Source organism: Triturus cristatus, chromosome 4_1 (assembly GCF_964204655.1).
Source record: "Triturus cristatus chromosome 4_1, aTriCri1.1, whole genome shotgun sequence".
NCBI classification, from domain to species: Eukaryota; Metazoa; Chordata; class Amphibia; order Caudata; family Salamandridae; genus Triturus; species Triturus cristatus.
In genome coordinates this window covers 705,394,282-705,538,460 of record NC_140585.1, presented here as the reverse complement: position 1 = coordinate 705,538,460, position 144,179 = coordinate 705,394,282, and positions in this window count along the sequence as shown.

Sequence of the window (144,179 nt, the reverse complement as noted above, 5' to 3'; positions counted from 1 at the left end):
TCGGGCTGGACTCTTCCAAAGTGGAACAAGGTCAAGACTAATTTGCATATGGCTGGGTCTGAACTGGGATGGCGAAGAGAGCTAAAGAACAATGATGAATTCAACCCAGATCTGTGAATGGGGTGGGTGTCTTAAAAGTTTCAGTGCTCTGTCCATCATCTCCTTGTGTTTGCTTTGTTTGCCCTAAGTTGGCAGGATATGCCCAGATGTGGGTCCCTTGCTCACTTTGCCGCTGTATGCAAGCTAGCCTGGCTGTTGAGGGGTGTTACCGTGAAACTGGTTCCAGGATTCCTGTTTCCGGTCCAGGGAAGACCTGGCTTGGTAGTTTGGGCAGAACTGTTCCTATGTGGAACAGGGACAAGACTGATTTGCACATGGCTGGGTCTGAACTTGGGGGGCAAAGTGAGCTAAAGAACGATGATGGATACTACCCATATCTGTGACTGGGGGTGAGTGTCTGAAAAATGTCAGTAGTCCCTCCATCATAACCTTGTGTTTACTACTTTAAAAACCATAGAAATGCACTTAAAAAACCAAAGGGACATTATAATAGGAATTAGCATTTTTTGTTTTGAGAAATTCACTGAAAAAAACTAAAGGTTAGAGTGATGTTATAGTTAGGAAATAGAATTAAAAACACGCTTAAAAATTGACTGAAAAAAACAAAGGTTACTGAGACATTATAATTAGACTGACATTTCACTCGTGCAAAACCAGAGAAATTCAGCAGTTATAGTTAGCTCAGCTACTATAATTCACGCCCCTGCAATGCTCTGCTTATGACCAAACATATTACATCACTCATGACATGGCCAGTGACATAAATGATGACATCTCAAATGACATCACTGATGACATTATCCACAGAATCTCTGACACACCAACTCACAACCCAATTTAAGCTTTCACACACCCACTCCATCTTCTCTACTTGGATTCTCGAAACCATTGACACACCCACATATTTTGGGACCCCCCTTTTTCCTCGGCCCCCACTTGATAGAACAATACAGCAGCTGACCCATAAAAGGCAAGTTTTGTGAATACTTTGTGGAGATTTGTCAAGCTGGGACAAAGTTATTGGCAAAAGAAAAAAACTTTGGTCAGGGGCGTTATAGTTAGGAATTAGCATTTAAAAAACCTTTGAAATTCACTGAAAAAACAATAGGTTTCAGGGGCGTTATAGTTAGGAATTAGCATTTAAAAAACCTTTGAAATTCACTGAAAAAACCATAGGTTTCAGGTATGTTATAGTTAGGAATTAGCATTTAAAAAACCTTAGAAATGCTACACTTTTTTTTCAGTTGTTTTTTATAATTTAAATTTCTGAAAATTTCAACTTTTAGAATTAGTATCTGTGAAAGAGAAGAAAAAATACAGTTATAATATATAATAATATACTCTTTACAAACACAACATAATTTTAATATTTTATAAATTATTTTCTTTGCCTTTTTTGCTGTTTCTCAGAATATATTGAATTTCACTACAAACAGTGATTTCAATCGTACTCATCACATAACAGCGGGCAAAAAAAATCAATTAGATTGTTAAAAAAAAAAAAACTATATCCAACATATTTATCATATATCCAACTATTTTTGAACATTCCACAAAAACTACATCCTCAATAAAAAAACATATAATACAAATCACCCATATGTAAAATGCTTTCTTCAAATAGAAATTTCTTACTTGAATATGAAAGAAATCAAATAATACGATGAACAATTATTCATACATCGTCAATAACAAACCATATAATACAAATCACACATATATAAAATGGTTCCTTCTAAGCAAATTTTTTTCTTGAATCTGAAAGTACTCAAATAATGATTCAATAAAGAATACTTTTTATAATTTCTGTACACTGTAAATGATGTTTCTTAAAAATATATGCTGTGAGAATGTGCAACAAAAAGTCCATAATTCAAATGTATACCTTTCTTCTGGGCCAAACGGTATTGCTGAAATCCTTTAAACTGAAATTGTCCAATAGTAATCATATATTTTTATTTTTAAGAAGAGGGGCTGTGTAGCCCCCCTTCTTTTTCTTAATTTTTGGCCCTGGGGACCCCATCCCCCAGGGCCTGCCCCCTATTTTTATTTTTTATTTTAAAACTGTGGAGGGGGGCCGCGTGGCCCCCCTCCCGAGGCCTTAACCCCTTGAGTGCCCATGACGAGATGGTCTCGTCATGGGCCGCGGTTGCGCTGTGCCCATGACGAGACTATCTCGTCATGAGCCCCGCCCGCTAATGAAACGCCCGGCAAGGGCATGGAAAGGGCGGGGCACTCAAGAGGTTAATCTGCCCCGGGGACCCCATCCCCCGGGGCATGGGACTTTTTTTAAAAAACAAATATTTTTATGGAGGGGGCTGCGTACCCCATCCCCGGTGCCTTTTTTTTTTTAGGAGGGGGGCCGCGTGGCCCCCCTCCCGTGCCACTACTGGTGCCAGGGACCCCATCCCCCGGGGCCCAGCCATCTCGTTGCAGGAGCCGGCATTGATTTTCCACATGGGGAGCAGCTAACATGCTGCTCCCCATGTGGAAAAGCAATTGTCTTTGCTTCATTGAAGCGAGAGCAGGTTTCCCTGCTTTCGCTTTAATGAAGCAAAGCAGTTTGCAATGGCAGGGTGGGAGCCGCGAGGCTCCCGCCCTGCCATTGCAAACAGCAGTGTCCCAGGGGTGGGCACCGCCTGACACTGCAGGAGCCGGCCCTGGGGGGTGGCGGTCCCCAGGGCCATCTTTGGCTCCAGGAGGGGGGCCGCGCAGCCCCCCTCCCAACTAATTTAAAGCCCCGGGGGGTGGTGGTCCCCGGGGCTTGGGGTCCGAAACGGACCCCCTATTTTAAATAATTAGTGCCCCGGGGAGGTGGCGGTCCTGGGGCGTGTGGGGGGGCTCGAGCCCCCCACACAGGTTTTTTTTTAACGCAAACAAGCCCCGGGGGGTGGCGGTCCCCAGGGCTGCGGGGGGGCCATGAGCCCCCCGCATACATTAACTTAAAGCCCCGGGTGCTGGCAGTCCCCGGGGCCGGGGGGCCCCTCTGGGCCCCCCATTACTATAAAAATTTGCCCCCAGGACTTGGCCCCCCGGGGGCTAATTGTAAACGAAGCTCGGGAGCCCGCGCTTCGTTTTTTTTTCGTCAGTGGGATGTGCGGACCCAAAGCGCATCCCGCTATTTTAAAAAAATTATAATTTGCGCGCTGGGTGCACGGATCTTCCGAGGCCATAGATATATCTATCTGAGGACTACCTCTTTGCCAAATTTGGTGTAATTCCGTTCAGCAGTTCGGGCTGTAGCTGCGTCAACAGGTCCTATGGGAAAATGCATAGGGAAAATGCGTTTTGGGACCCCCCTTTTTTGTCAGCCCCCGCTTGCCGAATCACCGTGACATTTTCAGGATAGGAGCAGACCGGAGCTGGCCAAAAGTTTGGAAAATTTCGCGAAGATTCGTCAATCGGCGCTAACGTTATTCCAAATAGAATGTTGCGGGTTTCCTATGGAAAATAGGTCCTAACTATACCTACCTACTGGTGACCGCCAGTAGGTAATATATATATATATTGCCATTACAAGCTGCTAATTAAAGAATCCCCACCAAGCTCCCCGTTGTGTCCTCTTGCTTCTTCGTCGGAGGGGCAGATTTTGGATATATATATATATATATATATATATATATATATATATATATATATATATATATATATATATAGTCCAACAAAGTGCCCAATGAGCTTTCGTGAGGGCACACAGCTGAAAAACCACCTTCCGGTCTGTACTTCAGGCTCCCCGCAGTGCCCCTCATTTACATTTTGCTGCCTTACGCGTTTCAATGCAGATTGCATCTTCGTCAGAGGCTTGATTCCCACAATTCAATAGAGCTGGCTCTCTTTGTTTCTATCAATGTACTCGTTTTTGCAATTACCCTAAGTGGGTAGTTCCATAACAGAGCCAAACAATAATCCCTAAGTGGGTCTCTATCGTAATTGTCTTTTAAAAGCATGAAATTTCCTGAATAGGATTCAGGGCATATTAGAAAGTTTCCTTACTCTGGCCTTCCAGCGCTGCACTGCCACAGCAGTTCTGTAGCACAGCCTCTCTTTTTTCCTTTTTGTGGAGATGGTGCTCCTCACACGACAGGGCTGCCGTTTGATAAATAGTCCAACAAAGTGCCCAATGAGCTTTCGTGAGGGCACACAGCTGAAAAACCACCTTCCGGTCTGTACTTCAGGCTCCCCGCAGTGCCCCTCATTTACATTTTGCTGCCTTACGCGTTTCAATGCAGATTGCATCTTCGTCAGAGGCTTGCTTCCCACAATTCAATAGAGCTGGCTCTCTTTTGTTTCTATCAATGTACTCGTTTTTGCAATTACCCTAAGTGGGTGTGTGCATAGTGCACTTCTTTATGTTGCATGCTGGGAATTTTAGTTCCATAACAGAGCCAAACAATAATCCCTGAGTGGGTCTCTATCGTAATTGTCTTTTAAAAGCATGAATTTTCCTTAGTAGGATTCAGGGCATATTAGAAAGTTTCCTTACTCTGGCCTTCCAGCGCTGCACTGCCACAGAGTAGTTCTGTAGCACAGCCTCTCTTTTTTCCTTTTTGTAGAGATGGTGCTCCTCACACGACAGGGTTGCCATTTGATAAATAGTCCAACAAAGTGCCCAATGAGCTTTCGTGAGGGCACACAGCTGAAAAACCACCTTCCGGTCTGTACTTCAGGCTCCCCGCAGTGCCCCTCATTTACATTTTGCTGCCTTACGCGTTTCAATGCAGATTGCATCTTCGTCAGAGGCTTGCTTCCCACAATTCAATATATATATATATCTATATTACCTACTGGCGGTCGCCAGTAGGTAGTTATAGTTAGGACCACGTTTCCATAGGAAAACCTCAACATTCTATTTTGAATAACTTTGGCGCCGGTCGACGAATCCTCGCGAATTTCTCAAAATAGGTGGGGCGCTACGCTCCGCTCCTACCCTGAAAGTCTCGGGGGGATCCGTCAAGCGGGGGCTGAGATAAAAGGGGGGTCCCAAAATGCGTTTTTCCCATGCATTTTTCCATAGGACCTTTAGAACGAGCTACAGCCCGAACGGCTGAACAGAATTACTCAAAATTTGGCAGAGAGGTAGTCCCTAGGTCAAGGAAGTGCCTTTTGTAGGTCTGGTGTAAATCTGTTCAGTATTTCCGGAGAAAATAGCATTTAAAAGCATATATATATATATATATGCGCGCAGGGTGCGCGCACCGTGCGAGCACCGTGCGAGCACCCTAACGTGCGCGAGCGTAATTCTGATTGGTGGTTACATGTTAGTCAACGTTCGAATCGGTCGAAATCAGGAAGTGTCGGCCGCCATTTTGTTTGTTTTCAGTGCGAGAGAGAAAAAGGAAGGTGGCGAACGTGAAAAGGGGGCAGGGTAGAGAGTTCCTGACCCCCTAGCCTTTGTCAGGGGGTCCCTGAAGGACCCCGAAGGCAAAAAAAAAAATTTTTTTTTTTTTAAAAATCGCGGGGGTGCGCGCACAGTGCGCGCACCCTGAAAAACACAAAAAAAAAATTTTTTTTTTTGCAAAAAAAAAAAAATAATTCGCAGGGTGAAAACCAAAAAAAAAAATAATAATAATTTTTAATACGTAGTTTATTGTAAAATAAATATATAAAAAATAATACATAAATAAATTAGCATTTAAAAAAACGTACAAATTCACTGAAAAAACCATAGGTTTCACACACGTTATAGTTAGGAATTACCATTTAAAAAACCTTGCTAATTCACTGAAAAAACCATAGGTTTCACACATGTTATAGTTAGCTGGACATTTTACTGATAAAAAACCAATGAAATTCCCCCGTTATAGTTACTGTAGGCAACTATAACTCACGCGACCGTAATCCTCTGCTGATGACATATGTGTCTTTATGAAAAAAAAATATTTGTAATATATGTATAGCTAAAATTTAATGGAAGAAGACATGGGCAAATAAGTGTCTAAATACAGTATTAGCATCAGCAGAGGATTGCGGTCGCGTGAGTTATAGTTGCCTACAGTAACTATAACGGGGGAATTTCATTGGTTTTTTATCAGTAAAATGTCCAGCTAACTATAACATGTGTGAAACCTATGGTTTTTTCAGTGAATATATATATATGTATATATATATATATATATGTATATATATATATATATATATATATATATATGGATGAAGATTCCACCGCAATGGGTCAAGGAACACTCGCACTCCAAGGTCCAGTAATATATTTATTTATATTTAAGTATATTTAAGACACTCATGCACCCACTGAGAAACCTAGACAATCACTTCCATACCCAGTGACAGGCATACTCAGACACTCTTGTATCCATTCACAGACCTGTTCAGACACTCACATAGCTACTCAGACACCCATGCGCCCACTCACAGACCCATTCAGAGACTCACACACCCATTCTCAGACTCATGCACTCACTCACAGATTCACTCAGACACTCACACACCCAGTCACATATCTACTCAGACACTTACGAATATACTCACAGACCCACTCAGACATTCACAGAGCCACTTAGATCCTTACACACCCGCTCATAGACCCAACCCAGATGCTCATGCACCCACTACAGACCAACTGAGACACTCTCATAACCATGGACAGACCCACTGAGACACAGATGCATCCACTCACAGACCCACTCACACTGTCATACAGCCACTCACAGACCAACTCAAACAATAATGCACCCGCTCACAGACCCACTCAGACTCATACACCTCCTCATAGACTCACACCCCAGTCACAGGACCACTCAGACACCCAAGCACCCAATCACAGACCTGCTCAAACACATACAAACTCACTCAAACACTTACAAACCCAGCATGAGTGATCGACTTAGACACTCATGAACCACTCACATACCTACTCATAGACTCTATCAGAAACATATGCACCCACTCACAGACCCACTCAGAGACTCATGCACCTACTCACAGAAATAATCATAGACTCACAAACCCACTGACAGATCTACTCATACATTTATGCACCCAGTCACTCACATACCCACTGACAGACCCAGATAGCTACCCACACAGACCCACTAAGGGACTCACACACCCACTCACATATCTACTCAGACATTTACACACCCACTCACACACCTACTCAGATACTCATGTATGCACTCACAAACTCATTCTGACACTCACACACCCAAGCATAGACTCACTCAGAGACTGGCATCTACTCACATACCCATTCAGGCCCTCACACACCCACTGAAGGACACACTCATAGACGTACACACCCACTCGCAGATCCACTAATATATTACACACCCACTCAGACACTTACGTACCCACTTACAAACCCATTCTGACACTCATGCACTCACTCACATACCCTACTCAAACAATCACATACCCACTGACACACACACACACACACACACTCATGCCCCCACTCATAGACCACTCAGATGCTCACACACCCACTCACAGACTGTCATTTAGTTTCCACCTCACAGTAGGAACTGCACTTTTATGGACAGCATAAACATTGCGATGGTGCCAGCCTGATTCTATGCACCCCCTCAGGATGTGTTGTCTTACAGACCAGCTAGCTCACAGGGCCACCATAAGCCCCCCTAAACTTAGCCAGGCAGCAAATGGTTGCTTGCAACCACTGAACTTGACAACCCTAGTCCTCCAGGAAGCATTGTAACAGATCCCAAACCCTTTTGCTCAGTAACTCAGACACTTTTACTTTCAGAGAAATATGCAAAAAATACTTTCAATATTTTTTACTGTACCGGCATGATTAGTTTATAGAATATATGTGCTGCAATGATCAATAGACGGAAGCAAATTAAAGTTACTAATAGCATCAGAACGGTGAACAGAATACAAAGCTTCACCATGGTGGTATAACGAATGTATATATGCAGGCATAAATCACAAAATAGAGAATTGGTTGTGCTCCTACTATGCAGTTCCTAACTTAAGTGTCTAGGGCCAAGAATCCACGTACTGGATTATTCAACCCTGGGTACCTGAAGGGAAAGAATGTAAGTCCCGGTCTAGGTCTCATGTTGGACACCCTTGCAAGAAGAAGTCAGCAAGCTGCTGGGCTGAAGCTTCAGTTTGTAGAGACCCTGCCAATATCAGCAAAGCGCTCCTCTGCCTAAACCCGGAAATGCTTGTTTATTCATAACGAAAAGCATCCTTGTGAGTCCTGTGAAAGATAGCATTGTTTTGGTCTATAGATAGCCATGTTGTCCCATAGATGAAAAATAGACTGACATTTGCTCAATGTGTGTCAAGACTCTGTACTTGGTGTTTATGGAATCGTGATAATGTTAGGTTAAGCAGAATCTGTAAGTGAAGCAGTTTCAGAGAAACAAATCCAACATTGGCACACATTCAAATGTGTATAAAAGGTTATCGTGTGAAAGGAAAGGGAACCTAAAACATGCCCATGATAAAAGATGGAGTTGGTTCTGTGTGAGGCTACCTCAGACACAACAAGACCCACCCAGATGCTCATGCACCCACTCAAGACCCACTGAGACACTCTCATACCCACTAACAGAACCATTGAGAAACAGATGCACCCACTCATAGACCCACTCAGACACTCAAGCATCCATTCACAGACCCAGTCTGACATGCATGCTCCCAATTACATACCCACTCAGAGATTTATGCACACAGTCATAGAACCGCTCAGACAGTCAGACACACACTTAGAAACCCGCATACCCACTCACAGTCAGATACTCAGTCAAGGAAAGCTTTATTCGACTGCATTTTTTAACAATCATAAAAGCATGAGACATTCATAATAATACAGACAATACCTAATATTACACACATAAAAATAACCAGGTATAAAATTCAGTAAAAAAGTTAAAAACAACAATGGTAAGAATTGGTCTAAAACTACGGCGAATGCCCAATCAGTCGTAATTTATCGCAATTATAAATCATCACATATCATACTTTTTCTAAAGTGCAGTGCTTTCTTCAAGAACCTTGCTATGTGCCAAGCTACGTGTTCATTCTCCAACAGCTGGAGTTTGACCAAGGCAGTCAGATACTCATGCAGACTTTCACAGACCCAGTCAGACACTCATGCACCCACTCATAGATCCACACATACACTCACACACCCACTTGTAAACCCAAACAAACACTCACACACAGACTCCCAGACCCACTCAGACACATATGCACCCACTCACAGAGGGGTTGGCTGCATGTGGGAGGTTGGCCACAGGGTTGATTAATGTATGGTAATTAAATATTACTTTATGTTAAAAAACATAAATTCACTGAAAAAATAAAAGTTACAGGGACATTATAGTTAGGAAATAGAATTTTAATAAACTTGGAAATTCCCTGCCTGCCTTTTTACAAGTTGAACTAGTGTAAGGCGGATGGTCCTTTGCCTTTCCCATGGCGGAGCCTTGAAAACATTCACCGTAAAGGGAACAGCAAAAAATGTTCCACCAGGGTAGAGATGGTGACGTCCATGCTGTGCTGGAACTTTGGGGGAATACAGACATGGGAGCATATGTTGTGTTCCCTTCAATGTATCCCAATGGGGGGCATGGGGGCCCTGGAGGCACCCTTTGTTCCTGCACTGCCAGTCTTTTTATTGCGAGGCTCACGCCATGAAATGGCTGGCAGTGCAAGAGCTCGTAATATGCTCAGTAGGACTATGCCAGTCCCACTGAGCATCTTACATTGTGTCGCAGCTCCGCCACTGCCAGGTAACAACTGTTCCCTGGCGCAGCATATGGTCCTCTGCCGCAATGACTTTTAAAGTCGTAATATGGTAGACGGCCCACAGCCAGTGTGAGTGAGCGGTCTTATGACCGCTGCACTCGTAATCAGGACCTTCGTTTTTTTCTGTGAATTTTAATATATATATATATACACACACACACACACACACACACATACATCTCTGCTTCCATGAAAGACAAGGGCAGGTGCACAAAGTCTATAAAATCCTCAAATGAATCTTTATTGCGTTGGGCCTCCCTCGGCCTGGCAATTAAATCAGACGCATTTCGGCAGATCAACTGTCTTTATCAATCTAAAAAATGCCATCATAGTGCTTCATTTAAATACATAACCATTGGTAAACACAAATGATGCACTTCATTTCTGTTGCATTCAGTCCCAAACCAGTTCATTAACTATTTCATGTGCTGTCAATGTGGGGTACATCCTTCGGTTTAAGGTGACAGCCCCTGTTTTTTAAAACTGAGACCTGTGTAGGTAAGTGCCAAAACAGTTTTTTCTTTTCAGTTTTATAACGACAGCTGTCGTCCCTCGTTTGTCCACACTTTAGCATTGTTTAATAAAACTCAGACTGGAATGTCAAAAACAGCAATAGCTTAAACTCCTCCATTGTTTTCCAATGTATTTACCCTCAAGCATGGTAAGATTCCGCACAGAGTTGTGCACAGCAGACAGAAATTCAGTGTTTTATTTCCAATATGGGGTCGGGTACATAGGCACATGTCGACTCTGACAAATTTTATAATGCACATATTCTAACAATAGAAGATGGCAGTGGTAGTAGCAAGGGTCTAGCACATCCACTAACAAATTATGGTGGGTAAATAAAACACAGTAATAATGTGTGCTACAATATATAAACACTACGCCAGCCCAGAAGTGTAGATAAATATTTAGTAGAAATACTACAATATATTAGCAAATTTTACAGCACTGCACAAATGTTATGGTTTTTGGTCTGACATTGTAGCAGATCCAACATTTAATTTCGAACATGAATCACAAATTTTGTGACACGCAGGTCAGTTTCAGATGACAGCAATCAGCAAACATGTGTTTCATCCAGAAGACGACTTTTTCAAGGCTCTGTAGTGAGATGCAGTACTCTCAAATAACTCTTGAAGAACAGCATTAGGTAGTATCTCAGAATAGAGTCCTTGGAGCCTCAAGGACATGAATAAATCAAAACAATTATGTCTTTGTTATGAATGACCTCAGAATCGACTAATGCTCAAAATTAGTAGTGTATTTGAAGAAAGTACAGTGAAAATTCGAATAGAAACAAGGGCTATAGTCACCCCAATATGATGATACATGCCCGTAGCGGCATCCAGCTCCACCGCACTTGTTGAGATGTTACGGTACTACAATGTGTGTAGTTGTACAGTACCAAAAGAATAGCTAAAGATATCTAGGTGCCATACAGTCAGGAAAGGCAGATCCTGTGAGGATTGGATGTACAAAGAGCGAAAAGATAGAGAACTTGTGAAGAACAGATGGACAGGATGAGGAGACAAGACCCAGACCCTGCTATTGGCAAAAGGATGAGAAGAAGAGGTAGGGAGTGTGATGAAAAGATGCATGGGGATGAGATACAGCCTGCTAGGAACAGAGGAAGAGTATGAGGAGACAGAGCATGTGATGAAAGTAAGAATGTTTAGCAGCAGTTGGGCCCCTTGCTGTCTTCTTCCTAGAGCATGCCGTGCAGGTAGCATTTTACAAACCGAGGGGGGTGATGCTAGCAAAGGAGGTCTCTGAAAACACATGCAGGCTGTAGCTGGGCAGCGTCATCAAGGAATGCTGAATAAAGCCGGAAAATCTTTTAGCACGAGCCAAACACTGGGGCATGGATCAATACACAATGCAGAGTCAGCGCGGGGAGAAGTGCAGGTCTGAAAGAGAGACACTGCAGACACATGCACTCTCAGTGCATGTGCAAAAGTAAATTAAAAATAATGCATGCAGACAGAACGAGAGAAACCACAAAACACAATCACGCTCTAAATGCATGCTGTGCAGCCTTACTCAAAAGAAAAAAAGTTACATCCTCGAAAAGATGAACAATAATCAAAGGAAAGAGCTCCCTGACTAGTATCACAGGAGTGGAGAGGATGTGGAGCAGTGGCCAGAGCTGTTGACTTAAGAGCTGAGGATCCCGGTTTGAGTCTCGGTGGCGTAACATCCTGTGATTCTGGGAAAATCACTTAATCTATCCAGGTGATAAATCACGCTATAATAAATCTGCTGCAAGACAAAAAAGCAGAAAGAGGCAAACTGTATGAAAAAATTGTTCCACCAAAGTGGATGTCAACAGTATTTCGGCTATGGGAAACTTATAAGAGAAGCCGACTAGGAACACGCATTGGTAAATGCAGGAAAATATGCTACAGCCAAAAGGAATGAAGGAAAAGTAAGTGCCAAGCACAGGAACCAATGAAAAGTCAGAAAAAAGAGAGGGCAGGATGAAAGCCCCTTTTAAGTTTATATTAAAAACAATAGATTTCACAAGCATAGCACAAGTGCTTTGCAGGTGAAACCTAAAAAAACAGTCTTCACATAAAAAGAAATCTATAGTTTAACATCTTCTAAAGCAAACCATGAAAAACTCCACTAGAAACTGCATGTTTATTATTAATCTGCGGGACTTTGGTGTCTATGACCTATTTTATAAGAAAGCTGGTACACACATCCAGTGGTTGTAGATGATAAATCAGTCTTTTTTGAGCTGGCTTTTTCACGGCCTATAATAGAAAAATGATGTCATCCGTGACATGATTGAAAATTTTAGATCTTAAACACCTGCATGCAGTACTAAAAAACCTGCCAGATTGAAAGTGACTAACAAAAGGCAAATAACATTCTCCTACACTAAAGAAATGGTGATATAGGCAGGAGGAAGATCAAATAGATAAGATTTGAGGCGTAATGCGGATGGAAAGCTTTAGTTACAAATCAAACTAGGAACAAGAAAGATCCAATGATGCACCTACCTAATTAAAGAATATTCATGGATTAAAATGTACGTGTAAGAAATATGGTAGGACTCATATGTTTAAGGACATTTGGCTAGGAACTTGGAAAAATGGGTCTTAGATAACATTAACTATTATTGAGGCTTGCAATATTTTTGAAGTCTCAATACTGTGGCCAATGATGTATGAATGAATGAATGAATGAGGGATTTATGCAGCGCACAGCTACTCTGAGGAGTATCCCAAGACTAAATGGTAGGAGCCCATAGGTACGTACCTCATAACACAAGCTTTACTATCTTACAGAAAAAGCCTAGTTTTAAGTTTCCTGCCGAATACAGTCTCAAGGGGAATCAAGCACAAATCACGAGGAAGTTCATTCTAGGCTTTACCACCTGAAAGGAAAAGCTTTACTGCCCCTACGAACATGTTTGGAGCAGGAAATTGACAAAAACAAGGCCACGACAAAATGCAGCACTCTGGTAGGAAGATACTGTAGACATCTATTTGCCAGATATCTAGGGCTGGGCAAATACACTGCCCTGTGAACCAGAACCAGGGTTCAAATAGGATCAGTTTCCTCACGAGCAGCCAGTGGAGAACTTTCAGAGCCGACGAGATGGAAGAATGCCAGGGAAGACGCAAAAGAAGCCTAGCCGCTGCATTTTTTACCACCTGCTAGCCGGTTTACTGATGCATCCACATCTAAATAGAAGGGTGTTGACATAATCATGACATGAAGTGATCAATGCTGAATCACCACTATCTAGGCTTCCAAAGCGAAGGAGGTGAAGGAATTTTTTCAGAGTAAGGAGCATGGTGAAACATTGGCCTAGCACCTCTGAAATCTGTGGCTGCATGGAAAGGGAGGAGTCCAACTAATGGACAATCAAGAGAGTAGCTTGAATTTTAAGCAGCTATTATCTGAGAGTCAGGTACAGAGATTTAATTGGAGCTCATGAGTTATAGAAGGGCAACATAAACTTGTTTATCTGCTTGTATGGGTTGCTGTTTAGATTCAGTAGCTCGAGGGTCAATGAAACCCTAATAAACAAGAGTTTCAGAGATAGGGGACTCCAAGGTTTTTTAAGGTGGAGGGGGAGACTGAGGCAGAGAATATAACATGGGGAAATGAGGAAGGTGCACAAGAATATGTAAGATAGTTAAGGGTAGGAAATGGTGAAAAAAGGTGATCCAACGCAAAGTATTTGTGAACATGTTTTAGTACTAAATCTCACATATTTATGTACAAATCCGATAATAAAAAAATTGTAATGTAGACTGAAATTCCCAAAAGATAAGTCAAAATGGCAGCAAGTGAATGAGGAATTGAGAGCTATCTTACCAGATACCCCTTGTCTCCCAGAAACTCATTTTCTAACAATGGGGGAGAATAATATCCTTAGTTTAATACGATTTAGCTTGTGCTTGTGTAGTGGCACCTTTGCGCATGGAGTAGCCCTTGGAGGGTAGCAAAATGAAAGGCATATTTAGTAGGTTAGCAAGCATCCATCCAGGTTTAAATAGGGGAAAATCAATTTACTGTTTGTTGTTTTTATGCCCATTACAACAATGCAAGATTCCGCCAAGAATTTAAAACTGATGAGCAAGCAACTGGAGGACCCCATTAACTGACTCTGTTGATATGGAGCAGATGAAAAAGGCAAAAGGCAACAGTAAAGAAATGATGGGCATACTTTGACAAAACCCTTTAATCTATACCTGGAAAATCGAGCACCCAGAAGAAAACGAATATACTTTCTTTTCTATTCCTCATGAGCAATATCCCAAATACATTTAGTACTGGCATTGTGTCCAAATACCAACCTATTCATTCCTACTCGAGGTGAGGTGGATAGACAAACGGAAATACTTTTCGATGTGGACCTTTCTCAGAAAATTACTACCACGATAAGAGTTTATACTGCATGTAAAAGTTTAGATAATGAATTGTATACTCAATTATAAGAGATCAGCTTAATCAGTAATTGTTTGTTATTCTTGAAAGTGTGAATTGGGAGCCTTGCAAGAGGATTTTGGATTGAACTGAATAAGATTTACAGGGAAGAGTAAAATACTTGAAGATGTTAGCTGAAAACCCTAAAGTCTATACTTAGTAATATAGAAAATTGCAACTGTGTTTTCCAGTAGTTATGTAATATTAAGGAGTCAATAAAGCATTACATAGTATATTTTGACAGGCTCAAAAGTAGAAGGTTCAAAGTGTTCAGGCTAGTGATAAGGTGCTGATGTTCAAGAATAAGAAGCCAAACGTGTCACCTCAACAACATTTTATGCAATTTAACTTGAGCCCCATAGAAAGGAAATTAGACTATATAATTTCTCCATTTAACTGTACAGGATGCCTAGTCAGTATTACAGCTAATACAGATGATGTTGCAATATGCACCTTTAAACTAGATATAATGACTAAAAATCCAGAACATTTAGCTTCTGTGTTTGGGGCAATATTTAGCTCTAAACTGAATCAGGAGAAGTTGCAGATATTGCTGAGAGGTGGCGCTGCACGGAGCCGATCCATGTTTTTTTTGTTATCAACCCAAACTCTTGGGGGTTACTTAGATAAATATATATATATATTATCTACTGGCGGTCGCCAGTAGATAGTTATAGTTAGGACCGAGTTTCCATAGGAAATCTGAAAATTCTATTTTGAATAACTTTGGCGCCGGTTGACGAATCCTTGCGAAATTTTCAAAACTAATGGGGCACTCCGCTCAGCTCCTACCCTGAAAGTCGCGGGGTGATTCGTCAAGCGGGGGCTGAGAAAAAAGGGGGGTCCCAAAACGCGTTTTCCCCATGCATTTTCCCATAGGACCTTAAGTCGAAGGTACAGCCCGAACGGCTGAACAGAATTACTTGAAATTTGGCAAAGAGTTAGTCCTCAGGTCAGGCATGTGCCTTTTGCATATATGGTGTCAATATGTTCAGTAGTTCCTGAGAAAATTGCAGTTAAAAGTACATAAATATCTATAAGCGCGCACCGTGCGCGCACGGTGCGCGCACCATAACGTGCGCAAGCGTAATTCTGATTGGTGGTAACATGTCAGTCAACATTCGAATCGGTCAAAATCAGGAAGTGTCGGCCGCCATTTTGTGTGTGACAGTGAAAAATAAAGGTGGAGAACGTGAAAAGGGGGCAGGGTAGAGAGTTCCTGACCCCCTAGCCTTTGTCAGGGGGTCCCTGAAGGACCCCGAAGGGTGAAAAAAACATTTTTCTTTTTTTTTCAAAAAATCGTGGGGTGCTCGCACGGTGAAAAACCTTTAAAAAACAAAAAAAAAACATTTTAAACGAGCCATTCCATTTTACAGGATACAGTCAATCTATAACTATATACATAGGTAGGTTATTGTAAAATAAATATATACAAAATATAATATTACATACATAACTTAGCATTTAAAAAACCTTACAAATTCACTTTAAAAAGCATAGGTTTCACACACGTTATAGTTAGGAATTAGCATTTAAAAAACCTTGCAAATTCACTTAGAAAACATAGGTTTCACACATGTTATAGTTAGCTGGACATTTCACTCGTAAAAAAACATTGAAATTCCTCCGTTATAGTTAGTTCAGATAACTATAACTCACGCGACCGCCACTTTATCACAAGGATGATGTCATCAGTGATGTCATGAGTGATGCCACTGACCATGTCATGAGTGATGTAATATGTGACGTCATGAGCAGTGGATTGCGGGCGCGCGAGTTATAGTTATCTGAACTAACTATAACGGGGGAATTTCAATGGTTTTTTACAAGTGAAATGTCCAGCTAACTATAACATGTGTGAAACCTATGGTTTTTTAAGTGAATATATATATATATATATATATATATATATATATATATATATATATATATATATATATATGCAACCAATCCTGCTGTCAAGGTTCAAAAACAGGCGTAGACTCCGTGAGAAATAAGCATGAAGGAATTTTATTTCGTACAAAGACCAAGACGCGTTTCGACGGCAAGCCGCCTTTGTCAATATCTCAGGTAATACCAATGGCTCCCATTAAGTACTGTGTGTCACAAACAATCGTCATGGCAACGGTAAACAACTGACATAGAAAACAACAATTCGTGTAGTTTCAGCCCATAAAAAGACAGACTAATACGTTCAGTGTGTTGGTTCTCACCGCAAGAAAAGATTATTTAGTTAAAATTAAATTAATGATTAACCAAAATCTAAATTTCCAACAGTGTGAAAAATCCGCAGAGACAGTAATATAAGCCAAATTTAAACATGATTATTTCAATTGTTTGAAATATAAAGCCCCAGTGGGCCTTCCTATACCTCCCTAAAAAAAGATTTTTGAATTATTCGGTTGAACAGAAAGTGGCCAGTTGGCTACCATTTTTGAAACTGTTCTAACTGAGGGGAGAGAAAAGGGGTCTCAGCTGGATTCATATGGGTTCAGAGAAAACACAACGTCTGTCATCATGGGCTAAGGATACTTATTGTATAGACACACAGTTCTAAACAAATTAAAAAGTACAATAGGGTAAACCTGGGATACAAAACGGAGTAAGGGTACGGTAAGAGACAGGCAGAAATAGATTCACAAATGTACGGATAAAGCCTCATCCGTATTTAATCCAATGGGTATTTTGGTGTTAAACAGAATAATGTACTTGGATTCCAGTCTACGCAGTGTTTGCTGTCTATTGCCTCCTCTTGGGTTCCTAGGAACAGTATCAAGAACACAGTAGGAAAGGTCAGATGATTTTCCATTGTGGCATTGATTAATGTGTCTGGCCACCGGGTAATTGGGGTCATCGTTGTTAATCGCCCGTAAGTGCTGCAGTATACGTACATGAACAGGGTGAATGGTAGACCCTATATAACGTTTGTTACATGTACATTGTAACGTGTACACTGCAAAATCGCTTTTACACGTATAACTTCCCCTTATAATAAAGGGGGAGTGTCTGAGTGGAGAATTGATTTCTTTTACGTTAATACCATGGCGGCAGGCCTTGCATTTGGTACATTTTCTAAAGCCATTGTTGGTTTTGAGCCACTCAGAGCCTTTGTTGATACTGGGTGCATTGTTAACTAGATTCTGTCTCATGGATTTTGCACATCTAAACGTTAGTGATGGTGTCGTTGGCATATTTGGACCTAGAACGGGGTCACTGCGCACAATTTACCAATGTTTGTACAGAATTTTTCTCAAAATGTCATGGTAGGTGTTATATCCAGTTATAAATCTTGGTATCCCAGTTATGGACTTTTTGCTTTTTTTCTTTAGTTTTTCCGGGTTGGGGAAAATAAGTTCTTTTCTAGTGACTTTTTGGACTTTAGAGTTGGCTTTATTTAAAGTGTCTGCATTCTAACCTCTTTGTTCTAGTCTGTCAAACAGAGTGTTAGTTGCTTCAACAAGACTGCTCTCTGTACTGCAATTTCTCTTCATACGAAGACATTCTGCGTATGGGATGCTTTGTTTCAAAGAGGTGGGGTGGAAGCTACTATAGTGGAGAATGGAATTTTCTGATGTAGGTTTCCTGTAAGTTCTGGTCTCCACTCTAGAATCTTCCACAAATACCTCTAAGTCCAAAAATTGTATAGTTGACTTGTTGATGTTGCATGTAAAAGATAAATTCAGAGAGTTCTCATTAAGTGCTTTGGCAAAGTTAAGAGCAGATTCTTCCGTCCCTTGCCAAAGAAAAAACAAATCATCTATATAACGGACGTATAACACCACATTTTCAGTCATTGTTTGTTCATGGTCAACCATGAGCACCTGCTCCTCCCACCAGCCCATATGCAAATTAGCATAGCAGGTACCCATGGCAGTCCCGCACAACTGTTTGTAAAATAGTTTGTCAAATATGAACACATTGTTATCGAGACACCATTCTGACATCTTTAACAACATAAGTGTATGATTGAACAATTCTATGGGTCTTTTGCCAAAGTAATATTTCAGTGCATTGAGTCCATCTCTGTGTTTTATACTCGTATACAGAGTATTAACATCAAGTGTCATCAGTAAAGAATTTTCATCACAATGCAAGTCATAGATTTTTGTCAGAAAGTCTCCCGTGTCTTTGATAAAAGACGGGAGGGTCTGAACATAAGGTTGTAAAAAAGAGTCAATGAATTTAGAAGTGTTCTCAAAAAGACCCCCTATGGCGGATATAATAGGCCTACCAGGTGGATTCGTGGCACTCTTGTGTATCTTGGGAATTAGATACAACTGTGGAACAATAGGATAGTCTGTTTTGAGAAACTCAAATTCCTGTTTAGAGATCAGATTGGAACATCTCCATTGGTATAGGTCGGCATGATATTTTTCTTTTGTACTTGCTAAAGATGTGGGGCTTACCCGACATATATAATGTTCAAATGTATGCAGAATGTGGGCTTTAATTAAGAAATTGCAAAACTTACGTTCTGGGGATGCATGGCTATGGCTGGAATCTTTGACTGCATGTTTTGTAACCTCTGGCATGAGGGACAAGCACTGAAACATTGACACCTATATGAGGACTTCAAATTACAATAGTTGATACAACGACGATAAAGCTTGCTTTTCCAAACACTTCCTTTCTTAAATATTCACAAATGAGGGATTATGTGAGCAGATATTCTTTGACTCAGAGAGAAAACGCATTTTATAAGCCATTCTTGGAAGAAAGAATGGATGACTTGTCAACCTGAGCAGTAAATGGTCGAATTGGAGAGGGAACCCTATTGAGCCTCTAATGTTAGGAAAGCTCTGGGGAGAGCTAAAAGAATCCAAACTTCAGTCTGTCTAAAGACCTTGCAATGCAGAACAATATTTTATTTTTATATTACCCCTGTCAGGACTACAAAATGAAGACAGGTGTCCCCGATTTGCTGCTGAGAAGGCCGATAGGATGCACTTGTTTGTGTCTTGCCCTGACCCACACACATACTGAGAGAATATATTTTCCGCACTAACTTCCGACTGTTTTGTTTAATGAGTGTAAATCCTACGTTATTATATGTGTTTACTGTTGATAGGAACTTAATTGCACGGTAATGGAAAGATAAACAACCCCACTCTTTTTGCGATTAGTGTACTGAAATTTGCACTGTATTTGAATGGTTAACAATAAAAAAAAATCAGGAAAAATAATATTTAAAAGCAGGTTGAAAAATACCTTACTGATGCTTGTAGCAATCTTCCTGCTCATCACAAGCAACGAGACAGCTGTGTTTTTTTTTTCCTAAACTTTATTTTATTTTATTATAATTTGGCTTCTTTGGAGCAAGGTATTCTATTATCAATGTTTTCTTATTTGTTTCTCGCGTTGTTTTTGCGCATCTGAAAAAGAAAACATGCTGGCGTGCGTGTAGAAGAAAAATGGCTTACTGCTGGAAATTGTCTGATCAAAGATAGCAGAGCACGGAGGTCCTGCAGGTCGCTGGACGGGATGGCAAGAGTGCTGCCGTACAGTCTTCTGAAGCCAATTACAGTCATCAACAAATAAGTTGAGCATCCAGATTGCAGCAGAAGCTGCAATTTTCCAAGACTTATCGTGGCAGGCAAAAAGATATTCCTCACATCAAAGGCCCTTTCAGCCTGGAAGGAATGAAAAAAAAAGTGTATTCTTCCAACTAGACTTCAAAGAGTCAACATTACTGGCCATTGAGATGCAGGTGCCCTGGATGCGAGAGTATGCACGCGGCAGAACTGCACGACTGTGATGAGTGGACGTTCGTTTAATTGTAAGGTAAAAGAATAGTTGAAGTCAAAACGAAAAAAGCTGTTTGTTTATTCAGACAATATAAGTACCTTAGGAAACCCTTTTTTTTCTGTCGGAAATGCTAAAGATCGGCAAAGCCATGTTTTAATGCCGCTTCTCAGGCAATTTGATAAAGCTAATATGAAAAGCTGAAAGGAAAGTATCGGCCTAGCTGCATGCTCACACATTCCTTAGAGTGACTCTGGACTCATTCTCGCTGACTATAGAAGGGGTGGCAAAACATGTTCAAAGAAATCGCGATATCTTGTAAACCACACTTCACATCCTAGTGCAGAATAGATATATCTATACTTTCTGAGATTTTAATGAACTATCTACTTTATAGGATTGCCATTCTAAGAATTATTTTCTAATTTAAATAAATATGAAAAGTACGAATAATCTTTACTGTGCAAACCAGAACATGTGTGACATGCAAATAGATCCAAAGCCCAGAGCATCTATCTAGAATTATCGAACTTTGCTCATTCGTACTTAAGACAACATTCTTCCTTTGCAGTATTGGAGGCTTGTCATGTAAAGGCCATTGCTTTAAAGTAGCGTGAGCATATATAACTTTTGGCCTCCATGGAGATAAATCTACAAGAAGCATTTATAACTAAAGAACCATTGCTAAGCCCAAGGCTACAATAAAGAATCATTTGGTTCATTGGTTTAGTTCATTGTAAATCGCAATGAGGATTTTTACAATTTTTCATAAATAAATAACAATAGAAGCCTAATAATATTCATTATTATAGTCTCTCACACAGTTAAAGTAACTGCGGTAAAGAATATAAATCTCAACACCTTTATACATTGTGATGTCACACCACGTCACTCCGCTCCTTAAATCCCTCCACTGGCTCCCTATCCGTGAACGCTCATTGTTCAAAATGGGTTGTATTTCCTTTCAGGCCCAGTCAGGATCCGCCCCCGCCTTTATCTCTTCTGAGATCAGAATCTATACCCCCGCAAGAGAACTGAGATCATCTTCCCAACATCTGTTGATTGTCCCCCGTTTTCGCCGTAAAAAATGGGGAGGCTCCAAATTTTCAACTATTGCCCCCACCTTCTGGAATTCTCTCCCGCTTCACCTCAGGTCCCTCACCCATTATCCTCTGTTTCGTAAAGCATTAAAAACCTTTCTTTTTTCACAGGCCTTCTCCCATTGATTTTCCCCCTGTCTCCTGGCCCACCTGCTAACAGAGATATCAGTGAACCACAGCGCCATGAAACCGCTAGGTGTACGTGCGCTTTAGAAGTAATTTAAACTCAAACTCAAACTCAAACTTACAATAGTATAGCATCAAATAAATCCACTTCTACAGGTGTGGATAATATTCAGGTTTTGACTTTTCCAAAACACAGCACTGGGGAACAAATAAAACAACAACGATTTTGCTTCTCCTGGTAAAATATCCACATTCAATAAAGCCCTCCAAATAATCTAAATGCATTGACGTGCAACAGATGACCCACAAACTTATAATCATTGGCTGCCATAAATGACGACCGAAGGGCGTAAAGTGAAAAGATGAAAATCAGCCCCTCAGCATTTTAGGCAACATAGGTTGTTTCACAAACCATTTTGGGGTATTAAATGTTCTTGGCAGTATCTAGCGACAGTTTGGTTGATATCAAACACCTTTTATTACTGTATCACTGTGTCATGACAGAAGGTTCGTGGAAGCAATATTGCATGGTGTAGAAAAGGGCCATCTTTTGTGTGCTGTACACCAGATATTTGCTGGCTCTAGAAATCTGCTCACTTTAAACCTGCTAGCCTGTAGTAAAGTGCCTGTTCTCCTCCTTTTAACATGGTTGAATTAGCATGCTCCTAACTGGTAAATTCCACTAGTGGACTGCAGCATCCATGTGCCATCCACTACAATGGCAGTGCCTACTATTGTTGCCCAATTGGAGCAGTGAAAAATCTGCACTTCCACCTGTCAAAATAAACCCTTTTGACATGTCTAACCATTCATTTGAAGTAATAATGTCACTCCTAAGTAGACCTAGTCGCCTACAAGGCAAGGTGCATGGTATTAAAATGTAAGACATGTAGAAATGTAAAGTTAGCATGTCGTTACAGTGACTAGCACCCAAAAACTATTTTCACTGCCGGACAGCTTGCTGGCCCATTGAGTAACACTGGTAAGCAACATTAAATATTAATTCCGCGATCTCAGGGTAGATGCCTACTAGAAATATGATTCAAAAAGTATTTTTAATATTTTTCAATATCCCAATTAATGATGAAGTCCATATTCAGAAAAAGTTACTTTTAGAAAATTTCCTTTGAAGGGCTTGAGCTCAGGTTAATTTAGTGACATCAGTGATGTCATGAGTGATTTCATTTGATATGTCACTGACCATGTCATGAGTGAGGTAATATGTGAGGTCATAAGCAGTGCTTTGCGGGGGTGCGAGTTATACCTAGCTCAGCTAAGAGTAACTGCTGAATTTCTCTGGTTTTGTATGAGTGAAATGTCAGCCTAACTATAACGTCCTTGTAACCTCTGTTTTTTTTTAATGAATTTCTAAGTTTTTTCAAAATTCTATTTCCTAACTATCACCTCCTTGTAACCTTTGCTTTTTTCAGTGAATTGTTAAGGTTTTGTAAATGATAATTGTTAATTATGACATTCCTGTATCCTTTGGTTTCTTCAATTTCTAAGGTTTTTAAAAATTCTATTTCTTACTTGTAATGTCCATTTCACTGTATGTGAACCTCTAAGATGTATGTACTTTCTTTTACAATTGGATATTGTGTATTATATTCATATAATATACCACTCATTTTTTGATATCATATGTGTTTAACAGACAATACATTAACAACTGGTTGTATTTTTAACAATTTTGTAAGTTGGCACAAAATTGTTGCATTTACAGTGGGGATTGTGTCATCAGTAAATGTATTTCACATACTGAAAAATACACCTAGACATTTATTAAATAAAGTTTAACTCTAAATATTTAGTAGAATGTTGCTTTACGTTTTCTTTCTATGATCAATTTAGAAGACAGCCACCTTTACAAAAAAACCCAATTATTTGTGACTCCCAAAGTCACCGTGATGACATCGGTAGTCACAAAGAGCGCGTGGTTTATACAAGGTGAAAAACATTTATAGATAGACATATTATACAGTATATTTACCAGTAGAGCTTTATTAGAGTACTTTTCAAACTCATATTGTTTTAGAGAATTTCCAGAATAATCGCCTTCAAACCTACATTTAGCTTCATTTAAAAAAAAAAAAATTCAATGCCGGTCAACAGTTAATTAAGTAGTTCTAAATTGGAAAATAAAGCTTGCCATTACTTAAATTATGTCATCACTCCTCAACTTTAAAAAAAAATGTTCTGTCACATTAACACCCTTCCCTCCAATGCACTCTTAGCTCAGTGAACCTAATAACCCAGTGGAACCATTAGGTCAGAAGTTCACAGCACACTGTAGAAGGAACATGCTTCTTCCAAATGAAGTATAGCAGGTGTGGCTTACTCCACAGATTCAAAAGCATAACAATGTCTGCATTACATTTCTTTTTTTAAACAACAGCCAATGATAATGCTTCTTCCTGAGCCATGCACCACACTACCTAATTTTATTCACTTTCATGCTGACAGCATCAAATGAAATATATATTACCTACTTGTGGTCGCCAGTAGGTTGTTATATTTAGGACCTTGTTTCTGTAAAAAAAGCATGGTTTCTTTTGCCAATATGTCTGGTGCCATTTGACGAATCATCGCAAAATTTTCAAAACAAATGTCCCACTCACTTTAGCTGCTGTCTATTTTGGGGTGATCCGTCAAGCGGGGGCAGATAAAAAAGGGGGTGTCCCAAAACACTTTTTCTCCATGTTAATTTTCAAAAGAAACTGTTGACACAGCTACAGCCTGATCTGCTAAACGGAATCACACCAAATTTGGCAAAAAGGTAGCTCTTGGTCCAGCGTGCACTCTTTTTGTTAAATGGTGAAATTCTTTTCAGTAGTTCCTCAGAAATGTAAAAAGTTCTCAGATATTCAAGTATGTATGTGGAGGATCTATGAACCCTCCCAATCTCAAAGGGGCAATATTGTTTTTCTGCCCTCGAGTGGTTGTTTGCACCTATCTGACACAGCGGTAAGAAAGACCACTGAGCACCAGGGATTTTACAAAGCTCCCCAAATAAAGGTGAGGTCGACCCACTCTGGCATTGAGCCATAAGCCCCATTCATGAAGTAATAATGGAGTCATTCTACCCCATGGCGGCTGATAGGTGTCAGCACCTATTGGGGGTTTGCCCATAAACTGACCCCTCCCACGGGGAAGTAGAAAGCCAACCAGACACCAATGACTTTACAATGGTGCAACAAAAGGGAGGTGTATCCCACCCTATCATTGCCACCCGAAAAGGAGCAATACAGTCTTTCTGCCCCAGGAAACATCCGGAACAAAGAGGCCAGAGCCATGAGTTTCAGGAGCCCACAAGCGTAACCACACTTGCCCGAAAAATGACTTTACCTTAATCACACACATGTGTGGTTAAGGCAAATGCGCTCTAGTGTTCGGAATGGGCTGGTAAAGAGTAGCGTCTGGAAGCGGACACAGCCAGGTAAGTGGGGCTGGGGCCGGGTCTGGGGGGTTTGTGGTAGTTTTCAGGGGTGGTGGAGGTTTGGGGTAATTTCTAGGGGTGGTGGGGGTTTGGGGTAGTTTTTAGGGGTGGGGGTTTGGGGTAATTTTCAGGGGTGGAGGGGGGTTCAGGGTAGTTTTCAGGGGTGGTGGGGGTTCGGGGTAGTTTTCACGGGCGGGGGTTTGGGGTCGTTTTTAGGTGTGGGGGTTTGAGGTCGTTTTTAGGGGTGGAGGTTTGGGTTGTTTTTGGGGGTGGGGGTTTGGGGTAGTTTTCAGGTGTGGTGGAGTTTGGATTAGTTTTCAGATGTGGTAGGGGTTGGGGTAGTTTTCAGGAGTGGAGCAGTTTGAGGTTGTTTTTAGGGGTAAGGGGGTTCAGGGTAGTTTTCAGAGGGTGTTTGGGGTATTTTTAAGGAGTTTTTTTAGGGCTCAGGTGAGGGGATGGGGTAGTTTTTAGGGATTACGGGAGAGTGGGTCATTTTTAAGGCTCAGGAGGAGGGGGCAGGGGTTGGTAACCTTAGCCACACATACCCCTTTACCATGCACACCATTGCCAGGTAAAATCGTTGTAAAGGCATGTGTGGTATAGCAATTTCTTAGGTATGGGGGTTGAAGAATCATTGTACCATCATACAACATTTTGCCCCCCATAATGGCAGATTGGGGCTTGCCCCAATTTGCCACTAAGAGCTGAAAGCCCATTAGGCAGCAGAGATTTCATAAAGTGCCAATGATGGATGAGGGTGCCCTGCACTGGCATCAGACCATTCTTATGGCCTAAAAGGGGCAGTCGAGTTTTGTGCCTACATGGGGGCGAGACAAGATTGCAGAATGTGGGTATGCCCATTATCAGCCTTTGGGGACAAGGAAGCCCACTAAACTAGAGATCTTCCACTGGGGCAAAATGGGTGGGGCATCCTGCCTTGGCTTTGGCCGATACCCCTTCCTCAAAAAGGGCAACAAAGTCTGTCTGCTCTCTTGGGTGCCGATGGGGAACTTTCCCAACTTTTCTCCCAGGTGCAGAAAGGACACTAGACACTAGGGGTTACAAAAAAAATGGGGTGGACCACCCAGCATTGGCCTATACCCACACCCCAGAAGGGGCAGTATAGTCTTTTTGCTCAGCCAAGGGGCAGATAGGAGGTTTGTCCCAAATAAGCGTTTGCCCGTAATCTACTTGCAGGGGGTGGAAAGTCCACTAGACACCCAAAGATTCATATTTGAGCAAAAAAAGGGTGGGAACCTCCCATGTTCCCACCCTGTCTTTGCACCTTGCCCCACCTCAAAATGTGCAATAAAGACTTTCTGCCCCTTTGGAGTAAATGTGGGGTTTACTCCTGAATTTGCCCCCGAGAGGGTAGAAATTCTACTAGACACAGGGAAAAAAAAGACCTCAAAAGGAAGAAGGGGTGAGGTCAGACTACCCAGGCACTGGCCCATGCCAAAACAGGTGGAACAGTCTTTCTGACCCACCCCAAGCAGTTCTCGGGGGCAGAAAGCACAAGAGATAAAAATGCCAAAATATTAAGAGGTGGGGCCCCCTGACCAGACATGGGAGCGTGCCCTGTCCTCAGAACAAGCACAACACTATTTCTGAGTATCATAGCTCCAACCTGCCAATCTCCCCCGGAGGACAGATATCCCACTATATATTAGACAAAAATAGGTCCAAAAAAAGTAGGGGTGGGGTCAACACACCGATGTATCAGCCAGTGCCCCCACCCCTCAACAGCCACAAAAGACTTTCTACTCCCCCTGGGGATGAATGCATCCCCATGGCAAGCAAGAGGTTTTTTTTAAAAAAAGCGTTGTTTTTACAGGTGAGCCAGCAGAGAGGGTGGAGCGTAAATCCCGATTTCTGCATGGCCATGGCTGCACTGTTCAGGCATAGAGCCAGCTTGTAACCAAGAAAACCTACCGAACTCAGACCGTCTTCAAAACTAGACACAGAGGGGAGTCCAGGGTTGTGTGCCTTGAGCGGATTACATGAAGCCATCTTACCTACAATGCCCTTCGAATGTCAACTTTGTGAAGTAAAACATTTCGCCATATTTCTGTGAGGAAAAGTTCTGGAAACCAGTATTGCCACACCTCTCTTGATAAAAATGCTACCCAACTTGCGTGGCTGTGCCTAGGTCACACAACTGATATTAATCAAATCTGGTACCAAGCTGTCAATATGGTGTTTGCATGTTTCCTGGTTTGATTGTTGTTCTTGCCATTGTGAATACTACTTTATTAAGGCAGAAGGATCTGTGCAAATACTTACACCACAGTAAAACAATATAGCACAAATAACCCTTTACAAACAAACAGGTAACATTAATCACCTTCCTGTACTTTCCTGCGGACCAACCATTATTCATTGGATCACATCAGGTCTGTTGATAGCGGCCATGTATTTCTCTAGTACTACCATCTAGTTCTATTCATTAGTCCTAAGAAGAAATGCTTCATGTTTGCTTAAAATAACTTCCCTCTTTCAAAACATGCCTTTGCAGTTTGAACAGTGAAAATATTGTCTTCTTACCCACCCAGAGAAAGTTGCTCAAAAAAGAGATCATTGTCCTGGAAAGGTTGTTTTCCAAAAATATAGATTCATCAACTGTTGTGTACTTGTTTTAATAATACTCGTTTTAAGATTTCAGAGGTGACCAGTTATCCAATCAAAAATAAATGTTTACCTTTGCTTTATAAATAACTTTTTTCTTACTGAAGCACTTAAATCAAACCCAAAATATAGCATGTTAATATTTTACAATTCTAAATGGCACTTAGTGATCTATTAATCTGCAATTCCAGCTGATCGTAGTAAGCCTTTGGTTTTATCTATATTCAGTTTGTATTATGTGATCCAGACCCATTCTTGCATTCCAATGTGGGAAGAGTCATGTTGACTGCTAACAGTGAACGTTCATTTCTATATGGTGTTGCTTCAATCAGTAAATTCTTGCATCCAATTAAGTCTTTATTAGAGGCCCCAATGAGCCATTAAAAAGCTCAAGCAATAGTGAACAATCTTGACTAGCTCATTATCCAAATAATCATGGAAGGAAATAACAACACAAAAAGAACTAGGAGTAAACAAAATGATGCTATAAACTTAAGTGGCAAGAGTTGTCTGTTAGAAAAACTGACCTCATCCACACATTTGTGGCATGCTTCATTATAGGGCTTGCTAAACATCACCCCTGCGCAGACCAATGCCTGGGGTGGAGCAAGTCTAATACCTTCATCCATTTCTACAAATGTAAATCTAATTCTTCATATATTTCCATATTCCCATCCACTTCTTATGTCTTACAAGCACAGTAAATGTAATATTCAAATTCATTTAATTAAAAAATACACCAAATTTGTTATGTTCAATATTCTTATGTTATTATTGTTCACCATCTTATATGTCACCCAGAAGGTTATAAATAAAATGATGCTTTAATATGTTATATACAAGCCCTTTACTGATAGATATTGTAGAGGTTATGCCATTTTATAAAATACATTTATTTCTCATTACCATTCATTGCCCATACAAAAACATCAACATACTGTCTACAGCCACAGTCCCAGCTGCAATAGTTGAGGCCAGATTCACAGAAGTAATCTGAGACAAAATCCTAACTTTACGACTTTCAGTATCCACAAAGGGGATTTAGGAATAGTAAAGTCAGGATTTTGTCTCAGTTAAACTTAAGTGGTCTTAAACATATTACGTATCATGGGTAGCAAGAAGTATGTAGCAATAAGTATCAAAGATGAGTCACGTAAGGAGAGTACTCCATATTTCACACTAGTAAAACAGTGTGGACTTGCTCAGATTGTGTGGTAAATAATAATTTCCCCTTGGCTGAGGAGCTAAGTAGGGTCGATTGGTAACCGACCCCTTTTTGCTTGAGCACTGCGTGATATATACATATTGTGTTACTTTCTCCACTCTTATTGCAGAGTGCCTATTGGTTCATACCTGGTTTCAACTTTTTGTAAGAGGCTATTTTTGAAAATAACTTTTAGGATTGGAAGATGCAAAATTTAGTTCAAAATGACTTTCATTTTATGTTGCATAGTATGTTAGACATTTCAGAAGCAGAACAAACATTGGGCCTGATATACATGTTTTTGTAAGCTTATGCCTTTTTATGTGCAGAGTAGGTTTATCTTTGTGAATAAGGCCCTTCATGTTGAGAAATAGCTGAAGAAAGCAAAACACAGTGACAATAACAATGTTATTCTAACAATTGACTTCAGGCATGGGCTGCGCAGTAGAGCTTTTAGCAGCAACCACCACTTTAAATCTAAAGGTTAAGGTAACTCAACAAACAGTGACCTAATAAAAGCATTACTTATTCATCTTTTAAAAGAGCTGAAAACTTCAAATGTTGGAATTGGGGCTGAACTACCACTACCTAAGAGAGTAGAAAGATCTAGTGTGAGTAGCATCTCAGTGCAAGATGGTAGTACTTGAACATATAGGAGGAGCAGGGGTGCTGAGGCACAATGTAATCTTAGTCAGGTGCCCATGAGCTGGCCAATTGGTGGTAAATCTAAGAAAAATTACATATGTTACTGGGGATATATTTGCTACATTGATGATATTGAAAAATTCGCATTTTTTTTTAGTTTACCCTATTTTTAAATGAAAACAAAAACAATTCACTTGTGAATAAACAGAAGAAATTACTGCAAATCAGAAACTATGTTCATTTGTATTTATCAATTCAGAGCAAAAAATATTATTACATATATTTTTTTACATTTATATTGTACGAGCTCTTGGCCCAGAAAAATGTAAAACGTCTTCCCCATATTTTTAATATTAAGGATAAAGAGCCTCATCCTCAACCATGTCTTCATCCATTATTTCTTCTGACAAGCATTACACAAACTGCAGTTATTTTCCCAGGCATATGTGGGGTGTGCTCCAGGGCACCACCACTTTTATATACATATTAAAATCTACCTTTTAAAATGCAATCACTGATTGAGTCTGTGTATGTGCTGCATTATAGTGATGTTCCCTTGTTTTTCTTGGATGTAAATACTGGGGAAGAATCCATGGTCTAATGACATGAGCACTGTCACCTGCAATATGCAAACATGAGTAGGAATGATGTGTGAATAGAAACTGAATGAATAGCCTAGCACCATGGATTATCACACTCACCAAGTAAGTATCCACCTCCCATGTATCCCCTTGTAAGAAGATTTTCACAGTTTGCATTTTACGCTAACAATCACATTGGGCTGTAGACACACAAGGGGTGGGTTTCTTAGGTGTGGCAGGAATGGCACCAATCAAGTATGCATAGAGATAAGTCTCATGCAAATGAACCCCTAAACCCTCCAAGAGATAGACCCTAGACAATCACGACTGCACTTTTTTGAAGTTGTTTGCATGACACATGTGCTCTTGATTCTCATGAAGGTTGCATACTATGTCTCAATAAGCATTGGAATTCTAGTGTGTGCACATGGTTGCCATAATCACATTGGGTTGTAGTTTGGAACATACACTGGATCTCTTCTAGCCTCTTCAATCAGGGTGATTATTACCTGTAGGTAAATGACCTAAGCATTTGAAGCACTCTTGTAGTTTAAAAACTTGAGCTGTTCTGAAAGTCATTGACATAATCCTGTTTTAAAATCCTTGCTCCCAGGGGATGATTTCTCAGCTAGTACATTCCAAATCTTCCCACTAGTTCATGAACTGTTCAAAAAATGTCCTTCTGCTGTAAATTGAGTGTGGGAAACACTGTAGGCATTTTTAGAGAGTAACTCAGTGTGGTTTGTAATTATGCTGCAAGTTAATTGGAGAAATTAAAAAAATCATTCACATTGTCTTTGATTTTTGATCTAATGCAACACTCCCTCTAATTAAGCCAAATATTTCACTATTTTGTAACACACAAATGTAATATATGGTGGATGTGTAGAGCACTACTTGTCACATGTAAGGTTGTTATCCAGGCACTGAAAGTGCATTTTAATCTATTACTGATTTACAAAAGTAAAATGCCTACAACAGACATCTATTAATGCTCAGCTTCTCTCTTTCCTGGTATATTTGATTACATGCCTGAGTGTCTTGTTCTATGTAGGAATGACAACCGGCAAAATAAAAGTGGGCATCAACAAACAATGGAGCACATTACAGTGCAAAAGGAACAATACAAAACTAACTTTCCACTAGCTTGACCTGAATCTCAAGGAAGTGGATATGACATGTGTGGTTCTAGAGAAAATGAACACTAACACCATAGACCTCCAAAGAAAACTGTTTATACGAGAACAAAGATGCATATACAGATTAAAAACACGGAAAAAGGGTCTAAACAATGAAATCCCATTGTTACAACTGGTGTAAAAACACATAACCACACAAAATGGTAACAAGATAATCCAGATCCACTAAGCTACATCATATTGTGTTTTATTTTCAATTTTTATAATTCAAAAAAACCTGGTTTACGCTGTAGGCTTCCTGTTTAACGTATGCATTTGTTGCACCTGATGCCTTAGATACACTGGCGCGTCTTTATGTACATTCATAGGGCCCCATAGGTTCCAACCTCCATGAACATGCCCATGGATATCAATGGAGTGGGATCAGTTCTTACCCCCTTTTTAGGTCTCGCCTAGGCAGCGCATGTGCTGTCTTGTTGAGACATGCAGTATATGCTTTAGTTGGGGAGTCCCCGCCTCCGTTTTCCTATTTGTTTTTGAGTGTGTCTTTCAAAATGTACTACTTGCTATTGGGTAAGCGTGTTTTATGTCCCTCCTTTTTCCTTGTTGGGCACACCAATGGCTATTGGCACCTTTACTGGTATGAATGCATTTTTTGGGGTTTGTTGTTTATCGCGGATCTCTTTTTTAGGTCTCGCCCAGCATTACAGCGCATGCGTTGCTCGCTTTGCGAGGCATGCAGTACACACAATAGCAGGGAAGCTTCATGGAAGCTCCGTCCTCTTTTTTTGATAGGCTTAGGTCCTAAATGCTGCCTTCCAATTGGTACTAGCCTTGTTAGTCCCGCCTTATGACGAGCATGTCATAATTTGTGTCCTTCCATGGCGACTGGCCCCTTCACTGAACAGACTACTTTTCTCTCCCTCCCCTCCCCCTCTCCTGCAGTCCAATGTCTTCTTGACGTCCCCTCCACCCGCTACCCCCACCCCCCCTCGTGCTCGTCACCCGCACGCATTGCAGGAAATCACTTCATTTATTTCTGGTTGAAAAAGTGCGCAAGGAACGCTCCAGTAGTCTGATAGAACATCGCTGGGCATTGATAGAAAACCATAATTTAAACAAACGATTAACCAGTTGCTGCCCGACCTCTCTGACTCAGGAATACTTCAACTTTATTTCCGGTTGGAAAACTGCGCAAGGAACGCTCCAGTAGTCTGATAGAACATCGCTGGGCATTGATGGAAAACATAGTTTAGACAAAAGATGAACCTTTTATCCTCACCTTATTATTGTCTTATAAGGTGTTTAAAGATGGCTGCCAGTTTATCTTCCTGTCACTTGTCGGCTTCCTAGCAGCATCTCCCCCGCACTCCTACCTGTACTTCCTGTCGGTAGGGCAAGGAGGGGAAGTGATGTGCCTGCTGCATGGGAGTAGGAGAGAGACGTCGGAGAGGAGGAGATAGTTAAGGAGGGGTAAGCATCTCGGAGACAGAAACATACCAAGATCAGCTCACCCGAATTTGCTCTGCTCTAGTGAGTTCCAATCTAATCATGGCTTCCCAGAACATGGACCCCGCCGCTGCCACCAACTCCGCCACCGCCAGCAAGGGAACCGAGCCTGGGGTCCAGCGCCGCAAGCAGGGGCTCCGTTGGCAAAAGGTAAAAGGAGCTGGGGGCTTAGCAGTGGAAGTGAGAGTCCTGTAAGGGGAGACTATGTTAAGGACTGTAAGGAGGGGCTGGGCTGAGCTTGCTGCATTACTTCAAATGGACAAATAGAAGTGCAGGTACTCTATACCAGAGTACCTGCTCGTTTCTGAGAAGTGCCAGTTCTCTCTAAATAAAAATATTGCGTTTCTCTTGAGAAGTGCAGGTACACTGTCTCTCAAAATAAAAAAAAGTGCTGGTACTCCATACTGGACAGTACTGGCCCATTTTAAAGCACTGGCTGTAAGTAAAGGGTCGGCTGTGACTCACCCATGTCAGAGGTTGTTTTATATCATACATATCCACAGTTTTTAGAAGGCCGCTGAGTTTGTGTGGCGAAGTGTGAGTCCTGGTTATGTAGTGGTGGGAAGTTTTCGGAGTTTGAGTGGACATGAGTGACTGAAGAATGAGGGGATGCTTTAAAACCGTAAAGTTGGAAGGTACTCCGGGGAGCGGCGATGCAGATTTGACCAAGAGTTATAAAAAAACTGCTAAGATGTGACTGGGGAGTAGGTTGTTGGGTCGTTGTCCATTGTGAGGGCAGTGGGAATGTTGAACTAAACTCTCAACTGAGGTGCAGATACTCCGCACATTCTAGAGAAGAAGTAAATTGTATTCCAGTTTCTCAGTATTTTTGGGGGTAGGAGATGGGCTTTCTGAAAGCTGGAGATTTGTTTTTGATTGTATTTAAAGGCATTCATAAATAGTATTACACGTTTAATTCTAAATAGGTCCTGGGCAGTTACTGCAGAATTTTGGAGCCTTTATTTCTGCCTGTTTCCAGCAGACAGCGACAGCCTGTCGAAATGATCAAAGAGTAAGAAACAGTGACTAGGACAAAGAACAAGGAGTTGCAGGGGCAGCTAGCAGCACAGGTTCACTCTTTGAAGTATTCACTTATGACAACGGTTACTCCCCTGAGGTTGTTGGTGTGGGGCGGGCCTAGGCAGCTTGATTATAAGTGTGTTTGAGTATGCTGCCCAGCTGGAGTTACTCAGACATCTAGTTGTGAGATTGTTCTGCCCCCTGTAATTTAAAGTGAAACACAGACACAGAATGACTCTACGTGGCACTGGATGATGGAGAGACCTCCCTAGCAGTGTCTGGAAACCTAGAAACCCCACCAGTGGGTTCAGTGTGATGCAGAATAGGGCTTTTACTAGGTTGTTAATTTCATTAGCGGAGAGATCCTCGCACCTGAGGATAGCAACAGCGTGAGCCTTCAACGGACGGCAAGGCCGGTTATGGGAGGAGGCGTGCGCCTAAAAAGGCGCCGCGTGTGAAGAGCCATCTTGCTGGGTGTACGCCCAAACCGCTGCCATGGAGGCCAAACAAAACCTGCAGTTGGTGTACCAGGCTGTCCATCCGCTGGACCATGACCCCAAACTCAGTGGGGGAGCTTTAAAAATCGGTGAGCGCTGGTGGTTGGGATCCGGGTACAAGGGTTTTAAAGGAAAGGATACTGTTCTGTAGAGTTTTTACGAGCATGTCACATCCCATATGTTGGCAGCACATTGAGTTAAGTGAGAACTATGTGAAACTGGGCAAGCGAATAAGGGCCATTTTGGGTGTGAAGTTGCACGCGTTGGCATCTTGGATAGTTTTAGTGGGGGGGTTCGGGAAGTTCGTCAGGACAGGCCCTCCCTAAAGAGCTAACACGGGAAAATAAAGTCGAGGTCGCTGGCAAGGCACAAGGATCAGGCGGCTGAGGCTCTTAAGCCAATCATATTACTCTATTTTAAGATATTGACTTGAATCACCCAATAAGTTAATGTCATTTCTGAAGGGGCAGCAGTCACAGGGCAGTGTAGGAGGAGAGTTGCATCTCTAACGAATGGTTTATTTTTCCCCGTTGTTTCGGTTTTCATAGTTGGTCAGAAAGGCATCTTATAACGCCATTGATAATGGACAAACATTTACATGATCTAGAAATCGCGTGCGATGATTCTTCCTAAAACACTGCGTGGTTCGAAAATCTTGAGATTCTCTGCATGACTGATTTTGATGAGAAAAAGATTAGTTCTAATGCAATTTGTGTAAGAGAGTACAATCGTTTAAGAAGACTTTATGCTCCTCATTTAGGTGAATATCCAACATATGAGGAATGTGTGGTGTGTCCAAAATGGAAATAAGTCAAACATTCAACTGAGGTTGAAAAAAAAAGAAAACTTTTGAACAGAAAATTGAAAGCATAAAGAAAAAAAGTGGAAAGTATTGATGACAGTTTGGGATTCCAGTTGGAAAAGAGTATCAACTGCTATGCTTATGTGAGTCTGAATGTTGTGTTTCATTTACCACATCTTCATCATGAAATCATGGAAAATTGTGAAAAAAGATTTTGTTCTACACTGCTTCATTTATGTCAACAGTTGGTGAGTGACAGAAGTAAAATGCATACTGCTTCTGTCATTTAGCATCTTTTAGATATATGTACTGCTTCATTGAAATTTAATCCACATAAATAACAAGATGTAGAAGAATTTCTAATGCTCATGCTTAGGTTAATAAAGCACTAAGGAATACACATTGATAACTTATTTGGACTACGTTACAAATGGAACCGTAAGTGTGGAGAGTGTTCATTTACTTCTACCACTGAAATACAAACAGATTCATTCCTATACTTAACAATACCGGACTGCAAATCAGTACCTTTTAAAAAATTGATTAAAACAGCAAATCAGGATATTATATGTTCACATTGTAGATCAGAGATGTCTACATTACATATAAAAAGATTTGGGAAATATGTAATTTTAATGTTACAATGCTGTAGAGCAAATGGAAGACAATTGGAAACAAAAATTACAAATTTTAAAGGAAGTCAATTATCTATTTCAGGAAGAACTTAAACAACAGTGGCTATTATTTTCCATGATGGACCTACTACAACATCTGGGCATTATACTGTTTATTTAAAGTGTGACAAAGTTTGGACAAAGTATGATGCCCACCTGGAATTCAAAGATAGATGACCCAATCAATTACCAAATTCTTATATGTTATTTCTCCAGCCAAAGTTTTGAGAACATTATTGGCCCATTGTGAAAGATGTCAACAGGAAACAGAAAGCACTGCAATCTATTAGTGTTTATAATTAGTATTTTCATTATTATTTGGCCTAATATATATATATAATATTTAGTTAATTGTGTTTAAAAGCAAATAGTTTATATATGAGTTGTCAATATTGTACCAGATGCAAATGAGATTGTATATTTTTTCAAAAGTCTTTGTGAAAAAAAAAATCAGAGTGAATGTAGATGAAAGAAGTGATTAAGAAAGTGTAGATCCGAAAACACATAGTTACACATTTTGATTATGATGTACTATGCTGATTTTTTTTTGTTCAATCAATTCAATTGATTGTACAATGTTGATGCTACATTCAAATCTCTGTGTATGGTGAAGGTATTTGCTATCTGAGAATAGCAAAAAGGAGAAACTGAGAATGTTATCTAATTATAAATTATTGTTATGTTCTCAAAAATGTAACATTATATTTTCTCTAATATTATTATCATTAAATAATAATTTTCCTTTTCTTCTTTATAGTAGGTACTGTTTAAGATTGAAAATAGTTTTAATGTTGTTCAGGATAATACTACTCGAGAATAGATTTAGTGAATGATGTATCTAAATTACTTGAAAGGCAAGAATACATAATACAATATTCATGATAAACTGGAGAAACGTTTATAATTTATTTATATGTTATTTGTTTCTAATATAAATATTCTTCATCTTTTAGACTATCTCAAAAGCATCATTCTATTCAGGAGGAATAGTTTCACACTTACTTTCTGCAAAAGTTCATAATCCAATAAAAGTGCTTTTATTGTGAGTTACTTTCTCCTCATTATATATGACAGGTGGGCATTGAACTCTCTATTCAATGACTTCTGTGACGCATACATAGGTAACAGATTTCTGCTTCTGTGACTTAATGCTCTAATAGAACTTATAACAGTTGTGCACCTGTTTGAAAAGCTATATCGTTTTTAAGTTAGGGTCTTCAGGTGCACAACATGTGTCAGAATACATGTAGAAGTAGACACATACCTCAGTCATGAGAGCACGAAGATATTCAAACTTGATGGAGTGCACTTTCCATTTAAAGCAGACACCTACATTAATGTGGCTTACTTTGGGTGTACCTTTCCAGACAGTCGTATAAAAACAAATCTATCTGCCATCATGTTTAACCATAACTTTTTTCTTGCAGCTTCATTATTCACAGTTAGCTCACAAACTTAGGCCTACGCAAAAATGAAAGGCCAACTTTTCTCATATCACTGTTGTAAGTCTCATCATGTTTCTCAAGCTGTCAATGTGTGTGTGTGCCTCTTTGTAGTGTCATGGTACATTAAAGCAAGCCTGTACATACCAGAATACCTCTGTTTCACACTACATGCTTTCTAAATTTGTGAACAAGAAAGTGTAGGTATTACTTTCTCGTCCTTACACAGGACTGGGTTTAATCCATCATCATTCAAACAGAAAGAGGCAGAATAAAGGTCAGAAATGTGCAGAAAGAGGAAAATAGAGATCAGAAATGAGCGGCAAGAGACAGACTAAATGTCAGAAATGAGCAGTAACAGGCAGTATAAAGGTCAGAAACAAACACAAAGAGGCAAAATCAAGGTGAGAAACTAAAAGAAAGAGGCAAAATAAAGGTCAGCAATAAGCAGAAAGAGGCATAGGAGAGGTCAGAAATGACTAGCAAGAGGCAGAACAAAGGTCAGAAACAAGCTGAAAAGGCAGAATAAAGGTCAGAAATGAGCAGAAAAGCCAAAATAAAGGTCAGGAAGAGGCAGAATAAAGGTCCAAAACTAGCAGCAGAGGTGATAGATAAGCAGACAGAGGCAAACTAAAGGTCAGCAATGAGGAGAAAGAAGCAAAATAAAGGTGCAAAACCATCAGAAAGGGGCAAAATAAAGATCAGAAATGAGCAGAAAGAGGGCGAATAGAGATAAGAAACGAGCAGAAAGTGGCAGAACAAAGGTCAGAAACAAGCACAAGGAGGCAGAATAAAGGCCAGAAAGAGGTAGAACAAAGGTCAGAAAAGAACAGAAGAGGGAAAATAAAGATCAGAAAGAAGCAGAATAAAGGTCAAAAATTAGCAGAAAGAGACAGAATACAGGCCAGCAACAAGCAGAAAGAGGCAAGCTAAGGAGGGGAAATGAGCAGCAAAGGACAGAATAGAAGTCTGAAATGAGCAGAAAAGAGAAAATAGATGTCACAAATGAGCAAAAAGAGGCAAAATGGAGGACAGAAACATGCAGACGATGCAAAATGAAGCACAGAAATCAGCAGAAAGAGGCAAAGTAGAGATCAGAAACAAGCAAAATAGAACTTAGAAATGAACAGAGCGAGGTAAACTAAAGGTCTGAAATGAGCAGAAAGAGGCAAAATAGATATCAGAAATGAGCAGAAAGAGGCAAAATAGAAGTCAGAAACATGCAGAAGGAGGCAAGATAAAGGACAGCAACGAGCAGAAAGAGACAAAATAAAGATCAGAAGTGAGTAGAAGGAGGCAAAATAGTAGTCAGAAATGAGCAGAAAGAGGCAAAATATTAATCAGAAGTGAGCAGGACAAAAGGCAGAAAATGAGTAGAAAAGGATCAGAACCCAATCAGGTACTCAGAAACTCTTACAGCTCCTCACAGACCCATTTGGAACCTCATGCACTGACTCACAGACAAACTCAGACATGTATACCCACTCGTAGACCCAGTCAGACACTCACACACTCACTCACATACCCACTGAGACACTTGCACACTCACTCACACACTCACTCTCAAAGGTTACAGGTTACAGTTAGGAAATAACAATAAAAAACAGTAGTCATTCACTGAAAAAACAAAAGTAACTGGGACATTATAGTTAGGAAATAGTTTTTAAAAATTAAAGAAATTAACTGAGTTAGGAAATAGAGTTTTTTCAAACATAGTAATTCACTGAAAAAAACAAAGGTTACAGGGACAAAATGCGAAGTGGGTCGCACACCGCTCGTCATACTAGCAAATAGCCCCATAGGATTCTGGAGGATGTAGTGACAGCGGCGGGTACACCTATGCCACGAGTAAAAAGTTTAAAATGCCATCCCTGGACACGTGTTTCGAGGTAATTGCCTCTAGTCAGCAGGGAGCAGGTACGTATGCGGGGTGCTGTAGACTGCCAAAAATTATCAGGTATAGTACCTCTCACGGCGCGCGGGTGCGGGATCCGGGCTCGTCAACCCATAGCTCAGGGAGCTTTAAATACAAAATGCGAAGTGGGTGGCACACCGCTCGTCATACTAGCAAATAGCCCCATAGGATTCTGGAGGATGTAGTGACAGCGGCGGGTACACCTATGCCACGAGTAAAAAGTTTAAAATGCCATCCCTGGACACGTGTTTCGAGGTAATTGCCTCTCGTCAGCAGGGAGCAGGTACGTATGCGGGGTGCTGTAGACTGCCAAAAATTATCAGGTATAGTACCTCTCACGGCGCGCGGGTGCGGGATCCGGGCTCGTCAACCCATAGCTCAGGGAGCTTTAAATACAAAATGCGAAGTGGGTCGCACACCGCTCGTCATACTAGCAAATAGCCCCATAGGATTCTGGAGGATGTAGTGACAGCGGCGGGTACACCTATGCCACGAGTAAAAAGTTTAAAATGCCATCCCTGGACACGTGTTTCAAGGTAATTGCCTCTCGTCAGCAGGGAGCAGGTACGTATGCGGGGTACTGTAGACTGCCAAAAATTATCAGGTATAGTATCTCTCACGGCGCGTGGGTGCGGGTTCTGGGCTCGTCAACCCATAGCTCAGGGAGCTTTAAATACAAAATGCGAAGTGGGTCGCACACCGCTCGTCATACTAGCAAATAGCCCCATAGGATTCTGGAGGATGTAGTGACAGCGGCGGGTACACCTATGCCACGAGTAAAAAGTTTAAAATGCCATCCCTGGACACGTGTTTCGAGGTAATTGCCTCTCATCAGCAGGGAGCAGGTACGTATGCGGGGTGCTGTAGACTGCCAAAAATTATCAGGTATAGTACCTCTCACGGCGCTGTCCAGGGATGGCATTTTAAACGAGCCCGGATCCCGCACCCGCGCGCCGTGAGAGGTACTATACCTGATAATTTTTGGCAGTCTACAGCACCCCGCATACGTACCTGCTCCCTGCTGACGAGAGGCAATTACCTCGAAACACGTGTCCAGGGATGGCATTTTAAACTTTATACTCGTGGCATAGGTGTACCCGCCGCTGTCACTACATTCTCCAGAATCCTATGGGGCTATTTGCTAGTATGACGAGCGGTGTGCGACCCACTTTGCATTTTGTATTTAAAGCTCCCTGAGCTATGGGTTGACGAGCCCGGATCCCGCACCCGCGCGCCGTGAGAGGTACTATACCTGATAATTTTTGGCAGTCTACAGCACCCCGCATACGTACCTGCTCCCTGCTGACGAGAGGCAATTACCTCGAAACACGTGTCCAGGGATGGCATTTTCAACTTTATACTTGTGGCATAGGTGTACCCGCCGCTGTCACTACATTCTCCAGAATCCTATGGGGCTATTTGCTAGTATGACGAGCGGTGTGCGACCCACTTCGCATTTTGTATTTAAAGCTCCCTGAGCTATGGGTTGACGAGCCTGGATCCCGCACCCGCGCGCCGTGAGAGGTACTATACCTGATAATTTTTGGCAGTCTACAGCACCCCGCATACGTACCTGCTCCCTGCTGACGAGAGGCAATTACCTCGAAACACGTGTCCAGGGATGGCATTTTAAACTTTATACTCGTGGCACAGGTGTACCCACCGCTGTCACTACATTCTCCAGAATCCTATGGGGCTATTTGCTAGTATGACGAGCGGTGTGCGACCCACTTCGCATTTTGTATTTAAAGCTCCCTGAGCTATGGGTTGACGAGCCCGGATCCCGCACCCGCGCGCCGTGAGAGGTACTATACCTGATAATTTTTGGCAGTCTACAGCACCCCGCATACGTACCTGCTCCCTGCTGACGAGAGGCAATTACCTCGAAACACGTGTCCAGGGATGGCATTTTAAACTTTATACTCGTGGCATAGGTGTACCCGCCGCTGTCACTACATTCTCCAGAATCCTATGGGGCTATTTGCTAGTATGACGAGCGGTGTGCGACCCACTTCGCATTTTGTATTTAAAGCTCCCTGAGCTATGGGTTGACGAGCCCGGATCCCGCACCCGCGCGCCGTGAGAGGTACTATGCCTGATAATTTTTGGCAGTCTACAGCACCCCGCATACGTACCTGCTCCCTGCTGACGAGAGGCAATTACCTTGAAACACGTGTCCAGGGATGGCATTTTAAACTTTATACTCGTGGCATAGGTGTACCCGCCGCTGTCACTACATTCTCCAGAATCCTATGGGGCTATTTGGTAGTATGACGAGCGGTGTGCGACCCACTTCGCATTTTGTATTTAAAGCTCCCTGAGCTATGGGTTGACGAGCCCGGATCCCGCACCCGCGCGCCGTGAGAGGTACTATGCCTGATAATTTTTGGCAGTCTACAGCACCCCGCATACGTACCTGCTCCCTGCTGACGAGAGGCAATTACCTCGAAACACGTGTCCAGGGATGGCATTTTAAACTTTATACTCGTGGCATAGGTGTACCCGCCGCTGTCACTACATTCTCCAGAATCCTATGGGGCTATTTGCTAGTATGACGAGCGGTGTGCGACCCACTTCACACAAAGGTTACAGGGACATTATAGTTAGGCTCAGAGTTCACTCACACAAAACCCTAGAAATTTACCAGTTATAGTTACCTGAGCTAACTATAACTTATGGCCCTGAAAGACCCTGCTTATGACCTCACATATTGCATCACTCATAACATTGTCAATGCCATCACTGTTTATATCACTTATGACATCTCAATTTACATCACTTACAACATCACTAATTACTTCATCTACAGAACCACTCACACACCCACTTACACCCCATGCAACATCTCACACAGCCAGTCACTCGCCCATACAGATACTCACACACCCACTCACTTATACAGATGCACTCAGTCACCTAAACAATCACTGAGATAGCTACACAGTCTCCCATACAGCCTCTCTCACACTCACTTACTTTCCTATGTAGGTACTCACACACCCACTCACTCACCCATACACCCACTTACATACCCTTTCACGCACTTATCCAGCGACTCATGTGATCACTCACCTATACATCCACTCATGTACTCTCTGATTCACCATTTACAGCTACTCACACATCCAATCAATCACCCCTTTAGCCACTTATGTACCCTCTCATTTACTATTCACAGGTACTTACATACCCACTCATTCATCCATACAGCCCACTCACACAGACACTCCCTTTCTCATTCAGCCACTGACACAGTCAATTGCTCACCCATACAAAAACTCACACAGCCACTCACTCATCTATAGTCTCTCACATACCCACTTACTCATATATACACCACTTATACACCCAAAGTCAAAGTCAAAATACTTTATTCGGTTAAAAGAAAATAACCATAAAAGCAACAAAAATACAAATGCAGTTAAAAATATTACAATATATAGTTATTGTTACAGGGGAGAAGTGCAAACGAATTTCCATATGGGCAGTTTAACCAATTAACTGTCCATTGATTTACGTAATTTAAAAACATTTTCAAAAAATTCTGCCAGCAAGGCAACAATAAATACAGTGTCCATTCTTTGCAATTCTAAAAACGCTGGGCAGCATCTATTTACCTTCAACTCTTTAAGGATTGGGACAATACATTTTTTACGGGGCAAGGTATAAAATCTACAGAAGAACAGCACATGGATATCAGATTGCGAGGATAATTCATCACATGGACATAAGCAAAGTTCATTAGACCAAGAATTCATTTCTGGGAAGGTTAATAATCTAAAAACAATATTAAATCTAAAACGTGTAAGACGAAATCTATCGTGGGTTGCCATAGAAAGACATAAGTATGGTTGTAAATTTGCACCACTCAATATCAGCTGGTGGGAACACACTGTCTTTTTCTTTTTTTCCTCACACAGTCTTTTTTCCCTGAGATGTTCCATACAGGATGTTTTCAGTAATTTTCTGGAGATGTGTACCATTGACAGTGGATCTTCAAAATATTGTTCACAATATATTTCTGTCAAGAAGGTCTTCACATAATTTAACCATTTGAAAACATTTACATTTTCAAGTTGTAACACATCCTGGATTATGGCACGATTTACAACACACTCATTTACAGTCCAGACCCTGTGCCATAATAAAATGGGCTGAATTCTTATTATATCTGAAATATATGGCTGCCCCAGCTCCTCATGACAATTTAGGGTTGCAGTACTATCGGGCAAGGACAGCATGTACCGCATAAACTTATTTTCAATTATTTGGATAGCATCTATGTTGGCGTACCCCCAGAGTCCTGCTCCGTAGACAGCCACCGATATACACGTTGCATTATAAACAGTTAAAATTTCTCTGAAGGCTTCTTTCCCAGTTTCTGTATAAAACTCTTTAGGGCCATTATTGTCTTTGAGAACAAAAGAGTTCTTGCCCTGATCGCGTTTGTCCATGAGCCAGTCTCATGGAATAAGATGCCTAAATAAGAAAAGGCGGGCGTGTTTTCTAGACTAGCATTATTTATTGAGATAGTTTTCATCCTCTTCTTAGTTCGCATTCCACAGTTCATGGTAAAAGTTTTGCTACAGTTAATTTTTAAGTCCAGACTGTACATGAACTTATTGAAGGATGTTATTAAATTTTGTAGGGCGTTTGGTGTTCGTGCCATTAAAACGGCATCGTCCGCATACAGGAGTGCAGGAATACGCCTATTGCCAACAACAGGCATATCCCTGCACTCCTGCAGAAGCCGATCTTCCAACCCATTTATGTAGATCAAAAACAGGAAAGGCGCCAGGACACATCCTTGGCGTACTCCACGCCCTATCCCAAAAGATTTACTACATTCCCCCCCTTTTCCATAACGAACAATTGCTGTAGCCCCAGAATACAGCTCCCTCAAAAAGGAGAGGATTGAATCATCCACGCCCATCCTTTGCATCACTTTCCATAATTTATTGTGGGACACGCAATCAAAAGCTGAAGTAAGATCGACAAAAACAAGATATAAGCGCTCTTTTTTTATTGATGTATACTTCTGCTGAAGAAAAAATAGATTTAAACATTGCTCTATAGTTCCTATGCCCCTTTGAAAACCAAACTGAAGGTCACTTATTATCCCATTATCCTCCGCCCAGTTTTGTAATTTAGCTAAAATAACTCTACCCAAGATTTTTATGGACGAGTCGAGTAGGGATATTGGCCTATAACAAGCGCAGTTTTGTCTGTCTCCCTTTTTAAAAATGGGAACAATGATGGATGTAAACCATGACGGACTTAGGCCCTTCGCCAATGCTGCGTTAAAAAGCTGTACCAGAATGGGACCCCAGATCTCGCTGTTGGCTTTATACAGATCGGCTGGGATCCCATCTGGGCCTGATGCCTTTCCACCCTTTGTATCTTTTAAGCTCAATAAAACCTCTGGCAATGTTACCACTATTTTTTCAGGAACCCCCTGTTTCTCCCATGGAACCTCCAGTGGTGGAATTGGTACTTTTTGTGCCTCCATCTCTTTCTCACACAAAGAGGCAGAGACCTTTTGTGGGGACTGTTCTAAACACATATAGAGGGTTGAAAAATGTGTGACCAGTCATCCTCATTGATTGCAATTTCTATGCGTGCCTTAGTATTATCAAAAAGGAGGGACGCATGTACCACCCCCCAAAATGGCGATGTATCTTTAGCCTGTGAGGCGTCGCATAGTTGTTCCCAAGCCATCCTCTTTATGTTTTTCTTTCTTTCTTGCAATGCAAGATTGTAGCGGTTCCTTAAATCTCTTATTTGGATGGGGTTCCGTGGTTCCCGGTGAATAGCATGTTTGAGCTCAGTCAGGGCTCTAGTACATGCCTTATCAAACCATCTTCTGCCATTTTTAGTCCTATTTCTAGAAACCACCCTCAAACTCTCTTTAATGGTTGCTGCTATGATATTAAAATGTTCGATTATATTTTCGCTCTTTGAATTTTCATCTAAACAAACTCTAAAGCTATCTGAGCAGATATTAACTAGTTTAGCTAAGAATTCGTTCGGGACCACCTTACTCCACTTGAGAGAATACCCATTTTGTCTCCCCATTAGCACATCCGGGGCTGCCTGTATCTGTGAACTATCATATTGGCATGCTGAAAATGGGCTATCGATTTCGACTACTTGTGGGTAATGATCACTCAGTGGTAATTCGTGAATCTTATAGTTAGAGGCCCTAAATCCAGAAGTATTTGAGCAAATAATAAAATCAATGGTGGTCGATGCACCCCTTCCAATAAAGGTCGGGGCAAAAGATGTTGGGCTCACGGTTAATTCATTTGCATATCCCAAATCACAATTAAATAATATCTCGTTCAACAAATCCCCGGTTAGAGTATGGTCAAAATGTGTGAGATTAATGTCTTGCTCTAACAGTAAACCACAGGTTCCTTTTTGACCCATTTTGCAAAGATGACAATTAAAATCCCCCCCCATAAAATCATTACTTCCCTCGTCTTGCTAACTATCTCCCCTTGTAGATCCTCATTTAGCCTTTTCATAATGTTCTGAATTGCGGTACATGGGATATTGTTATAAAAATTAACTATGACAAGGCTGATCCCAGTTTTAGTATCTATCACTAATTTATGATAGTAACTACAATTGTGGTAGAAATGGACCCTCTCATATAATAAGGAGTTTGAGAGGTACGTAATTATACCACCTTTGGGTCTCCCATATGGCCCTCCTACTGCAGGAGTGCAATAAGTTTTGTAGCCAATTAAATGTATAGGATCTATTGTCCAAGTTTCTTGCAGGGCCATAATATCCACGCTATCCGTGGCCGTTTTCCATGAAGGATTAGAGATTTTATGCTTTAAACCTGCCACGTTCCAAAACATCACCTTACAATTTTCATTTTGGCTGGGTATTATTACCTCGTCTGTAACGACATGACCTCTGTCAATCTTATCTATTTCAACTATAAGATCACTCATGATTCCTTTTGACTTGGAGACGAAGTTTAGACTGCTATAAAGGGGTAATTCCTTTTTACCTTTTACACACTCTTGCCCCGACAATTTGGCCTGATTAGTCAATTCTTGGGTTACTGGTGCGATCTTATTGCACAAACTACTATTAGTCATATCAAAATTTTCGTTGGAGGGACTAAGGGCTGATGGATTTAGGGTAGTATTTACAGATGGCAACAGGTCAGAAAATTTCTCACACCCTAGACGTCAGTCGACCATATCCAGTGGACTGAATCTATTATAGCAAGGGATGGCAAATGGAACAGACTGTGTACCTGACCAATCTCCCCAATGTTGCTGGCCTCCCTTTTGATTTCTCCCGGACCTTCGCTGTATTAAAGTCCAGTGGTCATCTTCCCTCCATCCCTGCCTATTAAAATTTAAATCCCCATGCAAATTATTTCTCCTCCCTTCCCTAGCACAATTTTCATTTCTAATCCAGCTCCATCTATCATCTAGTTATTCATTTGGAGTATAGAAGTAGAATAAGGGTCTAACTGTAATCAACAGATCCTGATTGCTGGGGTTCCCCTGGCAAATATAATCTACCGTTTGCGGGTTTTCAAAAGTTATAACCACGCAGTCACCCTGTAGTTTCTTTCTATTAAAGCCCACCCATGGAGCCCTTTGGACCATTAAGATTCTACTGGCCAAAACTGAGGGTATAGGATAATTGGAGTTTAGCCAATGAATCACCTTGTTTCTAAGTGCTTCAAAGGGCTCCATAGTATGAGGTGCCAATTCAGGGACCCCAGTTAATACTATCACGTAAGGGCCAGCATCCGGGGGCAAATTTATACTTCTGCGCTTTTCAGTTTTCTCCTGTTGTGCTTTGTCTGGGTTAGGAGTAGGTGCAGAAGGCAAAAGTATAGTGGGTACAGTCACTTCAGGGGCCGTCAATAGCCCGGGAGTCCTTATACTCACTGCTGAGCTATTTGTATTTCGCATGGATTCAGGCAGAGGAATTGTAGAAGTTATTTTCTTCCCTTTCGGCCAGTTCTCTTTTAAGACCGGCGGTTTATCCACCAATATAATCTCATTATTTGGCGCTTTTTCCTGGGTACATGACTGTATCTTTATATCCTTCTGCAGTATTTGGAGTAGCTTCTCTATACCATGGAGCCTTTCTTGTATAGGGGCAAGTAAGGATTTAATTAGTGTTGACAGGGTATATATCATAGAATCCTCCCTATCTTCATAACCGTCTAGACCACTCACTATATTACTCTCATCAAGAATATCAACTAAAGACTCATCTGGTAGAGTGACATCTATCATGGGTAGGGACAGTTTCTTGTGACTGACAACTTCAATTTCAGGTTCAGATTCAATCCCAACTTCATTTACCACAGAGTCTTTAATACCACCCTTCTTAACCACTTTAGCCTTTACCTTCTTGCAGGTTAACTTTTTATTCTTGGCGCACTCTTTTGGAATTGCCCCCTGCCTTTTTCCTTTTAATTTTCGATTTACAATCTCATCCTGAGTATCTAAATGTGCCCCCATCATAGTTACTTCCACAGGATTTGATGATTCCAATCCCATAATGATTGGGTTTTGCAATACCAAGTCAGTAGCTGCACTATTATGTATCTGCGCATGTGCTTGTAGTAAGGGAAATTCAGGCAGAATATTTTCAGGGCTACGTGCCACAGCTATGTTACCTATCGATGATCTCTTTGCAAAAACTAGGTCTTGAGATACCCTTCTCTCCATTAGTACTATCCCTTGATCTATCAAGCTATTAGTACGTACAATGAAATCATCTAGTGTTCCCGTCAGCTTATTCCCTCCAGTGACGATCTTACTTCTAGTTTCCCGCATATTCATGTTAAAACAAACAGTATATAGAACAGGATTATCCTGACTAATGATAAATAGAATAATCAGGATTTTCCAATAACACTAAATCAGGATCACATTAACATGTATATAACTTATATATTAATAGTGACAAAATGTCAAAAGAGCAATGTTATCATAAGACCCTACCAATACAGCCCGCACAATATATAAAGTACTGTATTTCAAATACAGGCCTTACTCTCTGGGCCTTCCCGTGCCTCTTTGTGCCTCTGAGGGCCTCAGAGGGCCCGCCCTTTGCCCGGGCTTAGCCCGGCGCAGTCCCGCGTGCGGTCCCCGCGTGGCGGTGAATAGGCCTGATTTTAAGCGCCTCCAGGCGCGAGAGCACAGTAGGCGGGTTCCGGTTCCTGTCCGGCGCTAGGGATGTCGGGAAAGGTAGTCCCCCTCCGCACAGCGGCCACGTATTGAATGGCGGCGGCGGGAGGGAGACAGCGCTCGTTTCGCTGATGGGCAGGTAAGGTGAAGCGTCAGGGATCAATCTCAGCCCTCCAGGACACAAGCGCAGAAGTCACCCGCTTTGTCAGTGAATAGGCCTGATTTTAAGCGCCTCCAGGCGCGAGAGCACAGTAGGCGGGTTCCGGTTCCTGTCCGGCGCTAGGGATGTCGGGAAAAGTAGTCCCCCTCCGCACAGCGGCCGCGTATTGAATGGCGGCGGCGGGAGGGAGACAGCGCTCGTTTCGCTGATGGGCAGGTAAGGTGAAGCGTCAGGGATCAATCTCAGCCCTTCAGGACACAAGCGCAGAAGTCACCCGCTTTGTCAGTGAATAGGCCTGATTTTAAGCGCCTCCAGGCGCGAGAGCACAGTAGGCGGGTTCCGGTTCGTGTCCGGCGCTAGGGATGTCGGGAAAGGTAGTCCCCCTCCGCACAGCGGCCGCGTATTGAATGGCGGCGGCGGGAGGGAGACAGCGCTCGTTTGGCTGATGGGCAGGTAAGGTGAAGCATCAGGGATCAATCTCAGCCCTTCAGGACACAAGCGCAGAAGTCACCCGCTTTGTCAGTGAATAGGCCTGATTTTAAGCGCCTCCAGGCGCGAGAGCACAGTAGGCGGGTTCCGGTTCCTGTCCGGCGCTAGGGATGTCGGGAAAGGTAGTCCCCCTCCGCACACCTGCCGCGTATTGAATGGCGGCGGCGGGAGGGAGACAGCGCTCGTTTCGCTGATGGGCAGGTAAGGTGAAGCGTCAGGGATCAATCTCAGCCCTTCAGGACACAAGCGCAGAAGTCACCCGCTTTGTCAGTGAATAGGCCTGATTTTAAGCGCCTCCAGGCGCGAGAGCACAGTAGGCGGGTTCCGGTTCCTGTCCGGCGCTAGGGATGTCGGGAAAGGTAGTCCTCCTCCGCACAGCGGCCGCGTATTGAATGGGGGCGGCGGGAGGGAGACAGCGCTCGTTTCGCTGATGGGCAGGTAAGGTGAAGCGTCAGGGATCAATCTCAGCCCTCCAGGACACAAGCGCAGAAGTCACCCGCGTTGTCAGTGAATAGGCCTGATTTTAAGCGCCTCCAGGCGCGAGAGCACAGTAGGCGGGTTCCGGTTCCTGTCCGGCGCTAGGGATGTCGGGAAAGGTAGTCCCCCTCCGCACAGCAGCCGCGTATTGAATGGCGGCGGCGGGAGGGAGACAGCGCTCGTTTAGCTGATGGGCAGGTAAGGTGAAGCGTCAGGGATCAATCTCAGCCCTCCAGGACACAAGCGCAGAAGTCACCCACCCGCTCACCTATATTGACACTCACACAGCCACTTACTCACCCATAAAGCTTCTCATATACCCACTTATTCTCCCATATATCCACACACACACATACTCAAACTCACAAATGCACAGTTACACAGACACTCACATAATCTAAGTTTTAAAATAGAATCACTCATTAGTAGTACAAGTATAATTTTGGTGTGCTGTGATTCTTCTGAATATGTGTACATATATATATATATCCATATGAAGCTGCTCAAACAGTGAAGTGCCACACACGACGTTCCTTTTTGCAACTTTATTCAGGAAGCTGCAGCAAAACCCAGCGCACTTTGTACAGAATCATGTCTTCAAAGCCTGTTTGCCAAACGCGTTTCTGGAGTAATTCTCCCTTGGTCACTGGCGGGCTTGTGGAGGAAGGACCAGCTGTGTTTCATTTTTTCTCAGCACTTGAGTGAATAGTCCCGCCCTTTGGGGGCGTGTGCACGCATTGCATTCTGGTTCATGTAGTTTCAGGTAAGTAAAAACTTTAGTAGTAACAGCTGTCCCCCAAATTTCCTTCAATAAAATACCTTCGGGTTGCTTGCACTTGGAAACGCTGTTCTTGCTGCTTTTATCGTGCTTCACTGAACTGGCGACATCGTTCCTTGTGGTGCTTTGTTCTGAAAGGAACCGGACCTACGCTGTCAGTAGTGGGGCAACTTCATGGCCAAGAGCGGGCCACTACACATCCATATGAAGCTGCTCAAACAGTGAAGTGCCACACAAGACGTTCCTTTTTTGCCAACTTTATTAATAATAATAATAATAATACTGGATTTTATAAAGCGCGAACAGCTACCTCACGAGGAGGTGTCCCGGCGCTAGAGGAACCACAGAAGTCCTGGGGCGGAGATAGAAGACCTAGCGTGGCTGGGAGAAGAGCCAGGTCTTTAGCATCTTCTTAAAGCAGGGTTCAGATGGAGCCTGCTGGATTGCTTGAGGTAGAGAGTTCCACAGAACGGAGACGTTTGCTGAAAAGGTACGACCGCCAAGGCGGGCCTTTTTTGCTCGTGGGACGACCAGTAGGACATGGTCATTTGACCGTAATGCACGGCTTTGGGAATATCTTGGAAGGCGTTTTTTTAGGTAAAGTGGGCAGGAGCCATGCAAAGATCTGAACGCAAGCGTCAGAGCTTTGAATTTTATCCGGTTGACCACAGGAAGCCAGTGCAGGGTTCGAAGATGCGGAGAGACTGACTGCTTGAAAGGAATTCGCAGTAGCAGCCTCGCAGCCGCGTTTTGAACTACCTGCAGTTTATGGGTTAGGAATTTTGGGAGGCCCAGGTAAAGACCATTAGCATAGTCAAGCCGTGAGGTGACCGTTGCATGGACTACCATTTTTCTACAGCTCTCTGGTAGAAGTTTAAGAAATTTTGGAGGTTTCTTAGTTTACTTAAACAGCAACCAGCCACTTGTTGGATATGGGAAGTGAAAGACATTTTATTATCCCATCTCACTCCAAGGTTTTTTGCCGAGTGACTGGGCAAAGGGGGGGGGGGGCCATCTCCACCGGCCACCATAGCTCTGGGGCGGGGGTGGGACCCTTACCGAAAAAGATAACTTTGGTTTTATTGGCATTTAGTTTTAGTTTGTTAGTATTCATCCAGTGAGCAATGTCCTGGAGACAGCCTTTAAAGTTTGCGAAGGATTCCTGTGTCATCTCAGAGTATGGAAATACCAACTGGGTGTCGTCGGCATAAGAAATTGCCTTAACACCCCAGTTGGCAATTAGCATAAAAAGGGGGGCCAGATAGATATTGAACAAGAGAGGGCTGAGGGCCGAGCCCTGCGGGACTCCACAGTTGAGGGTTTAGGTGTGGAAGAAATCGTCCCAAGTGCCACCTTCTGCGTTCTCTGAGATAGATAGGAGTTTATCCACCTCAACGCGTTGTCTTGAATGCCTATCTCTGCCAGCCGGCTGAGTAGTCTAGCGTGGTCCACCGTATCGAAGGCGGCCGACAGATCCAGGAGTACCAGCATAGCTGAACTTCCTGCATCCATCGACCACCTCACTGACTCGGCTACCTCTAGGAGCGCTGTTTCTGTGCTGAAACCGGGTCGAAAGCCAGATTGAGTTTCATGGAGAATGTTGTTGGTTTCCACAAATTTACTCAATTGGCGTTGTATCACTTTTTCCAGCATTTTTCCCGGGGTGGCTAGAAGGGATATTGGGCAGAGATTCGTGAGGTCATCTGGGTCCCCGTTTGGTTTTTTCTTTAGGGGAAGGAGAGTGGCATGCTTCCAAACGTCAGGAAAGATTCCTGACGTGATGGAAGAATTCCAGATACTTTGAAGTGTGGGCGCTACAGAGTCCGCTATGGCACTCCATAGTTTAGCAGGACAGGGGTCATCAGGGGAGCCGGATTTACAGCGGCTGAGTTCTTGCCTCACCTCGTTCAGAGGGATATGCGCGAACTGGGTGAGGGTTTCTCCTGTCTCGCCATTGTTCGCTGTGTCCTGTTTCACAGTACTTATTACTGGGCCAAAGGAGTCATATACTTTCTTAATTTTAAGATCGAAGTATTCTGAAATTTGCTCGCAAAGTAATGGTGTGGGAACAACCTCTCTTTCAATGCATTGAGGTTTGAGGAAGGACTGTACTACTTTAAAAACTTGTTTGCTGGACTGTTCTGCCTGTATAATCGAGTCCGCGTAGAAGCGCTTTTTATTATTCCTAATGGCTTTTTGGAATTTTTTTGATGCTTCCTTATATCTAGTTTTTTCTTCTAAGCCGTAGTTTTCTCTCCAGAGTCTTTCCAGTTGTTTACAAGCCGCTTTCTCCTCTCTAAGTTCCTGCGTAAACCAGGGAGCTGAGGGGGATTCTCTTTTTGATAAAGCCCGAGAGGCTGGGGCAATAAAAGAAACCATCCCTCCTATCCATTCATTGAGTAGTAAAGCATCCATATTGGGATTATTTGTCAAGGGGGGAATGGTTTGCGCCAGAACCGGGAACATAGACTCAGGGGTCAGTTTTTTCCATTGCCTTTTCATAAAGTAGCATTTACTTGGCGCCTTGGTATCACTTCGAATGTTCAGAGTGAATGGGACAAGTGAATGATCTGACCATATCAAAGGGAGAGGTTTTTCAGGCCGCACATCCTTGATATTAGCAAAGATGAGATCAATAGTATGGCCCCCAGAGTGCGTGGGGCCTTCATTGATCAATCTGAGGCCGGCAGCGTCTAGCGTTGTTCGGAGCATCTCTGCCATGGCGCAGTCTACTTTATCCATGTGGATATTAAAATCACCTACCACTAAGAAAAGGGGGTGGAGGAGCGAGCTCTGCACTATCGTGTCTAATAGGGTAGTTAGAATGGGGTCCGCGCTGGCCGGGGGGCGATATATCACTAGTCCTGCTAGTGAGAGCTGAGGGCTCACTTGGAAGCAGAAGTGAAGACCTTCAATTCGTTGGATAGCCGTGGCAGCCGAGGATGTCAGTACTAGATGCTCTTTGAAAATAATAGCTACGCCACCGCCTCTTTTTGTCCCAGGCCGGTTGGCGAGGCATATTTTAAATCCCGGAGGGATGGCAAGAGCGATAGAGGTCAAGTTGTCCTCTTTGATCCATGTTTCAGTTAGGAACAGGATATCCCAATCCTTCTCTTGTAGTAGGAGCCAGACCTCATCTGTGTGTTTGACGAGGGATCTACAGTTTAATAGGCCCGCCCTGAGGTTAGTTTGAGGAGGGGATTTAGGGTTGGGGGGTATTGCGGGGGCAGCGCTGTCAAACGTTATCCCGCAATTGCTACAAGTTTGGGCGGGGTCAAAGGTTGCTGGGTCTATAGAGTGAGGGCAGCAATTGGATGGTGGGTTGAATGCCTTTAGGTCCTCACCTGACCAAGATATCTGTCCACCATATGTTCCGATTTCGGCAGCATGTCTGGCCCCGGCCGCAGTCTGGTCGCGGACGGGCGCAGACGGGCTTGCCTTAGGCGCGCCTTCGGCGCGCAAACGGCGCGCCCGCTGCGCTCGTCCGCTGCGTGACCAGAAAAGGCACATGTTAAATAGGAAGTGGATGATAGGAAGGGGCGTGGCCTGATGTTGGTGGGCGTGGCCTCTGTGTCCCGGGGCTGGCGGCAACACAAACAATCAGGTAAGCCGCGGCAGCGTTGTCAGCTGCAGCGCGGTAATGCCCAGGGGAGAATGGGGTAAAAAACAGTAAAAGCACAGCAAATACACTCAAGTTATTAAAAAACAGCGATACAACTCTCCCGGCTTCCGCCTCAGGAGGTCAAATGTTCTGGGCCGCGCTAGCCAATCAGCGCGCTTAAAATACCCTGAATCGGAGGGGGCGTGGCCTGATGTTGGTGGGCGTGGCCTCTGTGTCCCGGGGCTGGCGGCAACACAAACAATCAGGTAAGCCGCGGCAGCGTTGTCAGCTGCAGCGCGGTAATGCCCAGGGGAGAATGGGGTAAAAAACAGTAAAAGCACAGCAAATACACTCAAGTTATTAAAAAACAGCGATACAACTCTCCCGGCTTCCGCCTCAGGAGGTCAAATGTTCTGGGCCGCGCTAGCCAATCAGCGCGCTTAAAATACCCTGAATCGGAGGGGGCGTGGCCTGATGTTGGTGGGCGTGGCCTCTGTGTCCCGGGGCTGGCGGCAACACAAACAATCAGGTAAGCCGCGGCAGCGTTGTCAGCTGCAGCGCGGTAATGCCCAGGGGAGAATGGGGTAAAAAACAGTAAAAGCACAGCAAATACACTCAAGTTCTTAAAAAACAGCGATACAACTCTCCCGGCTTCCGCCTCAGGAGGTCAAATGTTCTGGGCCGCGCTAGCCAATCAGCGCGCTGAAAATACCCTGAATCGGAGGGGGCGTGGCCTGATGTTGGTGGGCGTGGCCTCTGTGTCCCGGGGCTGGCGGCAACACAAACAATCAGGTAAGCCGCGGCAGCGTTGTCAGCTGCAGCGCGGTAATGCCCAGGGGAGAATGGGGTAAAAAACAGTAAAAGCACAGCAAATACACTCAAGTTATTGAAAAACAGCGATACAACTCTCCCGGCTTCCGCCTCAGGAGGTCAAATGTTCTGGGGAATTATTCAGGAAGCTGCAGCAAAACCCAGCGCACTTTGTACAGCATCATGTCTTCAAAGCCTGTTTGCCACTGACAGCGTAGGTCCGGTTGCTTTCAGAACAAAGCACCACAGGGAACGATGTCACCAGTTCAGTGAAGCACGAGAAAAGCAGCAAGATCAGCTTTGCTGCAGCTTCCTGAATAAAGTTGGCAAAAATGAACGTATTGTGTGGCACTTCACTGTTTGAGCAGCTTCATATAAATATATATATATATATGTGTGTGTGTGCGTGTGTGTGTGAGTGTATATATAAATATATATATATACCTCATACCTATACCACAAAGCATTTCTTATTCAGAAGAATTGCTGCACACCAAACTTTTCAGGAATATTGGGCACTTTATTCAATGCACAAAATTGTGGCAGTGTGCTTTCAATCCTTTCCCCTGAATTTTGGCATGCGGCGGCAGAGTATATATATGCTCCTCTCATCCTCTGGTTGAGAAAATGTACACTCAGGTTTGCTGTGAAAGATGTTTATTTACCACTAACTCGATGCATTTTGACCACACAGGGTCTTGGTTACGATACTGACAAATTGTTCCAAGTGCTTCTATATACAATGTAAGGGTGATATAAACATAAAAAGAGGACCAAACACCTTACATTGTTATGCAGGCAATTGTAACGTCTATTAGGTTCAATTCACCTAATACCCAGTGAAATAATATATGCGTTTTCAAGACAAAATACAGTTCTTTAAAAAAAATGTATTTAAAGAGTTTTATATAGCACTGGCAAGACCTGGGGATATCAGAGAACTTTACAGACATAGTCAAGGCAGTGGAAGAAGGCATTGATTACAGAGTGCAAAACTCATTGAAAGACACATCAGAGATTTTTTTTATAGATGAAACAGAACAGATAATTTGTAGTCAAGGAGGAGATTTTCATAGCGTGCTGGGTTTTGGAGTCAGGAGGGTTGAGATGCTGATTGAGGAGATTTTTCAATAATCTTTTGAAGCTCATGAAAAAAGGATTCATCCTGATGTGAACTCAGAGGGAGTTCCAGATTTTGGGGGCATTCCCTGAGAAGGAGAGTGCAAGGTCTTTTTGTTTCTGTCATTTGGGTGGGAAGAGAAGCAGAGCGGTGGATTTTCTTAATGTTCTTGCCAGGCTTGTCTTAGTGAGTTTGCACACAAGGTAGAATGGTTTTCCGCTGTGAAGGACTTTGTGAGTGAGTCAGGCAGCTTTGAAATGACAATGGGCTTCAATTGGGATCCTCTTTTGATTTTTTAGGAGTGGGGAAATGTGATCACATATTTTTACGCCATTGACCATCCTTGTATGGTGATTTTTAGATCATCAGGAGGGAAGAAGGGCTTGTTTATTTTTTAATTAGTTGAGAGCAGTTGTGTACGTGTATGTAGTAGGTCAACCATTTCAGAACCAGGCTATCCACTACGATCCGTTTGTGGAGGGATTTGAAAAGCAACTTGTGATTGACTGTGTAGAAGGCCGCTGATAACTCCAGGAAAATTAGGAGGCAGCATCTATCCATGTCCAGAGACTTGTGTATGTCATCAGCAATATTAAGTATCGCTGTTTCTGTGTTGCATACTTTCCTAAAACCCGATTCGAGTGAGTCAAGAAGACTGTTGGAGTCAATATGGTGGCTGAGTTGGGTGAGAATGAATTTCTCAAGAATTTTCACCAGAATGGAAAGGTTGAAAAGAGGCCTAAAGTTGTTGAGGTTATCTGGGTCAGCATCTATTATTTCCTTAGCAAGATGGTGAATTGACCTAGTTTGAGGAAGTCGAGTATCACCCCCTTGCTCATGTAGCTCTTTATTATCTTAGTCCAGAGAGGCATTAGAGCGTGGTTGAGAGTTTTTGCCAGGTAGGCTGGAAGAGGGTCATCTAGGTGAGTGGAGGGCTTGGAGTTCACAATCATCTTTAAGATGTCCTTCTCTGTGAGCAGGTTGAACGTTCTCCAGCTCCTGTGAGTTGAGGGGGAAACTAGGATTGTAATACACCCAGAGGGCTCCAGGAGGGTGTCAGTTTCTTGGGAGTTCAAGGAGAGCAAAGGTGTGTTGATTCCCTATATTCTGAGGGAAGGGATTCCAGTGGAAGGCAGGGTATGGAGGTCTAGGGAGAGTTCAATCTTCACAATTTTGTTGTTGACGAATTTTGCAAAATTGTCAGTGTGTTTTTGGAGAAATTAGGATTTTGTTTTGTTGGACAGGCCACACGAAGGGCTTGCTCCCTCCCCGCATGACAGGGCCCAATCCCCGGCCCGCCAGGCGTGACCCACGAGAATCACCCGCACCCCGTCTCCCGACGGAACTCCTGCCCTCGGACCTCCATGTATCACGGGCCCAAGCCACCACCGGCCCCCTCGGCCGGGTCAAGCCGCCATCTTGGGCCCTGCGCCACGAGGCCGCGTGGCCTCCACCCGACCCTAACCCTGGGCCTGGCCGGCCCCGACATCCCCGCACCACCACCCACCCAGGAGGTGAGCGGACCACTTGGCAGGTCAATGGGAGAACGAAGCGCCAAGGACTCTCCCCCGCCAGGTGCCGATCGCCTCCAGTTCCCCCAGGCACCGGCTCCACCCCCCCGCTGGGTGTCTGGACACCTTCATCCCGGAACCTCCGACCTCCAAGTGCGAGGGTCCGGACATCAAAGGGCGCCTGCCCTATAACTGGAGCAGCTCCGGAGCAGGAAGGCAGTTGTATCCTGGAGTCGAGAGACACCGAGAGAACTCAGCCTTGACGGACTACTGGCGCTGCCGTAGCCCTATCTTGTGAACTATCGTCCTGCCTGCTGGCGCTGCCGCGGCCTTCTGCAACATCCATCCTCGTCGGGACCTGCTGGCACTGCCGCGGCCCGTTGTAACGACCATCTTCACCGGGACCTGCTGGCGCTGCCGCGGACCGTACATCGACCATCTTCACTGGGACCTGCTGGCGCTGCCGTGGACCGTACATCGACCATCTTCACTGGGACCTGCTGGCGCTGCCGCGGACCGTGTATCGACCATCTTCACCGGGACCTGCTGGCGCTGCCGCGGCCCGTACCAACTAGACCACCAAGCTCGAGGATTGTGAGCTACCCACCATACCATCTCAACTACCAGACTGGTAACCAGACTGTCCCGCTACCCCCTTTTCCCATCTTGAGAGACTTGAATCGAGGGGACCCCTGAGTCCAGACCCCCTTGTACCTTTTCATCGTACCTTAAGAAGTGCTTATAAAGAACGCTAACTCATCTCCTTGTGTGGTATCTGTCTGTGGGGGGGAAGTTATTTGTCTGTACGATCGCTGGAGACGGCTCTCCCCGGAGACCTCTCCCCTTGTCCTCGGCCGACCCTCCCGGTCCGTCTAACATGTTTTGCTGGTTTTGAAGTTTGTTTTTTAATGACATTAAAAGGCTCTTTGGACAGTTTATCTAGCTCACTGCTGCTGACTGCAGCTTCTTCTTTCACAGTGTGCTTTTTTTTATTTCCTGCCTTCTCTTCAGAGCTGTTGAAGGAGGTTTGTGGAAGGTTTTGATTTCCAAAGTCTTTCTGCAGCTCTAAGTTGTCTTGTCTCAGCATTGCAGTCTTTGTTGAACCAGAATCATAAGGGGTATCTATCATGTTTATGGTAGCTAATTGGTCTAGGATGGTTGACAACATTGAGTTGTAGAGGAATGTAAGATCATCTTTTGAGAGGTTATCAGTTGGGGGAAGTAGAGACCTCATTCTATCCTCCAGATCTTCCAGTGGAATGTGACTTATGTTGCAGGACCATTGTGTAGTTTTCTGGGGGTAATTCCATTTGGTTAATTTGGAACAGTATGATGTGGTGTTCCGACCAGTCCACTTGAAATATGTTCTCAATATTAACTGTTGTGGGCTATGTTAGCATGATGCTATGATGGAATCTAGGGTTGCACCTCTGGCAGATCATCATTCCAGTGTAGATTGAAGTTGCCTAGAATTATGTTATTGTTGGAGAGTGAGCAGTGCGATATCAGTTCCGACAGGAGTTCACCGAAGAAGGCTGAGTTGCCAGGTGGATGGTAAAGAAGGTGACATTGTGTTGTTTTAATGTTCTTCAACATAATGTTCACGCTGAGAAGTTCAACATGTAGGGTAGGTAAATGTGTCTGTTTCTGCCATGTGGATGTTGTTCTTGTGGCTAATTGCGATGCCACCACTGGGTCAGTTCTCTCTGTCTTTCCTAATGGATTTCTCCATGATGTAGGTCAAGTATCAGATAGGAGGAGTCATTTAGCCAAGTTTCAGTGATGAATGCAATGTCAATGTTATGATTTATAATGACTTCAATTAGGTCCCCTGCATGTTTGGTGGCTGATATGAGGTTAATGAGCTTGCAGTTGAAATCACTACTGCTGCTGCGCTTTTGAGTAAGGGTGGGTGGAATTGGCAGAGTGACACTCGCAGAATTCCAAGGAGTTGATTAAAAATTCCATGGAATTCCACTCCGCCCTAACTATGCATGCAAGCAGTAGACCTGGAGAGTTCCTGACCCCCAGACTGCCACCTGATTTATGACTTACTTGGATTTGGCATTCTCCATGCCCAGCCTGTCCTCCTCCTGTCTTCTTGTCCTCGGCAGTGCAAAACCCCTATGCTGCACAACTTGGGAGGACTGTGCATGCGCGCACATGCGTGCATGAGCTATGCTAACGAGTCCTGCAGCCTAGGGGTTTTACACTGCAGAGGAAGAGGACACAGCCAGAAGGAGGACAGCCCGGGCACAGGAAACACCAGATCCAGGTACGACTCCTTATATTTTCTCTTTCTAGGGGTATACATCAGGGACAAACTCTTGCACGTCACTGAATCTGAGTTTTTGCCAAACTCCGATTTCCCAGCGAGTGTGGAGTTGGCAAAACTCCTCAAACTCCCCTGGCGGAGTGGAATTTTGCCACCCACCCTTTCTTCTGAGCAGGGGGTACCAGGGGGATATTTATGTGGTGGGTTGATGGTCTAGCAATTCTAGTGGGGTTGCTGTCTCTCCTGATTGTGGTGATCACCTGGAAATTGGAAGTGGGGTTCTCCTGGTTTGGTGTCATGACATACGTTTTTGGTTAAATCTGTTGCTTCACTCAGAGAAATCTCAGGGCTTGATCTTTTTAGTATGTGAGCTGAGTTGTCAATGGGAATGGTGTGCCAGCTGTGGGTCTGGATATTAGACATTCGTGTGTGTTGTCTTATGATGTAGGAGGAAGGTAGGTGGGATATTGGGGCAGTGCAGGATTGGATTTGAGGATTATCAAAATATTTTTGATGCCCTGTGTTAATTTATCAAGTTGATTATTTATGTGAGATAGTTGTTACTTTAGTTCAGTCATGGGCACAGGGTTCAGTGAGGAAAGAGAGGAGTAGATGAGCTGAGAATGATTGTATGCTTGGCGTTCTGTATGAGAGGGATAAGGACCAGAGAGAGTGAGGTTTGAGATGCCAGGTGTTTCTTCCCTGGGTAAATCCGGGCTGGAGTGAAAATTTACTGAGCAACGCTGTACTCTTGCCCTCATCAAGTTAAGGAAGACTGAGGACTGTTTATGGATGCCACGTGCAGGTACCTCTAGGTATGTGTTTCACAAGGAAAGAGAGGAAGAGGATGATGGTTGGTTCGAGTCTGGATTGATAGGGGTGATTATCAATGGAAGTTTTGCGTAGATGTTGAGCACATCGGATTTTAGTGATTGGCTTGGCTGGGTGGATCACTGAGTGTGGGTGGGGGGTTGGAAGCATTTGAGGGTGATAGAAGTGGCAGGCTCTGTTGAGGGGGTCACATTGGCAGCAGGTTATGGAAAGGGGTTATAGTTAGGATGTCAAGTGGGACTCATATGAGTTTCATCCTGTACTGAAGACTGTAGTGCATGCTGGGGTTGGGAGGGACAGTTGGGCGTATGGTGGATGGCCTTATGTAGCATAGGTAATATAGAATTGAAGGAACGTATTTTAAATAGGGGTGGGCGGAGCTCGCGGAGTTACAATTGACGGAATCTAGCGGAGTTGCATAAACTCAGTGGAATTCCACAGAGTTCTCCTTTGACCAAGTAAGAACAAATCATGGCCAAGAAAGTGGGTAACAGGGTGCCCCCAGAGCAATAAAAAATAGATGTAGTCCGATCAGGCTGCAAAATGCCTCTGGGAGGCCAGATAACATTTCCAATGGGGCTAAAGCCCGAGCCCAGCCCATAGCATATGGTGGGGTGCCCACCAAGCCGAATGGTGGTTGTACCACAGTCCTCCACACATGCAGAGTGTGGTATGCACATTCTGAGCCCAAGTATCACAGGCAGTACCCAATAACTATGCAGGTCAGGTAGGCCCAGACTTTGAGTGTAGAAGTCAAACTACATATCCCAGCTTGCATTGTGCTGGTGTCTGAAACCCTGTAACTATGAGAAATCTCCCTCTTGGCATGGGCTATTTAACAGCTGTGCCTAGAACAAAGGTGTGAACTGTTTTTATTTGGGCTGCTGTGCATGATTAGATGATTGAAGGTAGATAAATGGTTGGATGAATGTTTATGCAGTGAGATCGCAGGGCCTCAGCTTAGCATATGGGCAGGTGGGTTGTACATGTGCAGGCCAGGTATTGCGATCAATGATTTTTTAAGTATATAATATTGCTTTCAGAAACCAGTCTGCTGCCAATCCCTGAGGCTCACCTCTTGAGGGTACAGTGCAGAACTCGGCGTAGAAGCAATGCAGTGCCCCACCTTAGCTTTGCTATGCTGCATGCCAGCCATGGGTGTCCTGATCAAGTGTAGATTAACTGACTCTATTGTATATTATTATTGTGCTTCCTTTCTCTCTGTTTTGAATGCTCCAAAACAAGTGCGCTCTCTGACGTCACATGTCAGCATCAATAAATGAGGAAGAAGAGGATTTCCTTACAGTAGAGCTAGAGAAAGGGCACAGGCTATGACAGGTGCAGAAGACTGTTTGATGCCCTAAATGGGTAGAGGCATGGCTATCTTTGTCCACCAAAGTGTAAATATACTGCTAGGTGTGGGTGGCGGGGGCAAAATGCCCCAGTGGTGGTTAGGATTGTGCGCCATTCCATTTGGCTGGATGTGTGGAGTTTCATGGTGTAGGTTGATCAGTTTGTGCTTGGGTAAAATTATCTGAGAGGTTCAGGGGGTAAGGCATGGAGAAGTAGTTTAGTCCATGGGGTATCAGGTTGTTGGGAGGTGTAGAGGTAAGGGGTGCCGAGGAAGTGCGAATGCTGATTACTATGTTGTTGATCTGAGACTATTGCAACAAGCATTTGCAATGCAATAGGTCTCGCAGTTACACGAGTTAAAGCTATTGGCATTGTAAATGACAATGCCAATAGGCATTGTTATTTGCAATGTCAATAGCTCAAACTCGCGTAAATGCGAGACCTAATGCATTGCAAATGCTTGTTTCTTTTTCTGTCACCTTAGTGCATCAGATTATATCAGTGCATTGAGAAGTATTTTTGAAAAGTGATAAATTACAAACATGACTTTACAAACATTCATGTTTCCACCCACCCTGACAGCAATGCCAGTCGTGAACTAAGAGGCAAGTCGGTTATGTGCGCCTTTTGGGCAGTCTGGGTTGCTATTATACAGAAACAACATTATGGTTTAGTAAATCAAACACAGAATGTTTTGCACAGAACAAGTCCTGAAGTCTATTATTTGGAGGTCCTTTTATATGTGATAATAAAGTAAAAGGAGGGAAAATTAAATAGAAAAAATTGCCTAGGATCACACTGTTTGATCAGGTGGGGAAACTGGGATTGATACAGATTTTCTGGTTTAACATTGTGCAATTCAGCCACTAGAAATACATGCTTCGCCTCATATACACCCACCTTATCTCTCCCTGCCCCCTCGACAGCCACCCTGCTGGCTTCAATGTGGCCCTCGGTCAGGTCATAGACCAAACTTTTTGACCCCTGGGAAAGTGTTTGCGAATACTCATGTTTTGGAACATGTTACCTCTTGTCAGTAGATGAAGAGTCCATCGTTTTTAAATAGATTCATTTGGCGAATGGTTTATAAACAAAAGTAGGTACCAATAAAAACTTACTAAACTCTGCAAGCCATATTGGAAGTTTCGATACACGTTCTTGCACATCACGAACACTTTGAGTTGTATTTAGAAGATGTTTTATTGTGCACAGATCCTTATCTGGTTAGACAGCAGGACGCATCACGTGTCTGTTGGCACTGTCTTGTAATTTGCACTTTCCATTCATAAAGCATGTGACGAAGGGCGCCGGGGTTACATCGTGACACTCCTGGAGGCGACAATAAAGGGATGCAAACAAAACGCGCGGCGGACCCTTTAAGAAGAAAAAGGCGGGTCCAGCAAAAAGGAAGCCAGGCACATTCTTATCGCCGAAGCCCCTGGACCAAAGGCTAAAGTAGAAGAGGACCGTGAAAAAAAAGAGAAATTCTCATCGTTGAAACCCCCTCGTCGCCGAAGGTCTGAGAGGTGTTGTTGTCCTTCTCGTTCTTACTTCACCGGGGAGACTCGGTCGTTCTTTGTGAGCCGCTGAAAAATCGCCGATGGGCTGAAAGGGGGAAGTTAGAAGGGACGGGGCTTTTGCTGGATGGGAAGAAGACAGACGTTGAGGACGAAAGTGCGCCACAGACAGCCCCGGCGCCCGGCCAGAGGGGCGCGAGAGCACCCAGTGCGAGCTCAGGAGGGCACAGGTGAGCGCGCGCGCCCCCCGTCAAGCGGCAGCGGGTGTGCGGAGGTAGCGCGAGGGCCCCTGCGGGTGAGGAGAAGGAGGGCGCGCGCCAGAGACCATCCGGCGCTGGTGGCGGCTGGGGTCGAGGCTTGAGACGCAGTGGCCCCGGCTGCAGCCAAGGGGGCAGAGCTCGGTGCAGCCCGCGTGGAGGTGAGAAGTTGTGTGTTGAGCCATGGGAAATTGAAACAAGTGTCTTGTGATGAAATCGTTCACAAGTGGCGAGCCTTCAGTTTCATTAATGCGTCACTCGCAGTATTAGATAGAGACGTGTTAAAAGTGGGAGCACGCAAGATCGCTTTGAATTGTGTTGAGCAAAAGGGTTACATTTTAAAAAGATAATTTAGACTGTAAATCATCAGTTATGCACCATCAATGTCCGTTCCTACTCGCTTTGTTGCTGCCCGTCGTTTTACATTTTTCATTTGAAGCACTTTGCAACCGTTTTTGGCATCTAAATATGACACACAAGGCATATAAACCACGGCAGGGAAAGGGTTCATTAAATTACTCATGTTCTGCTGTTACTGAAACATATTGTTCTATTCAAGCCCACTGCGTTCCAGTGACAAACAAGCCAAAAACAGGGAGGCTGGCGATTACACAAAAGGGTTCATTATAAGGGAAGGCACATACAAAATGTGGTTTGCAGGAGCTTATTCTAAAAGCAAAGTACTTTAATAGGTAACAGGCCAAAAACAGGGAGGCTGGTGAGGACGAAAGTGAAACTGCATACTGGCTTGCTGAGGGAAGGGAGACAGGAGATGTGCACGCCGCGTGGCTGTAGGCGCGTACACCAACTCAAATCCGCCGAGACCATGAGTGTGCCCATCTCCTGTCCCACTTCCGAGGCAAGTCAGCAACAATAGATCTCGCTGGCGACAGCGCTTCGCGCTGCGTTCGCCAGGCGAGACCTAAAAAGGAGCCTAATGTGTGCCGGGTAGTCTGCTCTGTTGGAAGGTTATGGGTGTAGTGTCTGAAATTAGGCTGGTCCAGTGGCCACCCCTGAAGAACCAGTGGGGACTTTAGGCATATCAGGAGTGTTACTTGGTTCTTATGGGGATATATATCTCCAGAAGGTTAGGCAGAAAGGTTGTATCATAGATGTTGCAGTGTTGCAATTTCAGGGCTTGTGGTGACTAATTCTCTTGAAAGAGAGGCCGGAGAAGTGTCATCTTTTTTGGAACTGAGCTAGGGAGGTGTGGGGACATGGGGGTAAAACAAAATAAAAAGTTAGGAGCTGTGAGCAGTTCATCAATCTATAATGGCCGTCACTCAAGGTGTTAGGTGAAGGAGCATCAGCCCAATCCATGATGGCCACTGCTCCTGGTGTTCAAGTCCTCTTTCGATTTTATTTGCTAGATTGTTCAAAAGCGATTAGGGAGAAGAGGATACAGTGGTATGATTATAGGTGAGTCGCACATTTATTCGATTTCCGAATTTACACAAATTAATGTAGACGGTGCTGTAAGGTGAGAAGAACCACCAACCTTCCCAAACACGTGGTTGAAACCAACATAAACACAAAAGCAATCCTCAGCACACATCTTAAAAGTAATCAGCAATTTATCCAATGCGATTTTTAGCAAGCATAAATAATACAAAGAATTTATAAGCTTGGTTTCTTTTCTTTATTCTTTATGGTCTTGAATCAGCCAACACGTGTTTTGTTGCACTCAAGGGAAATCATCCCGCGACTTTCTCAAGGCTGTATGTACAAAACAAACACAATTTCTTGTAAAACTACACATCACAGGTGTATGTAATACATCTACACATATCACCCGTGTACATTAAGGTCAGGTCAAACTTTGTGCGACATGCGCAGGAATCAAATACCCTGCAACACGCAAAATGAAAACCATAATGGTGAGAATAGGTAAAACGGGCAGGCAATACTGTCCCAAATATTATGCGGTGATGGAGTAAACAAATATATAAAGAAATTATCATTGTTCTTATGTGTACACCAATTGCGTGTACACTAGTAAGTCAGTGTAAAAACCAACTTCACCTCCTGTGTCAAACACACTTAAGTACCCAAATTCAAATAATAGGTGATGGTGAGAAAGAGCAAAAATAGTGGGTTTGGTGTGGTGTCTATTAAAATAAATCGCACATTGCTCATTCAAATTCCAGAGCTGAAATACCTTACAAGAATCCAAAATGTTCCCTGGAAGAAGCAAAACCCCGATTTTGTACGCACTATTAATGAGGACAGCAATTTTGTAAGACCACATGAAACAATATAGGTAATACACCTACTTAATTCGTGGTGATAATTCCATCCCACTGGGTATTTTAAAATCTATTTTCAGATGTCCACGTTTCATATACAATGGATCTCCAACATGAGCCAGACCTAGAACACTGAAGAACAAGAGGATGTCTTAAAATCTCATAATCTTCGCGTAGAAGCTAGACACTAGTAACCTTTCTGTAGTGTTGCACTATGTGAAACGATGAATGCATTAACTTATAGCACATCTCAGCAAATATCGCCAAAGCACTCCGTATTATCTATACAAGTGCCACATATGAATTACAGAGCTATTGTCCAGGTGCACTCGATTCTCATAATTCTAGTGCGAAGCATATTAAACCATTAACTACTATCTACACACCGTATTGCCAATCTATCGCCTAGCCATTCTGATAAGGTGCCTCTGCTCACCGTATAATCAGCGTGTCAGTCACCACATCAGCTCCGTCTCCTCGAGTGCGAGACCTCCTCTTTCTGTGTTTCGCCATTTTGAACCCTTTCTGCTCACAAGGGGCATGATCAGGCTGTAGCCAAGGGGAAGGTGAGAAAATCTGGACGGAGCCGGAATCCTCGGCCTGATATGCCCGCCCCTTGCGCCTAAATTGTATGCCAATTTGGGGGTGTTTTCCAAAAGCCTATGGCACGTAAGTATGTGTGTAAGAGGAGGCAATGTAACCCAAACTCCGGTTTGTTTAACCCGGGATTGTCTTTTAACCTCATGCGACGATCTCTTTTGTGCAGCATTGTGGGACATGAAGTCCATCACCATATTGATAGCTGGACAACCTGTACAAAAAATATATTTATATTGAGGCGAACAGAGTATTAAGATATCATACATCTGCTCATTGTCTGAATTACTGAGATCTAGAAACCCTCCGGAACATTTCTGTATGACATGGGGGCAGAGCCTCTGTTTTTCAGATTTTTTTAAAAGAAGGAATTTGTTGGAAGACCGGTAATCACTAGCAAGTAATTGTGTATCGAATTTTTTAATCTGTGTAGGATTCTTATCAAACTCACAATGTCTCCCACGGATAGGCTCGGGGAGATGCATTATGATTATTTACCGGTCGGCCCAGGTTTTTTACAAAAAGGCAGGTATAGGCCCTTATGATGGAAAGACCAAGTGTTGCTATCTTCTGTTTAATGTTCAGCTCTTCGAATAGGAAGCCTGTCAGCTCCAGGCTACAATTGAGATGCCTCTTGTTGCACTATCGCAAAAAGAACAATTGATGGTCAGAATGCAGAAGAATGTCATACATTCACCACAGTACAGATATCTAGGCCTAAATCCATTGTTGTTTTGCTCCACATGCCATTCAAGTTTGAACCCAACCATATGCAAATCAGTCTTGACCCTGTGCCCAATGGGAACAGTCCAGCCCGCTCTGCCAGGCCAGGTCCTCCCTGTACTGGAAACAAGCATCCTAGGACTGGTTTTGTGGTTTCACCCCTCATCAGCCTGGATGGCTTGACTCCAGTGGCATTGATAGCTCGAGACCCATGTCTGGGCATACCCATCCCACTCAGTATGACAAATGCAAAAAGAACAATTGATGGAGAAAATGCAGAACAATGTCATACATTCACCCCAGTACAGAGATCTGGGCCTAAATCCATTGTTTTTTGTTTCCTATGCCAATCCAGTTTGAACCCAACCATATGCAAATCAGTCTTGACCCTGTGCCCAATGGGAACAGTCCAGCCCGAACTGCCAGGCTAGGACCTCCCTGGACAGGAATCAAGCATCCTAGGACCTGTTTCTGGGATTCACCCCCATCAGCCAGGATAGCTTGACTCCAGTCGCATGGAGAGAATGGGACCAACGTCTGGGCATACCCGTCCCACTCGGGTGACAAATGCAAAATTAACAATTGATGGACAGAATGCAGAACAATGTCATACATTCAACCCAGTACAGAGATCTGGGCCTAAACCCATTGTTTTTTTTCTTCTTGCACTATCAGCACATTATTGTCCTCCCCAAAAGAGGCACTTCCTCCGCACTGAGAGTGGCAGATGATTCCTCTTGGACAGAAAATTCACTGCCAGAATCCTCTGCCTCAGATGTAAGTCTCATAATCATGGTCAGAGGAAGATTCAAAAAGCATACCAACAACCTACTGAGCAGTTATCCCACGACGAGCCATAATCCTTACTAAGAAAAGTAACTTGACAAATAAGCCAACAATTCCCAACACTGTGTAAAATAAGTAATAACAAAAGTGTGGCTTTATCAAACAAAAAGTAAAACTGCTGGCATATAGCAATAGGAAGGTAAAGTCAATCAATACAAAACACCTATATAGGGTAAAACAATACCACTCACTTGCCAGAGACAGCCAGACTCACCAGCACCTACTCTGCACAAACACAGCAAGCACCAATGATATACCACTAGAAAGGAAAAACAAAATGAATTACACACAAGACAACACAATACACATTGAGCACAAATACAATGAGATTTTCACACACAATCAAACAGAAGCTAACTATGCTGCTATTATTACAGAATTCTCAAAAAATTCAGAGCTATGATACTCACTTGGAGTAAACAGTCCAAAAAACGTTTTCTTACCATACACTTGCAACTACACAACCTGCAGATCTACAAGTGCCGAAACCTCAAGCACGAGTCGCACCAAAAGAAAACAAAAGCTTTGCACAAGAATAAAAAGGAGTAATAAAACATTACGATCACAAATGATGACAAGAAATAAAATAGTTAACATTATTAAACACTATGAAGTCTGCCCATCACCATTCAAATGCCAGTCACAAACATAGTCAGCCAAACACCAGTCCACGCTCACTGTCAGTCAAGCACCACTTCACACACACTGCCAGACAAATGCCAGTCCACACACCACCAGCCAAGCACCACTTCAGCTACACCACCAACTAAGATCCAGTTCAAGTGCACTGCCAGCCAAGCCCTACTTCATAAACACCACCAGCCCAGCACCAGTCCCACACCTCCAGCAAAGTGCCAGTCAACACACACCGCCAACCAACCCCCAGTCCACACATATCACCAGCCAAGTGCTATCCCACCCACACCAAGTCTATTTCACACACACATAGAAACTTTTCCTCGTGTCTAGTGATTTTCACCCACCCCTTGGGGCAGATAGGCCTAAAAATATTGCCGATCTGCCCACAAGGGGGGGTGGAAACAGTAGAATGCATGCTCCAAAGAAGGGGAGCACCCTTGCCAACGGGGCCTCTGCCTGACATATAAATAAATACAATCCTTGGTGACTAATGGCTTTCTATCCCCCTTGGAGGCATGTGGCCTACAAATGTGGCTTATCTGTCCCCACAGGGGATAGAAACGGCCTAAATACATGTCCTAGTAAATGGGTTTGACTCTTCCCCAAGGGGCCACTGCCCAACATGTCCAAATAAATAAATCCCTGGTGGATAGTAGCTTCTGGATTGACCTAAAAATATGACTGATCTGCCTTCAAGGGGGGCAGAATCTGCCAAAATTCATGCCCCTTATAAAGGATAGTGACACTTACCCATGGGGCTGCACCCCATAATGGCCAAAAACATTAATTCCCATGTGGCCAGTGGCTTCTGCTCCCTTTGGGCTTAGATCGGCCTAGAAATGTGGCCTGTCTGCCCCCAATGGGGGAAGAAATGGGCAAAATATTTAGTCCCTCACAGGGAGCGACCCTAGTCCAAGGGCCCCCTCCCCAAAAAAACAATGTTCATGCAAAAGAAATTCCTGGTGGCCTAGCGGCTTCTGCTCCCCTTGTGCCAGATTGGCCTAAAGAAATATAGTTGATTTGTCCCCAAGGGGGGAAAACATGGCCACATCATTTACCCCCTAAAGGGGAGTAACTCTTGTCCAAGGGCCTTGTCCCAAAAACAGAAATCTGAAATATAAAGATCTCTGGTGACCTAGTGGGCATTCCTGATGCATGATTGAAGCCCCACCTGCGATCATGCAGCAACAATGCACTGCAGAGGGACATTGAGGGAAAGGAAAAACACTCTTTCCTTTCTTCTGATGCCTCTGTGCACTCCCCAAACCCATCTCCCCGGAGGAAAAATGTACCCCCTTCTTCTAGGAGTGCTGGTAGCAAATTGCTTCCAGCGCGTCCCCGGCAGATTTTAATGACGTTGGTGCGACATGCGCACTGATGTCATCAGATGCCAAAGGGGAGCCGTGTGGCAGCAACAGCATTACAGCTACTATCCCTATTTGGGGGTGAAAAGAGGCAGCCCATGGGGGAGCACCATTACTTTCACTGTGGGTGGGTGCCAGGACAGAATAGTTCCGTCCTCAGCACACAAGTGCATGGCCGAGGACAACACCATTCTGTCCTCAGCACTGAAGGGGTTAAAACTAAATTGGATGGGGAGCCACACATACCACACCTCCTTGCTAGGTCTGGGCGGTGAACTCCACTCCTTTTTTCCTTGTCCACGATCATCAACATCAAGCTGGCAACCGCGAGCATGGAAAATCAACCTCCCGGCAAGATTTCTCAACGCAGGCGGTCAGATTTCTCATTGCGATTGGTCGCGTATGCTCGCGACTTCTAACGTTGAGAAACCGTCCGTTTGCGTTGAGAAAAGCTGCTGCTCAAGTAAAAATCTACTCGAGCGGCAGAAAGGAAGCAGCGCCTACTTGCACTGTGCATGGTGCCATTCGCGGTGATTGCACAGTGCGGACAAGCACCTGGCACTGAAAATCACAGCGAACTGGCATTTATCGAATGCACTCCGCTGCTCACGGAGCTTCACGTAGTGTGGCAGAGTTTTTTCATGGAACTCTGCGAACTATACCGATACTTACTCCTTGCCTCAATAGGACCCCATCGAACACCAACTCCCTGGGGCAAGAAATAGAAACTAAAGAGGGATGGGTCTGCATGGCCCCCTCCTGGGCTGTTGTTCGACCCTGGGGACCACAACCTCCTCGGGGCAGGCCCTTAAAAATGAAAGGAGGGGAGCAGCAGGTCCCTCCTGCGGGAACCACTAATTGTCCTAGAGATGGCCACCCCCCAGTGCCAGCTCCAGCTATCTCTCGAGGTGCGTACCCTCGCAAGACAGCAGTTTGCTCTCGCTTGGCGGGAGCTTTGACAGCTCCCGCCAAGGGTGAGCAAACTGTATGTCGGTTCCAGCTGGCAGGAGCAGGAAAACTCGTCGGACCCGCTGGGAGCAGATTTTTCATCTGTTTTCCTACCGGGTGTCAAGCGGGCAAAAAATCAGATGAAAGGATTGCTCCCACATGTAGGGAGCAGCACTTTTGGCTGCTCCCTGCATGTGTGGTAGCAATGCCAGCTCCCCCTGGAGGTGGGGAGATGGCATAGACTGTGAGAATGCACACTGGGTGCCCTAGGTGGGCTCCAGGGCACCCAGCATGAAGAGGTCGTGTCCTGGGGGTGGGGTTCCCGGGGCCAAAATCAGCCTGGGGAGGGGGGCTGTGTTGATCCCCTCTTGATTATGTTTTGATCTGGACCCAGGAGATGGGTTCCCCAGGGCTGAAATAAGCCTTTGGAGGAGGTGCTGCACGGCCCCCTCAGCCATCATGTTTTGGTAGGACTGTTCTGGCCCTGATACTCATGTCCCTGAAATTAAACCCCAACAGGAGGCACTTACAGATATGAATTTAGTCAGTGCCCCAGTTAAAGCTCTACTTCTATGAAGGAGAAAAGATCCTGACTTTCTGGGCTTGGTGAAGGCAAAGCAAGTGTGTTTTACTGTCAATTCCACAGTGAAAAATGATCTGAAAACCTTGGTGAAGTTGAATGCATCATTGATCCATCGGAGCAAATTCTGTAGTGACTGAGATGAGTGGGTTCTTTCTTGTCCTCTCCTGGTGAGAGCAGAGTCCATGGTTCTCCCTGAAAATGACTTCAAGTATGCAAATGTTCAAAATCACCAGAAGCTATTCCCCTTTGGCCTCAAACCTTTACCTTAGTAGTATGCAATGGTCTACCCGCCTTTTGCCAGGATGATGGCCAGTTTACTAAAAGGCATTTACTGCCCATTTTGGCAACACGTTCTTGATGTCAAAAAATATGATAACATATCCACCAAGCAAAGAAACAGTAGCTTCATATAGTTAATAGGAAGTGCCCTTGTTTGGTGGAGATTCGCCTCTTTGTAGTCTTGTTGTCTTCTCTGTAGGAGGATTCATGTTATCACAGATTTCTGGATGAAGACTCACGAGAAACAATCACATTGCCGAAACACACACAAGATCGCTGGAGACATTTCCTCTTGGTCCATTATGCCGTAGTAATATAGTGTAGAATATGCACTAAGTATTAGCTGATGGGCTAGTACTTACTAATTAACCAGTTGAAAGTAGTCCTGTTGGGTGGAATGTTTCTGGAAAATGGTGGACTCCTGTTCAATAGAGGGGGAGGCGAGGTTCTATTCTGGCAGGGTTGTTTCTATCACTAGGCAAGACTAGGCGGCCGCCTAGGGCGGCAAAAGGGCTCGGGCGGCAAAAGGGGGATTTTTGTTTAATTTGAACCTACGAAAGTAAAGCTAGGAAGCCGACTAGTCTTGCCTAATGGTAGAAACGGCCCTGCTTGAGAAGCAACACTTTTTAAATAGAAAGATTTTCTTTTCTGACAGCTCTGTAACTAACATACATTTTATTTCCAACGCTCTGCATGTAGTGTTCCTGTAGACCTAGCAATGAATGGGGAAAAAAACAAACTCATTCTCAGGTGGATGGGTGTGCCCCAAATGCATTTTTATGTGCTGTGTCTTCTCTGCAGTATGCTCACTATCACACTTCATACAAAACAATGAGCATTTCCATATTCTTCCGCTTTGCTCTAACTCTCAGTTATTTTGAATTATTCCTTCTTGAAAAAATATAAATTTATCTAATTTTAAGTTGAGCCTGCTCGTCCTGCAACAATTCACTGGGGAGTTTAATGAAAACCTGCTTTGTCTTTCCGCCCCATACCTCCTTTTGTTCAGCCCCTAGACTGCCCCTTGACTGTGACCCCAGGGCACAACAATGAGCACAGCCCCGGGGTCTAGGAATGATGCAAAGCCGCACCCGGGCCCTTCGTGTGCTCTATGCAGTACTGTCGCTTTAACCGGCTCCTTTGTTCCTGAAAAAAGCGCAATTAAAAAAGGGGGGGGGGCGCACTCTGCCAATCAAACTTCGTTCTCTTCTTTCTCTGCTGGGCGGCAGTTCCCGCTTTCAGTTGGACTCTAATATTTCGGATTTCCTTGGCTCCTTTCACGAGCGCTGGGTTGTGCTTTGTGGTGCTTGGGATGTCCCTTTGCGAGAACTTTTGTTTTTTTTTCCCCCCAGGGAGCGGCTATAAAATGGAGTTGATCAACTTGGTTTAAAAAGTTATGGGGGAACTTCTCATCAGCTCTGCGCAGAGTTCCATCCCGGAGGAGAAGGCGAGCGTCATCCAGTAGTGATTGTTTAGGCCAACGTCACTGTCCACGCTGGGATTTTTGAGGCAGTGCTTACCCTGTTAAAAGTAAGACTGCAAATCCCAGAATGCAATATACAGGTGGCCGCAAACCCAGGATTGGTTGAAGGTGTTCCACAACATGGAACCACTTGTCAACTATGGTGAAGTGTGCATTTTGCCTTGCACCAGCTCACATTCTGGTCAAGATTACTCTCATAGTGGTACCATGCACAAGCTTGTCACTCAATAACAGGTGCCTCAGTGAAAAAAAACAAGCTTTGGCAAAACCACTAGGTCTGACCTTGGAAGATGGTCCAAGTTACTAATTTTGTTGTTTCTGGTTTTAAAAACAAGGTGCACTTGACTCATCGGTGGTATTTAAACACAAGGCTCTTTGGGCATCTGTGTACATAGTTCTGTGAGTGTATGGCTACCGTAACGGGCTGGCCTGGGCCTTTCGTTGAGGTCATTTGCAGGACTGACTGTTGTGATCGTGTTTCCTAATAGTAAATGAGAGTAACATACAAGGGTTCGGCAGTAGAGGCGTGTGCCACTCTAGCCTGGATGACAATCACTCACACATCCACACACTTACCCATACAGATACTTATACACTCATGTATTCACGTATTCATTCATACAGCCACTCACACAACCACTCACTCACCCATATATTCTCTCACCATAGCCACTCACAGATACAACCACTCACGCCCATTCAGCCTCTTTCACATATATTCACTGACCCATGCAGCCACTCAGATACTCACTCAAACACCCACACAGCCACTCACACACCAATAAGGTAACTCCCACACCCACTCACCCCATATAACCACTCACACACCCACTCACAGACCCATACAGCCTCTCATATACCCACTCACAAGTATAGGAAACTACTCACAGACCCAAACAGACACTCATACACCCAGTCACAGATCCATTCAGCCAAACACACACCCACTCACAAAGGGTACAGGTTACAGTTAGGGAAAAAAAGTAAAATACCTTCAAAATTCACTTAAAAAACCCAAAGATGACAGGGACATTACATTTATGAAATGGAATAAATACTTCAACATTCTCCACAAAACCCAAAGGTTACAGGGATTTTGTAGGTAGGCTCAGATTTCACTCATACAGAATCCTAGAAATTCAGCAGTTATAGTTACCTGAGTTAACTATAACTACTCTCACACCTACTCACTCGTCCATAGAGCCAGTCACATGCCCACTCGCTCACCCATGCAGTCACTCACACAGCCACACATTTACCCATACAGCTACTCACAAATGCTCTTATTCACCCACACAGCAACTCATACACCTACTTATTCACCCAAACAGTCTCTCAACTAAGCCACTCATTCATAGATAAAGCCACTCACACACCTGCTCATGCTCCCACGTAACCACCTAATGCCCAATCACACATTCAAACAACCATTCCCACACCCTCTCACTAAGCCATACAGCCTCTCACACAGACACTCCCTCTCCAGTACACCCACTCAGACAGCCATGCACCCACAACCATACATCCACACACACCCACCCCTACAAACACTGACACAATCATGCAACCACATACTCACACACTCACAACCATACAACCAGTCATCACACAGCCACTCACATACCTAGAACATCACTCACAACCCCACTCACAGAACCATACAGCCACTCACATACCCACTTACAGACCTTTACTGCAACTCACACATCTACTGACAGATCCGTACAGCTACTCACTCACCCAGCAGCCACTAAGAAACCCACTCACACACTAATACAGACTGTCATACAGCCACTCAAATGACATATGTTAGAAATAACTCATTAGCAGGCCAGAAAGAACAGTACTTTCACTTATGCAGTAGCTTAGTATATATCTTTAAGCCTCAGAAATGTTTACAAAACACTTACACTCACTGAATGATGTAATTTGAGATGTTATCTATGATGTCATCAGTGATGTCACTCACCATGTCATGAGCGATGTACTATGTGAGGTCATAATCCGTGCACTGTGGGGGCCTAAATTAGAGTTAGCGCAGATAATAACTGCTGAATTTCTGTGGTTTTGTGTGAGTGAAATCAGAGCCTAACTATAACGTCCCTGTAACCTTTGATTTATATATATATATATATATATATATATATATATACACCGTGAGCAAGACCGATTGTGGTTGAAACGCGTTGGTGGTGGTTAATGGTGACTATTTGCACTGAGAATAAATCCTGAAATCTGATAACTTCCTTGGTGTGCAGTATTTTCCTTTTGAGGAAATTGGTGGCAAAAAACAAATATATATATATATATATACATATATATTATCTACTGGCGGTCGCCAGTAGATAGTTATAGTTAGGACCGTGTTTCCATAGGAAATCTCAAAATTCTATTTTGAATAACTTTGGCGCCGGTTGACGAATCCTCGCGAAAGTTTCAAAACTAATGGGGCGCTCCATTCAGCTCCTACCCTGAAAGTCTCGGGGTGATTTGTCAAGCGGGGGCCGAGAAAAAGGAGGGGTCCCAAAACGCGTTTTCCCCATGCATTTTCCCATAGGACCTTTAGACACAGCTACAGCCTGAACGGCTGAACAGAATTACTTGAAATTTGGCAGAGAGGTAGCCATAAGGTCAAGGAAGTGCCTTCCGCAGGTCTGGTGTAAATCTGTTCAGTATTTCCTGAGAAAATAGCATTTAAAAGCATATCAATATCTATACGCGCGCAGGGTGCGCGCACTGGGCAAGCCCTGTGCGCGCACCCTGCCGGCGTGCGCGAGCGTAATTCTGATTGGTTGTTAGATGTCAGTAAACATTCGAATCGGTCGAAATCAGGAAGTGTCGGCCGCCATTTTGTCTGTCGCACTGAAAAGGAAAGGTGGAGACCATGAATAGGGGGCAGGGTAGGGAGTTCTTGACCCCCTAGCCATTGTAAGGGGGTCACAGTAGGACCACAAAGGGCAAAAAAAAGATTTTTTTTTTTTTAAAAACATCGCTATGTGCGCGCATCCAGCGCGCACCCGAAAAAAAACATTAAAAAAAATAGAATTAAAAATTACGTTTAAGTGTTTAGATATTAGGTGGCTCTAAAAAGAGCCCTTGTGTTTATTGAGTGTTTCGGTACCTACAAGTAAGTACCGATGCAGAGTCTAAAGTTCAAGAGGAAGACTCTGTTCCCTTCATCATTGAAATGTACACCGTCTCCTCTATAAATGTCTTGCATGTTGTAACGCAAGTTGTTGTGGTATATAGAACCCATACCATAGTCTCTGAGGAAAGCAGAAACAGACTTATTGACGTGCTTTCTTGCTTTGTTAATCTGTGGACAATAATGGTTGGACCAGTTCCACTTTTGCCTTTGGCGTATATTAGAATATACAAAGGCAGTTTGTGGAAAAAGTGACATCAATTGCAGAAAGGTGTCCTTAATAAGCATTTCCAGACCTACCCCAGTTAAAGTGCCTAGGTCATTTCCACCACAGTGCACAATAATAAGGTTAGGCTGTGGGAGATGTAGAAAGGTTTTCACCAAAGGCATTAATTGGTGCCACTTTAACCCTCTCTGACCAATCCATTTAATGTCTACATTTGGCAAAGCAAGGGCTCTCACCATACCTCTTTTTTCTGCATACTTTTCACTCCAGAAGACATAGCTATGACCTACAATCCATACTGTAAACATCTTCCAAGGAGAACAGGATGCACTCAGGAGGTGCCTTTCAGTAGAATGGCAATATGAAAAGAAAGACAGTTGAAAACTGGAGGCATACATACTTTTTTTTAATAAAAAGAACTCATTGGCTGATTCAAACCATTTTACAGTTAAAACTAGGCTGTATGTTTAAATTTTTAAAAGCATGTTTTGGATTGGTACAGAAAAATGTGTCCTCACTGAACATTACTTTGGATTTGCTGTTAGGTTTGAAAAGTCAAGCACTCTTGCTCTTTGGATTTGAAACATTGTGTGCTGAACTTCTGACCTCTCTGCTCACACCTGTGTTCCATGAGCTGTTGCTATGGTAGCAGGCAGAAGTCATGTTGGGGGAAGGGATGATTTGGAAAGGGGTTGAAAGTTGCAACCAATAGAAATGTGTGATTCCATTTGAAAAAATGTGGGAAGGACTGTGATTTTACATTAACATGTATATGTGGGAAAAAAGAGAGGGAAAAATTGCCATTTACTGGTTGTGGAGAGAGGAGAGAGGTGTACAGCTCTGAGATTCTGGCTCTGATAATCTGCTGTTTGAGTGCCACATTTCTTTCTCAACTAATTAATTTTAATGGTGAGTTATGAGTTTGAGAGGGGAAGTATGTGGTGTATTTTGATATAAATAATAGAATTGTCATTCTTGTTTTAAAGTTGTGTTTTACATTTTGTGATTTAGGAGAAATTTAACTGTCTTGAACTAGTAAGATATTATGGAGTATGTCTTCACTGTAAGTTAAGGTGTACTGGTATCACTGAGGAATACTGTTTTGTGCCTAGAATCACATCATGAGTGTGTCTGCACACAGGATTTGTTGTCAGAGATTTAATTTGTGTTGCTGTTGTTCTGTTAGCCTTGCACTCATAGAAAAGTGGCAGTTTGTTTGCTTAAAGTGTGATGGTTAGCATTCAGCAGAAATTAGTTACTCACAAAAAAGAGGCAAATGCAAACACATTTGAAAATTGCATGGTACATTTTCCTACCACTTTAAAAGTGGTGTTTTACATTTTATGTTAAGGAAGATATTTAAGTGCCTTGAACATGTTATGGAGTATGTCTTCACTATAAGTTAAGGTGTACTGGTATCACCCAGAAATACTGTTTTCTGTCTAGAATCACACCATGACACAGTGTGCACACAGGAATTGTTATCAGAGATTTAATTTGTGTTGGTCTTGCTCTGTTACCCTTGCACTTGTAGGAAAGGGGCAGCTTGTTTTTTGTAATACATGGTCATGGTGTCAAGGAGGTGTTAGGACATGTGCTCTTTTCTGCTTGTCTAAAATATAAGAAAAAAGTGTCAGGCTGTCACAGTAATTTTCACTTACTCTACCACAGTACTAAATGTGCTTTCAAATTGCCAAAGAAAATATCGCTTTGTGCCTAGAATCACACCATGAATCTGTGTGCACACAGGAATTGTTGTCAGAGATTTAATTTGTGTTGCTGTTGTTTTGTAAAACGTGCACTTTTAAGAAAGGGCTGTTTCTTTTTTTCAAGTGTGTTGCTTAGCACTCAGCAGAAATCACTATCTGACAAGTGTGTGGCAAATGAAAATACATTTGAAAATAACATGGTACTTTTTCCTACCAATTTAAAAGTTGTGTTTTACATTTCATGTTAAGGAAGATATTTAAGTGCCTTGAACTTGAAAGATATTATGGAGTATGTCTTCACCATAAGTTACGGTGTACTGGTATGACCCAGGAATACTGTTTTCTGTCTAGAATCACACCATGAGACTACATGCACACAGGAATTGTAGTCAGAGATTAAATTTGTGTTTCTGTTGTTCTGTAAAACTTGCACTTTCAGGAAAGGGACTGGTATTATCCAGGAATACTGTTTTGTGCCTAGAATCACACCATGAGACACTGTGCACACAGGAATTGTTGTCAGAGATTTGATTTGTGTTGCTGTTGTTCTGTAAAACTTGTACTTTCAGGAAAGGGCCAGCTTCTTTTGTTCAAATGTGATGGTTAGCACTCAGCAGAAATCACTATCTCACAAATGAGAGGCAAATGGTAACACTTTTCAAATCAACAGGGTAGATTGTCCTTCCACTCCTGCAATGGGTGAGGTAGTTCCTACATGAACAAAACTCTAATTAACCTTTACCAAAGATGTACTCTTACATACATATCTGCAGTCTTCATGCACTTGTAAAAGTCTCCATGCAGATCTCTCTTGCAACTGACAATACACAGTTTTCATAAACACACTGTTTGCACACATGCAGCAGCTTCTCCTACACTCCCATGCATAATACTCAGCTCTGTGTTGTGTTTCAGATAGCAGTGTGTAACACAAACAGAATGAACGTCACCAAGGCTCATTTCCTTTGCTCTACTCTAATCACTCACACTGTACCACATGCTGATGGTCTCAAGTAGCTATTAGGACATGTGCTCTTTTTTGCCTCTCTAAAATATAAGGGAAATGTGTCAGGCTGTCTCGGTAACTATCACTTGCTCCATCCACAGTACTAAATGTGCTTTCAAATTGCCAAAGGAAATATTGTTTTCTGCCTAGAATCGCAGCATGAGTCTGAGTGGACAGAGGAATTGTTGTCAGAGATTTTATTTGTGTTGCTGTTGTTCTGTAAAACTTGTACTTTCAGGAAAGGGCCAGCTTCTTTTGTTCAAATGGGATGGTTAGCACTCAGCATAAATCACTATCTCACAAATGAGAGGCAAATGGTAACACATTTTAAATCAACAGGGTAGATTGTCCTTCTACTCCTGCAATGGGTGAGGTAGTTCCTACATGTACAAAACTCTAATTAACCTTTACCAAAGATGTACTCTTACACACATATCTGTAGTCTTCATGCACTTGTAAAAGTCTCCATGCAGATCTCTCTTGCAACTGACAATACACAGTCTCCAGAAACACACTGTTTGCACACATGCAGCAGCTTCTCCTACACTCCCATGCATAATACTCAGCTCTGTGTTGTGTTTCAGATAGCAGTGTGTAACACAAACAGAATGAATGTCACCAAGGCTCATTTCCTTTGCTCTACTCTAATCACTCACCCTGTAACACATGCTGATGGTCTCAAGTAGCTGTTAGGACATGTGCTCTTTTTTGCCTCTCTAAAATATAAGGGAAATGTGTCAGGCTGTCTCAGTAACTATCACTTGCTCTATCCACAGTACTAAATGTGCTTTCAAATTGCCAAAGGAAATATCGTTTTCTGCCTAGAATCACAGCATGAGTCTGTGTGGACACAGGAATTGTTGTCAGAGATTTTATTTGTTTTGCTGTTGTTCTGTAAAACTTGCACTTTCAGGAAAGGGCCAGCTTGTTTTGTTCAAATGTGATGGTTAGCACTCAGCAGAAATCACTATCTCACAAATGAGAGGCAAATGTTAACACATTAGAAATCAACAGGGTAGATTTTCCTTTCAATCTTGTAATCTGTGAGGTAGTTCCTACATGTAAAAAACTCTAATTAACCTTTACCAAAGATGTACTCTTACACACATATCTGCAGTCTTCATGCACTTGTAAAAGTCTCCATGCAGATTTCTCTTGCAACTCACAATACACAGTCACCAGAAACACACTGTTTGCACACATGCAGCAGCTTCTCCTATACTCCCATGCATAATACTCAGCTCTGTGTTGTATTTCAGATAGCAGTGTGTAACGCCAACACATTCAATGTCATCAAGGCTCATTTCCTTTGCTCTACTCTAATCACTCACCCTGTAACACATGCTGATGGTCTCAAGTAGCTATTAGGACATGTGCTCTTTTTTGCCTCTTTAAAATATAAGGGAAATGTGTCAGGCTGTCTCAGTAATTATCCCTTGCTCCATCCACAGTACTAAATGTGCTTTCAAATTGCCAAATGAAATATCGTTTTCTGCCTAGAATCACAGCATGAGTCTGTGTGGATAGAGGAATTGTTGTCAGAGATTTTATTTGTGTTGCTGTTGTTCTGTAAAACTTGTACTTTCAGGAAAGGGCCAGCTTCTTTTGTTCAAATGTGATGGTTAGCACTCAGCAGAAATCACTATCAGAAAAATGAGAGGCAAATGGTAACACATTTCAAATCAACAGGGTAGATTGTCCATCCACTCCTGCAATGGGTGAGGTAGTTCCTACATGTACAAAACTCTAATTAACCTTTACCAAAGATGTACTCTTACACACATATCTGCAGTCTTCATGCACTTGTAAAAGTCTCCATGCAGATCTCTCTTGCAACTGACAATACACAGTTTTCAGAAACACACTGTTTGCACACATGCAGCAGCTTCTCCTACACTCTCATGCATAATACTCAGCTCTGTGTTGTGTTTCAGATAGCAGTGTGTAACACAAACGTCACCAAGGCTCATTTCCTTTGCTCTACTCTAATCACTCACCCTGTAACACATGCTGATGGTCTCAAGTAGCTGTTAGGACATGTGCTCTTTTTTGCCTCTCTAAAATATAAGGGAAATGTGTCAGGCTGTCTCAGTAACTATCACTTGCTCCATCCACAGTACTAAATGTGCTTTCAAATTGCCAAAGGAAATATCGTTTTCTGCCTAGAATCACAGCATGAGTCTGAGTGGACAGAGGAATTGTTGTCAGAGATTTTATTTGTGTTGCTGTTGTTCTGTAAAACTTGCACTTTCAGGAAAGGGCCAGTGTTTTTTGTTCAAATGTGATGGTTAGCAGTCAGCAGAAATCACTATGAGAAAAATGAGAGGCAAATGGTAACACATTTCAAATCAACAGGGTAGATTGTCCTTCTACTCCTGCAATGGGTGAGGTAGTTCCTACATGTACAAAACTCTAATTAACCTTTAGCAAAGATGTACTCTTACACACATATCTGCAGTCTTCATGCACTTGTAAAAGTCTCCATGCAGATCTCTTTTGCAACTGACAATACACAGTCTCCAGAAATACACTCTTTGCACACATGCAGCAGCTTCTCCTACAGTCCCATGCATAATACTCAGCTCTGTGTTGTGTTTCAAATAGCAGTGTGTAACGCAAACAGAATGAACGTCACCAAGGCTCATTTCCTTTGCTCTACTCTAATCACTCACCCTGTAACACATGCTGATGGTCTCAAGTAGCTATTAGGACATGTGCTCTTTTTTGCCTCTCTAAAATATAAGGGAAATGTGTCGGGCTGTCTCAGTAACTATCACTTGCTCCATCCACAGTACTAAATGTGCTTTCAAATTGCCAAAGGAAATATCGTTTTCTGCCTAGAATCACACCATGAGTCTGTGTGGACAGAGGAATTGTTGTCAAAGATTTTATTTGTGTTGCTGTTGTTCTGTAAAACTTGTACTTTCAGGAAAGGGCCAGCTTCTTTTGTTCAAATGGGATGGTTAGCACTCAGCAGAAATCACTATCTCACAAATGAGAGGCAAATGGTAACACATTTTAAATCAACAGGGTAGATTGTCCTTCCACTCCTGCAATGGGTGAGGTCGTTTCTACATGTACAAAACTCTAATTAACCTTTACCAAAGATGTACTCTTACACACATATCTGCAGTCTTCATGCACTTGTAAAAGTCTCCATGCAGATCTCTCTTGCAACTGACAATACACTGTTTTCAGAAACACACTGTTTGCACACATGCAGCAGCTTCTCCTACACTCCCATGCATAATACTCAGCTCTGTGTTGTGTTTCAGATAGCAGTGTGTAACACAAACAGAATGAACGTCACCAAGGCTCATTTCCTTTGCTCTACTCTAATCACTCACCCTGTAACACATGCTGATGGTCTCAAGTAGCTGTTAGGACATGTGCTCTTTTTTGCCTCTCTAAAATATAAGGGAAATGTGTCAGGCTGTCTCAGTAACTATCACTTGCTCTATCCACAGTACTAAATGTGCTTTCAAATTGCCAAAGGAAATATCGTTTTCTGCCTAGAATCACAGCATGAGTCTGAGTGGACAGAGGAATTGTTGTCAGAGATTTTATTTGTGTTGCTGTTGTTCTGTAAAACTTGCACTTTCAGGAAAGGGCCAGTTTTTTTTGTTCAAATGTGATGGTTAGCAGTCAGCAGAAATCACTATGAGAAAAATGAGAGGCAAATGGTAACACATTTCAAATCAACGGGGTAGATTGTCCTTCTACTCCTGCAATGGGTGAGGTAGTTCCTACATGTACAAAACTCTAATTAACCTTTAGCAAAGATGTACTCTTACACACATATCTGCAGTCTTCATGCACTTGTAAAAGTCTCCAGGCAGATCTCTTTTGCAACTGACAATACACAGTCTCCAGAAACACACTCTTTGCACACATGCAGCAGCTTCTCCTACAGTCCCATGCATAATACTCAGCTCTGTGTTGTGTTTCAAATAGCAGTGTGTAACGCAAACAGAATGAACGTCACCAAGGCTCATTTCCTTTGCTCTACTCTAATCACTCACCCTGTAACACATGCTGATGGTCTCAAGTAGCTATTAGGACATGAGCTCTTTTTTGCCTCTCTAAAATATAAGGGAAATGTGTCAGGCTGTCTCAGTAACTATCACTTGCTCCATCCACAGTACTAAATGTGCTTTCAAATTGCCAAAGGAAATATCGTTTTCTGCCTAGAATCACAGCATGAGTCTGAGTGGACAGAGGAATTGTTGTCAGAGATTTTATTTGTGTTGCTGTTGTTCTGTAAAACTTGCACTTTCAGGAAAGGGCCAGTTTTTTTTGTTCAAATGTGATGGTTAGCAGTCAGCAGAAATCACTCTGAGAAAAATGAGAGGCAAATGGTAACACATTCCAAATCAACAGGGTAGATTGTCCTTCTACTCCTGCAATGGGTGAGGTAGTTCCTACATGTACAAAACTCTAATTAACCTTTAGCAAAGATGTACTCTTACACACATATCTGCAGTCTTCATGCACTTGTAAAAGTCTCCATGCAGATCTCTCTTGCAACTGACAATACACAGTCTCCAGAAACACACTCTTTGCACACAAATATCGTTTTCTGCCTAGAATCACACCATGAGTCTGTGTGCACACAGGAATTGTTGTCAGAGATTTAATTCATGTTTCTCTTGTTTTGTAAGACTTGGACTCGTAGGAAAGGATCAGCTCATGTGATAGGATTTGAAAAGTTGAAAAAAGAAATTGTAATGAATTAAAATTACATAAAGGTATTTTTTTTTAGTTTTTTGCAGGTATTGCTGAGCAACACTGAAAAAATATAAAGATGCCTATAAAGTCAAGAAAGAGAAAAGAAACAACAATTATATTTGAAGACGACTGGTAAAAAAAAAATAGGAGGCGAAGCGTGAGTTGGAAAACAGAAAAAGTCTTCTGGTAAGCAAACTAAAGAATTTTTTAAAAATATCTTCCCAAAAAAAAAAATGATCGAAAGATAAATTCAAACAGTGTTTCAAGTACAAAACAACAACAGAGTCGACAGCAAAAAGAAAATGCTAATGTAGACTCAGAAGTAAGAAAGAGTGACTTAACACGGAAAATAGATTTTAAAAACATTCGTCGAAAAATGTTTCATAGAAGAGTGATGTTAAATTTGCTAAAGGATGTGAAAAAGTATAAGAAAAAAACCAAATTTTATAAGAAAAAGACATTAATAGAAAATATTGTTACCAAGGCATTAGAAATAAAAAAAACTATTCATTTTAATTTTGAACAGGATGCGTAGATTAGATAAATTAGTCAATGCAATGAAGTCACAAAGCAAAAGGAAAAGAGAAGTAAAAAAAAATAACTTTTGTAAAGTGTTCTTAGGAGAATGGAAGCATAGTTCAAGTACTGAACCATTTTTTAATGAAGAGAGTTATCTTCAAAGTAATAGTTTGTTGCATGCAGTTGATACCAATGGAAGAGCATATGAAGTTAAGGATGGTTGTGTAATGGAAAAGGAGAAAATGGTTCCAAGAAATGAGGAAGAAGTGATGGCTGATGAGGTTATGGGGAGACGTCCTAAAGCCCCAGTGTACACTTGGAATTGTAGTAGTATTTGTACTGTGCGTCAGGAATCTATTGATAAATTACGTGACTTTCTAAGAGAATATAGTAAAAAGAGTGTTAAACAGAAAATTAAGGTGCTTCAAAGACTAGATCCATGCAGAGTGAGAGAGAATACTGGTTTGCAAGGACATTCTCTGGCTGGTCTATCTAGGAATGTGTGTCAAAGTGTTTTTCACCATTTTAGGATGCTCGCTGTTCATCATACTGAAATGAGAAAGTTTGTGAGAACATTGTATTTTGTTAAAAGTCCAGCACTAAAGTTGAATGAGTTGAATAATGCTCTGTTCCGTGGATCTGTATCAGATGTAGTGAAGGTTACTGATGAGATTCAGTTTTGTTACTTTGGTCCAGAACAAGAAAGTGCAGAAAATGACACAGTTATTGATGAAAATGTAGAAGAGAATGTAGAACTTACTGTTAGTAAAAATGTTGAAGATGAAATGACAAAATTTGCTATCATCTCTAATGAAAGACCAAATATTACTTGTATTTGTTGCCGGAGAAGCCATTATAAAATTCAAACAAGGAATGTTGATCTGTATAAAAAAAGTGAAAATGAAGATAATTATAAGTGGAAAGATTTTGCAACATATATATTTCTGGAAAATTGTTTTGATTTGGGTGAAGATCAGCGTATTTGTAAATACTGTTATAACAAGTTAGAAGAAAATAGAATGCCAGCAAGAGCTGTACATAATAAATTAGGATTGGTTGAAATTCCTCCAGAGCTTTCGGATTTAAATACGTTTGAGTCTATACTTATTCAATGTGTCCATCCGTTTCAGACCATAGTGTGTATGGAGCCAAAAACAGGTAAATTACCTCCTTCGGATTTACAAAGAGGTTTAAAAGGAAGAGTTGTCTATTTGCCATTGGATTTAAAAAAATATGGAAACAATTGATGCAGATACTTTGGAAACTGAACCATTAGTTATTCTGGTTAATGGTGTACCTACGAAGAATAAGAAAATTTGGCAGGAGCTGGTGGATGTACGAAAAGTACAAAGAGCAAATGTGTATTTGAAAAAAAATAATAAATGGTATGAAGCCATTTATATGGATGAAGATGAAGAAGAAATACTAGAAGACACAGGAATACAAACTGGGCAAATTGAAAAAGTGGATTAGTCAAAAGAAGAAGAAATTTATGAAAATTTCAGCATACATCCTCTTCATTCTAAAGAAGTTATGGGAAACGCTATTGATCTGTTTCAGATGAAGAAAGCAAAAGGAACTCCTGTGAGTGTATGGGAGGAGAGCTTGGAAGCTCGTTGTTTTCCACAACTGTTTCCTACAGGAGAAGGTGGACGATATGATGAACGTCCAGTACAGATTCCTGCTTCGGAGTATCGGACTACAAGATTATATGCAGAAGATCCCAGATTTCGTCAAAGTATTCCTTATTTGTTCCAGCTTTCATTTGAAAGTGACTTGTCTGCACTATCTTATGAAGCAAATCACATTTTAAAAACTGGAGTACATCTACATACAGGTGCCGATTCCGATCCAGTAAAAAAATTCCCCGTACGACTCGTATCCGGTCTTTTTACCGTACGAATTGTACAAGTGCCGTACAAACTGCCAAGTACGATTCGCATGGGAAAAAGTCCATACGAATCGCATTGGGAATTATTCCCCACACGTCCTCGGGTCGGAAAATGTGTCCGACACGTCCTCGGACGATTTACTGTACAAATGTGAAAAGTGAAGTCCGACCGCGGAAGTACGATCCATCCCGTGCGTCCGATGTTACAACCGTATGGAAAAAACACCGTCCGCACCGAACTCCCATAGCAACCATGGAGACATGTGCCCACATACGCGCCCAACACTCCCCCCAGCCCTCCCATGTAGGAGTCGAATCCCCACCCGTGTATGTACACCCGTGTATGTACAAGACGTACCCCCACCCGTGAATGTATGGAGCGTACCCCCACCCCAACCGTGTATGTACGACTCGTACCCTCACCCGCGTGCGTATGGAGCGTACCCCCACCCCAACAGTGTATGTACGACCCGTACCCTCACCCGCGTATGCATGGAGCGTACCCCCACCCCAACCGTGTATGTATGGACCGTACCCCCACCCCAACCGTGTATGTATGACCCGTACCCTCACCCGCGTATGTATGGAGCGTACCCCCACCCCAACAGTGCATGTACGGACCGTACCCCCACCCCAACCGTGTATGTACGACCCGTACCCTCACCCGCGTATGTATGGAGCGTACCCCCACCCCAACAGTGTATGTACGACCCGTACCCTCACCCGCGTATGCATGGAGCGTACCCCCACCCCAACCGTGTATGTACGTACCGTACCCCCACCCCAACCGTGTATGTACGACCCGTACCCTCACCTGCGTACGTATGGAGCACACCCCCACCCCAACCGTGTATGTACGGACCGTACCCTCACCCCAACCGTGTATGTACGACCCGTACCCTCACCCACGTACGTATGGAGCGTACCCCCACCCCAACAGTGTATGTACAACCCGTACCCTCACCCGCATATGCATGGAGCGTACCCCCACCCCAACCGTGTATGTACAGACCGTACCCCCACCCCAACCGTGTATGTACGACCCGTACCCTCACCCGCGTACGTATGGAGCGTACCCCCACCCCAACAGTGCATGTACGGACCGTACCCCCACCCCAACAGTGTATGTACGACCCGTACCCTCACCCGTGTATGCATGGAGCGTACCCCCACCCCAACCGTGTATGTACGGACCGTACCCCCACCCCAACCGTGTATGTACGACCCGTACCCTCACCCGTGTATGTATGGAACATACCCCCACCCCAACAGTGTATGTACGACCCGTACCCTCACCCGTGTATGCATGGAGCGTACCCCACCCCAACCGTGTATGTATGTACCATACCCCCACCCCAACCGTGTATGTACGGACCGTACCCCCACCCCAACCGTGTATGTATGACCCGTACCCTCACCCACGTACGTATGGAGCGTACCCCCACCCCAACATTCTAAGTACGTAGCGCACCCCAGGCCCCAACACCAGCACCTTCACCCAACATCGCGCATGTACGAGTCGTACCAAGCCAGACACAAGGACAGCACTGTACAACTAAATTCCCGAAATACACACCGTACAAATGCTAAAAACGCACGTACACAACCGGGACAAAGCAAAACAACACAAGAATACACCATTCGAATGGCACAAAGCCACAAAACATGTCCAACAAGCACAAAAACAACACATTCACTGACCTGCAACTGCCAAAATCCCAAACAGAGGCCCAAAACACAACCACTCCTTATAACACACCCACCCAAACTTCAAACACAGCCACACCCACCAATGGACCAATAAAAAGGGCCCACAGACACAAACCATGAGCCTTTGCAACAGACTCACTGCTGCCAGATCCCACAGACAACCTACAGCACCATACTTGAACCTTTACTACACCTTACACTTGCACACCTTCACACACCCACCTTCACAAACACCCCCTCATCACATTCACACACACACCTGCACAACCACACCCACACACCCACAACCATCCACACCCACACCCCTCACCATGCCCACTAACAAGAATCCAAAGTTCACTAGTCGAGAGTTGGAGGTCCTTGTCAATGAAATCCTCAGAGTCGAGCCACACCTCTTTGGAACATTGGTCAGACAGACCAGCATTTCAGAAAAAACAGCCATGTTGCAGACGATTGTCGATGCTGTGAATGCTGTTGCGTCCACCAGAAGGACGAGGCATGAATGCCAAGCCAGGTGGTACGATCTGCGGAGGAGGATCCGAGCCAAAATGACCGACGACCACAACCAGGCCAACGTCACTGGAGGAGGGCCGCCCCGCAGACGCGTACAATACCATCCCTGGGAGGAGAGGGTGATGGCCATATTGCCGGTGGTGGCAGTGGATAGATTAGAAGGACTCCGAGACCCGGGTGAGTACACAAACAACTCACCTCACATGGGGGGAACGTCATCCACAACCAAACTCACAAACAGGCACGCAACCACCCCAAGCTATCGCATGACTCAACCACGCTCTATGAACACGCACATGCCACTGGCGCCACCATGCCCCATGCACCCAGCTGGACAATGCCATGTCACAGGCCACAGAAAACACCAACACAAGACACGGTAAGCCGGATGGCGGGAGTGTGGGCCCCAAAAATCACATAGTGCAACTCAGAAGCAGACAACAATGCCCCCTGCCCATATGGCCTAGGTCACAGCCAGACAAACAGTGTGTCCCCACATAGGAAAGACTTGCCAGGTGACGGCACGTTTTTGCACATGACAGCAGATAATGAACAGCCAACACTGTGAAAGAGTGGCAGCACACACCACCACAGCAGCAGCGCAGACACAGGCACTACACCCAATGGGTTCCTGGAGATCAGAAACAAACTCACATCAACAAGCCAAGGGCCATTCAAAGATCTGCAAAAAGTGTGTGCCTAGGAAGCTGGGCTGAGGTGACAGAGGGTGACACACAGAGGGAGGGAGGGGGGGACAGAGAGGGAGGGAGACACAGGGAGACGGACAGAGGGAGGAGGCTGACACACAGAGGGAGGGAGAGGGGGACAGAGAGGGAGTGAGAAAGGGACACAGAGGGAGCCCAATTCAGCCTTGGAGGGTGTGGGAATGTCTGCTCGTCAGCAGTTGGACTGCGTGCATGTAGACAAGGGTGGCCAGTGCCAGAACCCCCCCTCTTCTCCATGGCAAAACACAGGGCCATGTCTCAACCTGTGCATGAGCACAACGCCAGCTACCTGCATTATCTAAGTGTGTGGAACCACTCCATGTGCCCAGGTACAGTGCAACAGGGAAGGCGCCAATGCATGGCTCGCCACACCTGCTCACTCCACTGCTGACTGCAGTCACAATTGGCGCAGCAAGTAAGACTGTGCCACACATAGGTAAAGTCGCAAAAGCTGTGGCCAAGGGACAGACCCATGCACAAGTGCACTGTGAGTGGAATGCAAGACATATCCAAATTCCCAGAGGAAATGTGCCAACTTAGAAACGAATGAAACATGGATGTTGCATGGAACAAAATTAACATTGTCTCTCTCACGCACAGGTCAACGTCGTGGGTCACCCCACAACACTGGGGGGGAAGACTCACAGGACCCGGCTCTGCGGGATGACGGACCCACCGGCAGCGACGACTCTCACCACTCTGTGGACGAACCCGACCCCGACCAACCTGGCCCCTCTGGTGTCCAACGACCTGCAGCACCTGCGTCAGGTACAACTGGGCCAACCACCACCCCCACTCCTGCCACATCCCAGGAGACATCCAGGATCCCTGCCCCACCACCACAATGCAGCCAGGCTGGCCAAGAGGGACACGGTGTACCGGGCACCCAGGAGGAGGCAGGCGACAACGCCAATGCCACCCCTCAGGGGTCCCGGAGACCCGATGTGCCCACAAGGGCAGGCCAAGTAGGCAGGGGTGGTGGGAGTGGAGGACGGCGGAGGCGCGAGCCTGACCGGTTGGCTGCGGAACCGGTATATTCCCATGTCAGAAACATCCTGGACACATACCGGCAGGACACCACGGGCATGGCCCAGGTTGTGTCCATCCTCGAGGAGATCAAGACCCAGCAGGCCCAGCAACATGCGGAGCAACATGCCTGTCTACTGCGACACCAAGGGCGGATGGAGGACGGACAGGCTGAGCTTGTGACGGTGTTCACGGGAATTCACAGTACACTCCGTCGGATAGCTGACAACATGGGCAACCCTCCCTGTGCCACCAGGCGTAGAACATCACCACCCACAGGGAGGGATCAGGAGGAGGAGGAGTCATCCGACGGAGCATCCCAAACATCGTCACGGCCTGCTTCTGAGGGTCCCCGCAGGAGGGCGGGTCATCCACGGAAAAGACCGTGAGGGTCAGTGCAACAGCACCATCTCCCAGGACACCTGGCCTGGCACCTGGCCCACTGGACCAACGGCAGCACAGCAGCAAAAGACATTCTCTGCCACATGGACTTGCTGGTCACTGTCTGACCAATGTTGACAAAGACTGTGGCATGGACTCTGAGGATTTTCAATGGCAAGGACACCAACTCCCCTAGTGAACTTTGGATTCCACACACCCGGAAAGCCCCTCATGTCATACCCCCCCCCACGTACCCCAATAAAAATAAAAAGTTACACGATAAAGAGATGATGCCTACATTTTGCATTATTACCTTACATGTGTCTTGTAAAGTCTAACCATGCCTGAGTTCTCATTTGACTTCAACCATCCACACCCTGGGGCCTGAGTCTGGCACAGGACACACATGGGTCACAATGTATTAGGCAAGACGGATATGGAGCACCATACACACCCGTGATGGGCCCAACCAGCTGAGGGGGTGGCCGCACAACCATGCCGACAGACATATTGAGTACAGCGACAGCCATGTGCAGAGGTCAGGGATCATGTGGAGTGTCCTGGGGGGCCCCCAGGTATGTGTGGACAGGTGGCAGAACCATGTCCTGCAAGCTTGAGTCAGGTGGATGCAGAGAATGGTGGCCTGGCCAACGTTGGATGCATGGGGATGGCACATGTCTCAATACCCACACAGTCATGGACATCATGCACAATACACAGTCTAATCCCACACAAACAGCTTGCATCTTGCTACTCTACACATAGACACATAGCCACTATCACGGAAAACCATGCCAGACATGCCGGATGCACCGTGGCAACACACCAGCATTGACTGAGAAGAGGCACCTTGGAGGCATAGGGACACCTTTATTAGTCATGTATTCGGGATTGCAGAGGCAACTCGGAGTACACATGAACGGGTCATGTGGAGTAACATGTGGTCCAACACTGGAACCCCCCTTCTGCAGCACAAATGCGTGATAGCCATGGAACTGGCACACAAGTGTCGGCTAACAGCTAAACACCCCCTGCTGCTCACGGAGAGGCTGCCATACACCATTGATCCTCTGATGTGGAAGTCCCACACCATGTCAAGCCAATGCAAACCGTATGTGTCCGAGGGCAGTGTTACACACATTGATGCCATCATCACAATCCACTATCCCATCACAGATGACTGGCAACAAGTCTGACCATCTATTCAGGTCTACACAGCTACATGTCATGTGTCCCATGGTGATGCGACATGTCTGCAGAGGAACCAAACATCGACAGGGGCAGTGTGCACACATCGTAAACAACTGCCACACCCAATACACCCCTGATGCATCCCTTACCCTAAGGAGACTTCCAAACTTGTCCGTGCGTGTAACGCTGAGTCAGCACACGATGACGTGTCCATGAGGAATAGCAGTGCCACAACAATGCAACCAGCAGACGGCATGCGCAAGTACCTGGGGATGAGAGACACACAAGAAGTCAGCCACAAAAAGCACAGCCACTTGCATGTGCATGTACTCAACACATGTAAGGATGACAACATGCTAGGTCACAATTATGACTGGGGAAATACAACCATCACTGGCACCATCACTCCAGTGACACATCCACACACACCTCTGACTCACGTGGCATACATGCAGATGGACACACACATTGCAACACATGCCACAAGGGGACCAATGCGTGCACACACAGACACTGGTACTCACCACTAAGCAAAGAAGTCGCGTATGAGCCGATTCTGGATGTCCTCTTGCGGAACCACATCCTCCACATCACTAGCCCCATTGCCAAGCCCTTCGTCCTCCACGAGTGGATGGTCCTGATCATCTTGATCCAGGATGAGTGGCACAGCTTTCTCAACTGCCATGTTGTGCAGCATGCAGCAGACCATGAAGATTTTGCAGACCTTCGCCGGGGCATATGGGAGGGCGCCGCCGGTCTTGTGGAGGCATCTGAATCGGCTCTTCAGGAGGCCAAATGTCCTCTCTATCACTCGCCTTGTCCGGCCATGGGCGGTGTTGTAGCGGAGCTGGGCCGGCGTGATGGGGTTGCGGAGAGGTGTGATCAGCCATGGCATGTTGGGATAGCCAGCGTCCCCTACATGGAAACCACATGGACAAAAGTAGGACAGGAGAAGCGGTCGTGCTGGAAGTCTACGCAAAAAACAGGACAGACAGAGTGTACCCGCCAACAACACATGCTCGTTCGTTGCGCAGCTGCGTCATCATTTCAGGCACCCTGCTACGCTTCATGATGTAGGCATCGTGTGCTGATCCTGGAAAACGAGCACAGACATGTGAAATCACCATGTTGGACAGACACACCACAAGGGCATTGATGGAGTGGTAGTGCTTGCGATTCCTGTACGCCACCTCCTGTGCCTGTGGTGGTACCAAAGCCACATGTGTCCCATCTATGGACCCAATGACATGGGGCATCCCTCCCAGGGCATAGAATCCACGCATGACCCCAGTCAACAGTTCAGGAGTAGGGAAATGGATGAACTCATCCAGGTGAAGCAACATGGCCTCTAAGAAATCATGCAGCACACGGCTGAACATGCTCTGGGACATGCCACCAACATGAGCTATGGTATATTGAAAGGTACCCGTGGCAAGAAAATGTAGGGCTGCCATTACCTTCAGCTTGGGTGTCAGTGCCGTAGGATACCTGTGCAGCGGTTGCAGGTGTGGTGCCAGCCTCGCCGTCAACTCCTCAATCAACGGTTGGGGGAAGCGGTAGCATTCTCCCGCATGTCAGCCAAGTCCGGAATTGGTCGGGGAAGAGGCGGCGCTCTGCAGTAATTTGGAAGTGACAAGGAAGAGTGAGTGCACTACAACAACAATTTTTTTGTACTGAGCACATGTCAATCTCTCAATACACATATGCAACATACGGAGTCAGGTATGTGCCACATGCCCTGGACACGTATGGCTGCCAGGTGACACTCCTACCAAGACCCAGCTACACACGGAGATTGTGAACCTCCACATGCCATGGCATGGGATTAGCTGTGTCCCAGTGTAAGTGAACAGCCAGACGCAACACAGGAGTGACATACATCAACACATCAGCAGAAGTAGGATGTCGATTTCAGAGACTGGTAGCGGAACACTAGAGCCACAGGTCACACGACATCACACTAGGACAGCCCACACACCTTGCCAATAAGGTGTACATGTAATGACTCACCACACATTCATTGAGAGGATGCAGACATGTCCTTGTTATGCTACTCCGTGTCCCATGCATACTTACGCACCTCACATCCGATACCACATGTGGCCTGGTGTGCGTAACAGTGTGCCATGTCCATCTACACACAGACACATGTTGGTTGCTGCAACAGCTGATGCATTTGAGGGAGCACCAACATGAAGCTAATGGGAACACCCCACATATACATGACATAGACACATCGTGCACCGTGGGTAGTCACATGTCTGTTGTGGTAACCCCTGTAGCGGGCATCAGGGGACACTTGCGTGTATTGTTGACTGTGCCATGCCAGTGACGCTCATCCCAAGTGTGCAGTACGACATGCACACATGTCAAAGGAGTTAAGGGCATGCCTGGCACACATTGCACCGTCACACATAACATCTGTTCACATCTCATCATACATCTGGTGCCCTCTCGACTCAGGAGTAATGTGCCACATCACAGCCTTTCACACCTGTGCCCCACACATGTAGTACTGCCCAGACAATGCCTTGATGTCCATTCATGGACAAGTATGTCAGCCCTATTCCTTCCTGTGTGCTGCCTGTCACCACTGTGATGTGTGAAAGGCACCGTACATTCGCTCAGAGGGCCTGTGTACCTTCCCTATCACTATGGGAGTGCTGCCATATGTGTATCCATAGTGATAGTGAGCGTACGCACGCGTGTACGGTCCGTACCACTATGGGTACTCATACGCGAGAACACCCATAGTGATAGTGAGCGTACAGGCGTGTGTACGGTCCGTATCACTATGGGTGTTCTCGCGTATGCTTACCCATAGTGGTACGGACCGTACACGCGTGCGTACGCTCACTATCACTATGGGTGTTCTCGCGTATGCGTACCCATAGTGATAGTGAGCGTACGCACGCGTGTACGGTCCGTACCACTATGGGTACCCATACGCGAGAACACCCATAGTGATAGTGAGCGTACGCACGCGTGTACGGTCCGTACTACTATGGGTACACATACGCGAGAACACCCATAGTGATACGGACCGTACACACGCCTGTACGCTCACTATCACTATGGGTGTTCTCGCGTATGCGTACCCATAGTGATACGGACCGTACACGCGTGCGTACGCTCACTATCACTATGGGTACGCATACGCGAGAACACCCATAGTGATACGGACCGTACACATGCCTGTACGGGCCGTTGCTATGTATTTGGGGTGCCCTAGGGCCCCGGTACGCACTGTACCTGTGTGTGAAAATCCAAATTACAGAGGGGACACATGAGGGACAAGTATAAAGGCCTACATGCATGCTGGTTGTCATGGAGACCAAGTTTAAAGTTTGAATTTTTTTCAGCAGGTGCACAGCAGTAGTCAGTTTGAATGAATCTACTTTGTTGCAATGTGGTTCTGGAGTTGACATCATGCTCAAGAAAAAAACACAATAAGAACCCACTGACTGTGCTAGGTTTGAAGGGATTGGAGGAAACATAGGATGCAAATGTGAGTGACCAATCACTCTGTACTCCTGTGCATGAAATAGGCCAGCAAGGCAGATATAAGGCAGCCAGGTCCCATGAGGGAGCACTTGCCTGCACATCTCTGGATTCTACGAGCCAGCTGCTGCAACTGATTCCCTGGAACCATGTCAAGGTCTGTGGAGAGGGCACAGCCTTTCACCCTGGAGGAGAACCTGGCTTTGCTGGATGTGATCCTCCCACAGTACCCCATGCTGTATGGGCGACCAGGGTATCAGGTGAGTGCAGAGTCTACTAGCACAGACTGTGTCCCTTGTTTGTGACTGTGACTTCTGGCATTGTGTCCAGGTGTGACACACATGCTATGTACTGTAGGGGGGGTCCCAGGGGGGAATGCCTGATGTCTCCCAGCCAGTGCATGCTGTGGTGCATGTCTGCCGTCCTCACTTGCATTGTGTTTACTGTGACAATCACTGCATGGTGCATGCCACATTCTGCCTGTCTTGTCCTCCTGGGAATGTAGCCTCTACAGTCCTCATTTTATTATGTGGTCAGTCCAGTGTGACAGGTGCCTGTACCCACAGATGTGTGTTAGTTCTGTGTACCTGTGCTGAGAGTGTCCACATGATGTGTTCGTACCCTGGACATCGGTGTGTGTGTAAGTCCCCTGTCATGTGGGTGAGTGCATATGTGGAGTGTGGCACCCGGGCTGCATGAGGGATGGATATACCCTGCCCATGTGATGTGAGCAGGGAGCAGTGCTGTGTGTCTGACGTGCAGAGGCAGCCCCACACCTGTGAGCCCCCCCGTCTAGTGGCACATGTGCAGAGTGAGGTTTGTCGCTGCATTTGGCAATGGCAGGTGAATGTCCTGTGCCTGTGTGTTTGTGTACTCTGCTGCGGTAGCATCAGTGGCCTGTGGCATGTGACTGCTTAGAGGTGCTGCACATTATCCTGGTGTACCTTCTGATGCACAGTGTGAGCCTGGATCATTGATTGTGTCGTTGACCTCATTCCACCTGTGTACTTTCAATGGCACGTACTGCTTTTGCCCTTCCCCAGAGGATCATGTCCCTATGACAAAGGTGCAATGCGTTGGATGCATACCATGCCTTGTTGTAAACAGCAAATTTGTTCTAATATGTGTCTCTGTGACATGTGCCAGGTGTATTGATGTAGTGTCACTTGTTCATCCTCACAGGTAGGCGCCTCTGCCAAGAAGCAGATATGGATGAACGCCGTCAGTGCCGTGAGGAGGACGGAGGGTCACAAGCGGCGCCTGGCCCAGGTGAGGAAACGCTGGCAGGATATCCGGTGGTGGACGCGGAGGATCGCACGGGTCCTGCTGGGGGACTCACCTGAGACCCATAAGAACCGCGGGCGCCGCCGTCTGACCCACATCCACAAGCATATGCTAGCGTAGTATTTCCAGACTTGGACAGGCGCTTAAAGGAGAAGCAGCAGCAGGAAGGGAGTAGGTACATGTGTGTTTGTTGTGTGTCACCAGCATATGTAAGTGCACAGTTGCATGGATACACTGCCAGGGTTTAAAGGTGCTGTGCAGATCCAGTTACCCACAGTATAGCGGTGCTCTCCTGCCTCCCTTCCCCTCCTTGCGATGTGTTCCCTGGTCTGTGTGTAGTCACTCCTTCACAAGGTTATCTAGGCTGGCACTTTCTCCACGTGAACTATGCCTGTAGCATCATGTGTGGGGGTGGTGTGTAACAGGTTTTGGGACCTTGCCTGTGCCCTGTCCAGTTCAGTACTTGTGGGTTCCATGTCAGTTGGCACTGATGCTGAGTCCAGACATGGGAGTTAGTCTCTCAAGTGTCATGCCTTACAGCACGCATGTCCTATGTTGTGGCCTGTGACATGATGTGCATGAGTGTGCGATGCGCATAGTGCAGGGATGGTGGCGTGTGTTGCAGTCATTCCCATTCAGGACCATGGAGTTGTGTGGCCACTACTGTCCCCTGGGGCATATTTTCCTAGGTGTCATGTGTGTCATCACAAAATGTGGACACTCTCAGTGTCTACAGCATAGGTTGTGCTCTGTGCCATTGTCCCCTGGCACCATGTATATTGACGTAAAATGTAGTACAAGTGTCCACTGTACAGCCTGACCTGATTTTCCTTGTTCATACTCATGGTGGCCAGTGCCTGTGTGTCTTGTTACAATCATCTGATGCTGCCCATTTGTACATGATTATTTGGACAGGCGCACCTTGGGTATTTGGTGTCCAATCTTGCATTCATCCAGCCCATGTGTATTTCACCCAGACTAAGAGATGTAAGTGCTTCCTGTGTCTCAACAAATTGTCCCATGTAGGGGGTGGTTGGTGCAGGCAAAGCCTACATGTCAAAACCTGATATCTCCTTGCTAGGTCTGGCCAGTGTGTGATGTTTGTCTGCACATGCACTCAAGGTGCAGTGAGCCAGTCATGGTGGGCATGTTTTCAGTATTACCTATGCAGCATGTGCCTCAAGTTCATGGATATGGTCCCTGCTCATCCCTATTTTCGGCAATGCTGTGTGGTGCAGATGCAGTGCTGGATTGTCCCCAGGGCCTGGCTCCTCTGTCAAACTCCATTTCATGTCATTTGCTATTGTGTCATGCTCTCCATAGTTTTTCAGTGGCATGGTGGGTTAACCAACTGTGAGTTGCATGCGCTACATCTGTACCTTGTTTTGTAGATGTTACTGATCTTTCTTTTCAGGCTATGCACTGTAACCTATGTAGATTGGACTCATGTGACATATGTATACAGGTGTATGATTAATTGCTGTCTCTTCACCTTGCCCACAGCATCGTCGGCGGACACGGAGGGAGACATGAGCACAGACGGAGCGGAGGGACCGAGCACCAGTGCCAGCGGTGACATCATGTCTGGCACATCGAGTGGAACTGAGGCGGAGGAGAGTGAGGCCGAGGACCTGTCCACTGGCACGACAGAATATGAGGCTGACGGATCCGAGGATGATCTCTCCGAGTGGGCGGAGGCTGCACCAGCAGCTGACAGCAGCACAACATCTCTCCCCGCCCCCTCCATTGCCATCAGCCGCCTCCCACTTGCTCGTGTCCCTTCCCAGCGTGCCCAGTCACCACATGTCTCCTTCCTGCCAGGCACCGCACCCCCTGCCCCTGTCTCCACTGCTGCCGCCAATGCTGAGTCTGTGGACATCCAGCGGCAGTTGCAGGTTGGTCAGGCTGTGATTCTTAATGTCCTCCATTGCCACAGCCAAGTGCTGCACAACATGGAGGCATACTTGGAGGGCATTTTCTCATCGCAGGCTGACCAACGCAACTTGCTGAGGTCCATTGAGTCGACACTGACTGCAGCAGTGGGTCTGCTGCAGCGCTACGTCCAACCCCCTACCCCCTACCCCTGACCCATCCACACTTCCCACTCCCATGCCTGTCCCACGTACACCCAGACGTCAGCATGCACCCACCACAACAGACACAGGCACCACACCAGCAGGGAAGGTCAAACGCACACCTCCTGGCACGCACACACAGGGTGAAGTAGGCACACCCACTGGGTCGGGGGGCAAACGTAAGCCACGCAGCCAGAGTGGGAGTCCGCATTCCACCCAATCCACTCCCTCCAAATCCCCTCCCCTCAGCTCAGCTCTCCTGGCCACATATCCGGCAAAGACTCCTTCATGGCCGCTCTGTCCCTGAGCCCCACAGTGACACCACCCCGCAAGCGGTCAAGGGAGTCCCCGGTCAGGGTGGTTGAGTCCCCCCCCTGTCCACACCCTCCCCCAGTGGCGCTGCGACCCATCCCTCCGCCCCCCCCCTTCCTTGGGGCCTGTGGTTCCTTCGGGTGCAGGGGAGTCGCTGGAGGACCTTGCTAAGGTGTGCAGCGCCATCCTGGCCTCCGCCTTTGGCCCTGACCCACCCCCTGTGGTGGAGTCCTCCATCCCTGCACCCACGACGCCTACCCTTCGCCCTCATTTCCCTGCGGTGCCTGGTCCTTCCCCCCCACATGATGCCCTCCCCACTCTGGAAGACGAAGGAGTCTGAGTGTACAGGCAAGCTAGGGGACACGCGTCCCACTGTGTCCCCCACCTGGATGCGAACTTTGGATTGCCCTATGGGCATTGTACATTTTGAACTTTCAAGGGACAAACACATTTTTTTGATGCTGAATAAAGCAATTTCTTTTTCCTTAGTACACTACTGTCTGTCTGGTATTGCTGTTGGTGGACCTGCCCCATTATTTTGGGTGGTGATAATGTGTTGGGTGTGTGGGAATTGTAGTCTTGTGCTGGTCATAGGGTGGATCCTGGTATCTGTGTGCCATCACAAGCTGTTGGCTACATAACTTTGTTCATGTACGCAGTTAGTGCATGGTGTCATCGTCCCAAGGTGTGTTCCTTCCTCTGTGTAACCTGACATCTTCCCTGCAGGGTCTTTCCAATATGTGGTGCTGAGCTGTGTCTACATTGGCTGGGTGTGTGACAGACTTGTTACACTTGGGCCATGCATGCTGAGCGATGTCTCCACCTGCATCATTCGTGACGTCCTTGGTGGTCACTGTACTTGTGTATGTAGACTGTTGCCATGACTTCATGTGTACATGTTTTCTTTTTGGCGCTATGCATGTGTATACTCTCAGCCTCGCACACATGTGGGACATGTACTGCAGGATCTTTGTGCACCTGACTGACATTTGTGGGCATTGGATCTGTGGGTACTCCACCCTTTTCTTTGCAGGGGCACTGCTGTGAGTGTTAGGCACCCACCCCTCCTGTGTCTGGGCACTGCTTGGAGGACTCTGCACACACCCCTCTTGTGACTGGGCACTGCTGGGAGGACTCTGCACCCACCCCTCCTGTGTCTGGGCACTGCTGGAGTGATAGGCACCCACCCCTCCTATGTCTGGGCACTGCTGGGAGGACTCTGCACCCACCCCTCCTGTGACTGGGCACTGCTGGGAGGACTCTGCACCCACCCCTCCTGTGTCTGGGCACTGCTGGGAGTGATAGGCACCCACCCCTCCTATGTCTGGTCACTGCTGGGAGGACTCTGCACCCACCCCTCCTGTGAGTGGGCACTGCTGGGAGGACTCTGCACCCACCCCTCCTGTGTCTGGGCACTGCTCGGAGTGATAGGCACCCACCCCTCCTATGTCTGGGCACTGCTGGGAGGACTCTGCACCCACCTCTCCTGTGTCTGGGCACTGCTGGGAGTGATAGGCACCCACCCCTCCTATGTCTGGGCACTGCTGGGAGGACTCTGCACCCACCCCTCCTATGTCTGGGCACTGCTGGGAGGACTCTGCACCCACCCCTCCTGTGACTGGGCACTGCTGGGAGGACTCTGCACAGACCCCTCTTGTGACTGGGCACTGCTGGGAGGACTCTGCACCCACCCCTCCTATGTCTGGGCACTGCTGGGAGGACTCTGCACACACCCCTCCTGTGACTGGGCACTGCTGGGAGTGATAGGCACACACCCCTCCTATGTCTGGGCACTGCTGGGAGGACTCTGCACCCACCCCTCCTGTGACTGGGCACTGCTGGGAGGACTCTGCACCCACCCCTCCTGTGTCTGGGCACTGCTGGGAGTGATAGGCACCCACCCCTTCTATGTCTGGGCACTGCAGGGAGGACTCTGCACTCACCCCTCCTGTGTCTGGGCACTGCTGGGAGTGATAGGCACCCACCCCTATTGTGACTGGGCACTGCTGGGAGGACTCTGCACCCACCCCTCCTTTGTCTGGGCACTGCTGGGAGGACTCTGCACACACCCCTCCTGTGACTGGGCACTGCTGGGAGGACTCTGCACACACCCCGCTTGTGACTGGGCACTGCTGGGAGGACTCTGCACACACTCCTCTTGTGACTGGGCACTGCTGGGAGGACTCTGCACCCACCCTTCCTGTGTCTGGGCACTGCTGGGAGTGATAGGCACCCACCCCTCCTATGTCTGGGCACTGCTGGGAGGACTCTGCACCCACCCCTCCTGTGACTGGGCACTGCTGGGAGGACTCTGCACCCACCCCTCCTGTGTCTGGGCACTGCTGGGAGTGATAGGCACCCACCCCTCCTATTTCAGGATATGTGCGCTTAGAACATACATGGGTGTGGGTTCGCTCCATGTATACGAGGTGGGGGTACGGGTCGTACTTACACTGTTGGGGTGGGGGTATGCTCCATGCATACGCGGGTGAGGGTACAGGTCGTACTTACACTGTTGGGGTGGGGGGTACGCTCCATACGTACGTGGGTGAGGGTACGGGTCATACATACACGGTTGGGGTGGGGGTACGCTCCATGCATACGCGGGTGAGGGTACGGGTCGTACATACACGGTTGGGGTGGGGGTACGCTCCATACGTATGCTGGTGAGGGTACGGGTCGTACTTACACTGTTGGGGTGGGACGTATACGTACGCGGGTGAGGGTACGGGTCGTACTTACACTGTTGGGGTGGGGGGTACGCTCCATACGTACGCGGGTGAGTGTACGGGTCGTACTTACACTGTTGGGGTGGGGGGTATGCTCCATACGTACGCGGGTGAGGGTACGGGTCGTACTTACACTGTTGGGGTGGGGGGTACACTCCATACGTATGCGGGTGAGGGTACCGGTCGTACTTACACAGTTGGGGTGGGGGGTACGCTCCATATGTACGCGGGTGAGGGTACGGGTCGTACTTACACTGTTGGGGTGGGGGGTACGCTCCATGCATACGCGGGTGAGGGTACGGGTCGTACTTACACTGTTGGGGTGGGGGGTACGCTCCATACGTACGCGGGTGAGGGTACGGGTCATACATACACGGTTGGGGTGGGGGTACGCTCCATGCATACGCGGGTGAGGGTACGGGTCGTACATACACGGTTGGGGTGGGGGTACGCTCCATACGTATGCTGGTGAGGGTACGGGTCGTACTTACACTGTTGGGGTGGGACGTATACGTACGCGGGTGAGGGTACAGGTCGTACTTACACTGTTGGGGTGGGGGGTATGCTCCATGCATACGCGGGTGAGGGTACAGGTCGTACTTACACTGTTGGGGTGGGGGGTACGCTCCATACGTACGCGGGTGAGGGTACGGGTCATACATACACGGTTGGGGTGGGGGTACGCTCCATGCATACGCGGGTGAGGGTACGGGTCGTACATACACGGTTGGGGTGGGGGTACGCTCCATACATATGCTGGTGAGGGTACGGGTCGTACTTACACTGTTGGGGTGGGACGTATACGTACGCGGGTGAGGGTACGGGTCGTACTTACACTGTTGGGGTGGGGGGTACGCTCCATACGTACGCGGGTGAGTGTACGGGTCGTACTTACACTGTTGGGGTGGGGGGTATGCTCCATACGTACGCGGGTGAGGGTACGGGTCGTACTTACACTGTTGGGGTGGGGGGTACACTCCATACGTATGCGGGTGAGGGTACCGGTCGTACTTACACAGTTGGGGTGGGGGGTACGCTCCATATGTACGCGGGTGAGGGTACGGGTCGTACTTACACTGTTGGGGTGGGGGGTACGCTCCATGCATACGCGGGTGAGGGTACGGGTCGTACTTACACTGTTAGGGTGGGGGGTACGCTCCATACGTACGCGGGTGAGGGTACGGGTCGTACTTACACTGTTGGGGTGGGGGGTACGCTCCATACATACGCGGGTGAGGGTATGGGTCGTACTTACACTGTTGGGGTGGGGGGTACGCTCCATGCATACGCGGGTGAGGGTACGGGTCGTACTTACACTGTTGGGGTGGGGGGTACGCTCCATACGTACACGGGTGAGGGTATGGGTCATACTTACACTGTTGGGGTGGGACGTATACGTACGTGGGTGAGGGTACGGGTCGTACTTACACTGTTGGGGTGGGGGTACGCTCCATGCATACGCGGGTGAGGGTACGGGTTGTACTTACACTGTTGGGGTGGGGGGTACACTCCATACATACGCGGGTGAGGGTATGGGTCGTACATACACGGTTGGGGTGGGGGTACGCTCCATGCATACGCGGGTGAGGGTACGGGTCGTACATACATGGTTGGGGTGGGGGTACGCTCCATACGTACGCGGGTGAGGGTACGGGTCGTACTTACACTGTTGGGGTGGGACGTATACGTACACGGGTGAGGGTACGGGTCGTACTTACACTGTTGGGGTGGGGGTACGCTCCATGCATACGCGGGTGAGGGTACGGGTCGTACATACACTGTTGGGGTGGGGGTATGCTCCATACATACGCGGGTGAAGGTACGGGTCATACATACACGGTTGGGGTGGGGGTACGCTCCATGCATATGGGGTGGGGGTACGGGTTGTACATACACTGTTGGCATGGGGGTACGCGCCATGCATACGGCGGTGGGGGCACGTTCCGTACGTACACTGTTGACATGGGGGGTACGCTCCATGCATACGGGGTGGGGGTACGGTCCGTACGTACACTGTTGGGATGGGGCATACGCTCCATGCATACGGGGGTGGGGATACGGTCCGTACATATCCGTACCCACGCTGTGGAATGCTTGTGCGGGCCGTACCCAGGCCTTTCCCACGTGGGTACAGCCGTCCCGCCATTGTTGGGGTGACGTAGGTGTGGGCGTGGTACGACTCGTACCCACGCTCTTAAGGCGCGGGTACGGGACGTACCTGTATTGTTGTGTTGCCGGTTCGCGTCGTCAACCACTTCCGTTGTGGCGGACGCTGGCTTCGCTGGACACGCCCCAACCCCCTCGTACTGACCAGGGCCTGGGGGTCAGGTATGTCCAGGGCATGTGTGCTGTGTGACTTTGGTGGGGGTTTTGTGGCCTGCCCCCGCCTTTCCCCCCTCCCTTTGTTGTTCTGACCTTCTGCGGCATCTGCGTCGTAACCTGTAGAGGAGGTCGACTGCTATGAGGGCCGGGATGACACGTAGGTTCGGGTCCATGTCTGTCCGTCGCGTACAGGTACTCCTTGTTCGCGTCGTCCTGATTTCCTGGCAGTTTTTGGCTGCCGGAAAATATTGTCCGTGCGGGATGACGTCGGTGCAAATCGTACTTCCTGGTTCGTGAATGGCAGGCTGCGGGCGTCCCGACGTCACATCGGCGCTTTCCCGGATCACATTTGTATGATTATTTTCGTCGGTCGGGGTTTTGTACGATTCGTACGGAAATGGTATTTCCGTGCGAATCGGACTTCCATGTTTGTATATTGTTACGACCGGGTACGCGTCGGACGGAGAATATGCTCCGTCCGACGGGTTCGTACCCGGTTTTTACAGGATCGTGATCGGCAACCAATGTGTCTGCAAAGGATTTTATGAACAAAGTGCAACATCGAGATGATCATTTGGAATCTCAATTGATCAATCTGATGGCTTGTCAGCGTGGAACTAATGAATATTGGTACCGACGCCATGGAGAATTGAAGTGTATGTTACAGAATTTAGGAACTCCTACATGGTTCCTTACCCTGAGCTGTGCTGAGTATGCTTGGGATGATTTACTGGATTTTCTGCGAGAGGCAAATTCAAACATTGAAAACATCCAATACAAGACAGCAGGAGAATTGTGCTCATTAGATCCGGATAATGTTTGCAGATATTTTAATCATAGATTTGAGGCTATGATGTCCTTCATCTGCAATAAAAAAAATCCACCTCTTGGAGAAGTTGTGGATTTCTTTTGGAGAAAAGAGTACCAAGCAAGAGGTGCTCCACCTATTCATATGCTGTTGTGGATCAAGAATGCCCCAAAATTTGGAACAGATGCTGATGAAGCAGTTTTATCTTTCATTGAAGGATATGCAACATGTGCTATACTTAAAAGCACAGAAGAGAAAAACTTAAAAGAGCAAGTTTTACGTTTCCAAAGTCATCGGTGTGGAAAATACTGTCGACGAAAGTACAAGAGTAAAGATAAGTTCTACACAAAATGTCGATTTGGATTTCCACGACCTGTTCTTTCAAAAGGAAGAGTAAACAGTTTTATGTCAGCTGTGCGACATACTATTACAAGAAAATCGCCTAAGAGTACCTACAACCTAAGAAGAAAAGAAGAGTCAAAATATATAAATGACTACAACCCAGTCATTTTATCCATGTGGAATACTAACATGGATATACAGTATGTGGCTGACAATTCTATTGCTGTTGCTCGGTATGTCACATCTTACATCACTAAATCTGAGAAAACGGAATTGAAGGAAATGTGGGAAGAGATTTCTCACGAGAAGACTGTCAGTAAGAAGCTATACAGTTTCAGTTTAAAGATGTTATCGCATCGAGAAATTGGATCCTACGAATGCTCAGATAGGTTATCATCTGCAAGCCTGTACTCGAAATCCAGAAGAATAATTTGGGTAAGTTTAGGCCTTGCAGGAATGCGAAATCGGGTACTGAAATCTATTCGAGAAATTGAATATTTAGCAGAGTTCGAACCAGAAAGTACAGACATTTTAAGAACAAACATCTTGGACACATATTATCCACAAAGAAGTCATCACCTTGAGAACATGTGTCTCTATGAAGTGCTGCAGAACTTCATTTTTAAACGGAATGCCACAGAAGATATCAACAATGCAAAATATAAAGTCAGTGGTGAGGAAGGATGTTTGGTGAAGCAAACAAAAGGAAGTTTGATAAATCACCGGAAGCGGAGTTGCGACACTCCAGACAAAAAGGAATTTTACTACATGGCACTTTTGCAGCTGTTTAAACCATGGCGTTCAGAGGACGAACTACTTGGAGAATTCCAGAGTTATGAAGATTCCTTCAGTGCTAGCAAAGACAGCATAGAATGCAGTACTTTCACAACTTATGTTCAAATGTTAAATGAAGAAATTGAACAAGAAGCAACAATTGCAGCTGAAGTAGCTAGAGACAGTTCTCAAGACAGTCAAAGTTCTGGGACATTCAGTCAAGATCCTCTAGGACAACCAATCATAGAAAATGAAGCAGCAATAGCCATGAATGAAGTGGAAACAGCTATGAATCAAGCTCAGGAAGAATTAGTAGACTTAACATATTTGGAGCAGCAACTGAATGAAGAACAAAAACAAATTTATGAAGAAGTCAGGAAAAAATTGATCACGGATTACTACATGAAAAGAAAGAGTGCTCATGCGCATCATTTGAACCAATCAGGATGTATGTGAGTGGACAAGCTGGAACTGGAAAAAGTTTCTTAATTAATGTAATTAGAAGCTACCTACAGAAGAAAATGGATTTCATTTTGTCTTGTGTTGTTACTGCTCCAACTGGGTTAGCAGCGTATAACATAAAAGGAGTTACCTTACATCGTTTGCTAATGTTACCAGTAGAGCATGAGAACAAAATTCAGTACCACAAACTAGCAGGAGAAGCATGCTTGGAAGTTTCAAGAGTATTGAAGAAATTGAAAGTACTCATTATTGATGAGGTAAGCATGGTATCAAACTTAATGCTTGCCTTTGTGCATTTAAGAATGCAGCAAATTCTGAAGACAGAGTATGACGTGTTATTTGGAGGAAAACACGTCACAGTTTTTGGGGATCTTTTGCAACTTACTCCAGTTAAAGGACAACCGGTATTCCATACTCTTACACATGAAGACACGAAAAAGTCGTTAGGAAGTATAGGCAATGTAAATATTTGGACATATTTTGAGTATAAGGAACTCATTACCAATATGAGGCAAGCCAATGATGAGGACTATGCAAGTATTCTGAAAGATATAAGAATTGGACTACTCACAGAACATGGCAGAAAAGCATTACAGAGTCGATTGCTGAGTAATTTGTTTACAACAGAAGAAATAGTTCCTGAGAAAATATACAAGAAAATTGCTGAAAAAAATACTGTAATCTGCTTAATGCCAACTCTACATGAATGCTCTGTATTCAATCAAGAACTTTTGAAATTGGAAAATGAAGAGATCATAAAACTGGAAGCTGTGGATAAAATTCAACATGAACGAATAACTATTATATTGACAGGCAAATTGGCTACTAAATTGGATTCTCTGGAGAAAAACATTTCAAAAACAGCTGGTTTGGAAAAGAATCTTTATGTGTGTATGAACTGTAGAGTAATTTTAAGACGCAATTTGGATGTAGAAAAAGGTTTAGTGAATGGAGCTATGGGTAAAGTTGGGGGTTTTGTAAAGTACCAGAAAAAAGATGGAATTGAATTCTTAAAAATAAAATTTGATCAGATTGAAGAGGTTAAAGTGATTAGTTGTTGTTCAGTTCGTTTTTTGCTAGTGAAAGACTTATATGTACATAGGAAGCAGTTTCCGATTTCTCTAGCATATGATGTAACTATTCACAAGTCTCAAGGATTAACTGTTGATAGTGCTTTTGTAAACATTGGGTCTACTGTGTTCAAAGAAGGTATGGCATATGTTGCTTTGTCACGCGTGAAAAAATTATCTGGTTTATTCATGATAGACTTTGATGACTCAAAAGTAAGTGCTGATGCAAACTGTGTAAAGGAGTATAATAGATTAAGAAAAAGCTATGCTCCTCATTTAGGTCAGTATCCTGTGTTTGAAAAACGTGTTGTTTGTCGGAAAAGGAGATTTGAGAATATCTGTAATGAGGATGTACAGAAAAGAAAACAAAAAGACAGTGATGTGACTGCAAGCAAAAAGAAAAAGGACAGTGTGCAAGAGGTTGTTGGTTGTCATTTTGAAAATAGCTCTGGTGTCAACTGCTACGCAAATGTAGTGCTGAATGTTGTATTTTATCTTGAAACTTTGCAAGAGCAGATAATACTAAATCATGAAAAAAGATTCTGTTCTTTGCTGAGTCTCCTTTATGAGAAGCTGAGTACTGATAAAACTAAAATAGAAAGTGCTTCTGATGTTAGAAATCTTTTAGATGAATGTTCTGGATGTACACAGTTTACACAAAATGTCCAGCAAGATGAACAGGAATTCTTGATGTATATCCTGATGGTACTGGAAGATGAAGGAGTAGAAGTAGAACATTTGTTTGGTGTCTCTTATACATGGGAACATTGTTGTGATAATTGTATGAACACAAGCAGTAGTAATGTTGATTCTGAAAGGTTCATATATTTACCATTACCAGAAAGTAAAACAGTGACTTTTTACTAAATTAGTTAAAGATGCTAATCACAACATAGAATGTTCTAAATGTAAATCTGAAATGTTGTCAACGTTATTTTTAAAGAAATATGGACAGTATGTAATTTTAATGGTACAACGTTGTAGAGCTGATGGAACAAAATTGGAAACTTTACTAAAGAAGTTTGTTGGCAACCAATTATCCATATCTGGGAAAACTTTTGTTACAGTTGCAATAATTTTTCATCATGGCCCTTCTATAACTTCTGGTCATTACACAGTTTATCTTAAATGTGAAAAAGGATGGACACTGTGTAATGATTCTCAATTGATTTTCAGGCAACGTTTGCCTTATGATTTACCCAATTCTTACTTAATTTTTCTGAAACCCAAATTTTAAATACTAACATCATCATCGGAAGAAAGGATTATTAAAATTTAAAAGGATTAAAATTGGATATTTCACTCAAAAGGGATTTTAAACTTACCATTTGGCCTTAAGGAAAGGTAAAACAAACAATTGTGGACTTCTTTGACAGATATTATTTTGGAAAATGTTCTTTTGCAACACGGTTTACAGACGTTATTTCTTGAAAATTGTTATTGTTCTTAAAAGGTATTTTTGACATTTCTATTAAGGTATGTTTTAGTGAGGATACATTTGGGGCTTTTTTAAACAATCTTTCAGATTGTTTTTTTTTTTGCCCGCTGTTAAATGAGGAATACAATTGATTTCACTATTTTCAGTGAAAATCAAAACATTCTGAAAACAGCAAAAAAAGGGCAAAATATTGCTTTGCTAAATATGAAAAAACATGTACTGTTTAATAAAGTGTATTGTTGAATGTTAATACTTTTTTTCTTTTTTTCAGAACTAGAAAGAACATTTAGAAGATGTTTTTCAGTTTTCTTTGCAATTAAATAAAAACATTTATTTCTAAACAATTTACTTTGATGGTCAGGTAAGTTTAACATATCTGTATGTGTCACTGCTTTCGTTTCATGCTTCTTTTTCTTCACCTCTCCTTACTCTGCTTTTCTCATTTCTCTTCTCACTCTCTCTTCCTGCTTTACTACTCTTTTGTAACTCCCTTACTCCTTCTCTACTAGTCCCCTACCTTTACTACCTCCATCACTAATTTTTCATCCATGTTTCTTTCTCTGTATCCATATGTCTTGGTCTTTTTAACTGCCTTACTCCTTCTCAGTTGTTTGCTTTCTGTCTCTGTATCTGTCACTCTCTGTTTGTCTGTTTTACCCTTAACTTCCTTAACATCTCTGGGGCAGATTTACAAGCCACCTGCACCACCATTACGTAACTTTTCTTGACGTACTAGTGGCGCAGGGTGCTCTTCCATATTTACAAGGAGAGGATAAGCCACTCTGTGTGTCTGTTCCTCTCCTTGGAAATACAGCCAATTCAAGTGCAGCACTAAAATGAGCTATTATCTTTTTTGATAGGTTTAGGGTACCTATAGGTAAGTACTGATGCAGAGTTTAAAGTTCAATAGGAAGACTCTCTTTCCTTCATGTGTGAAATGTACACCATCTCTTTTTTAATTACTTTGCCACTCCCCTCTCTTTGTCAGGGAGTCCCTGACGGTTTACTAAAGGTAAGAAAAATGTTATTTTTTTTTTTTTAAATGTCATTGGGTGCGCGCAGGGTGCGCGCACCCCAAAAAAAAAAACGCAAATAGATTCAAAAAACAAGTTTTTGTGTTTGGATTTTAGGTGGCTCTAAAAAGAGCCCTTGAGTTAATGTAGGGACAGAGGAAGAGAAAAACGAAAAAAAAAAAAGAAGAAAACTATGGCCTAGTGCAAGGGTGCTCCTCAAATTTCCTCTGAATGAGATCAATACTGGTCTCACCCACAGAAATAAGAAAACCACAATCCGTGCACCGTGTACTCATCCTCCCAAAACAAGGACAAATATCCAGAGGTGTGTTAGAAGGTGAAGGCACCATTGCAGAAGAAGTGCTCGCCTGAGCTGCCGAAGATGTGCTCGGCTGAGCTGCTGCAGATGTCGTCGGCTGAGCAGGTGGAGGGTTTGCTCCAGAAGCTTGATGAAAAGTCACAGGATGCATTGCCTCAACGTGCCTCATCATAGTGTGAATACTAAAAGAGTACTTCTTATTAGCATTCCCACGTGACAAGGTGCGCTGACACAGTGTGCAGGTGACCTTTGGTGCATTCACCTTCTTTTGTCCATCAGGAAAAGTGAAAAACTGCGATATAAAGGAGTCTTTCTGCTTCGTCTGCCTCTGTCTCTCAAGAGTGTCCTGCTCACTCTCAGAAGGTGGCTGGTGCTCTGCCATTGTCTCACAAGAACAGAGTAGCTCCTTCTCCAAGGGAATCAGAACTAATAATGAGGGTAGTGGGTGTGGTTTTGGAAGAATCTGGAACTGAAAGTACTTTGAACCAATGAAAAGTGATGTTTCTTGATCACATAACTTGCCATGAGGGGATTGGGTGTGGTGTTGAAACAATATGAAACTGAAAGTAATGAAAACCAATTAAAAGTGTTGTTTTATTATTCACATAACCCGAGGTGTGCGCATGGAGCGAGCTCCGAGCGCGCACGGTGCAATTACGCATGCGCGAATGTGTACGCGTGCAAGCGCGTAAGTATTATGCGCGTACGTAACGCGTATACGCAGCACGCGCGCATGCACGAATGTCAGCGCGCGTACTCTATGCGTATACGCGAGTGTAGCACGTGAAGCACGTACGACGCACGCATGCGTACGTACGCATGCATACTGGGTGCGCGCTGCGAGCGCGTACTAAAACGTATGTATTCGTACATATATAACGTACGCATACATACCCAAAAAACCTACGCTTGCATACTGGGTGCGCGCTGCGAGCGCGCACTCAAACGTATGTATGCGCACATAGATAACGTACGCCTGCATACATGAAAAACGTATGCAAACGTACTAGGTGCGCGCACCCTAAAAATGTATAGAAAAAAAAATATAAAGTGGACAAAACTTAATAGAATATATTAAGTATGCTGTTCAACTTTATCCAAATTCAAAGTAAAAAAAAAATGACCCACACAAAAATAAAGGAAACAGATAATTTATTAATGTATACATGGGGACATTTTTGAAAAAGAAATATATAAAAAATATAATAAAAAAAATAAAAATTTGCATTTAAAAAACCTTTGAAATTCACTGAAAAAAACATAGGTTTCACACACGTTATAGTTAGGAATTAGCATTTAAAAAACCTTGCAAATTCACTGAAAAAAACCATAGGTTTCACACACGTTATAGTTAGGAATTAGCATTTAAAAAACCTTTCAAATTCACTGAAAAAAACCATAGGTTTCACACCCGTTATAGTTAGCTGGACATTTCACTCGTAAAAAACCAATGAAATTCCCCCGTTCTAGTTAGTTCAGCTAACTATAACTCGCGCGCCCGCAATCCACTGCTGATGACGTCACATATTACATCACTCATGACATGGTCAGTGACATCACTCATGACATCACTGATGACATCTCAAATGACATCACTGATGACATCCCTGATGACATCATCCATGTGAAAAAATAGCACATCTTCTCACACCCTAATATAAACTTTGATACACCGACTCAAAATTTAAGAGTTCCATTCTCAAAACATACATACTGCAATACCAATAGCTACATACCCACTGTTGGACCCGGCCTCGCAGAACGGCCCTCCGTGCACCCACACCACCGAAACCTGGTACCTGCCGCCCCAACCACCCGGCCCGGCCGGTCCTTCCTACCAGAACACCCGCACCCGGCCCGGACATCCTCGTCCACGGCCACCCTCCTTTCGGCCACCCCGGGCCCGCATGCCCACTTCATGCGTCAAGATGGCCGCCCGGCCCCAGCGCGACCCTGGCCTAGAGGCGCCACTCCGGCTGGAGGACATCACACTTCCAGGGGGATGAGAGAGGGAGGAGCAGTTTCTATCGCACCTCTGGACTCCCCTGGGACGATGGGTTTCGATCGGCCCTCCGGCCTCCCTGAGAGCTGGCTCCACGCCTGCTGGGTGTCTGGGACTCCTCCCGCCCCGGCCCTGAACGAGATCAAAAGACAATAGCAGGAAACCCCGACAAGCGACCCCCAGGTGACAAGACCCCTGCCTCCACCGACCCCGGACATCAAAGAGGGGTCGACCTATAACAAGGGGTGCTCTGGGTCGGTCCGGCAGATTCGACGCTGGAACAACGTAAGCCTGCTGAGTGACTCGCGGCTCCTGGAAGATCGTAACACCTCTGAACTTGTGCCTAAGCCTGCTGAGTGACTCGCGGCTCCTGAAAGATCGTAACACCTCTGAACTTGCGCCTAAGCCTGCTGAGTGACTCGCGGCTCCTGGAAGATCGTAACACCTCTGAACTTGTGCCTAAGCCTGCTGAGTGACTTGCGGCTCCTGGAAGATCGTAACACCTCCGACTTTGCGCCTAAGCCTGCTGAGTGACTCGCGGCTCCTGGAAGATCGTAACATCTCCGAACTTGTGCCTAAGCCTGCTGAGAGACTCGCGGCTCCTTGAAGATCGTACACCTCTGAACCTGTACCTGAGCCCGCTGAGTGACTCGCGGCTCCCCCAGACTCTCACGGTCCCGCCGGACCCCGACTACGACCCCGTATCCCCCGGCTCGAGGATTGTGAGCTGTGCGACGGATACGTCCCTGCTTGAACTTTTGCCAAAGACTGTCCCGCTACCCCCCCTACCTTTCCGAGACTCTTGAACCCGTGCACACCTTGTACATATTTGCCGTGATAACCTACTTGATAAAGATTGTTTCTGAGAATAACCGGTGTGATTACTCTGTGTCGTGTGGTGCCAGAAGTACGATCCTAGCTGCGAGATTCCTCCCCCTGGGGAGTCTCCCGCCAGTGCCCGGCTACGATACTTTGAGGGTGGGTCTCAGGGTAGTCAGGACCCCCTTTCCGGGCTCCTCTGAGGTCGCCGTCTAACATTGGTGGCAAGCGACGGGATTCGGGCCCATCACCTAGAGATCGTACCGTGAACAACGGACGCACCACCGACAAGGATGGCAGAAGGAAGCGCCATGAGCCCCGCAGAAACCAACGCCAACAGGGTGTTCCAGGTGGAGCATCTAGAAGAATATACACACAAGGAGCTGAAGCAATTTTGCAAAGAACTTAAAATCGCTACCACTGGTCTCAACACGAAGGAAGATTTGCAGAAAGCACTGAAAACTTGGGTGGAGACCGGGGCCTCCCGCCCGGAAGGCACGGGGGAGCGCCCCGACGAAACCGAACCTCCCCAAAGTGAAAGCAGCAGCAATCAGGTGCGAGGAGGCGTACCAGACGGGGGCTTCTCCCCAGAAGAACTCGCGGACAGAGAGAGAAGCCGCAATCATGAACTAGAGCTGGCCAAACTCAAAATTGAGGGCGAATTGAAGTTAGCGGAAAAAAAGCTAGCGGTAGAACAAATGCGTGTACAAGGCGAACTGGAGGAGAAAAAGCTCCAACGGGAGCACGAAGGAAGGAAGCTCCAGCTGGAGCACGAACGCAGCTTAAAGGAACTCGAGCTCAAGGCCCGAAACGAGGAAGGGAGGCCCCCAGGAAACCGAGAGACGGTCTCCCCAGCGGAACAGAAGGTCCACATCCCGAAGGATGTGGTCAAGGAATATTATAAAAACGATGACATTCAGCAATGGTTTCAGGCCTACGAGGTCGCCATGACCTCCCATCGGATCCCGGAGAAGGACTGGGGGGCGGGGTTGTGGGGGCGGTTTCTGAGCGAAGGAAGGGACACCCTGCTCGACCTACCCCTCTCCCTGCAGACCTCCTACAGCCACATGAAAGAGGCTCTACTCACAAGATACGGCCTCACCCCAGAAATGTACCGTCAACGGTTCCGGGACGGCAGGAAGATCCCGGGCACCACATGGGTGGAATATGTAAACTTTTTCAGTCGGGCCTTCGATGGGTGGACCAAGGGCAGCAAGGTCACCACCCTGGCCGAACTCACTGATCTCATGTTGTGGGAACATCTAGCTGCGAACTGCTTCGTAGAACTACGTCAGCATCTGCTGGACAGTAAGCTCACAGATCCCCGGAAGCTGGCTGTGGAGGCCGACCGCTGGACCAACACCCGGGTCTCCCGGGGCATGGTAGGAGAGTACCCCCGAACCAGTCAGGGACCACCCCGCCAGAGAGGAGGAGGGAACCAGGGAGGGCCGAGAGAGTCCCAGCCTAGCCCCCCGAAGACACCACCTCCACCTTTCCCGGCGCCCCCTCCACCAGTAACCGGGCCCCCTCGGAAACGGGGACACCGGGTGACCGTCACATGTTTTCGCTGCCAGAAACCCGGGCACTACGCCAATGACCCAGAGTGCCCCATGGCCCCCCAAGTCCCCCCGACGAGACAGATAGCCAACGTAGCCCTGGGGGAGGGGGTGGAGGAAGCCGAAGAGTGGGAACCCGCAGCAATGGCCCTAGTATCCCTGGGAGATAGGGAGATGATCCCTGGTAGCCTCCTCCCCTCCAACACCCAGAAGTATGGGCAGCTTGTCAAAATCAATGGCCACCAGGTAGAGGCCCTGCGAGACACCGGGGCCAGTATCACCGGTGTCCTCAGGCACCTAGTCCCCGAAGAGCAGATCCTCCCCAACGTCTTTTGCCCTGTAATATCCGCAGACAATAGAGAGAGCATGTGCCAGGTAGCCCTGGTGCCATTTGAGTGGGGAGGGGTGATAGGCAAACTCAAGGTGGCCGTAAGAACCTCCCAGCCGGTCGACTGCCTTTTAGGGAACGACCTAGAGAGTTCCCCATGGAAGCACGTAGAGCGTAAGGCCCACCTGGGAATGATGGGACTCCCCGAGTGGGTGTGCGCCACCACCCGATCTATGTCCGCCCGACTCACTCCCCAGAGGGAGGTCGAGAGCACCCCGATCGAAGAGATCAGAACAGTCCCCGCCGAGGGTCCTTCCGTCCCCCCATCAGAAGGGTCCGTCGCTAGCGATGAACCCACACCATCCGACCCTGACCCAGTCCCTGAGTTAGGAGATCTACACGAGTTGGCCCAATGGCGCCACGAGGGCGGACCCACTCGGGAGGAGTTTTGCAGGGAGCAAGCCACTTGTCCTTCCCTGGTCGGGCTGCGGCGCCAAGCCGAGGGCCAAGCCGCAGGTGACCAGACCGGGACGCACCGAATCTATTGGGAGAATAGCATCCTGTACAGTGAGCAGAAGTCGGTGGAGCTGGGATCTGGACGGGTACTGGTGGTACCCCTCCGCTTCCGAGATTTCCTCCTGGGTTTAGCCCACGACGTCCCCCTCGCCGGTCACCTGGGACAGGACAAGACTTACAACCGTCTTGTGACCCATTTTTACTGGCCTAAGATGAGAGCAGCGGTAGAGGCCCATTGCAAGTCCTGCCCCACGTGCCAGGCTAGTGGAAAGAGTGGAGGGAAACTCAAGGCTCCCCTCCAACCCTTCCCGGTCGTCAGTACCCCCTTCGAACGAGTCGGGATCGACATCGTGGGACCACTGGACCCCCCCACCTCCCAAGGCCACCATTTTATCTTGGTCCTAGTGGACCACGCCACCCGCTACCCAGAGGCTATCCCCCTGCGCACCATTACGGCCCCTGTGGTGGGCCGGGCCCTGATGGGGATCTTTTCCAGGGTGGGGTTTCCCCGCGAGGTCGTGAGCGATCGCGGCACTAATTTTATCTCAAAGTATATGACGTCCCTGTGGCAACAATGTGGGGTGTCCTATAAGTTCACCACCCCGTACCATCCCCAAGGAAACGGCCTAGTAGAAAGATTTAATAGGACTTTGAAAGGGATGATCGCTGGCCTAGAAGAACCCCTCCGGCGGAAGTGGGACGTCCTGCTCCCTTGCCTATTGTTCGCGTATAGAGAGGTCCCCCAGAAGTCCCTAGGATTCAGCCCGTTTGAGTTACTCTATGGGCACCCCGTCCGAGGTCCCCTCAGTTTGGTAAAGGAAGAGTGGGAGGCGGCACCCCAGACCACCCCCCGAGATGTGTTCCAATACGTCCTGGCCCTCCGGAACCAGACCAGGAAGTTCCGAGAACTGGCCGAGGCCAACCTGGAGGCGAGTCAAGAAGAGATGAAACGCTGGTACGACCAGAATGCCACTCTGGTTGAGCTCCAGCCGGGCCAGCAGGTGTGGGTCATGGCCCCCGTGAAGCCTGGCGCCCTCCAGGACCGATGGACTGGGCCTTACAAGGTGGTTGAGCGAAAGAGTCCAGTTACGTACTTGGTGGACGTCCAGTCGCCCCGGGACCCCCTCCGGGTCCTGCATGTGAACCGACTCAAGCCTCACTTCGTGCAGACAGAACTGAGCCTCCTGCTGGCCACCGATGACGGGGCCGAAGATGAGTCGGATCCCCTCCCGGACCTCCTGGGTGTCAAGGAGCAGGATGGCTCCGTGGAAGGAGTGAACCTCTCCCCGGCCCTCACTGCCCAGCAACAAGCGGACTGCCGCCAGCTCCTAAGACAATTTGCCGACCTCTTCTCTCTGACCCCCCGGGTCACCAACTGGTGTGTTCATGACGTGGACACCGGGGACAGCCCGCCGGTGAGACACCGAGCCTACCGGGTTCCTGACCGGGTCCGGTCCTGCATTCAAGATGAAGTCTCGAAGATGCTGACCCTGGGGGTGATTGAGCCCTCTGACAGTCCCTGGGCCAGCCCCGTGGTTCTGGTCCCGAAGGCAGCGGCCCCCGGTGTCGCCCCCGAGCTCCAATTCTGCGTGGATTACCGGGGGCTCAATGACGTTACCCGAGCCGATGCCCACCCCATTCCACGAGCCGACGAACTCATTGACCGACTAGGGGCAGCCCGGTTCCTCAGCACATTCGACCTCACCTGCGGATACTGGCAGATTGCGCTCACCGAAGGGGCCAAGGAGCGGTCCGCTTTCTCCACCCCCGACGGGCACTACCGCTTCCGCGTGATGCCCTTCGGGATGAAAAATGCCCCGGCCACTTTCCAGCGACTGGTGAATAAGGTCCTGGCCGGGTTGGAACAGTTCAGCGCGGCATATCTAGACGATATCGCCGTCTTCAGTTCAGAGTGGAGTGAGCACCTCCAGCACCTCCGGAGGGTGCTAGCCGCCCTGCGCCAGGCCGGCCTCACAGTAAAAGCTAGCAAGTGCCAGATCGGGCAAGGCTCCGTAGTCTACCTGGGGCACCGGGTCGGGAGCGGCCAGGTAGCCCCTCTACAGCCAAAGATCGACGCCATCCTGGCCTGGGAACCACCCATCACCCAGACGGAGGTCCGAGCCTTCCTGGGACTCACAGGATACTACCGACGCTTCATTCGGGGATATGGCAGCCTGTTCGGCCCGCTCACCGAACTCACATCTAAAAAACAGCCAAAGAAGGTGCGGTGGACGGCTGCCTGCCAGGAGGCTTTCGATGCTCTAAAAAAGGCCATGTGCACTGCTCCCGTCCTCCAGGCTCCCGACTATGCCAAGGAGTTCCTAGTCCAGACCGATGCCTCCGAACATGGCATTGGGGCCGTCCTGTCCCAAGTGAATGACCAAGGCCTAGACCAGCCCGTCGCCTTCCTCAGTCGGCGGCTGCTGCCCCGAGAGCAGAGGTGGAGCACCATAGAGCGCGAAGCCTTTGCCGTGGTCTGGGCACTCAAAAAGCTACGACCCTACCTGTTCGGCACGCATTTCAGAGTCCAAACTGACCATCGGCCCTTGCGGTGGCTCATGCAGATGCGAGGGGAAAACCCCAAGCTACTGCGGTGGTCAATCTCCCTCCAGGGGATGGATTTCACCGTAGAACACCGCCCTGGTACGGACCACGCCAACGCTGACGGCCTCTCCCGGTTCTTCCGCCTCAGCGAAGAGAACCCCCCAAGATGATGGGCAGTTCTCTCCGGCTTTCAGCTGGGGGGGACGCGTGTTGGACCCGGCCTCGCAGAACGGCCCTCCGTGCACCCACACCACCGAAACCTGGTACCTGCCGCCCCAACCACCCGGCCCGGCCGGTCCTTCCTACCAGAACACCCGCACCCGGCCCGGACATCCTCGTCCACGGCCACCCTCCTTTCGGCCACCCCGGGCCCGCATGCCCACTTCATGCGTCAAGATGGCCGCCCGGCCCCAGCGCGACCCTGGCCTAGAGGCGCCACTCCGGCTGGAGGACATCACACTTCCAGGGGGATGAGAGAGGGAGGAGCAGTTTCTATCGCACCTCTGGACTCCCCTGGGACGATGGGTTTCGATCGGCCCTCCGGCCTCCCTGAGAGCTGGCTCCACGCCTGCTGGGTGTCTGGGACTCCTCCCGCCCCGGCCCTGAACGAGATCGAAAGACAATAGCAGGAAACCCCGACAAGCGACCCCCAGGTGACAAGACCCCTGCCTCCACCGACCCCGGACATCAAAGAGGGGTCGACCTATAACAAGGGGTGCTCTGGGTCGGTCCGGCAGATTCGACGCTGGAACAACGTAAGCCTGCTGAGTGACTCGCGGCTCCTGGAAGATCGTAACACCTCTGAACTTGTGCCTAAGCCTGCTGAGTGACTCGCGGCTCCTGAAAGATCGTAACACCTCTGAACTTGCGCCTAAGCCTGCTGAGTGACTCGCGGCTCCTGGAAGATCGTAACACCTCTGAACTTGTGCCTAAGCCTGCTGAGTGACTCGCGGCTCCTGGAAGATCGTAACACCTCCGACTTTGCGCCTAAGCCTGCTGAGTGACTCGCGGCTCCTGGAAGATCGTAACATCTCCGAACTTGTGCCTAAGCCTGCTGAGAGACTCGCGGCTCCTTGAAGATCGTACACCTCTGAACCTGTACCTGAGCCCGCTGAGTGACTCGCGGCTCCCCCAGACTCTCACGGTCCCGCCGGACCCCGACTACGACCCCGTATCCCCCGGCTCGAGGATTGTGAGCTGTGCGCCGGATACGTCCCTGCTTGAACTTTTGCCAAAGACTGTCCCGCTACCCCCCCTACCTTTCCGAGACTCTTGAACCCGTGCACACCTTGTACATATTTGCTGTGATAACCTACTTGATAAAGATTGTTTCTGAGAATAACCGGTGTGATTACTCTGTGTCGTGTGGTGCCAGAAGTACGATCCTAGCTGCGAGATTCCTCCCCCTGGGGAGTCTCCCGCCAGTGCCCGGCTACGATACTTTGAGGGTGGGTCTCAGGGTAGTCAGGACCCCCTTTCCGGGCTCCTCTGAGGTCGCCGTCTAACACCCACTTATTAACTCTTTGGTCTACATACACCTCCACTCATTCACCTGTACAGTCACTCATACTTACAGTCACTCCATACAAGATTATCATATTTATTTATACACCTATATAGACACTCACACAACACCAATGATCCATAGAGGCACTGTCACACCTAGTCAGTCATGCAAATAATCACACTCCCATTTACTCACCTATGTGGTTATACACACTCAAGTTCACTTAATCATAAAAAAGTACCACATTCTTACCCTCTTATAGAATCATTCATACAAGCACACACTCATCCATACAGTCACTTTCACAATCACACACTCTCATATCTACTCATTTATATACTGTTACATGCACATATACTGCCTTTTACATATGTAGTTAGTCATAAATGTACTACTGAGATATACATTCAATCCCTAACACACCCATACATACACTCACTCAACCATACAGTCCATCACAGATGCACTCTTAAAACCATGCACCTATAGAATCACCCACTCACACATCTATGCACACAGTCACTCACAGCCTACCCACACTAACACTCAGGCACCCATACAGATACTCAGACAACCAATCAATAACCCATATAGTCACTCATATAGCTATTCACAAAACCATGCAGCCACTTATACACCACCAACAGACACATACAAACATTTACACAGTTTAGTCACTAGTCTGCAATAAGATACATTTAATGACTCACTTAAAGAGTCAGTTACGCACCTACAAAATCATCCATTCACATACTTATACAACCACTCATTCTTCTACAGGTCTTTCCCTATATATATTAAACATATTAAAATTGGTGAGAAACACACATTCACTGGATGATGTCATCAGTGATGTCATCAGTGATGACATTTGAGATGTCATCAGTGATGTCATGAGTGATGTCACTGACCATGTCATGAGTGATGTAATATGTGACGTCATCAGCAGTGGATTGCGGGTGCGCGAATTATAGTTAGCTGAACTAACTATAACGGGGGAATTTCATTGGTTTTTTACGAGTGAAATGTCCAGCTAACTATAACGTGTGTGAAACCTATGGTTTTTTTCAATGAATATATATATATACATATATATGTTCACTGAAAAAACCATAGGTTTCAGGGACGTTATCGTTAGTTGGACATTTCAATCATACAAAACCAGAGAAATTCGAAACTCGCGCCCCAGCAATGCACTGCTGATGACATCACATATTACATCACTCATGACATGGTCAGTGACATCACTGATGACATCACTGATGACATCTTAAATGACATCACTGATGACATCATCCAGCGAATGTGTGTTTCTGTAAAGTTTAAATATATTTTATATATGTTAATGCCAAGGTGTATTGAAGAATGAATTGGTGTATAAGTGTGTGGGTGGAGGATTTAATAGGTGTGTCGCTGACTGTATAAGTTAGTGATTAAATATGTCTTACTGAATGCATGGGTTAGTGACTAAACTGTGTGAATGTCTGTATCAGTCTCTCAGTTGTTGTGTAAGCTGCTGCATTGGTTGATGATTAGGTACATGATTGTATATATGGGTTACTTATTGGTTGCATGAGTATCTGTATGGGTGCCTTAGTGTTTGTGTGTGTGGGTGGGTGGGCAATGTGTGACTTTCTACCTACATGTGTGAGTGAATAATTTACTGGGTGTATGGGTTCAATAGTGCATGTGGAAATAGCTGTATAGGTGAGTGAGTGTGGGTATCAGTGTGTTGGTGAGTGAATGTATGTCTCACTGGTATATGTGTGAGTAACTATATATGTGAAAGGCAGTATATGTGAGTGTTGGAGTATATAAATGACTATATGTGAGAGTGAGTAATTGTGAGAGTGGCTGTATAAATGAGTGTGTGCTTGTGTCAGTGATTGTATAAGAGTATATGTGATTATCTGTATGAATAGGTTTGATAGTGAATGTATAACTGTATAGGTGAGTAAATGGCAGTGTTATTGATTTTTTACATGACTAGCTAGGTGTGTCAATAACTCTATGGATGAGTGACGATGTATGAGTGTTTGTATAGGTGTATGAGTACATATAATAGTGCTGTATTGATGAGTGACTGCATGTATGAATAACTGTTTGGGTGAATGAATGAATGTGTGTGCACAGCTAGGAATTAGTCTGTGGGTATATAGTAACTTCTATTGATTTGTCTATGGTTTCGAAAATGGTAGTCTGTATTTTAGAGTGGGTGTATCAAAGGTTATATCAGGGTGTGAGGAGGTGCATCAGATTATCACATGGATGATGTCATCAGTGATGTCATTTGTGATGTCATCAGTGATGTCATCATTGATGTCACTGACCATGTCATGAGTGATGTAATATGTGACGTCATCAGCAGTGCATTGGGGGCGCGAGTTATAGTCAGCTCTACTAACTATAACGTTTGAATTTCTCTGGTTTTGTATGAGTGAAATGTCCAACTAACTATAACGTCCCTGAAACCTATGTTTTTTTCAGTGAATTTCTAAGGTTTTTTAAATGCTAATTTCTAACTATAATATCCCTGAAACCTATGGTTTTTTCAGTGAATTTAAAAGGTTTTTAAATGCTAATTTCTAATTATAATGTTCATTAAACCTATAGTTTTTTCAGTGATTTTAAATTATCATTCCTTTCTCAACTTGGTGAAAACAGCCAATATCGCCAGGTTTCCAGCAATATTTCGGCCCAAAAAAATCGCCAGAAATGAGAGCAACAACTAACGCTAATAATATGCAGACTAGGCGTTCCTGTGCAAAAATAACACAAAAACACCAATTCCCGATATTTTCAACAAGCAGCCAAATCTGTGGTGCGAACCAAAAACAGGCGATAAGCTGTGTTAGCAGTAGGAATATCACAACTACCTTTTACTGGTATAAAGTAGGACGACTACCTACAGTGTGAAAAGGAGCCCATCCCAGAATCACATCTGAAGACCAACACTTGTCATAGAGCTACTGATCATGCATCACCGACACCCAAGGTGGCCACAAAACCTACTGCCACTACCCTCAGGACCTACCCCCGGACCACCCCCCCTACTATCACCGAGGCAGCGCACAACAGGACAGCGGACCTTCCAAAAATGGCATGCCCCTCAGCCACACAATAGCTGAATGTTGCGGGATGTGGCAACCAAACATGTGTGAAGGACGCAAGTCACCCACCAATAATAATGCACACAATACCAAGTGTAGTGGTGATGTGCTGGACAGACCTCACTATGCAGAGCACAAACCTCTCCATTTGTACATATACTGCTGATACTTGTAGTTTTGTGGACAGTGGATGCAACCATGTTACCTCAGGCAGTGGGGAAGATCTTGATCATGTAACTGTGTCGTTGTCCCCTGTAGCGGAAGCACAGTGGGCTGGTCCAACGTACGCCACTCCAGTGTAGAAGTGTGAATAAATAGGCCAGGTGGGCGTGGTTCACTTGTGTGAAGGCCAATGCGTCTGCCAGAGCAGTGGCCCTCACCCTGCCACGTGGCTGCTGCCATGACCATGGGCCTCCTTGAGACACGCCCCCTGCGAACACAGCGGCACAGAACCGCAGAGTTATGTCTGTACAGACTACTGCCTTCGATCTACACTGCGGACAGCAGGGCTCACAATTCAGATGGAGGCATGATTGCAGATGACGCAGTCCAGTAGGCAAGACACATTGCTTCCAGAGCGGCCCGCCCGGACCACGCATCATCGCAGGCTGCATACACGCTGAGCGCCAGAGGTACCACTAACTCAGTGCACCACAAGTCAATGCCACATGGCCTTATTAAGGCAGAATTCATTAGACAAAAGACATTGCTACCAGTGCGGCCCGCCCGGACCATGCATCATCGCAGGCTGCTCACACGCTGAGTGCTTCAGGTGCCACTAACTCAGTGCGTCACAAGTCACTGTCACATGGTCTTACTGAGGCAGAATTCATTAGACAAAAGACATTGCTACCAGTGCGGCCCGCCTGGGACCACGCATCATTGCAGGGTGTGCACACGCTGTTTGCTTCAGGTGCCACTAACTCACTGCACCATAAGCCAGCACCACATACCCCTATTAAGGAAGAATTCATTAGAAAAAAGACATTGCTACCAGTGCGGCCCGCATTACACATCATCGCAGGCTCCGCACACGCTGAATGCTTTTGATGCCACTAACTGTGCAGCTCAAGTCAATGCCACGTGGCTGTCTGTCCTTGCTGACCGCTGCCTCCGGCCTACACTTCGGTTAGCAGGGCTCACAATTCAAATTCAGTCTTAATTCATTAATTTCAGAGTCCAGTAGGCAACTAACTATAACGTCCCTGAATCCTACATATTTCGACAATGTAGTCCATACATATTTCATGTTTTGTTCCATACGCCCACACTGTGGTCAGCAGAGCTCCCAATTTACATTGAGACATGATTTATTAATTGCAGACAGAATTGTACTCTATGTCCTCGGATTTTGTCAAGAGGAAGTGACAAAAAGCATTCCTCGATGTCTGTGCTGACTACTGCCTTCGATCTACTTTGCGGACAGCAGGGCTCACAATTCAGATCGAGCTGTGATTGCAGATGACGCAGTCCAGCAGGCAACAGACATTGCTACCAGTGAGGCCCTCCCGGACCACACATCTTCACTAGCTGTGCACATGCGGAATGCTTCTGATGCCCCTACCTCAGTGCACCACAACTCCTCATGGACCCTTTATGATAGAATCTTTTGTGCATGATTTCAGATCTGCTGCCCCAACCTCAGTGTGCCACAAGTCATGAACCCTTTACGATAGAATCTTTTGTGTATTATTTCACATCCGGTGCCCCTACCTTAGTGCAGCACAAGTCATGGACCCTTTATGATTGAATCTCTGTGTGTGATCCGATGATTACTGTTGTACTTACTGCCAGCATCAACCATTCCCTAAGGGCTGGCTTACACTCACCCACACGCATCCAGCACAGACGTCATTGGACATGTGACCCTGGTAATAAAAAGGGGCCGAGTGCATGTGCCCGTACCCAGTTCCACTATCTATCTAACTGTGTCCGTGTGTTCATTATGTATGCATGATGCTGCCCCTGGGCCCTACCACATTACATTCTGCTGTGGACAGCGCTCGCAACCATGTTACCTCTGGCAGTGGGGAAAACCTTGGTTATGTAACTTTATCTCGGTTATTGTATAAGTACACAGGTAGAGACTGAATCATTAGAGTACTGCAAGGAGAGTGTATTGCTACAGTGCAACACTCCACAGAATGTGCAATAAAAATTCATATCCACACAGATATGTCATGTGCACGATCTTTCATGTGTGGAAGTATGGATGAATGTAGGGTCAGTGATTCCCCCTACCTTCTATGTTGGCCATGTTTTGGGACTTGGGTTACAGGGTGACACATTGGCGCTTGCGGCCCAGGTGGCGGCAGCACTACAACAGGGACACCCACATCAGTTGATTCCTCATACAGGCCTGGATGGAACCACGCCCAGAGCTCTGGAGTCATTGTTCACAGCCTCACGCCCACTCCGCTTACGCATACAGGGAGGGACAACAACGCTACATGGTCCAGATTTTCATTGTAGGGATCTGCTGCTCACAGGTCTAGTTGTCAGTACGCCACAGCCAGTCCCTGACGGCTGGTTTACACACACCCATCAAGCACAGGCGTCACAGGACACGTGACCCTGCCAATAAAAAGGACCGGGCGCATGTGCTCCTCGCCATTTCAATTTCAGACTTGGTGACACCGGATGCACTGCGACTGGCACAGGCACACCGCCACAGTATGGTGACTTTCGGTGCACTTAGGTAGGGGCACTGTAAGTGCTGAGCGGGTGTGCAGCCTGTGATGATGCCCTGCCCTGGCGGTCCGGACAGGTCAGGTTTTATATGCCCTGCTGGACCACAGTGTAGGCCTGAGCCATCGAACAGCGGGGGCCTACCGCCACGTGGTGTGGCCTCACTGGTCACAGAGTCAGTGGCACCGCAAGGGCTGAGCGGGTGTGCAACCTGCGATGATGGCGGGTGCACTGGTATGTCCTCTGCCATGGTAAAATCAAGATGCAGCACCAAATGTGAGACCTGGTGGCCTGCGGAGCAGGGCTGAATGATATGCAGGGTGCTCTTTCCACGGGCCCCAGGCTTGGGGCTTGCAGCGGCACGTGGTAGGCCCTCTTTTCTACAAGCAGGTTGCAAAAGGTGAGCAGAAAGGCTTGTTTGCGCAGTGGCGGGCAGTCACCTCTGGGCAGTGGGAGTGGATGTGGTACAGCAGCCTGGGTGCACAGCGGCGGGCAGTCACCTTCGGGCAGTGAGAGTGGATGTGGTGCAGCAGCGGCGGGCAGTCACATCCGGGCAGTGGGAGTGGATGGGGTGCAGCAGCCTGGGTGAGCAGCAGCGGGCAGACACCTCTGGGCAGTGGAAATGGATGGGGTGCAGCAGCCTGGGTGCGCAGTGGTGGGCAGACACCTCTGAGCAGTGGAAGTGGATGGGGTGCAGCAGCCTGGATGCACAAATGCGGGACAGCGATTTAGGCGTGCACAGTCGTATGTACTCTGCCATTACTGATTCTGTACTATGTTTCAGATGAGTGAGCTTGAGGGCTCCACTATGTCCCGGCAGGTGGTTGGAGACACACCGGGGGTGTAAAGGTGAGCTGTGAGGGTTTTGTACACAGTGTCCTTCTCCATCTCTTCCTTTCTCTCCCTCACACTCTTTCTTCCTCTCTTCCTCACTCTCACACAGTTTTTCTCTTTCTCTATCTCTTCCTCTCTCTCTCACTCTTTCTCTCTCTCTTTCTCTCTCACTCTCTCACTTTTCCTCTGTTTCTCTCTTCCTCTTTCTCACACAGTTTTTCTCTTTCTCTCTCTCTTACTCTCTCTCGCTGTTTTTCTCTCTCTTCCTCTCTCTCTCACTCTTTCTCTCTTTCTCTCTGTCTTCCTTTCTTTCTCTCTCTCTCTTCCTCTCTCTCTCACTCTTTATCTTTCTCTCTCTCCTTTGATGGATGCATGACACACATTCTTATCTTGCTTTTTGTCTAGCAGGCTGTGACTCACAGATTGACGACCTGCCCACACGGACCTTCCGCCACGAGGCGATGACTTCAGTTTCACTGAGTTAGTGCCACCAGAGGTGAATGCGTGTGCAGCCTGCGATAATGCGTGGCCATCCCGGCAATCAACACCCACTCTGAATTGTGAGCTCGGCTTGACCGCGTGTAAGCAACGGCTGAGGAGGTTACTTCGGCACGTGGTGCACGCTCTTACTCACACGCCGGTGGCGAAAGGTGAGCAGAGAGCCTTGTTTCCGCAGCAATGGGCAGTCACCTCTGGGTGATAGGAGTGGATAGTGTGCAGCAGCCTGGGTGCACAAGAGCAGGCAGACACCTCTAGGCAGTGGGAGTGGATGGGGTGCAGCAGTCTGGGTGTGCAGGAACAGGCAGCCACCTCCGGGCACTGGAAGTGGATGGGGTGCAGCAGCCTGGGTGCACAGCAGCGGGCAGATACCTCTGGGTAGTGGGAGTGGATGTGGTACAGCAGCCTGGGTGCGCAGAGGCAGGCAGACACCTCTGGGCAGCAGGAGTTGATGGGGTGCAGCAGCCTGAGGGCGCAGGGCGGACAGACAACTCTGGGCGGTGGGAGTCAATGAGGTGCAGCAGCCTGGGTGCGCAGGGGCGAAACAGAGAATTACGCGTGTGCAGTTGTATGTAGTCTCCCGTTACTGATTCTATACTATGTTTCAGATGACTAAACTTGAGGGCTGCACTATGTCCTGGCATGTGGTTGGAGACACACCGGTGGCAGAAAGGTGAGCTGTGAGGATTTTCTCCACAGTGTCAACACTAACTCTCCCTCTCCATCTCTTCCTTTCTGTCACTCACACTCTTTCTCTCTCTCACACTCTCCATCTCTTCCTTTCTCTCTCTCACACTCTTTCTCTCCTTCTCTGTCTCTTCTCTCTCTCTCATTCTTTCTTTCTCTCTCTCTTCCTCTCCTCCTCTGTCTCACTCTTTCTCTCTCTCTTCCTCCTCACTCACACTGCTTGTCTCTTTCTCTCTCTCTTCCTTGTATCTCTCTCTTTCTCTCTTCCTCTCTCTCTCACTCTTTCTCTCTTTCTCTGTCTATCTCTCTCTCTCACTCTTTCTTTCTTTCTCTCTCTTCCTCTCTCACTCTTTCTCTCGTTCTCTCTCTCTCCTTTGATGGACGCATGACGCACAATCTTATCTTTCTTTTTGTCTTGCAGGCTGTGATTCACAAATTGTCGAGGAATGACACGGCCTGCCTGGACCTACTTTTATTTTGTTGTTTTGTTTAAATAAAATGTTTTATATGTAAATCCATAGATGAGTGAGATTCGTATTTGTCCAACCTCACATGCATCTTCTTTATTATAATTGTGCAACATCAGCCAATTTGTTACGTTTCAGATTTCCCAAGGTTGCTGTCACATTTGTTTGTGGGGGTGAGGGGGGATGGCGGACAAGGGGTTGGTGGTGGGGGGTGTTGGAGCAGTGTTGGGTGTCCAAGCTGCATGATCGTTGGCTCCATTGAATCTGTAGTCATTCAGGTGTGGCTCTGGACTGGGCTCCCTTTTACGTTGCAGGTTGTAGTCCGACTTTACACTGGCTCAGAGCAGGTGTAAACTTCTTGCTACTAACCCACCTTATCACCTGTTGTGTACTCTTTTCGAGGATCTTGCTGGTGGTTGAGAAACTTGCAAATTGATGTGTTTGCTGCTTTTTACACAGGAACGCCTACTCTACATCTCATTAGTAATATTTGCCGGGGTCATCTGTGACAATGCTTTTTGAGGCTGCTATCGCTGGTAAACTGGTGATATGGGATGTTTGCTCCAGCTTGTGAATGGTGCGTTAAATTTATCACCATTTTGGTTGCGATAAACTGCCGTTAACTCGGCGATGTGTCCTTCAGAATATACCTCTCGGTGTTTGAAAGACTTAAGAAGTACTCGAGTGCCGCTCTGAGAGCCGCGGACCCATCGCTTTAACACAGGGGGCCGTGCTGAGAGCCGTGCTAGAGTCGCGAATCCTTTTTTTTTTAAACGTCCACTTTTTCTAATTTACATTCTCTTCAGGGACCCCATCCCCCGCAGCAAAAAACGAGAAGAAGACCACGTCGCCCCCCCTACCGTGGCCAATGGCCAATTCCGGCCTGAGGACCCCATCCCCTGGGGCCTGGCCTCACAGTTGGGAACCGTGGGGGGAGACCCAATGCCCCCAGGGCATTGCTTTTCCACATGGGGAGCTGCTGACATGCAGCTCCCCGTGTGGAAAAGCAATCAGGTTTGGTTTTTGGAAGCGAGAGCAGGTTTCCCTGCTCTCGCTTCCAAAATCCAAAGCAAGTTTGCTATGACGGGGGGAGGTGTACGGCTCCCGTCCTGTGTTAGCAAACAGCAGTGTCCCGGGGGTGGGCACCCTAGGACACTGCAGGAGCCAGCCCTGGGGAATGGCGGTCGCCAGGGCCATCACAGGCTCCAGGAGGAGGGCCACGTACCCCCCTCCCAACATGAGTGAAGGTCTGGGGAGGTGGTGGTCCCCGGGGCTGCTGGAGCCCCAGCAGGCCGACACTATTTGTTTTTAAGAAATGCCCCCGGGACCTCGCCCACCCGGGGGCTTCATTAAAATAAAAAGCGGGAAACCACCCTTCATTGTTTTTAAACAATTTTGGCGGAATTTGCTACCCCAGTGCGGATTGCGCTGAAATTAAAAATAAGATTTTGTGGGCCCTGGGGGTCCTTCTGGGACCCACTGAACAGGCCTAGGGGGTCAGGATGTTTCTACCCTGCCCCCTTCTCTTGTTTTATTTCTTTGTTTCTCTGTTTTCTGGTAGAAGCGAGTCACAAGATGGCTGCCAACACTTCCTGGTTTGGAGTGTTGACAGCCAATTAGAATGACGCTCGTGGTCGTAGCCGCCAATTAGAATGAAGCTCGTGGCCGGGAGGGCTCGTGACTCCACCATTGCCCTAGATATCGAAACTTTTATTTGTTTAATTTCTCAGTAACTACTGAACGGATTTACACCATTTAAAAAAAAGGTCGCTTTCTGAACCAAGCACTAACTTTTTGCCAAGTTGGGGTAATTCTGTTCAACAGTTTCGGCTGTAGCCTTGCCCAAACTTTCCTATGGGAAATTGATTTTTTGACTCTTACTTTTTGAATTTCTCAAAAACTACTAAACGGTTTACACCATTTGAAAAAATGGTCGCTTTCTGAACCAAGGTCTACCTTTTTGCTAAATTTGGGGTAATTCTGTTCAGCAGTTTGGGCTGTAGCCAGTCTCATAATTTCCTATGGAAATTAACATGGAGAAAACCGCTTTTTATATATAACCTACTGGCGGTCGCCAGTGGGAAGTTTTAGTTAGGACCTATTATCCATAGGAAATCCGCAACATTCTATTTGGAATAACTTTGACACCGGTTGACGAATCTTCGCGAAATTTTCAAAACTGGTGGGGTGCTCCGGTCCGCTCCTATCCTGAAAGTCTCGGGGTGATTCGTCAAGCGGGGGCCTAGAAAAAAGGGGGGTCCCAAAACTTGTTTACCGCATGCAATTTTCCATAGGAACCTTTAATCGCAGCTACAGCCTAAACTGCTGAACGGAATGACACCACATTTGGCAAAAAGGTAGCCCTTCGTTCAGAGTTGTGCCTTTGAGTTAAATGGTGTAAATCCGTTCAGTAGTTCCTGAGAAAATCAAAAGTAAAATCACATATATATCTGGGTGGATCCTAACCACACATCTCATCGTGAGATTTGATTGGCTATCAGCACTTCATCCAAGAAGTGTTGGCAGCCATCTTGGGACCAATATACATGATAGCACCTCATTAAAAAGTATTGCAGTTAATAGAAGGTTTTAAGACTTTAGTTACATTATAAATCATTTGTTAATGGTACCATACTCATTTTAGGAATTGTGGTGTGTTCTAAGGGGATTTGACCATGTGAAAAAGCCTTCTGCTGGGATATCATGAATCATGTTTGAGAGAAAACTATTTTCTCATGCTTTTCCCACAGAGGTTTGGAAGGTGATCTATAAGCTAAACTGAGAGCATATTTTCTGTAAATTCACATTATCTTTCTCAGTCATGTGAGAATGAAGTCTGACATTCTCAGTAAAACATGTACATCCAACAAGGGCAGAGACTGTCAGTTGATTCCTTTGTGTTCTACTGCAGCTTCCCAGAGTGTTCTAAAGAACAACTAGCGTGCTAACAGTCCTACTTATGACAAACGTATTGCACACCTGAAGCCATCTTGATTGTCATAAAGTGGTAACTCTTAAAACATTTAATTTAAAAAGGAACAAAATGAGGGGGTTCATTTTGCCATAGAAATTATGATTAGTGCAGAAGAAAGAAAAATGAGGGCACATTTTGAGTGACTTCTCAAATCCTCTTCTATTTCATTAAAAAATTCTGACATGCAGACTGAAAAGAGCACTTTTAATACCAGCACCAGACTTCCATGGAGAGCAGTCGCTTTACTACAGTGATCTAATGAGCAACTATGTTGCTAACATTCAGAATTTATGGCAAATGTGTGACATATCTGAATACCTTCTTGATGGAATCAAAGTAAAAAACTGAAAGCATTTCCTACTGAGGAGACTGCAGTAAATGAGGAAATTAGGAAACTTCATAACAAATAAATCTCCCAAGATGGCCACCAGAGACAAAAGAGCCCAAATGCAGCACAAATATCACCCAGATGTAGCCCACATGTAGCCCAATGACAGAAGTGTGCAAAACACTTTTTATTTTTTGTGTTTTTGCAGTTTTATATAGTGCAGACTTGTCAGGTATTTTTGTGATTTACATGAGCATTGGTTACATCACACAAGAACAAATCCATTTTTGTTGTAGACATGGGGAGATTAAGTGATTTGACCAGAATCACAGAATATCGAGCTGAAGCAGAAATTCCAACTTGGTTCCCCAGGTGCAAAGTCTGCAGCTCTGGAAGTAACACCACATCCTCTCCCCTGCAAAATGTAATTAAGTGCTCAACTGGATTAAAAAAACATAAAGATAACAAATAATTTAAAAGTGCTTTGTCGCTATTTAAAAACTCAGAAAATATGTCCTTATTTTAGTTTTTTAGAGCACTAACCATAATTTTGATGCAAATAAGACCCTCTCATATATGTAATTTCTAAAGGAAATGCTCTAGGTATTACAGGTTTGATTACATCAAGATGACGTCAGGCGTTCCACACTTTTGTAACAAATATAGAATGTTGGCAATCTAGTTGTTCATTAGGATGCTGTTTAGAGGCAGAGGCCAGGGGCACGGACTCTGAAAATTGAAGGCAAGTAGGAGGGTGCAGAGGCAACAATTTGACCACACTGGGCAGGCAGGAAGGGCAGTAGCAGCACAACAGACTATGGAGGGCAGTGTAAAGGGGGTCAGGGGCAACAAACCAACAATACAGGACTGGCAAGAGAGGCTGTGGCAATATAATAGACCATTGTGGGCAGAAGGAAGAGGCAGTGGTAGTACAACCTTACATGCCAACAGCCAGGAAACGTCCAATGTTTTTAAGCTCAAATGGGCTTTATTTGATCTGTCTCCTGTCAACAATCTCCTCTTTTTCAATGTAACTCAAAGGGGAAAATGAATACCCCAGTTTTTTTTAAAAAATCTCCCTCTTACCAAGTTCAAAATGTCCGCAAGTATGGTACATTGGATCATGGAAGGCAGGAGGAATTGGGGTAGGGACATGGACTCGGATAACAGAGGACAGGAGGGACATGGAAAGGTGCACCAAACTGACCCTACAGGGCAGGCATCAGGGTTTGCAGCAGCACAATACACCACACAGGGCATGTGGGACGGGAGTGCAGCACAACAATCCATAGAAAGCAATAGGGAGGGGACAGGACCATGCACATGGACAACAGAGAACAGAGGGGAAAGAGGCAATGGTAGCTAGCTGACCATAATGGACAGACAGGAGAGAAATCTGCAGCATAATAGGCCATAAAGGGCAGGAGGGACGGATCAGGGGCATTACAATGGAACAGACAAGTCAGGAGGGAGGGAATAGGGGTCTGCACATGGAAACAGAGGGCTGGGGGAAAGGGGGCAGGGGGCAGGGAAGGAGCAGCAAGATGACCATGGAGGTCAGGTAGGAGGGGCACTAGAAGCAAGACACACCATGGAGAGCAACAGTGAGACTATGATGGCATACACACAGACCATGGAGGGAAGGTGGGAGGGGGTCAGGGGCAGCTAGCTGACCACACAGGTAAGGTGGGAGGGGCCGTGGCTGCACAGAAGACCATGCATGGCAAGCAGGAGGGTTAGTGGCAGTGCAATGGCTATGATGGACACGAAGGAGGGTGCAGGGGCATGCACAAAGGACCATGGAGGATAGAAGGGAGGGTCAGGACCTGGGCACAGACATGAGAGTTCAGGGAAAGGGGCCTCACAACAGACCATGCGGGGCAGGCAGGAGGAGCAGTTGCAGCACAACAGACCAGGGAGGGCAGAAGGGTATGGCAGTAAAATGGACCATGGAGGACAGGAGGAAGGGGATAGGGGCATGGAATGTGGGCAGGCAGGGTGGAGGTGGCAGGGACAGGTTACAGTGGTCTGACAATGCTAGGCAGGTGGGAGGGGAGTGGCAGCTCAACAGGACACTCAGAGTAGATAGGAGTGGCAGGTCTATGGAACATGGTTGGCAAAAAGGATGGGGTAGGGACATGCACAAAGACATCGGAGGGCAGGGGGAAGGAGAATAGGGGCAGCAAGCTAAGCACAGAGGCTAAGCAGGAGGTCAATGATGGGGCATAGAATTGGGCAATGGAGGGCAGGAGGAGTGGACTGGTACATCATGCAAAATGGAGGGCAGTGGTAGCACATCAGACCATGCATGGCAGGAGGGAGGAGGCTAGTCCATGGATTCAGACAACAGAGGCTAGGGAGGAGATGGATGGGGCAGCAAGCTAACTGTTCAGAGAAGGCGGGTATTAGGAACTTTATTGTTTTTAAAATGGGTGTCTGTGCGAACTACTTAAAATATGAACAAGTATGCAGCATAATCTCACTTTTATTCAGGAAGAAGAGGACGTTTGTGACTGTGACTCCGGGCTCACTTGGCAGAAACACCCCCTGACCCTCCACCCCCATCGCAAAATGTAATGCCTGTGAAAAGGGTAGGTGAACGCAGTGTAATATAGAATATAGTCCTGAGAGCACGATTGAAAATGAAAACTAGATATAGTGTATGGTATAAATTATGCACCAAAAAGTGTGATATAAGATGAATCGGGGCGTGAAATATATTATGCAATACATTGTGCGCAATGACAGATTCATTGGAGAGCGTGAGATAGCACAGGCACTAGCGCGTGCTATGCGGTATGCACCTTGGAGTGCAATATGCACAGGGCAGTGTTGTGTAACCTAACTAGTCTCTAAAGTTGTAATATAAAATATGTGCTGGGGAGTGTAACATTGCATATGCACTGTGACAAAGATATGGATCCCAGATTGTAATATGTATGGCCTAACGCTGTGCGTTATAACATAGGCATCGAGGAAGGCACATTAGATGGGGGCAATATAACCCGTGCAAAGGCAAGTGTGGCATGACATATTCACGGGGTGGTGTTACAGTGCACATGGGCTAGAGAGTGTTATAGCATACGCACTAGCTGGTGGAATACAACACAGAGGTGTGTGGCACTCGGCTGGCACTGGTGGGTGTAACACAGCATTGGGCTCAGCCAGGAGCGGCTCTGACTCTCAAGTGATGTTTGTCTCCTTTCCAGAGAGTAAAATAAAAAGTATTACACATCCGGCGGTGGATGTGTGTTTAATTAACCGTGAGGGGGGATTCTTGCATAGTTTTGGTTGAATTTTTGTTGAATCCCCTTTGAATGGCTTGGTGTGCGTGTGTATTAAATGTGCCCGTCAATAGCTACCCATGTCTGTATAAATAACAACAAGGGTGTCTACTTGGTGAGTACCCACCGGCGGGGGCACCGGGATTAGGCACGGTAGGGCGTCAGACACATCAGAGCTTTACTAGCGGTGTAAATACATTCCACATGGATTATGCATAGTTGCCTTTTAATGAATATCACGCAAATAGTCATGGTGATAGGTACGTACGGTTTGTCCAGCATGTCCTAGGTGTTTCTATAAATATAAATATTTAAAAAAAATAATAAAAAACAAAGGCCGGCCCCGGGGGATACGTTCCCGGGCCAAAAGTGACCTGAGGAGGGGGGGGCAACGCAGCCCCCTCCTAAAGAATTTAAAAAAAACAAAGGCCATGCCCCGGGGGTTGGGGTCCCTGGGGCCGATTAAGGCCTCTCTGCAACGCAGCTCTGTGGCTCTTCCCGGAGGTACATAGTGGGCCAGTTTGACCCTAGGGACCCTTAGGATTCAAGGGGACTTAATCTCTCAACTTAGAACGGCCACAGGGCGCGTTTACACAGTGGTGAAGGGAGGGGACGGGGCCTGAGGTGATGTGTGCAGACACGTCCTGTGGCGCATTTTAAGTTGGGTTAATAATTCCCTTTCAATCCTAAGGGACCCTGGGGCCAACTAGCCCACCAGTTGCTTACAGTAAGCACCACTGCGCTGCGTTGCAGAGAGGTGGTGCACGCCATGCCCCTTTTTACACCTCTCTCTAATGGTGCTTACTGGACGTTCCTAGTGGGATATTTTGCCCCTAGGGACCCTCAGGATTCAAGGGGACTTAATCTCCCAACTTAAAACGGCCACAGGGCGTGTTTACACAGTGGGGAAGGGAGGGGACGGGGCCTGAGGTGACGTGTGCAAGCACGCCCTATGGCGCGTTTTAAGTTGGTGAAATAATTCCCCTTCAATCCTGAGGGCCCCTGGGGGCTAACTAGCCCACCAGGTGCTTCCAGTAAGTGCCACAGCGCTGCGTTGCAAAGAGGTGGTCCAGGCCATGCCACTTTTTACACCTCTCTGTAACACGGCTCTGTGGTGCTTACTGGAGGTACCTAGTGGGCTAGTTGGACCCTAGGGACCCTCAGGATTCAAATGAACTTAATCTCCCAACTAAAAACGGCCACAGGGCGTGTTCACAAACTGGTGAAGGGAGGAGACGGGGCCTGAGGTGACGTGTGCAAACACGCCCTGTGGCGTGTTTTAAGTTGGGGAAATAATTCACCTTCAATCCTGAGGGACCCTGGGGGCCAACTAGCCCACCAGGTGCTTCCAGTAAGCGCCACTGCGCTGTGTTGCAGAGAGGTGGTCTAGGCCGTGGCCCTTTTTACATCTCTCTGCAAAGCAGCTCTGTGGCGCTTACTGGAGGTACCTAGTGGGCTAGTTGGACCCTAGGAACCCTCAGGAGTCAAGGGGACTTAATCTCCCAACTTAAAACGGCCACAGGGCGTGTTTACACAGTGGGGAAGGGAGGGGACGGGGCCTGAGGTGATGTGTGCAAACATGCCCTGTGGCACGTTTTAAGAGGTAGTTTTAATCCCCCTGCCCTAGTATATACTAGGGTCTTACAGAGGAGGTCATGCTAATCACAGGGGGACCCCAACGCATAGTGTTCCCTAGTGTATGTAGGTGTTTTCACTGTATTCAAAGGGGCAAATTTACAATCCCCTTATGCCAGATTTGCGCCGCCGTTGCGTCACTTTTGTGACGCAGCGGCGGCGCAAAGCCAGCTCCATGCTGCGGGCTATTTACAACGTAACGCATTTAGGGAGATGCGTCACGTTGTAAAGCTCTGCGCCACATGTGGGCGTTCCTGCACAGGGGGGGGGGGGGTGTTCCGGTGCACGAACGCCTTCGAAAAGTGGCTTAGTGAAATCTACAAGATTTCACTCAGTCACTTTTACGGCCATGCTGCGTCAAAACCCTGCGCCTGCTTGAAGCAGGCGTAAGGATTGACGCAGCATGTTAGGGATAGGGGCACCCCGAGCCTTGCTGGAGCTGCGTCACACTTGTGACGCAACTCCAACAATGCGCCGCCTTTCCACGGGGGGATGCAACACGCATTTGCCCATCCGTGCACCATGGTGTGCCACATTGTAAATGCGGTGCATCAGTGGTGGCGCACGGGTGGGAAGATGTGTCGCAACTCTTCTGGCGCATCTCTGCTGATTAACAGAGATGCGCCAGAAGTAGTAAATCTGCCCCTAAGTGTCTTTTAACATGGCACTGGCTCTAGGACTGGTTAGTCAGACTCAGTTGCCACCAGTATCCTTCTGAAAAAGTTGAGGGTACAGGATGATTTTGCAACAAGGCTTCTTTCTGCTCTTCTGTCTGCACGTTATCCTTCTTCCTGCACTTTTCTTCGTCTTTGAGGACTTCAGTTGCTTCTTTCTGTATTTCTTTTTTTTCTTTCTGTGCATTCTTTCTTCTTTCTTCACATGTCCTATCTCTATAGGCATAGTTAGAAATTAGCATTTAAAAAACCTTTGAAATTCACTGAAAAAACCATAGGTTTCAGGCACGTTATAGTTAGGAATTAGCATTTAAAAAACCTTAGAAATTCACTGAAAAAATCATAGGTTTCAGGGGCGTTATAGTTAGCTGGACTTTCCACTCGTACAAATCCATTGAAATTCCCCCGTTATAGTTAGTTCCGCTAACTATAACTCACGCGCCCGCTATGCACTGCTGATGACGTCACATATTAAGTCACTCATGACATGGTCAGTGACATCACTTATGACATAACTGATGACATCTCAAATGACATCAATGACGACATCACTGATGACATCATCCTTGTGATAGAGTGGCAGACCTCCTCTCACCCTAATATAACCTTTGATACACACATTCAAAAATAGAAACTAAAATTTTCAAAACAATGGACTTACCAATACCAGTTACAACAACCTATTCAGTAATTCCAAGATCCACATACACATCCACTCATTCACCAACAGTCCTATACAGTCACTCATACATGTACTCACTCATCATATGTACTCATACACCTATACATCCTGTTACACAATGCCACTCATCCACAAAGTTACTCACACACATAGTCACTCATGCTAATAAAGAATCAAACAACAATTTACTTGCATATGCAGTTATACACACACCACCACATTTACTTCTACAGAAACTTACACATACTTAGTCTTTTAAACAATCACTTATAGAAACACATACTTATTCATACAGGAACTCTTCCAATCTCTCACTCTCACACATACTCACTTATATACACCAATAGTCACATATACTTGTTTAAAACATATGTAGTTACTCATAAAGACACTATTGAGACAGTCATTCACTCACTAACACACCCATACACACACTCATCCACCCATACAGTCCTGCACACATGCTGTCTTCAACACATACAAACAGTGAGTCACTCATTCATGCATCTATGCACTACCTAATACCCCCCACCGAACCATACAGACATTCAGACACTCATACTGATACTCAAAAAAACAACTAATAACCTATACAGACACTCATGTAGCTACTCACCAACCCATGCATCCACTTATACACAAAGTGAGAGATTGATACAGATATTTACATATTTAAACATTACTCACTAAGCCATGTATTCACTAAGATATACTTAATCAGTCAGTTATACAATCAATTAAAAAAAAAAAATCATCCATTTATACACTTATATACCCATTTATTCTTCCATCGACCTTGAGATATACATATATAAAACATATTTAATTTTCAGAAAAACACACATTCACTGGATGATGTCATCAGTGATGTCATCAGTGATGTCATTGGAGATGTCATGAGTGATGTCATGAGTGATGTCACTGACCATATCATGAATGATGCAATATGTGACGTCATCAGCGGTGCATTGCAGGCGCGCGAGTTATAGTTAGCATATTGACTGTTCCCATCTTTCTCGGTGGAGAAGAGACATTAACATATGTACATATGCAAAATGCAGTACTGGATAAAAACAAATGGAATGCCTCCTAATTCATTAGATATGATGAAAACAACTTTGCAGAGCAAGAACTGTCATTACTATGAACACACATATAAAGTGTAAGTGTAAGATATGTAAGCATCGTTGATATATACATATATATATATATATAAACATGTAAAGTGCAAATGCAAGATTCACTTCAATCCCTGAAACTATACAGTATACTGCTTGGATAATAAACTGCAAGTGCACAATTATTAAAATATCCCAAATGAGATATGTCAATTGACAGCCAGGTAGTATTTCTATGAATGCTAAAAACAGGGACTCGAATTAGATATATGTAAATAAAAATAAAGCGATTAATGACTAAATACATGTTTAGAAACTAAGAATTGGAGCAATCCCAATGGATTTTGATAGAAGCAACCAGTCCACGTAAAAATGTATCCCATGGAAGCCAGACAGATATAAAACTACATACTTAGAATATAAAAAACAGTCTCATCTGACGTAAAGTGCAGACAAAATGTGCAAAACCCACCAAATTGTGCAAACTAAGTGCTCTGCAACATATGGATTCCGATAGCAGCATTTGTTACCTTCAAGCCTGAATGGTAAACATAATACAGTACTAATAATAGAGAACTCCTAAAGATAGAATTAAAAACGAGCAGATACAAAAGTGAAAATACTATTCATAGAGAAAGCACATTTGCAAGCTAGGACACAGATTACCCAAATGATTTCATATATATACTCAAGGGCATAAAAAGCATAAAAAGTAGATTACAGGAAATTGTGCATATCTTCACTGGTATTCATGCCATTGGGCATTCTAGCATCAAGAGCTAGAATAAAATGTGATACCAGTTGCCTAAGACTTTTCTCGGTTCCCTCCCCGCCCGGGGGCTGGAACGGCACCTAGCACAGAGTATGTCAGATCTTTCAACCTATTATGATGAACTAACTTAAAATGCCTGGCAACTGGATTGCTGGAATCTGTATTCACAATTGCCCTGGCATGTTGGAGGATACGTTTATGCACTTGGAGCTTGGTACTCCCTATATATGCAAGACCACAAGTGCACCGGAGAATGCAAATGGCAAATTCCGTATGGCAGGTGAGATAATCCATAATCTCTATTTTTTTGTTGCTAAATGCCGTCACATAATGTGTTAAATTGCTTGCAAAAGTGCAGACACGGCATGAAGTGCACTTATGGAAACCCTTGCTGATAAGCCATGTTCTCTTTTTGAGACTTAATTTCACCAAGGCATCCCTCATTGAGGGTGCCCTCCTGAATGTAATATCAGGTAATGCTGGTAAAATGGATCCTAAAGTCATGTCAGTGAGTACTATTGGCCATTGGGAGTAAATGATTTTGCGAATCTTCTGTTCCTGTACACTGAAGGTGGTTATCAATCTAACATTACGTTTTTCAACAGTGTTGACTGCGTCAGGTGCAGGTTTAGATTTCAGCAATTCCTCTCTAGAATGGTTATTGGCTTTCTTCAACGCTATGGTTAGTTTTGACATCTTGTAGCCTCTATTAAAAAATCTAGAGAGGGCCTCCTGCTGACATATGTTTGTGTCTGTGTTTAAACTACAAACACGGCGAATCCACAAGAATTTGCCTTACGGAATACTCTTGATCAGATGGCGGGGGTAGGAACTTTCAGTATGTAAAATGGATTTCCGGCAGTTTGTTTGTGTAATTTAGTGTGGATTCTGTTCTCACTGATATATACCAGGTCATCTAGAAATTCTACACTCTTGTCATCGGATGTAGCAGTACATTTCAAATTTAACTTATTAAAGTTAATAACATTGACAAATTCAAGAACTGCTTCTCTTGTTCCCTCCCAGATCAAACAAGTATCGTCTATGTATCGCCAGTAGTGTATAACATGTCTATACAAATCCTTGTGTTGGGTCATGAGGACACATCTCTCCCACCAGCCAACATGAAGACATGAGTAGCTGGGGGAGAAACATGCCCACATGGCCACCCCTCTGAGTTGCTGATATATAGTCTGATCAAAAGAAAAATAGTTATTACACAAACACATTTCCGTCATCTCAATCAACATGTTGTTATGATCCTTCATGTCAATATCCCTATTGCCCAAAAAGTACTTGGCTGCTGATAGACCATCCACATGGTTAATACTTGTATAAAAGGATTTGATTTCCATAACAATCAGCAGATAGCTGGAATGCCAAGTGACCCTATTGATCTTTCTCAAAAAATCAGTAGTGTCATTAACCCCTTCGATGCTCATGACGGAGCGGATTTTTCATGAGCATCGGTTGGGCTGTGCTTATGACGGAACTGCTCCGTCATGAGCACAGCCCCTGGGGGAAGTGCGGGTGCTCCCTTCCCTGGGGCATAGATCCTGCCCCCATAGAGGGGCGCTGCCACCCTGACCCCCCCCCACGCTTCCCCATGACGTCAGCGCACACAGCGAGCGCCGATGTCATCAGGAAGCTCTGGACGCGCTGGAAATCATTTCTTTCCAGCACGTCCAGAGGAAGGGTGAGTTTTTGTTGCTCCGGTGGGGCGGGGGGGGGGCAATTCAGGATGCCTTGAGGCATCGGGTGAGAGGAAACACGGTTTCCTCTCCCCTGATGTCTCAATGCAGGGCATTCCTGGTGCGCGATCGCGCACAGCATCGCGATCGTGCACCAGGAATGTCCCACTAGACACCAGGGATTCTTTTTTTTTGCACAAAGGAAGTGACCCCTTGGGCAAGGGTCGCTTCCTAAGGGGGAAAATTAATTTTAGACTTTTCTGCCCCCCCTAGGCACCGATCGGTCGATTTTTGGCCGTCTGTGGACCCAGGGGGGGTGGGGCAGAAAAGCCCACTAGACACCAGGGATTTGTTTTTTGTGTTGAAATTGTTTATTAGCATTTATTAAATATAAGACAATAAAAGCAATAAAATACAGATTTTTTTTTTTAATTGGAAGCGACCACTTGGGTAAGGGTCGCTTCCTAAGGGGGACAACCTATTTTAGAATTTTCCGCCCCCCCCCTGGGGGCCGATTACCCAGTTTTTTTTATTTGGCCTTTCTGGGGCAGAAAACCCCACTAGACACCAGGGAATTTGTTTAATTTGAAATGGAAGCGACCCCGTGGGCAAGGGTCGCTTCCAGGGGCTAAATTTATTTAAAAAATTATATTCTGGCCCCCCCTGGAGACAGAGAGCATGATTTTTGGGGCGTTTCTGGGCCCGAGGGCAGAAAATCCCACTAAAGCCAGGGAATTTGTATTTTTTAAATTGGAAGCGACCCCTTGGGCAAGGGTCGCTTCCAGGGGCCATATTTAAAAGAAAAGTATATTCTGCCCCCCCTGGGGGCAGATCGGTTCGTTTATTTGGCCTTTATGCCCCCCAGGGGGCAGAAAACCCCACTAGACACCAGGGAGTGTTATACATTTTAAATGGAAGCGACCCCTTGGGCAATGGTCGCTTCCTTATGGGCCTAAATCATTTGTAAGACTTTTATGCCCCCCTGGGGACATTTCACCTGCATTTCTGCCCGTTTATTTGGTCTTTCTGCCCCTATGTGGGTAGTGACATAGCGTGTTATAATGTTAATTGTTTTATTTCTTGTGAATTGCAATTGTAATGCTTTATTTCTCCCTTTCTGTTCTAGTTCAAGGCTTTTGCTCTTTAGACTGTTCCAGGGGTTTCGTTACTGGTGGTTCTGCTGCATGTGTTTTGTAAGAGACTTTTTTTGTACAATGTAAATGAGTTTTATTTTTCTGCATGAATGTGTTTTTTGTAAATGGTGTAATAATAGCAGTATGTTTGGCTTCTGTTTTTTGAGTTTGAAAAACTTCTGGCATTTGTGCTTAATGTGTATTTTGTTGTCTTGTTGTGGTGTTGTGTTGTCTTGTTGTCTTGTTGTGTGTTGTGGTGTTGTGTTGTCTTGTTGTCTTGTTGTGTTTTGTGGTTTTGTTTTTTTCTTTCTAGTGGGATATCGTTGATTTTTGCTGTGTCTCTGCAAAGTAGGTGCTGGTGAGTGTAGCTGTCTCTTGTAAGTGAATCGTATAGTTTTTGAGTATATAGATCTGTGTGATAAAGGCACACATTTTTTTACTTACTTGTTTTGCACAGTGTTGGTTGTTGTTGACTTGTTTGTGCAGTCTCCTTTCTTAGTAAGGATAATGGCTAGCCGCAGGATTACTGCTGAGCAGGTTGTTGGTATGCTTTTTGAGTCTTCCTCTGACCATGGTTCTGAGAGTGACTCTGCATCTGAGGCAGAGGAGGCAGGGGAAGATTCAGGCAGCGAGTTTTCTCTCCACATGGAATCATTGGATGATGAAGGTACTCTCAGTGCGGATGAAGCCGCTCTTAGTGCGGATGAAGTGCCTGTGTTAGAGGAGGACATTGATGTGCCGATAGTGTGGCAAGAGGCATCTGGGCTGCAGCCTGTGGCTGCAAGGCTTCACGTTGGTGTAGTGCGGCAAGAGGCATCTGGGGCTGCAAGGCTTCCCGTTGGTATAGTGCAGCAAGAGGCATCTGGGCTGCAGCCTGGGGCTGCAAGGCTTCCCATTGAAAGTGCTGACCTCTGGGTTGCCCCAGGCATGGTGCAGCCGGCATTGCCAGACTTTACTGGTGTCCCAGGGTGTAGAGTGAATACTGAAAACTTTTTGGCGATACATTTTTTTCAGTTGTTTATGGACGATGTGTTTTTGGAAGAGATTGTTGAGCAGACTAATTAGTATGCCGAAAGGTTTTTTGAGGGACTACAGTGCCAGCCCTAAGCCCCACTCTAGAGCTACCCAGTGGACTCCCACAAATCTGGAGGAGATGAAGAAGTTCTTGGGTTTAACTTTTTTGATGGGCTTGCTAAGGAAGCCATCAATGTCTTCATATTGGTCTACTAGTCCCTTGATGGCAACGGCTATATTTCCGGCAGTCATGAGTCGTGATAGGTATTTGCTTCTGCTTCGGATGATGCATTTTGTTGATAATGGTTTAGCGTTCCCACGAGATCACCCTGATTGTGACCGTCTTTTTAAAATTCGGCTAGTCATTGATCACTTTGTTCATCGATTTTCTGAGATCTATGCTCCTGGGAAAGAAATTGAAGTGGATGAGTCTTTGGTGTGTTCAAGGGCCACTTGGTTTTTAGGCAATACATTCCGAGTAAGAGGGCACGCTATGGAATTAAGCTGTATATGCTGTGTGACAGTAGGACTGGATATGTATCTAATTTCAGGGTGTAAAGCAGTAAGGAATCCAGGATTAACCCTCCTGGTTGTCCGTCCACTTTTGGAGTGACTGAGAAAATTGTGTGGGAACTTGGTAGAGGATTTTTTAACAAAGGCCACCATTTATATGTAGATAACTTCTACACTGATTTGCGGTTGTTCAGGGAATTGGCCAAAGTGGACACTGTTGCTTGTGGCTCAATCCGCTCTAACCGTTAAGGTTTCCCAAAAGAACTTGTTTGTCAAAAGCTCGTGCGGGGACAGTGCAGTGTTCCGTTGAGAGGA